At 32.9% G+C, this 144,179-nt stretch overlaps 11 protein-coding genes, 5 long non-coding RNA genes and 1 other non-coding gene across 30 annotated transcripts in view; 7 read left to right on the top strand and 10 right to left on the bottom strand.

Moving 5' to 3' along the window:
• The window catches only part of LOC146901791 (uncharacterized), a 4,100-nt gene extending 117 nt beyond the window's left edge, over positions 1–3,983 (bottom strand). Inside the window, exons 1-7 of one of the 3 annotated variants that reach the window (XR_015023845.1) lie at positions 3,847–3,983; positions 3,323–3,462; positions 2,389–2,439; positions 2,229–2,305; positions 1,404–1,449; positions 818–1,039; positions 1–239 (exon numbers count right to left, since the gene is read on the bottom strand). The exon at positions 1–239 is cut by the window's left edge and continues 117 nt beyond it. This is a non-coding gene — a long non-coding RNA (uncharacterized LOC146901791). Of the gene's footprint in view, positions 240–817; positions 1,040–1,403; positions 1,450–2,228; positions 2,306–2,388; positions 2,440–3,322; positions 3,691–3,846 lie in introns of those variants that run through there. The other 2 variants (XR_015023844.1, XR_015023843.1) reach the window with 2 other exon arrangements.
• Positions 3,984–7,873: 3,890 nt separating this feature from the next.
• LOC146901790 (two-component response regulator ARR5-like) lies at positions 7,874–9,993 on the bottom strand. Of its 2 annotated transcripts, none has more exons than XM_085738465.1 (5): positions 9,763–9,993; positions 9,566–9,642; positions 9,391–9,468; positions 9,173–9,246; positions 7,874–8,277 (listed from the first exon to the last, which is right to left on the bottom strand). In XM_085738465.1, exons 1-5 carry the CDS (start codon positions 9,914–9,916, stop codon positions 8,019–8,021), a joined length of 642 nt encoding a protein of 213 aa, XP_085594591.1. In that variant the 5' UTR covers positions 9,917–9,993; the 3' UTR covers positions 7,874–8,018. The 2 variants fall into 2 exon arrangements, with proteins under 2 accessions (XP_085594591.1, XP_085594592.1); XM_085738466.1 differs by having other exon boundaries at positions 9,173–9,243.
• Positions 9,994–16,586: 6,593 nt separating this feature from the next.
• Positions 16,587–20,754, top strand: LOC146901789 (serine/arginine-rich splicing factor). Its single transcript, XM_085739017.1, has 6 exons — positions 16,587–17,353; positions 17,528–17,579; positions 18,841–18,924; positions 19,916–19,980; positions 20,096–20,257; positions 20,334–20,754. Exons 1-6 carry the CDS (start codon positions 16,652–16,654, stop codon positions 20,382–20,384), a joined length of 1,116 nt encoding a protein of 371 aa, XP_085595143.1. The 5' UTR covers positions 16,587–16,651; the 3' UTR covers positions 20,385–20,754.
• A 7,773-nt stretch (positions 20,755–28,527) lies between these two features.
• Positions 28,528–32,078, top strand: DEL1 (DP-E2F-like 1). Of its 6 annotated transcripts, none has more exons than XM_085739012.1 (11): positions 28,528–28,701; positions 28,792–28,859; positions 28,952–29,004; positions 29,115–29,192; positions 29,299–29,358; positions 29,447–29,582; positions 30,543–30,607; positions 30,721–30,793; positions 30,890–30,951; positions 31,091–31,478; positions 31,712–32,078. In XM_085739012.1, exons 1-11 carry the CDS (start codon positions 28,619–28,621, stop codon positions 31,798–31,800), a joined length of 1,155 nt encoding a protein of 384 aa, XP_085595138.1. In that variant the 5' UTR covers positions 28,528–28,618; the 3' UTR covers positions 31,801–32,078. The 6 variants fall into 6 exon arrangements, with proteins under 6 accessions (XP_085595138.1, XP_085595140.1, XP_085595137.1 ...); XM_085739014.1 differs by having other exon boundaries at positions 31,091–31,507; XM_085739011.1 differs by having other exon boundaries at positions 30,872–30,951.
• A 4,651-nt stretch (positions 32,079–36,729) lies between these two features.
• On the bottom strand, positions 36,730–38,159 carry LOC146901787 (F-box protein CPR1-like). The gene is made up of 2 exons (XM_085738464.1): positions 38,065–38,159; positions 36,730–37,680 (listed from the first exon to the last, which is right to left on the bottom strand). The coding sequence occupies exons 1-2, from the start codon at positions 38,083–38,085 to the stop codon at positions 36,877–36,879; spliced, it is 825 nt and encodes a 274-aa protein (XP_085594590.1). The 5' UTR covers positions 38,086–38,159; the 3' UTR covers positions 36,730–36,876.
• Positions 38,160–41,111: 2,952 nt separating this feature from the next.
• On the bottom strand, positions 41,112–45,489 carry LOC146901786 (aminoaldehyde dehydrogenase 2, peroxisomal). 2 transcript variants are annotated; one of them, XM_085738462.1, is made up of 14 exons: positions 45,321–45,489; positions 45,000–45,223; positions 44,695–44,843; positions 44,203–44,295; positions 43,996–44,119; positions 43,800–43,865; positions 43,555–43,621; positions 43,329–43,405; positions 42,993–43,106; positions 42,507–42,584; positions 42,265–42,416; positions 42,104–42,164; positions 41,912–42,018; positions 41,112–41,385 (listed from the first exon to the last, which is right to left on the bottom strand). In XM_085738462.1, exons 1-14 carry the CDS (start codon positions 45,427–45,429, stop codon positions 41,295–41,297), a joined length of 1,512 nt encoding a protein of 503 aa, XP_085594588.1. In that variant the 5' UTR covers positions 45,430–45,489; the 3' UTR covers positions 41,112–41,294. The 2 variants fall into 2 exon arrangements, with proteins under 2 accessions (XP_085594588.1, XP_085594589.1); XM_085738463.1 differs by lacking the exon at positions 42,993–43,106.
• Positions 45,490–48,451: 2,962 nt separating this feature from the next.
• Positions 48,452–48,983, bottom strand: LOC146901785 (uncharacterized). The gene has a single exon (XM_085738461.1). The coding sequence runs from the start codon at positions 48,879–48,881 to the stop codon at positions 48,633–48,635; it is 249 nt and encodes an 82-aa protein (XP_085594587.1). The 5' UTR covers positions 48,882–48,983; the 3' UTR covers positions 48,452–48,632.
• Positions 48,984–57,337: 8,354 nt separating this feature from the next.
• Positions 57,338–62,266, top strand: LOC146901784 (protein JINGUBANG-like). Of its 2 annotated transcripts, none has more exons than XM_085734457.1 (2): positions 57,338–57,968; positions 61,375–62,266. In XM_085734457.1, the coding sequence occupies exons 1-2, from the start codon at positions 57,472–57,474 to the stop codon at positions 62,099–62,101; spliced, it is 1,224 nt and encodes a 407-aa protein (XP_085590583.1). In that variant the 5' UTR covers positions 57,338–57,471; the 3' UTR covers positions 62,102–62,266. The 2 variants fall into 2 exon arrangements, with proteins under 2 accessions (XP_085590583.1, XP_085590582.1); XM_085734456.1 differs by lacking the exon at positions 57,338–57,968 and adding an exon at positions 58,362–58,741 and having other exon boundaries at positions 61,245–62,266.
• Positions 62,267–68,586: 6,320 nt separating this feature from the next.
• LOC146901783 (uncharacterized) lies at positions 68,587–69,173 on the bottom strand. Its single transcript, XR_015023716.1, has 2 exons — positions 68,998–69,173; positions 68,587–68,901 (listed from the first exon to the last, which is right to left on the bottom strand). It is a non-coding gene; the product is annotated as an uncharacterized LOC146901783 (long non-coding RNA).
• A 2,258-nt stretch (positions 69,174–71,431) lies between these two features.
• On the top strand, positions 71,432–77,950 carry LOC146901782 (uncharacterized). Its single transcript, XM_085735576.1, has 6 exons — positions 71,432–75,296; positions 75,403–75,711; positions 75,790–75,889; positions 75,990–76,158; positions 77,397–77,520; positions 77,846–77,950. Exons 1-5 carry the CDS (start codon positions 73,276–73,278, stop codon positions 77,426–77,428), a joined length of 2,631 nt encoding a protein of 876 aa, XP_085591702.1. The 5' UTR covers positions 71,432–73,275; the 3' UTR covers positions 77,429–77,520; positions 77,846–77,950.
• Positions 77,951–83,435: 5,485 nt separating this feature from the next.
• On the bottom strand, positions 83,436–83,542 carry LOC146901781 (small nucleolar RNA R71). Its single transcript, XR_015024313.1, has one exon. It is a non-coding gene; the product is annotated as a small nucleolar RNA R71 (small nucleolar RNA).
• An 11,400-nt stretch (positions 83,543–94,942) lies between these two features.
• LOC146901780 (uncharacterized) lies at positions 94,943–96,925 on the bottom strand. The gene is made up of 7 exons (XM_085733484.1): positions 96,738–96,925; positions 96,485–96,595; positions 96,186–96,269; positions 96,050–96,097; positions 95,914–95,964; positions 95,572–95,670; positions 94,943–95,449 (listed from the first exon to the last, which is right to left on the bottom strand). The coding sequence occupies exons 1-7, from the start codon at positions 96,796–96,798 to the stop codon at positions 95,322–95,324; spliced, it is 582 nt and encodes a 193-aa protein (XP_085589610.1). The 5' UTR covers positions 96,799–96,925; the 3' UTR covers positions 94,943–95,321.
• Positions 96,926–113,280: 16,355 nt separating this feature from the next.
• LOC146901779 (uncharacterized) lies at positions 113,281–113,921 on the bottom strand. The gene is made up of 3 exons (XR_015021788.1): positions 113,788–113,921; positions 113,669–113,707; positions 113,281–113,541 (listed from the first exon to the last, which is right to left on the bottom strand). It is a non-coding gene; the product is annotated as an uncharacterized LOC146901779 (long non-coding RNA).
• A 1,783-nt stretch (positions 113,922–115,704) lies between these two features.
• LOC146901778 (S-adenosyl-L-methionine-dependent methyltransferases superfamily protein) lies at positions 115,705–121,345 on the bottom strand. 3 transcript variants are annotated; one of them, XM_085733483.1, is made up of 8 exons: positions 121,100–121,345; positions 120,830–121,022; positions 120,129–120,238; positions 119,971–120,049; positions 119,432–119,499; positions 117,741–117,807; positions 116,725–116,833; positions 115,705–115,845 (listed from the first exon to the last, which is right to left on the bottom strand). In XM_085733483.1, the coding sequence occupies exons 1-8, from the start codon at positions 121,283–121,285 to the stop codon at positions 115,842–115,844; spliced, it is 816 nt and encodes a 271-aa protein (XP_085589609.1). In that variant the 5' UTR covers positions 121,286–121,345; the 3' UTR covers positions 115,705–115,841. The 3 variants fall into 3 exon arrangements, with proteins under 3 accessions (XP_085589609.1, XP_085589606.1, XP_085589608.1); XM_085733480.1 differs by lacking the exon at positions 115,705–115,845 and adding an exon at positions 116,068–116,341; XM_085733482.1 differs by lacking the exon at positions 115,705–115,845 and having other exon boundaries at positions 116,489–116,833.
• Positions 121,346–127,061: 5,716 nt separating this feature from the next.
• On the top strand, positions 127,062–128,254 carry LOC146901777 (uncharacterized). Its single transcript, XR_015023008.1, has 2 exons — positions 127,062–128,092; positions 128,223–128,254. It is a non-coding gene; the product is annotated as an uncharacterized LOC146901777 (long non-coding RNA).
• A 78-nt stretch (positions 128,255–128,332) lies between these two features.
• LOC146901776 (uncharacterized) lies at positions 128,333–129,963 on the top strand. 2 transcript variants are annotated; one of them, XR_015023007.1, is made up of 3 exons: positions 128,481–128,548; positions 128,637–129,672; positions 129,775–129,963. It is a non-coding gene; the product is annotated as an uncharacterized LOC146901776 (long non-coding RNA). The 2 variants fall into 2 exon arrangements; XR_015023006.1 differs by having other exon boundaries at positions 128,333–129,672.
• A 9,658-nt stretch (positions 129,964–139,621) lies between these two features.
• On the top strand, positions 139,622–143,930 carry LOC146901775 (Calmodulin binding protein-like protein). The gene is made up of 7 exons (XM_085736051.1): positions 139,622–140,097; positions 140,726–140,804; positions 141,168–141,220; positions 141,383–141,870; positions 142,332–142,492; positions 142,710–142,913; positions 143,006–143,930. The coding sequence occupies exons 1-7, from the start codon at positions 140,024–140,026 to the stop codon at positions 143,588–143,590; spliced, it is 1,644 nt and encodes a 547-aa protein (XP_085592177.1). The 5' UTR covers positions 139,622–140,023; the 3' UTR covers positions 143,591–143,930.
• Positions 143,931–144,179: the final 249 nt, after the last annotated feature.

Genomic DNA, 144,179 nt, shown 5'->3' with positions numbered 1-144,179 from the left:
TTCAAAACTATCGTATCAGAATTTAAATTCCATAAACATATCTAGGTATTCCTCAGTGAAATTTCTCCGTGATCCTCAAGACGATAGCTAAACTCAAATGAATGTCTACCATATCTTTCTAAACACTTTGACAAATGCTTCATTCTCAAATTGACATATCCAGCATGTCCCTTTCCAAACATTTCGACAAATGCTTCATTCTCAAATTGAGTGGTTTGCATTTCAGCTTGCAATTATTCCTGCATATACATCAGTTCAACAAATACAAGTGGAATGTTTTCAATTAACTATATACGCAGTTCAGGAAATAACAGTAGTTCAACAATTGTTATGAGTTGTGTTTCATGTTTTCGTACAACAATTCAGCAAACTTGCTTGGTTCACACACATAGTTGCTGCAATACTCGAGACAAATATTTCTAAGGTACTCGATGCAGAGATTTCATCATGTGTTTTGCAAATTGGAATTGATAAATAGACCTTAAATACTTAGTGAGCGAGGTGCTTCTTCATCAATGCATTGCTATATAACATCGACAAACAAGTTCAAAAAGACTGCAATACACATGAATTTTCAATTTATTTGAAATAAACCAAAAAGACTACACCAAAAAGAGGAAGCTAGGACATAAACTATTATCGAACAAAGCATGGAAAGTTCTTTCAGGAGTACGATTTTTGTATTCCCTTCTAAAAATATAAGCATATAGCAGAGGGAAAATGACACATAACAGATTTTCACACAGAACAGCAAAACTTAGATAGATGTTGGGAAAATGAATAAGAAATAACACGCCAATAATAGATTAAAACTTACTAGGAAATGAGAGATTTTCACCAGCTGTTGTCAACGATGATGCTGAAGTTTGTAGTGCCGGAGATGGAATATTGGGAGAACAAGTAAGGGCATTAAAAATAGATGGAGGAAGAGGAGTAACATCAGCAACACGTGCAGCCAACTCAAATAATGGTGCAAAGCAGCTCGTGTATGAGGGACCGTTAGCCTTTCTCGATTAATTGCATTTTACTGCACGTTCTCCTGCATTGATAACAAATGAATTCAGAATTATTATTCAATGAACAGATTTTCACTTATGTAACCATTTATAGGTGAGCCTTATTAATCCCAGTAAAATCTTTAACAGTAAAACCAACTCAACATATAGAAACTCACTATTTTCTTTCCATTGCAAATTATAAGAAAACAAGAAAAGTTTAACAGTTCAACACACTCAACACATAGAAACTCACTAGTTGCTTTCCATTGCAAATTATAAGTATGAAATCATTTGTTATTCACCATCAAACATTGAACACATTCTCTAATCAATGACAACCAAGACCTGAACTATCCTTAAAACCATATTCAATAAAAAGAGATAAAAGTAAATAGACCTTAATACCTTAGCGAGTGAGCTGCTTCTTCATCGACAAACGAGTTAAAAAAGACTGCAATACACAAGAACTTTCAATTTATTTGAAATATATCAAAGAGACTACACCAGAGAAAGGAAGCTATAACATACACTATTGACTAAAAAGGCATAGAAAGAGCTATGCAAACAGATATTATATCATTTTTCATGAGGACTGACCTTCCTTGAAGCTAGGTTGTGTTCTTTCAGGATTACAACTTTGTTTTTCCCTTCTGAACACAAGCAGATAGCAGAGGTGCTAAACTAAATGACACAGAACAACAAAACGTAGACATATGTTGGGCACATGAATAAAAATATATTTCTTGTTGATAAGTGTTGTTCTGTGAAACAAGTAAATTCCTGAATAGATGTATTTCTTAAAAATATATGATAGAGAGCAACACTATTTGAAGTTCTTCAAAGAGAGTTCACAAATTACATCAAATTACATTTTAATGGTTAAGAACTGACTTTCACTTAAGAAATTTACAGTGACATTCACGTTATTCTCTCCCACAAAGTAAGTAGTGTAGTAATGTGAATCTTGACAAAATAAACTGATAATAAAACCCAAAATTGTTGAACTGGACAACAAAGACAATAATTAACCCAACACAAACCCTATTAATTAATTAACTAACTAACTTGAGAAAATTGAAGTTACTTATTTTTTTTTTATTTTAACTTAAAATTGAACCAAACAAATTGCAACATTCAGAAAGAAATTAAGAATACCTAAAAGCATATCTAGATTGGGAGAAAAAAGTAAAAAATTGACTTTCAAATTAACAACGAAATAAGGATAAATACCAGAAAGGTTCTTCGCATATTTGTTAAGTGAGTCCACAACATTAGCCAAAATGATGTTGTCGAATCTCTCGTTGTACCTGCAAGGATATGCAAAAAGACCAAATTAAATAAAATTCACAGGTACATTGATGATATCTTGTTGTTCTGATTTATTGAATACCTTTATTTGTTCAAATTCGGCAACGATATAGCTTCTATTAAACAACAGTGTCTACAATCAAAGAGAAAACGAAGGAAAAAACATAAACATGTGTATCAAATACAACGCAACGTAATACAGGGTTCAATAATGTAAATCTTTTTTTTTTTTTACAAGAAAAAAAAGGAGTGACATAGTTTAAGTGAATAACAAATTTTAATTCCAAAGTTTATCTTGAAGTTATCAATCATTCACACAACTTAATCAGAACCTAAAATTATATAGCTCAAACACAATAGCACAAATATATTTAGGAAAAAATGTAATATGTTAATGTAATGATCCCAAATAGAGAAAACCATGTCATCAAATGAGGGTAGCATGCTTGTTATAACTATAAGGACATGTGGACGAGTATTGGAGGAAAGGTGTACATCAAGAGTGAAGAAAGCATATATAGGGGAAAGAAAGCATTGAATATGTGATTGAAATTCTGATTCTTCTTCTCCTTCTCTGATACTTCTTATTCTCTCCTTTCCCCTTTATCCTTCTTTAACTTTTTAACTTTGAATTTCACTTCTATCATGTACTTGAGATTATGTTGCTGAGTTCTTTGTAATAGATTATTGAATCCATTACAGTTAACTATCAAATCTCTACACAGATTATCAACACTAGAAATGCAGTTAATGTGTGTTTTCTTAGCCAATCACAAACCCCAAAATTTCACATTAGGATATAAATGAATTAATCATATTTTTTGTGTCAATGAATAAATCTAATGCAGGAACCTTAAACAACATGTGTAAAGATTGAATTAAATGCCACAAAAATAGAGTGAATTGGTTAAAATAATTATATATATATATATATATATATATATATATATATATATATATATATATATATATATATATATATATATATATATATCTTAATAAAGGTAAAAAAATACCTAGACATGGATGAAGAGTACTCTTAAATCAATAGTTTGGGTTTGATGTCACGATGACAAACCCCATCCATGTTTATTGCCATTTGCCACCATGACTCTGTTGTTGCTAAGAAACTTGCGTTCCATCACCTCATGTTATCCTAGGAGAGAAGAGAAATATCACAGTTACCTACCGGAAAGTAACCAAGTACAGATCGCATGAAGATTTGGGGGAGAGACCAGTCAAGAATCGCAGAGATTTCAGATAAACAGTGAACTAATTTCATGGATTTGTGGTGAGTGAGAAGATAGGGTTTGTAGAAATTGTGTTTTTGACGAAAGGGGGGAAGAGGATCTTTCTTTTTTCACGAAATTTTCATTAGCGCTACAATAAATACAATACTTATTTATTTATTTTATATGAACCGTCAATTGCAAAAATCAAAAAATAAACACATTGCGACTGTTATGTCCTCAGTGTCGCAAGTTGTGGTGTATGAATTATGGTGCGTGCAAGGGTTGCTTACAAAAGAGCTCAAACCTACCCTCCTTATCCTTGCGATTGGGCTTTGGCTTCATGTGCATGCATAACAGCACATTGGCATCCCATGCAACAAGATGACTCTTCAACAGTTTCCTCTATAATGAAGAAAAACCAATATATGTTTTACCCTAATTTGTCCATTCCATTTTGCCTTTTCGAGCAAGATATGTATTCAACACCATTGATATAGCCAGCTGTACTGTATCAATATGCCTTCCATCTCCTCCTACAAAAGGGTTTCACAGCTCTTCTGTTTCACTACACCGATCTCTCTAATTTCCTTCCATTTCATTTCTAGTCTCTATTCTCTCCCACTCCTATTTTTTCCCTAGTGATCAAGAGTCAAACCCCTATTTTCACTTTAACTAAAACTGAAATTATGTTTGAATTTGATCAATTTATTTTATTTATTTTTCTGGTTTTTCAAGGCTATTCTAACTTTTGTGTGTTAATTTGTATAAATACTTGTTGACTGAGCATTGTAAGTCTTGCGGAAAATACTTGGCTGTTGTTGGTTTTTGGTATCATTGGTGCCTTTAGTGCAATTTAGAAGAGAGAGAATGATAAATGAATTATTAAAATAAATTATTTGGATGAGAATGAATGAAGATAGAAACAAAGACTTCAATGACACCCAAGTGAAACCAAGTCTTTCAGGTAAACTGAAATGCTTTTCTTTTCCTATACTTATTTTGTTGGCTCATTTTTTTCACTAGTATAATACTAATATATCCAGATTCGGACTAAAGTTAGTTTTTGTTCCCAATGATTTTTTTAACTTTCTATATTTAAAAACTTTTTAACCATTCAAATATAAATTTTATATTCAAGCAAATGTGATTGAAATGACACAAAATGGCCTACAGAATTAGTAGAATGTAATATAAGATAGAAAAACGCCAGTAACACTCTCTTTTTAATACTTTCTCTAACAATCACTCTCCTATTGGATGAAACTCATGTGGCTCTTACCACTTTATGTGAGATCCATTTTCAATATGTGGTGCCCACATGAATTTCACCCAATAAGAGAGTGAGTGTTAAAGAGAGTTCTAGAAAGAGAGTGTTCCTAACTTTTCTACGTAAGATAAGATGTAATATTTTTCTCTAGCTATACTATCTTTACTCGTACGGCTACAATAGTTTAAAAGTTTTATAATTAACTCATTTACGTAGTATATTTTACTTCTCCTTTTTTTTTTGACATTATATTTTACTTCTCATCACTTGGTGTTGCGAGTCATGCGCAAGCTCTTCTAAATAAAATAATATGTTATTGTAAAATAAAAGAGGAAAAAACATTTAATGTTAAAAGAGAGAGAATACATGGGATATGGATCTTCTCTTTCTATTTTCTCGTATTTTCTCTCCTAACTCTATCCTCTATCTCTCACTTAAACTTAGGCTCATTTTTTTTTTAGGAATAAACTTACGTTCACTCTTGATTAACCAACTTAAAATGGTTCAATCTCTATTGTGTAGATCAGGATCATCTCCTTCCATCATTCTCTTTCTCCTTCAAGTAAAACAAGTTTAAGAGCACAAAGAAAATCAATAAAAAAAAAACCAATAAGAAGGAGAGAGATAGAAATAAAAGAAAATTAGAACTCAGTATCTAATCAAAGGACCGACAAATTCTATGGATCAGTTCCACTCTTCACTAGTGGGGGCCCAAATTAAAATCAGAGCAAATCTCTCTATGGACAGGCCCAACACAAAAATTGTTTGCCACTTGGAGGATTCAAGCATGAGCCTTATAGATAAGCACACTCCTAGGTCTCAAGTCGTACCACCAGGCCAACCCCTTAGGCGTTGAGGTAGAGATAAATTAGTGAAAGAGATAGTTGAAAAAGGTATTAGAACGAGATGATCCAAGTTCCTGTTGTTTATATATCATGACTAAATTATGAGAGAGAAGATGCACATTAGGGTGGATTATCACATTGAATTAAGAGAAACCACACAAGTAAGTTTAGACACTACATATTCATCCAAAACTTTAATACATTAGGTATATGGATCGTAACTCAAATTCAACACATCAATATCTCCCTCTTGAGTTTTTGACTCTCCACATTCTAGATTTGTTCACATTTCTAATAAAATCCTTTTAAAATGTCTAATGAATTTGTCAAATTTGCCCCTTTGCTAAATTTAAAAGATTATCCTTTCCTGCTCATCATATTTCTGGTGCTACTTTTACTCAACTGCATTCTGACAACATTTGGGGTCCATATCGCCACCTCACCTATGATGGCAAGAAATATTTCCTCACTTTGGTGGATGATGGCTCAACAAGATACACCTGGATTTTTCTACTTAGTAACAAGTCAGAAACTACCACTGCCATTATCAAGTTTTTTGCCCTGGTCAAAATCCAGTTTTGGGTCGCCATCAAAAGGCCTTCGGTTTGTTAGTGCCAAGGAACTGACCCTTACCCAGTTCTTGCGAGATCAGGGCACATGGCATCAATTTTCATGGTAGTAAGTTGCAAGTACTGATTTCCTTGCATATATACAAGTTTTAAGGTTGTGGCTTTTTTCCAATGGAAAGTTGCAGGGTGTGGTACACAAATAGGCTACTCGGAACTTGAAAAATTGTAATGGAAGGAAAAAAAATGCAGATATCAAAATCAACAAACACAGACCAAACCTTCTACTTCCTTAGATGTACATCTTCTTACTTAAGAGGTTGCACAATGCTCTCAATCCATTCTCATCCTAACATGTGTTATTCACACACAACAAAAATAATAATAATAATAATAATAATAATAATAATAATAGGACCTTAAATATCAAGAACTAACACCATTGACTTACACAGGAAAGGTAACTTGCATTCAAATTGATTAAAGTCACTTGAATTAGCAGAAACCTTCCCCCAGTCTTCAATATTGTCACTCTGGTATGCCTTTCAAATCGTGTATTTATGTTGGAATGTATACTGGATAATGGTTCATGTTTACTCCTACAAGGAAATGGAAATCATAGGAACAATTGAATAGTATGGTGATCCTAATAGCTATAGACAAACATTCAAATAGATCAAAAGTGTGGTGGTAGACCTGGTGGTAGTGTATCTCTTATAAAGGGGGAACATAATCTTGGACCTATTGTTGATTAGTCAAAAAAACATTATCTTTATTACCATAACAACTTTGCTGACCATTTCTTAGAAACATGCATCATAGTATCGTAGAAATGTTTCTACTAAACAACAATAATTAAGTAAATAAATAAGATACCATATTTTTGGTAAAAACAAAAAAAATGTCATTGAATTTAGAGTTGCTGAGTTGCTTGGTTCAAGTATGAGAATTTTTTATATTAGCATGATGGTTAAAAAAACAAATGTTCTAACTCGCGTCTTATTCATATGCCATGAAATTTTTTAACTTGGGGTAATTACACAGTAAAGACTGTTAATATTGTAATCACACAGTAAAAAAACAAATGTTTGAACTTCACGTCTTATTCCCAAAGTTTGAAGACTTCTTCTGTTCAGTCAGTCGTTCAAAAATTGGACATCCCAATCCCTGCTTTTGACATTTTGTGAATTCGTATTTTGTTAAATTCAAATAGTTATCGAAATATAGTGAGAATCACGGAAGCAAAATCAGTGAGCAAATAAGGCTTTGTTTGCGAGTTTGGAGGGGAGGGGAAGGAAAGGCTTTGAGGGGTGGAAAATACGAGGGAAAATGAAGAAATCTTTCAAAAAATTTAAAATAATAGTTTTTTAGAGAATGATAAATTAATGCATATGATTATTATATTTTTAGTTTTAAAGATAACATAACAACATAGATTAAATTTGAAGAATTCATATAAACCCTCCAAAACCCCCCAAAACCCTCCTCCAATACAATTTTTTAGTTCCCCCAAATGAGGAGGGTTTAGTATTATGAAGAAAAGATAACCCCCCAAAGCCCTCCCCTCCCATTTTCTTCTATTTCTTCCACTTGCTCATTCCTTTTTTCCTAAGCATTCCCCTCCCTTCCCCTCCAAACTCGCAAACGGAGCCTAAGAGACCAAAAAATAGTGATTCTGTTATATTATTGCCCTTTCTCATTTTAAATCTTGAGTACAAACTGTATAGACTGGTTAACAAATTCAAAATATGGACATTAGTATTGCAAAATTGGAGAAATATAGGAGACTAATCAATATCTGATCATAATCTTGATTTCTTAGAGGATAATGTTGATGGCGAGAGTGGTGAGAACACTGACGATGGTGGATCACATGAATGACGCATTGGTGAGAATGTAGTTGATAGAGATGGACTACAATCATCTGATGATCGCATTCTTTTGAGAGAACATTTCTCACCATCCTTCACTTCACCTCTCATGATAAAATCTTTCAGGCGTCTTACATCTGACAATTTGACTGGCTTCAACAAAAAATCCTCTGCTCCTTCCTCCAAACACCTGCAAATTAGTGAAAATAAAACTATTAAGAAGCAGGACAGGATATACTGGCCACCCACAGCATAGAAAGTTAATGTGTCGAAAGTTGTTCTTGCTAGGTAGAGAATTTGTTGCAATGATTTGATAAATTTAGATTTATATCACCTAAAGCACTCCATATAATACAAATGTACATATTCTTTTGGGTTGTCAATAATATGTAGAACCGTGTGGCAATTACAATTACATCGGTAGAAGGTTGCTGCCAGGCCTAAAAGATTCTTGCCAAATATTCCTTTTATTTGTTTCTTTTTATTTTTTTGGTTTGTTGTTTTTCAATCAACTTTGTCTAACGATTAAATGTTTTCATACGATTGATAAGGTTGCCAAGGAAACAAATAACACCATAAACTTATTCGAGTTCCAATAAAATAAAAAATAAAATAAAAAAAAACTGATTCAAGTTAAAAGAGTTGGGTCTTCAGGGAAATCTGGAGAACTTAATTTGGAAATTCTGCGAAAAGTAGTTTAGTGCTTTGTCACTGTTTTTAAAACCCTATCTGAGTGATTTGAAACACAAATTTCAGAGAAGCCTGCATCTCTACAATCACTTCATCCGTTCTTAGTGTTAACAAATAAACTTAAGTAGCATGGCAAACACAGATCCTATGGAGCTTCAACAGTTAAACTTAACACTTATGCCTCCATATCTATTTGGGATCTACACAATGAATTTATTTCCTGATTAAGTGGCAGATTAGATGCATATTTATGGGAAAGATTAAAAGAACACCAGATTAGAATTCAGTAGGAACTTAACTAGATGTGATTCATCATTTAATTACCAAATACACATGTTATTCACCATCCAAATCACACTAGAATCAAAAGAGACGTAATTCATTCAATTTCTTACCTATCAATTCGAGTCAAAACATTTTCCGACGACATGATCACCACTGGAATTTCCCTAAAAACAGAAGACTCCTGCTGAAATTAACACAAACAGGTAGAGAATAATAAGAACCACCTTCCTCCAATATAAAATTTCAAAATAAATTTTACAACAATAAAATTCAACTATCAACAATTCAAATAAGGAAATTCATCAACAACCAATAATTAATTAATCACCTTGATTTTCTTGAGTAATTCATATCCTGTCATCCCCGGCATGGAATAATCCGTCATTATCAAATTAACCTTCACACCCTGCCACCATAACATAACAAAACAACAACATAAACATCAACAAATTCCAAATTAAAATCCAAGCAAAGTTAATAATCCAGAAACATAATTTGCTTACATCAAATCCAACATCACTGTTCTCTCCATCCAATCCCAAAAACTGAAGAGCTCTTCTTGCACTCTCAACAACCGTAACTGAAACAAAAAACAAATTCCAAAAACATTTTCAAAATCAATTCATAAACACATGAAAATTCAGTATGCTGTGTCAATTGTCATCATCATCATTATTATTATTATTATTATTATTATTACCTTTGCATGAAGAAATCTTCAACAAACGTTCAATCACTTTACGATCAACAAGACTATCATCAACAGCAAGCACATGCAATTCACCTGCACCTGAAGGTGATTCCTCCATCAACTCCGTCAAATTCGACCGGAAAATCTCGCCGGCGGCAGCCATAGCAAACTGAACAATGAATTTTCTTTTTTCGTAAAATTCTCTAAGAAAAGAAACTGAAAAACACAGGTTGTGTGAGTGAAAATGAGAAATGAAAGAGTGGGGGTTATATTTACATGAGCGTTAGGAAAGAGAAAATGAAGGGACGCGTGCAATGCTAATAATAGTAATAAATAGTGAAATAAAATGGGAAAAAATAAATAAAAAGAAAGTAAACTGATTTGTGGGGCTGAATTGAAATTTGAAAAGGCAGAAAAGGGTAAAGAAAATTAATAAAGGTGTGAGATTCGGAGGATCCAAATCTATGAGATCTTTGCAAAATCCATCTACTAGGTCCACTTGTCGTTTCTCCTGTCAAAATCCGAATCCAAAACCAAATCTTCTATTAATTCATTCATTCATATTAATATCAATTTATTTTGGCTCTGTTTGTTACAAAATACTACCTCCGTCCCTAATTATAGGGCCCTTTTGAAAAAATAACGGGAATTAAGATAGTGGATATTTGTATTAAATATGTTTGTTATTACTATTGTTTTTACAATTTTATCCTTTAAGAGAGAGGGTTGGTTTATGTTTTCAACATGTTATTTATTGCTGATTGAAGAAAAAGATGTATAATAAATAGGGGCATGTATGTAAAGAAATAATTAATGTAGTTGGAAATAGCAAAGGGGTCTTATAAAAAGGGACAAAAAAAATTCTCAAAAGGGTCTTATAATTAGGGACGGAGGTAGTATTGAGTTTTCTTTGTATTAATCTTCATGTTACAGTAATAATCCAGGGTTCAATCGAGAGTTGGGTAGCTTCATTTGAATTGAATTCAAGTTCTTTCGAAGGATTTATTTTTAAATTGAGCTTATTAATCATTTGAGTTTAATCTTTTTCTTCTAAATAGTAAGTTTGATTTTTGTTACATGAAAATCTATTTAGTGAATGAGACGTCAATTAACATTGAAAAATGCTAACATGTGAACTTTGTCAAATATTTATTTTTTTCGGTGAATCTTTCCTTTTTAAATATGGTCTTAGGATTCATGTTCGAATGACAAATTAATATTTTATAAGTTTTAAGATCAATTTTGATCTTGATGAGTTGTGGGATTCAACCAGTAGTAGCTTATAAATGAATGAATTTGTAACCAAAAAATAAATGAATGAATTTACAACGGATAGTGGATAATCTAGTTTTTTTTAAGTGGATAAACTAACTAATAACGGGAGATAAGTTAGTTTATTGAATGAATTTATAGAATTTGATATTATTAACGGTTGAACTAACTGATAAATATGAAACGACATAAAAAATATATTTAATTAATATTTATTTTCAATGAAAATAATATGTGTAAAATTAATAGAAAATATAAAATATAAACTATATAAGTTACTTGAAGTTGAACCAGCTCATAAAAAATGGGACTAGCGTTGCTTCTCCTGTAAAAAAAAAATGTTACTAATATAAACTTGTAAGAAAATAAATTTTAAGCTTTTGTAAAAAAATAAGTGATGTATTTAGACTATAAGCAACTTTTGCTTTTTTAGATTCATTAAATAAGTGATGTATCTAGACTATACTATGTTTCAGATACATCATTTATTTAATGAATTTGAAAAAACAAAAGTTGCTTATAAATGTGACCAGAGGGAATATGTTCGTCCTGCGAAGAAAAATAAATTATAAGTTATCATTTGTAAAATCGAAATTTGATCCTGCCAAACAAATCCAAACTTTTAGTTGTTGTATGCATCGTATACCCTCTGGATACGTTTACTTTATGGTAGTACTATAATTTAATTTAATTTACTCCCTCCGTCCCATATTACTTGACCTATTTAGAATATTTGCACTATTCATGTAACATGCTTTGACTCTATTTTTCTACTAATATATAAAAACAAAATATAGCATATAAGATGTTGTTAGATTCGTCTCGATTAATATTTTCAAAATATCAAATTTTCGTAATTTTTTCTACTAGATTATTAAATAAATTTAAGTTTAAAATTGTGCATTGGCATACGTGACAGAGTCAACTAGGTCAAGTAATATGGGACGGAGGGAGTAATTGATTGGTAGTAATGACTAATGATATTAAATTAAAACAGTAACGTTGGTCACGGTCAGAGGAGGCCAAACGTATATTTGGGGTCAGTTACCCTCTGATGTTGCCGCGGGTTGAGAATGCTGGAATTTGACTAGGCATAGGAGGACACTGGTTTTGAATTATTCTAGAGTCTTGACCACATGAAATGAAATGAAATTATAAAGGTTCAACAACAACCCTTTTTTTTTTTTTTTTACTTTCTTCAATTCTTCGTCATTGGTTTCTGAGTGGGACTCAATTTACTGTAGGAATTGGAATTATTAGGACGGCTAAACGGGAAAAAAAATAAGATTTGAAGAAACTTTGAGATTGCTTATGATTTTACATTGACAATTTGACATCTTCATTTTACTATAGTTTTTAAGTTGAATTATGGTATTTCATGGTATTGTGCTTTTTGTGAGTCACGCAGTCGCAGGAGATCTTAGTGGGACATAGAGAAAGAGATCGTAACTAGAAATATCGAAAATTAAACTTAAGGTCGGCTGCTATTTTTGGACTACTAGTCTACTATTATATTAAGGGGTAAAACTCAAACAAATTATCCCATGAATTCGATAATTCTATTTAAACCAAATAAATCAGTTATAGTTTATTTATTTATTTTGAGTTTAAACAAAATCTGACGTAGAATATGGATTTCATGTCATTAAAAATTGATCACTCGAGATCTAAATAAAATCATTATATTTTTATTAATGTTTTTTTTTATATGACAATATATTAAGGGTCTAGATTCGTTGTCCTTGACTTTACTTGTGGTTTTAGGATCAAAATCAGACGATCCAAATTTCAAATTTAAAAAGATACAAAAATATATCAAAATATGCAAATGTGGATTGTCTCATATTGATGAAAATTAGACTATTCACTCCTTTGATTTAGAAGCACCGTATTATATGCTTTCCTTGATTGTCTTGAGTTCCTTTGTGAAAGTTGTGACTTGTGATGAGATAAGTTTTTTAGCATATAGTAAATGATTTGCTCGAGCTATAATTAGTAGTGTTGTCATGCATTTGCTATAACATGCTTAATTATCCTTAAACTTTTAACTTTTTGAACGGATTTTTAGCAAACATATTTAATTATTCTTCACATAATACCCTTCATTAAATTATAAGGAACACTAGCAATACTTAAATTTCAATACTCTCTCTGGTCACATTTATAAGCAAAAAACAACTTTTTAGGTACATTGAATAACTAATGTATCTAACATATAAATGTGACTGGATACATTAATTATTCAATGAACCTAAAAATGTGTTTTTTGCTTATAAATGTGACCGGAGGGAATATTTTCTCTAGCACTCACATTTTTATTAGATGAAATTAATGTATGTCTCACTACTTTGAGTAGTTCAATCTTTAAAGTGTAGACCCACAATAATTTAAATCAATAAGAAAGTGAGTATTAAAGAAGATGTTCAAAAAAGAGTGTTGTCAGCCTTACTCTTAAACTATTATTTGATTTTTCAATACTACTTTATTTAATTATTACCGGTAGTCTTTTTTAACAAAATTTAATTACTAGTAGTTAGATAGTGAAAAATGTCACTCAAGGTATTTTTATAAATATTTGTATGCTTTCTATTAAATGTAAGAAATTAATTGACTTCAAAATTTAATTACTAGTAGTTGGATATTTGAATTTTGTTAAATTTGCTAAGGAATGGAGGAAGTATGGTCGATTTGAATTATTGTCTTGAAATCAAATTATATTGAAAAATGAGAATGACATTTCGCATTCTCATTTTTAAATAAAATCAAATTGTTTCGAACGTGGGTCTAAAAATATTCTCTCTGGGTTGTGTTGGGTTAAAATTGTAAATTCATCATCGCATCAATCAACACAGTATAAAATTTGTTGGACGCTGATATGGCAGAAATATGCCTTTAGCCTTGCATGGTCTCTTCTTCAGACAAGCCTTCATCCATGGGGACAACAACCGTTAAATATTTTGTCCAAGTAGTTTTGAATTCTGATGTAGGGAAGAATGAACCACTTCACATCTCAGTGGTTAAAGGAGATTCTCTTTGTATCAAGGTAACACATCAAAAATGTGAGAAAGGTTAAACAGAGTGTCAACGAAAACTTTGAAGGTGAGAAAAACAAAAGAAGGAGGGGTTGAATTATGTTAGATTTTTCTTCGTTTCTCCTAAACTGAAGCACACTGATCAGAAGCAAAGTGAGACAGCTTCTGAAGTGATATTCAGGATCTAAATGCAGCGGATAAAAACAGAGAGAGATAAGAAGAAAGACACAAAGCAATTATACTGGTTCCTTCCACAATCCGGAAGTAGTTCAGTCCCCCTTGCACTTCCAAGGAGAGTTCACTAAAATGTAATATTTGATTACAATTGCTCAAGCACACAGCAAGAGACTTCCTTTGCTCAAGCACACTTTGCAAGAGTCTTCCTATGCTCAAGAACACAATCAAGAGACTTCTATGCTCAAGCACAACTGCAAGAGACTTCTAATCAAACAAGATTACAAAGAAAAATGTTTGAGGATGAACACTTGATATACAATCAGAGGTGCTCACAATACAAATCAGATACAGACTCTTAAGACTTTAGAATTTCTAAGATATGAACTTGAGAAATAGAAATTCTAAGTGAACTTTTGGATGTAGAATGATTTCAACAGAGTTTTGACGCTTTCAAATTGTTGTAGAGTCTTGTTCATTCTTCAAGTATTCACTCCTATTTATAGAGGTGTGAAATGAACGTTGTAAGTGCCAGCACATCCAAAAAGAGTCGTTGTTGAAGCTTGATCTTTCACCAGTGATTCTTTGCCTGATTTAGTGATTGTTCTATGAAGGATCAATTTCAAATCCATTCCAGTTGAGAGGGAACATTTCTGCAGGCTTGGTTGTATATTCAGAGCTGTTATCTTGTCTTGTAGTGGAGACACAAAACAGAGTAGTGGAGAAGGTGGTTGTACAGTTCGTACATAGTACAATGTCAACGCTCTTGTTCCTTTTGCAAGCGAATGCCTTCAAATACTTTTGAAATGACCGTTGCAAAGTTCCATTAGTCTTCTGCCATCTTTAGACGAGTTTTAATCCATGGAACAACTCTTGAATCCTTGAATTCCGTAAATTCAGTTGATCTTCAGCTTCTAGTGAAAATAGCTTCTGATAAGGCATCTTCTGATGAGGCAGCTTCTGATGAGGCAGCTTCTGATGAGGTGACACTTCAGGACCTCTAGTCTTCAGGAGCACTAGTCTTCAGGAGCTTCTAGTCTTCAGGAGCTTCTAAGCTTCAATCTTCTTGATTCCTTTGCTCTTTATTTGCTCATTCAGAACCTTTGTATGATGTAAATTTTTAACTATGGTCCTGTACACTTGAACAAATATTAGCTAGCCCAATTGACAATTTTTTAATACCTTGTTTGGTGCTTAGGAAAGGCGACAAACCGTATACAACAATTGAGGTCTCCTTAAAGTTATCCAAAATATGGAAAGCAGTGCATCACTGGCGTCTCATTTCTATTGGTCGAGGATTTTTCAAATTACACTAGGGGGTCTTAGGACAATATGGGCACAATGCGCCATCAATATGAAACCAGAGTTGGTTCGCCTTTCAAAGCGGACAAAGGGTCTTACACACATACTCCCAAAGGCAAACTCATATCGGTATGAATTAGATTAATGGAACTATTGCAGGAGTACCTGTACGATGGAACTCTCCTTGAATTGCTGGAGCAATGGACACTTCTCTGATTATTGATTTATGGTCAATTTTGATTTGAAAAACATCCCTCCGAATTGTTTTTCTTTTTCTTTATCTTTGTCTTTTAGTTAAATTAGTTATTTTCAGTTTTTCTTTTCGGTTTTGTGATTTTGTCGTCTCACACGACTTTGTTTATTTTGATTTTTCGTCTTTGTGCGATCTATTTTTTATTTTCCGTTTTAGTGCGGTGTTTATTTTATTCAGGTTGAAAGATTAATTTTATATCATCAACATTACATATTTGAAACCATGAGTATTTCGGTGGCTTGAATATAGTTGTATTTGCATATGTACTTTGTCGTTTATGTCATTGACATGAATGTTGTGAGTTTGTTCACATACTCATCATTTTTATTTTTAGCGATTTTGAATTTGTATTGTATCGATATACTATATCAGTTTTTTTTTTTTTTGTGGTGACTGAGATTTGAACCTCAGACCTTGCATGCATTGTCTTTATCAACTGAGCTAACCTCACGAGGGACATATACTCTATCAGTTTGAATGAATGAATATCACTTATTTTGGTAAAAAGAAAATACATTTATGGGTAAAATATAAAACATATTTATTAATCCAATTTTTTAATTTTTTTGCTGATACTATTTTTTGAAAGTATTTTTTTTTTTGAGGGATTTTGAAAGATTTTTGTTAATATTCATTAATCCAAATTCAACTTGAATATCCGATAGAATCATTTTATAAACTTCTCATTAATTTGGTCAAAAAAAAAAAAAAACTTATCATTAATTAAATAAAAAAAATCCTTTTCATTAAGCAAATCAAAATTTCATAAAAACACAAATTTTCAAATATTTTTATTTTTTGAATAATTTTCAGATGGTTGTTTGATATCGGTAAAGATGGAAGAAGAATAGTGTGATAGAAGAAGATGGAAGAAGAAAAAGCAGCAGCATATTACGACGAACTCACTCGTAAAGGTGAAGGAGCTGCAAAGTTCAAACAAGGTCTCGGTTTTTCCACTTCAACATCAAACGACGCCGTTCCTAAACCCGGTTCATCTCTCGTTTCTTCCTCTTCCTTCCTCTCGCAGTTCGTCAAAGCCTCTTCCTCCTCCACCACCACTGCCTCCACCACCGCCCCACCCGCCCCATCCGATTCCGACAGAAAATCTCAGCTCCAATCAATTCAAAACAAGCTCAAAAAGAAACCTACAACCGAATCTAGGGTTTCGGATAAAACAAATCAAGATTATTCTTCGAGAGACAGTGATAGAAGAAAAAGACGAAGCAGGAGTAGGAGTAGAGAGAGGTATAGAGATAGGGATTCGAGGAGGAGTAGGAGTAGAGAGAGATATAGTAGATATAGTGATCGTGATTGTGGTAGAAGCCGAAGCCAAAGCGATGCTGATGGTGAGAGGGGTAGAGATAGGAAGAAAAGGGAAAGGGAAAGGGAAAGGGAAAGAGAGAAGGGCAGAAGGAGGAGTAGAAGTAGAAGTGTTTCGCCTCGTAAACAACGTAGGTCTGAAGTGAAATCAACTGATGTTAAGGAAAGAGGGAAAGGGAGTGAAACGAGGAAGGGGAAGAATGTTGGGGTTGATTATGCGAAATTAATTGATGGTTATGATAATATGGTATTTATAAGCTTCTTAATTTTATTATTATGTTTTTGTTTTTTGTTGAATTGGTTAATTTAGATGTTAGTTTTGAGTTTCATGTGTCTTGATTATGATTTATCAATGAGTTATGGTTATTTGATTATGACTTATGAATGAGTTATGGTTATGCATGTTTGTGATCATCAATAGGCACCTGCGGAAAGAGTGAAAGCCAAGATGAAGCTTCAGCTTTCTGAAACTGGTAAGTAAATAGAAGATCTTATTGGAAGTATGTGTTAATATTTCAAATATACCTATGTGCATAAATGGTTTTTAAAGAATAACATCATTTGCTCTATTTGATACTGAACTTAGTATAGCTGATGTTAAATTTTTCTGAAAACCTTTGCTGCTGTGTACTCGTTTAAGAATGATTTTCAAATTTCCAGAGCTTGTTGTTTGGGTCTTTTCTGAAAAATTAACTTTTTGGCTTCAATTGTTTCATTGTTTGATATTCTGGCATTTTTTATTATTTGTATAAGAATTTGGGTTAGATTGCCGCTAGTGATATATATGAGGTAGATGTTAGGTCTGGCAGAAACAGTAGAAAATTGATGCAAAAATAGAGACATATGGTGGAAGTATGAGCCGAGTATTATTTGATTTTTGGGGAAGTTTTACAGAAGGATCTAACAATCACAACTGCCACAGAGCTGTGCTCTTATGGAGTGCTAAAAGTTCTCCATTCAACAGATTACAATGTAATTCTTTTGGATACTCTCCTAGTCCTAGATTCTCTCCTTCCATTACTTATTCACTTGCCTCAGCTTAACAGAATTAGTTGTCACTAATTCTCTCACCTACTGCCAGCTCATGCTTCCTCACTTGTTCTCGGATACACTCTTACCTCTTTGAGTAAACTTGCCACACCTTTGGGCCATGAGATAAAGTCTGGCCTGCTATAAACTCCTTAGGCCCAGTGCCCCAGCCCCATAAACAGGGTCCCTGACAGTAGGGATGTAGCCCTGAAGCATAGGTACTTGTAAAATGGTGAAGTACCCATACTGGGTACGCGTACGGTACTCGTACTCCATTTTTGCTCATTATTGTATTAGGAGTGAAATTTGTGGCTTACTCTTGTATTAATATGATAATATATAATAATATAGTATTATTTGTGCATTTGAGTTTCTTTGTTGTTGTAACCAACTCTAAATTTCAACTTTTTTAACTTTTATTGTGATGTATTTGTTGTGAATTGAAGAATTTAGCTCTTCCATGTTTTATTATATAACAAAACTTATGATTTTATTGACGTACCCATACCTTACTTTTTAAAAAATTGTCGTATTCTCGTACTCGTACCTGTATCTATGCAACATAGGACGTATGGTATTATTGAAAACAATTAGAATGTTTCATACTCGAAGCGCGGTTAGAAATCATTGCTTCCTAGTTTGCCAAAAATGAGACAGTTTATTCATGTTGTGTTAATTTTTTTTATTGGATACTTTCGACTGCAGCTGCACAGGATTCAGATAGAGGCGTGGGCTGGGAGCGATTTGAGTTCAACAAGGATGCCCCTCTTGACGATGAGGAAGTTGAAGGTCTGGTCTGTTTGATAATATTGGTATTATGATTATAAATATATTTGTGTGATTCTGTCCCATTTGCACTCATAATGTATTCAGTCCAATCCTTTTTGATTATGATAGAAATCTTAAATAACCAAAGCCTGTGTGAAGTGCGCGCGGGGTGGGGGGTGGGATACAGTTCAAGAGGGAGGAGGTCCAACTGCGTAAACATTGCCCAAGTTGGCAGCTATTGCCGTTTAGGCATGTGATGCTGTTGAGAGAATGTTATGCAGGAGTGAGGGTAGACTGGGATTCGGTTGGAACCCTTTAAAGGGACTAGGCTTCTCAAATTGCCTATCCTATCTTTCATCTTTTTACTTTTCGAGTATACTTGTACTGTGATATCCAGTTCTGCTATTCCTTATTAGTTACAGACTGGTTTTCCTACATTCCCACAATGTAATAGAAGTTCCGTTCATTATTATTTATGGTATATTTCAGATTACAATTCCTTTTTTTGAGCTGTAAGACAACTTGAACTTGCTTTGTTAGATGCTTGTTCTGCATTCTTGGTACGAGTGATTGACATGACCGTGCCTGTGTTTTACATTTCTCATTTCGGTTTAGATATTATTTTGGTCTCCATTTGGCTTTATTGGTAATGTAATTATTGATTATCATAGTTTTCTTATTGGCTCGAAGCCTCTTAACGTTTTGTGCATGTTGTCGAGTGGAAATTACTTTATAGCCTTTCTTACTATTGAATGCTGCAGAGCTTGTCAATCAGTATACCTGTAAATTATTGCGTGTTTATAACTATTTTATACTTTTTTAACATTCTTCTTGTAAATTAATTGTTTGCGTGTTCATTACTAGTTTATACTTTTGCAGCATTCTTGTCAAAAACGAATCTTTTGCATCATAGAACGAACTGTCTAGCTATATTTGCTTGTGATTGACAATGAGTAATGGTGGGTTTGGGTATTAACTTAATATCAGACTGTGCATGCCCACCTATCTGCAGGTGCTGAAGATGATGCATCCTTAGTCAAACACATTGGTCAGAGTTTCCGGTTTTCCGCAGTCGAGGTATCTTCCTTATCTTTTATGAGTAAAATAGCCAAATAATCAGTTTGATTACTGGTTTATATGCACTTCTGACTATGTAGACTGATATATAAATTGAATTCATATTCTTATATAGTCCAAACGGGAAGACCAAATTCAAGCTGCTCATGATGAAGCTATGTTTGGTGCTCCGGCTCCTCCACCTCCCACCAGCAGTACAGATAGTGAACCAGAAAGGGAGAATGAGAAGGAGGTTGATAATAAAAAGGACCTGGTTTCAAGCCTCTTGAGTGAAACAGTGAGTAATTTGTATACTACAAAGAACATGGATACACATAGGGTCTTGGCATAATAATCACTGTATTTTGTTTCAGGTGCTGGCCAGGCCAAAAGGGTCTTGGCGTGATCGGGTTCGTCAGACATAGAGTTGGCACCTCGAAGGTGATGCTTCTGACAGAAAAGCCGGTCAAATGTCACATGGATATTAGAGCATGTCATTCAATTTTGCAACCGGAAAAGCCGGTCAAATGTCACATGGATATTAGAGCATGTCATTAAATTTTGCAACCGGAATTAGTGTGCAGTTTGCTTGGTTCCTATATGTCTAAGTTGGGCTTTAACCATGTATACAGCTTGTATATGGTTCCTACTTCTATGTAATTGTTATTGTTTTCAACCCTATATGCTACCGGTTAAAAAGGGAAGCAGTATATGAAACTCGTTTGGCTTTCATGTAATGCCACTTTCAGAATTATTTATATATATAAAAAAAAAAATGTCAGTTTCAGAACTAAATTTAGAGCGAAAGCCTGGAAATTAGCCATGTTGAATATACGCAGAGCCTTGAATATGCACCATTCATCAGATGCTGTGAATTTAAAGGTTGTGTCTGAAGCATTTACGCAGGGGAGGGGAGGGGAGGCTGTTTGTTGAGGTCATAGTACACGTGTAATTAAATTGGGTGAACTCAAAGGATGTGAATTTAAATATTGGACTGTGTTTGAGTTTGGGTGAAAGAGGAAGGGAGCTTTAGAGGTAGGAAATATAGCTGAAAATTATGAAATCTTTTACGTTAATTTTTTAGAGAATGGTAAGTTGATGTTTATGATTGATATATTTTTGATTTTAAGAATATTATAACAACATATATTAAAATTGAAGAATTTTTATAAACCATTCAAAAGCCCTCAAAAACCTCTTCTAATACAATTTTTAAATTTCCGAAATGAGGTGGATTTTGTATTACAAAGAAGATTAAAATCGTCCTAAGTCCTTTCCTTTTAATGTCCTCTATTTCTTCCATTTGCTTATTTATTTTTTCCTAAACCCTTCCCTCCCAAGAAGCATGGCCTTGGAGATTTTGCTTGAGTATGTTCTCATCATCCATTCAATTCAATCAATAACATGTTATATTTTTATATTAGTTTATTTTAAAACAATTTCATGTTTGAAATGAATTTGTCTGATGAGTATATTGATATTCAACCAAAGGTATCTAAAAAATTACATAATTTAGTTGGTCACGGAATGTTGTCCTTAATAACCTCGGTATAAAATTTTTTACCGAAGGATTTCATTGCAATCCATTGCAGCTAAAAACACGATTATTGTGAATCACAATAAACCAATTAGGAATTTCTAATTGTAAAATCATGTGTAAAATGTTAACAAATTTCAGGAATGTTCTATACTCGGGATTCTAAATCCGATGGTGTAAAATGAAATTTTTCATGATTTTGTATACTTTCAGATTGCAATTTTTTTTTCTCAAACAAAAAAACATCCGAAGTTTAAAATTCAAAAATTTTAGATGCAATGTTTATAATATTTAACACATCCGAAGTCTCCTTCAAAAAAAAAAAAAACACATCCGAAGTCTAAAATGAATTTAAATTAACATACTATCTCAGAATAACATACTATCTCAGAATAGCTAGGTGATTCTCAGGTTGTTAAACTTGCATTATAGAAATTTATTGGTTGCTGTTTATCACATGGTTCATTGCAGATTTGCAGTAGTCTAGTTTCAAAGGGGTGCTTAGCTCCCCTCTCTCGCCATTTGCAATCGGTTTTATTTTATGGGTTATGTTAACAGTGTTCTAATGACACTTGTTAAGGCAACCAAAATATTAGGCTGACATTAAAATCAACAATTTTTTGACTTTTAAAAAGTTAAATTTATATTTTTTTCATCATTTCTAATACTTCTTTTCTATTTTAGTTATTTTAACTAATGCTTTAGAGAGACTCTTTAGCATTTCCCTTATTTTATCCACCTTGTGCAGCTATAACCGAGAGGATTTTGGCTTTTATCCTCGTCGGCATCTTTTGAAAGACAGTTCTAGCAAGCACATAATATATGGGGTGACGAATTTTTATTTTATTTTTTTAAAACGCCAAAATGAAATATATAATACCACAAAAAGTTTATTCTACCTAGCATAAGGTGTGTTATATTAGAAGAAAACAATTACAAAAATAACAAGAGTTCAAACCCCAAGAAAAACAAAAGTGACAACAAGAGTTAGACAAAATTCTAGCACAAAAGAGGATTAAGCCACCAATTACGATAACTAAAAGCACCCGTAAACTTGTGTGCCTTCAACCACCTAAATGAAAGTAGCTTAATACTAAATAACTAAAGTAAAGTGCTTGCGCTGTTATTACAAATCATGTTGGTGATTTCCTTCCACAACACCTGAATAGTAGTAAACCAAATGAGCAACATAACAAAACGTCACGGTTTAGAAAAACCAGTCAAGCCAAGCCAAACTCGTACCATGTACCACAATGCTTCAAAATACGAACAATCCATGAATAAATGTTGGGCTGATTCCAAAACTCCGCACTCGCTGACACATACTCCCTCCGTTTCTAAATATAAGCAAAATTGACTTTTTAGGTTCATTCATTTAATGATGTATGTGGTCCATATTTATAAACGGATGGAGTAGTTGGGAATCCAAAGAAACAATGCCTCGCCGGAATAGATTATCTTTCGTGGGAAGTTGATTTCTAAGAAGCCGCCAAGCAAAGATAGACACCTTCAAAGGGATCAACTTGCTCCAAATGAGGCCTGAAACTGCTGATCATGGAGAAACATTTGTAGCAGTAAGCATAATATGTGTGCCGCGAACAATGTATCCTTTAGTAGGTGCCAGAATTCAAAGTCATCGATCGTTAATAGCAACCTATAAAGTCAGAGACAAAAGTAACATCCTACACTCCTTGACTTGCTCCTCCTTCCAAGCCAACAATATCCGCCTCCAAATAAAAATTTAATAAACACTTGGATTTGTTAGGCGGTGAGAACGAGGGCAAGAGACACTGTAGAATAATGTATTATATTTTGTGTTAATCTAGTATCTAATGAGATAATAAAATACGATAAATTGATTTTAAAACTTATCATCTCTAATTAAAATACTTATCTTATATATGAGTTGGGTTAAAAAACAACATGATAGGACAAAAAAATAAATTACTAATTTACTCTTATGAAAAATAATTTAGGCAAAAATTACTCGCCTTTGAAGTGTAAATCTTTTTTTCGATCGATCCTTTTAAGTTTTTTTTTTCCTTTTCAAATTGGTCCTTATGTTACATTTCATCTGCATCCGTGGTTTTCAAGTTATGGATGTTGCATTGTTGTCATTTATGTTATATTTGTGATCATGTGAACCACACCTTATGTTCCACAATTGACATGATCGATATTTTGGTGTTCATTTATCAGACCTCACACTAGAGACGAATGACTCACTTTTCTAAATTAATAAATTTGAACCATAGCTCATGAATGAAGACATCGCAGAAAACAATTAGGTACTATGGGGTTTTAGATTTAAAGAACAAGAAGTGAAAAGATAAAAGGAAATGAACGATTATGTCCAATTCAATTTTCTCAATAATTTTTTTTTTATGAACAAACATTTTTTTTACATAATCCTCCTCGCCCATAACCTACCAACCTTCCTATCCAATTTATTTTCCTAATATTTTCACCACCCAAGATGAAACATGTAAAAGGATATTATATAAAGGAGATAATACCGTGAGAGCCTTAAAGAAGTAAAGAAGTAGACCGAAAGAGAAGACTTGACAAATTTTTTATACGTACTAAACGACCACTCAACAACAAATTTATGTTTTCCCACCCCGATAGCCTTCCTTTTATGTGCTCAGTCAACAAATACCCAAAACATAACCGTTGTGGATCTCCCCCAATCGAGAGACCAAGATAAACAAATGGGATACCACCTATTTTATAATTTAACACTAACGATACCCCAACCATCAAATAAATAGACACATTCAACCCCAATATTAACTAAAAAATAATGATATTAGCTTTTATAGCTCTAACATTTGCCCAACCTTTCTCATCCACAACTAGAGTATCATCACCAAATTACAGATGAGAAATGTTGCACTCCTCCTTTTGACTTACTTTATAATCTGGATGCAGCCTTGCCTCAGCTGAAGCCTTCAACGTAACATATTTAACCTTTTAGTAGCAATTAGAAAAAGAAAGGATGAAAGTGGATCACCTTAACGAAAACCCTTTTCTAATTAAAATTCATCACATTCAAAAAAATTCATAATTGAAAATATTGATCTAGTCAGGGGTATTTGTGAGGATTGGTTCGACTTTGAAAAATAAATATGGAATATGATATGAACGATTTGGATGAAAGGCCATTAAATAACAACGAATAATTAACATACAACTTTATGCTACTCGACCATTATAACTTTTATTTACCGTTTATGAATTTTATCAATTAATTAATATCCATAGTTTTTTTTTTTGGAATAATTAATATCCTTAGTTTTTTTTTTTTGACAAAATTAATATCCTTAGTTATTTATTTGTTTTACAATCAATTTTTCTTTTCTGTTTTTATAAATTTTTATTAGATATTCCGGGTTTAAACAATACATATTTATCATGTGTATAAAACAAATTCCATATTTTTATATGAATAAAAAACATATTTTATCTCTTTTTTCTGTAAAAAAAATGTAGAAACTTAACCCAATTTTTAAGAATGAACAAATCCAAATAAGTCCTCGTGACTTTAGCTCAGTTGGTAGGGACAATACATAATATATTGAAGGTCCCGGGTTCAAACCCCAATCATCACAAAAAAAAAAAACCAAATAAAATAAATAATGGGTTGGATATTTCTTTTTCTATTCCTGTAAAATTTCAAGTTTTGTTTTTAGTCTATCTAAATATTTTCAACAAAGTTTTGGTCCATTAAGTATTTTGTGTCCCAAATTTTACGTGAATTATTTTGATTTTATTTTTTTGAATTTCTATCAAGATGTTTAGAACATTATTACAATCTCTCTCACAAAAAAAAAAAAGATTAAATATAATTTTAGACAATAAAAACTTAAAAATTCATATTTGACGTATGTAGACTAACAACCACGCACCTTAAGGATAAAACAACCCAGTTCACCTGTTCGATTAAGTACTACACCGTAAATAATCGTTCGAGAAATAACACCCTCTAATATGGTATTAAGACCACCCTTTAATACTGAAACCAATATGGTATTATGACCACTCTACTATGGTGCTGAGGCCATTCAAATATGGTGTTACCACCATTCTAAACTCTACTATGGTGCGAGACCATTCAAATATGGTGTTACCACCATTCTAATTTTTAACTTCTCCAAATATCATCAATATGGTACTTCAACCACTCAAATACGGTGCTACGACCATTCTAACTTCTCCATGAATAGATGAAGAATATATATATGTTCAAGATCATTCTTATTGTACCGAAAATGACTATGATTTTCAAATATTCTTTAATCTAAAGAGACATAAAGAATTGAAGGGACTATGCTCATGCTCTTAAGACCATTCTTATTTCCGAAAGGACAATAAACCGAATAGGTAGGGTGTAAGTGATTCAGACAAAACCAACGAAACCGAAAGTCCAAACCGAACCAAACTGAAAAAATATCCGACTTTATTTGGTTCAGTTTGAAACCGATCCGAACCGATCAAAACCGATCTAGTTTTGTTTGGTTCATGGTTTTTCATTTCGAGATCCGTGAAACCGATGAACCAATCTGATGATAACCACACTCCTTATTTTACTAATATCATCCTACCTCACACAAACTTATGGTTAGACTCAAAATTAAACATAAAATACTTTTTAATGATAACCACACTCCTTATTTTACTAATATCATCCTACCTCACACAAACTTATGGTTAGACTCAAAATTAAACATAAAATACTTTTTAATCCGTTCACTATCTCTCATCTTCATCTCATCTCATCTGTCAGACTCTTTCATTTCTACTAAAAAAGAAACCCTAGCCTGTCAACCACACCAAAACCATTGTTCATCTCCACCGGTCACCGCTCATTATATTTCATTGTTTTCCATGTTCATTTTCTATGCCATTGATTTATACATGTTACGTTATATGTCATTGTTTGGTGAAGATTAGAAAAAGCTATCCAAAAAAGAAAGCATTTGCGATTTGCGTAAAATTTTAATCGAGTGTGATGTCACTGATGTGTATTGATAAAAATTGAAATAAAACTATAAAATATATATACTACTCAATAAAAAGTGCATCCCTAGAAAATTTTCAAATTTGCGTGCATAACTTTTTATTTTGATCTGTTTATAAATTTTAGAGATTAACACTAGTCAATTCTAAACTTATTCACAAAGCATCTTCTTGCTCGGATCTATCAATATATATAATGTTATGTTTCAAAGTCCAAATGGTTGGAAACCAATGGAAGAATTAATACTTGCGAATAAGTTTTTTGAAGGTATATTATTATTTGCAGGGTTTTTTTAATTGCAAATTATTGGGTTCAGAAATAATTTTATAAGTTTTAGAGATTTAAAAATACTAGAGATTAACACTAGTCAATTTTAAATTGATTTTAATTTTGATCTGTTTTGCTTTGAAATATTGAGGAAAGTTAGTTATAAAAAGTTGTTTGAAAAATAGAGAACATGAAAGAACAAAATATGAAATACAATTATATAAAGTTCTATGAAATATTTTGTGAGAAAATGAAATTTTTTTAATTGTATTTTTAAATAAACCGATCAACTGAATCAATCCAAACCGATAAGTTTGGTTCGGTTTCTTTTTTGAAAAATAGTGAAAACCGAACCAATCCAAACCGATAAAGGTTTCATCGGTTCAGACATTTTTTGACTGAAAACCAATCCAAACCGAACCGTTACACCCCTACGAATAGGACTATGGTCTTAAGAACATTCTTAATTTCGAAGGGACAGAAGGAGTAGAAAAAGGAGAAGGACTTGTCAACACAAGTCGAAGGAGGGAGAAGAGAGGAAAAGCAGAGGGAAAACACAAGAAGCATCAACTGTGAATTTCGGTGTGTTAAATGCACTGTGTGAGCTCTTTATTTATAATGAAGGTTCACAACTAAGTGAGAAACTTTAGGAGCAAATAATTCACATATAGATCTAATACAAAAATATCTCAAATTGAGTATCAAAATATATCATATTGAATACAAAAATATATTATCCAGTACAAAAATATATTATTGAATATCAAAATATATTTCAGATCATGCACTAAAATATATTAGATTGCCTACCAAAATATTTCAGACTGCGTTCCAAAATATTATAGACTGCGTTCCAAAATATTTTAGCAAAACTTGGGGACTAAGAAAACATTTTCTAATAATGATTAAATTAATTATTTAATTTATTATTTCCAAATAATAAAATATATATCAATATATATTTTTCTCTAGTGCTTACTTCGTTCACATAATTATGTACCCCTACCAGAGGTACACCCCCACTATATAAACACTATTAATGTGTGATCCATCCGATGTGAGACTTCCTTTTTTTTCAATTCACATTACATTAGTTCTACCCATTGTGGGAATTTGTGTTTAGTCAATTACTCAATTTTCCACATAGTTTCCAACAGCTGAAACCTTGATTAAACTAAAAGAGATCTGTATCATCTCATTTAAACGCTCTTGGGTCTCTACACTAATCTATTTAAAAACAGAACAAAAAATTTCGACAAACAAATATTTGAAGAACCAAAATTTGTTGAATTTTTTAGATAAATTAAAAAAGAAATTTGAGATATTTATAATCATCAAAATACAGTATTATTTAACTTTTAAATATAATATGGTGTGTCTTTCAAAAACAATAATAATTGGTTTGAGCAAAAGTTACTCCTCGTAAACAGACGCAGGTAACCCTAATGGAAGTGATGGATAAGAGAATTCAAATACGAGGTTGCGGCGTAAGTAAGCCATCTATCTATCTATCCATGAAAAAACAAAACAGTAAACAAAAACAAACTCCCGCTTAACTGAAAAAGATTTTAATTAAAAACAAAATCTGAAAAAGATTCCTCCCTCCAACGCAAATCGCAAAACCAATTTTTGGATCCAAAAAAACACGCTCGCTTCCATCAATTTTCAAATTTCGGCCCGCCACACACAAACACCCTCTTCTCTTCCCCCTTTTATATCTAAACGGCTCTGTCGTTTTCTCCTTAATTCGAACAACATCATCGTCTCTCTCTCTCTCTCTCCTTAATTCATCAAACATCTCTCTCTCTTCCCTCCAAATTTCGAATTTCAGATCCATGGCTGCTTCTTCCTCCGATCCTCCTTCACGACACCACACTTACGATCGTAAACAAAAATCCCTCGGCCTCTTATGCACCAAGTAAGTGTTACTCTTACTCTTCTTCTCTTCTCTCTCTCACTTAATTCTTTTATTCACTAATTATTTATTGATTCGGTTTATGAATTGCAGTTTCTTGAGCTTGTATAACAAAGACGATGTTCGTTTAATTGGTCTCGACGATGCTGCCGCCAAATTAGGTATTCATTATTACGATTCACTTTTTAGTTTTTTAATTGAAAAAAAAAAAAAACAAATTGGATCTAATACAACAGTTGTTAATGATGTTCAGGTGTTGAGAGAAGACGGATCTATGATATTGTCAATGTTCTCGAAAGCATCGGGGTTCGTTTATTTTTTATTTTTTAACCTTAATTTTTGTTCCCTCATGTTCCCACCTTTTTTTTTTATTAATTTTTGTTCATCGGTTTTTTATTTTGTTTGGTTTTTTTTAGGTTCTTGCAAGAAAAGCCAAGAATCAGTATACCTGGAAAGGTTTTGCGGCAATTCCTGTTGCTTTACAGGAGCTTAAGGTAATTTCAAATTTTAGGATTCAGTTCCTTCTTAATTTAAATTCTGTGATTCAATAATTGTAATTTATTTTTTATGTAATTGTTTTGATTTTGAATGGGTTTTTAGGAAGAGGGTTTATGGCAGAATCTCAATTCTTCACAAGAAGGTGGCAATGAAGATGTGAAGGTGAGTTCTATTTTCACATACATAATTTATTTTTATGAGAAGTATAATTGGTTTAGTAGGGTTGTTTTTAAGTACTTTCGTGATTTAGGTATCGGATGAAGAGGATGAGGACGAATTGTTATCCCAAACCACTGGAAGTCAGGGTGAATCACTATCCCAACCCACTGGAAGTCAGAATGACAATCTAAACCCTAATTCAACTTTTCCCAGATCTTTGAAAAATGGTAACTTTTTTATTTTGGGTACAAACATGTTTAAGATTTATGAACCTGTGTTTTTGCTGGTGTTGTTGTTGTGGTATATGATGTTTGTTCTGTCTTGTAATGTTTTACTAAAAAACCATATTTACAGTTTATTCTTCTAAATGCATTATAGGTCAGTAGATTATTTTGTTTTTCTTCAAATTTTGGGTCACGGAATTAGCCTTTTAATGATTTAAAAATATCATCATAATTTTGATTTTTTAAGAAAAACTAGAGTAGAGTGGCGATAATTTGAATTTTTGAGGAACTACTTTAATAGCAGAATTTTTGAAACATGGGTTTGGAACAAACTTTTATAACTTAAGTTTTAGCCAACTTTAATTTGCAAATTGCAAAAACAATTCTCTCTGCATACTATTAATAATTATGTTTGATGACAAAAAATGTGTTTTTAAATAACCCCAAGTTAACTAAATAAGGGTTCAATCCAATTTTGCTGGGTAAGCATAGGTCGAGGGGTCTTTAACCTCAGTCTACACACACATTAATACGTTGTGGGTTATAGTTTTAAGGTGCTATTGTACTCTACCTTAATCTAAACAAACACTTAGTTGTTAGAGTTTTCTTCTACATATTGTATGCCATACCTGTATTATGTCTTTTGTGCACGATTGCGAGAGATTTATTTTTACTTTTGTATCCTCAGAACAATCCCAATTCTCATCAGATTGTTCAAGTTTTTAGGATGTTTTCTTTTCTTAGGGTTAGGAATACCATTTACATTCGAACAAAACAACTTTTAATATCGTATGATACTGTTAGTGATTATGACTGTTATTAGCACCAGAGAATGATAATTTAGTTAAAGATGTGCATGGATACCATTGTTTATTGAATTTTATAATACTGGAGTCGTATGTGGACTTAGACTTGGCACTGATTGCATTTTGAGGCTCACTTTTCTACTTTAATGTTTTGCAGACAGAAGGGAAAAATCTCTGGCGCTGCTTACTCAGAATTTTGTCAAGCTCTTTGTCTGTTCTAACGTGAGAATTGCCTAGTTTCTTGTTCATTCCAAGCTGATTTATGTCTTTAATATCCATGCCATACATCTGATATGTTAAACTTGTTGACTAACGATAACCACTCTACTCTGCAGCTGGAAATGATATCCCTTGATGATGCAGCAAGGTTGTTGCTTGGAGATGCATATAATTCATCAACAATGAGAAGTAAGTAATATAAAATGAATTACCAATTTGTTTGTTTTCGTTAACAAAAGAGTCAGCAACGAATCTTTTCACTTACAGTCCCATCTGGCCTTGCAGCAAAAGTTAGGCGCCTTTATGATATTGCAAATGTGCTAACCTCCATGAACCTTATCGAGAAGGTAATATACTCCTTACACTTTTCATTTTATATTTTTTATTTGTTCAAATTTACTAGTAAATAGTAGTGAGAATGAGTTTCACATTTCCTCTTTGCATTGATTTCTTTATTGATTATTGTCACTCTACAAAATGATGCAGACCCATACCACAGATACAAGAAAACCAGCATTCAGGTGGCTAGGCTTAAAAGGGAAGACATTGAATGAGGCATCACTTTACAATTCAAAACAAAACGATTCTAGGAAAAGGGCGTTTGGAAATGATGTCACAAACATAAGCTTTGCCAGGAATAGAACAGACTTGTTCATGGGTGGTGACTTTAAGAAGCAAAAGACAATGGAAAATGATAGTGGGCTATGTCTGGAAGATGTGAAACAAGGCATAAAACAGACTTCAGCTAACTATCAATTTGGTCCTTTTGCTCCTGCCTTTGTATCCAAAGCTGGAAGCTCTGAGAATAAAGTGAAGCAGGTGCATGACTGGGAGAGTCTCGCTACTGAACATTGCCCTCAGTATCAAAACCAAGGCAATTAAGCATTTTCATCTCTGCAAACAGTAAAAAATGACTTCTTTTTTTTACACTGACAATTCATTATTCATTCACTAAACTTTTTTGCAGCAAGTGATACTAGTAGTTTTATTTTGATACTGTTTCATAGTTGGGCAGATATGTTATGTTTAATCTTTATGCAGTGGCTTGATTACTGAAATATGTTATTGAATATTCAACTAATCTGTTATGATTTACTTTTTCTACAGCTTTGAAAGAACTGTACTCTCATTACATGGAAGCATGGAAATCTTGGTACTCTGAAGTTGCTGGGAAGAGGTCAACGCAAGTTTTGTAGTAACTTATATGCAACAAAGTCAAATAAAATAGTTTTTTTTCGAAAAGAGAGATATTCCATTGTAGTGTACTTAGACACATTCTAGATGTGCCAACATAGAATGTACGGATTTTTTTAGCTGTGACGCTTGGCCTAATATCTGATTAGGCTGTACTTGGGAAATTCTATATCACACCTCTTTGTGCAAAGGGAAATCTTGTTTGCTTGTTTGCAGCTGTTCATGTTAGAAAGTCTTAATATACCTTCAATATAAGGTTGCACGTTAGATTCTTTATTAATTTTATGGGTCAAATTGGTGTCTTGATTCTACAAACTAGATTCAGTTGGTCCTTTTCATCATCTCCTTTTTCTCACGTCATTATAATTGCATGTATGTCCTCTCAAAAATAATTGCATGTATGTTCCTTTCAAAAATAAAAGAATAATTGCATGTATGTAATGTGGATATAATATGATATACTATGAGTCAACACTTTCATTATTTTTTTTTTGGTACATTGGTGTGGAACACTTTCATTATTTAATTTATGGGTTTTGCTAACCAGTGTCCTGGTTAAGCCGTTAAGGAATATACAAATAGTAATTTTGTCTTGAAAATATAAGATGTTACTTTTGATCAAACAATGATTACATAATTTTTTCATGAAAACTTGCTTGTTTTTGATGCTTAAGAGCATTCACAATGGAGACCCTCAAATTGAAGGTCTTAAGCGGGTCCTACTTGTACACATCACTTTTTTATTATTTTATAATAACAATACCTAATAGGTACTTGGTCACTCCAATAGAGATCTTTTAACAAAAAGTCTAAATGGGTCCCACCACTAACTCTTAATCATTTATATTCCACCACTAACATATTATTTTAATAAAAAAGTGTGTGGAGACCACTTAAAGATGGGGGTCTTAAGTTAGACCCCATGTCTTAGAAGACCCCTAAATTTTTTTCCCACAATGGGAGTACCTATTAGGTACTAAATCTTAAATGGTGAAGACCTCACCATTGTAGATGCTCTAACATCATTCTCCTTAATTCATTATTTATTTAATTAGGGAAATGCTAGCAAGACCCATTTAATTAACATAACGAGCCTCCCTTTAACATATGAATCACATTAAATGCCAAACAGTCTTTGGTTCACTAGGTGTCTCAGTCCATGTCTCCTCCAATCCTCCGAATGAGAGAATTTATAACTTTTTATTTAGGTTTGATTCTTGGATGAATATGATTTTTCTGTGTTTGGCATTTCATTTTTATTTGTATTTGTATTTAAAAAAAATTGTTTTTAGCCTTTAAGAAATTATATTCAAGTGAGTTTGGTTTTGATTGGGCAAATTAGTCTTATCATATTATTTTTTTGATGATATTTTCATCGTTTTATTAGAATTTCATATTATTAATTCTTTGATAAATTAATATCAGTCAAACTAGTTTTCATGTCTACAAGGTCTAATAATTTGGCCAATGTTGTTCTGAGCTGCACGTGTAACATCTTTTTGGATATGTAGTTGCACATGTAACATCTGTTCATTGTTTGTTTTAGTCTGGATGTAGTTGCAACATCTAGAAGCTGATCACGAGCACTGCCCCTCCCTCAATATCTAGATTGGATAAGGTTCTCATAATTAGATTTTAAAAGGGTTTTAGTTTAGCTGTTTTATGCTTTGATGCACTAGGCAGTTTACTCGAGACTGAATACCATCATCATCAATGTTTTTTTTTGGGAAATGACGGTTAATTTCAACATGCCTTTTTCTTGGACAAGTTTTACTATGAATGGATTATGAGTAATTTGAGAATCCTTTGCAAATGGCCTGGACCATTGCCTCTAAATTTTGGCAGTGTTATGTGCTTAGATAAATTGGTGACCGGTTATCCTCATGTGAGTGCATGCTACCCGCTAAATATACAATTTCATTATAACTCTAAAATTTCAGCTTGATTGACAAAGCAATCAAATTGCTTGAACAGACCCAGTTAACTGACTTAGATCGTACAAATAAATAAGTAATAGTAATACACAAAGCAAACATAGTTCATACATATCACAAGCATAATGTAGTTAAGTTCAAACCATTAGTAAATTGGTTGAGAGGCTCAATAGGAAGTTTAGGGAGAATACTGAATACAATATTCGTCATGTCTAAATCTCTCTCTGAAATTAATTTTGGAGAATAATATAATATATATGTTATCTAAGCATATTTTTTAAAAATGATTTTAGAATAAAATTTCAATCCATATATTTCAAGTAAACTTACTTCCTGGATAAATTTAATAACAATAATAAAAATTTCGTAAGTCACTAGTGATGTTCCTCGAAAAACAATCACTAGCGATGTGGCAATGTATACTTTTTAATAATAAAAATTGGAATTTACCTACCGAATTTGTATACATTTAATTACACTTAAATGTTTAAAAGAACACATAACGACTCTTTTGTATGTTATGAATACCATATATAAATGAATTACACTCAACTTTTTGAACAATTTTCCCCTCAAAAAATAATTTTCAAATACATATGGTTCCATGCTTAATATTCCGATTAGTGATTATAATTTAAAAATAAAATAAAATAATAGGTAAAAGTAAGCTAGGCTCAAGTCCCCTGAAACAATACAAGTCCCTCTATGTCCTTCGGTGTTGGTATTAAAGACAAGTTGCACAAATAGATGATTGTGGCAGCAACCAATTCCTAGGACACAACAGGTGCTGAGAATGCTTTTGCAAGAGTAGTGTATCAGTACCTATGGTATAATAATGTTGTGTTTTGCATTGAATATTAATGATTTTATTCTTATACGAATTCGGAATCGGGGACCCAAGATTGGTTATTGTATGAACAAGGTATGCCAAATTATGTCCCAACTACTGCATTTGCAATCTCATTAGAATGTTGTCAAAAGAATTCTTTGATATCTCAAAGGGACCACTGATTTTGGTCTTGTTTAGCAGCCAACAAACATGCCTTAGTGTCCCAGCATTTTGTAATGCTAATTGGACCTATGATAGTGATGATAGAAGGTCCACACTCCACATCCAGAGCCTGGAGTCATGCAGTTTCTTCTCATATTACTTACTGTCACAACAATCAAAGCACAGTTGCTTCTACATGAGCTCCAAGTTCAGATATTTACTACCATTACTTAATGTGACAATCAAAGCACAGTTGCTTTGAGTCACCACACACAACTTAGTTCTCCATTCTACATAAAACAAGGAGCTGAGCATTTTTTAAACTGCTAATTTCTTTAAATCAAAACACATGGAGAAAAATCAAAGAACATTGACTGCTGGTTGATCAAAACAGTATCAAAACCTTGACGGCTGAACCAGGACAATGTTGCATGGTACAAAACCAGAAACAAGAGATTAGTGTCAAAAGCAGAACAAAAATATCACAGCTGAGTTCACTGCCCTTTTATCATGCAGCACTTTCTGCTCAAACTGGGATTTTACAAGTACTGACATTGAAATAATCAGAAGGATTCAGCTTTTGATGTTCCACGTGCTTACAACTGTGGGCGTTCAATAAAGACAAAATACTATGCTTACAATTGGAATCGAAAGAAGAACAATATACCAATAGAAAAGAGAGAAAAACATGGAAATAAAAATGGTAAAGAACGATACATATGATAAATGTTTCTTTTTCATACACTTGTGATGGTTATTATAATATAGGAAATGAACACACCTATTTGTATTGAAATGACTTAATAAGTCATAGCATTCAACTTGGTAATAAAATCATAAATTATAACAGTATATCCATAACCCTCTTGGGTGAAAGCTTTAAACTTGGAATGCAAGTACAACTAATTCTTAATTCAGCCAACAGGAATAAATTTTTTTTTTACAAATTGCCATCGCACAACAGATGTTTGGGCATTTAAATCAAAACAGTCTAGTCCGTTGTCATTTATCCAAATTCCGTAATATGAGTAACTATATGGTTGTCAAGAATAATATGTTTATGTAAAAATTGCTGCAAGTGAATACAATTATACCACTTTTTTTCCTTAAATGTATAACAGTTCAACAAAGATGCCAACACTATGGCCATAGAAAAATGTGTTATAATTATGACGGTAATTTTTTGATTCATGTAGCCGATCCCAATTAATAGGATTATGCTTGGTTGTTGTTATTGTTGTTGTATTCTTCACCAAGACTTAGAGAGGCAAAGACAATATAAATAGGAAAATGCCCCTATTGTCTTATTGAGTCGTGGACTGAATATCTTATTACAATTCTAAACAAAATTCTTCTACAAAACACTGCTTGAGCCCATCTATATTTTATTAGTTGCCTACTTCTGATCAATGAGGTAAAACAAGCCAACAACAGCATATATCTACAGCCATGCATAATGGAATGGAACTGCTATGAGGTGGAAACCAGATAACAGAATGTGAGCAGTAGAGAATTCCAATTATCGGTTTACTCTATCGCACATGTTAATTGCGATTTGGGGTATAATAGTCAAATTCATGACATACATGTATCTTATCCTTAAAATTGTGCAGTTATCAACAGATAATAAATTTAAATCTTTTGTATATTTTATTTAATAAGGATCTACATGTTCTTTTTCACCAAATATCTATTCTATCATAGAGCATAGTTTATTACTGTCAGTACATAGTATTTCAAAAGCTTGTGCAAGATACTTGAAATATAAATTTTCACCACTACAAAATTTTCTGAGCTTGATTGATTAAGAAATCAAATAGCATGTCCAACCCACCTATACTTGGAACATACTAATAAATAAAATAAATTCCATGAGGTTCAAACAAAGATATTTTATTCATTATAATGGCAACAGTTTCCAAAATGTACACTATTTCTATAGGAAAATTGAGGGCATTCAGTAAAGACAAAAGACCATGCATACAATTGGAGTCAAAAGAACAATATGCAGTAGGAAAGATAGGAGATCATTGAAATAATAATGGTAAAGGAAGGTTCATATCATAAATGTATTACAAGAAAACAGCAAGCCCATTTCTATTGAAATGGCTTCAGAACATTCAACTTGGAAATAAAATCTTAAATCCTAACAACTAACTCCTAATTCGGCGAAACGAACGAAGGTTTTTCTTATAAATTGCAAAGTGACAACAAAAATACTCCCCTTTAACACCCAGATCTTCAATTGTTTGGGTATTTAAATCAAAACAAGCTATTTCATTGTCATTTTTTATAAAGAATATATCACCTTTTTTTCCTGCTCCAACAGGACGCTCCACGCTAGGCAAGGGTCCAACAATAAAGAGTTTAGTCCATGATTCTCTAACACCAAGTTCTCCCAAAACATATATGTGAAAAGAAGCTGTCTTTACATGCTTTGAGATCATAGCAACGAACCCATTTAACACCACCAAGTCAAAGTATCTCTTCACCCACACGTCAGGATCACTTTCTCTCTTCACCCACTCATCAGGATAGCTATCTTGCATATCCAAGGGTAAATGTGTAGTTAAGAAATTATCATTGCTCAAGTTAAAAGAAACCATGTATTGATCGGCTACATCTGTATACGCCCACCAATGGCACAATCCATTCAAGTACACCTTACGACTTTTACTTATAGGCATATCCAAATCAAGTCTCTTCCAAGAGTCACTTCTTAGACTATAAATCTCCCAAAAAGGGCATGGTATGGTTGGCAGATAAGTCCAATCAACATTGTCACAAGGTTTATATTGATTAATATAAACACGACGAATGATCTTATAGTCGTCATTAACAGGGTCATAGCCGTATCCATGAAGATGAAACCAAACAGTATTAAAAGGTAAAGACTCAGGTGGGCTAGGAGGAAGATTTTCCAATTCGTTAGTAGCTGGATTCCATAATGCAATAAACTGTTGATCAAGATCAGAGAAACAAAGCAAGTCATTAATACCAGAATCCAACATATCAATATAAATCTCATCCTGTTGAAATGAAACTGGCCATTTCAAATTGACCCTATTCTTAAATTCTTCTTCAGCAGAGAGCAAATACAGATTGGAACCGTCTCGAGGATGTGGCGATATCTCCTTAATATTTAGGAAGAGATAGGTGTGATTGTACAATGAGCGATGCATAGATATGAAATTGGTGCGGAACAATTGCATGAAATAAGGGTTTTGAAATAAAAGAGACCATGATTTGGAGGCACAAGTAAATCGATTGAGAGATTTGAGGGGTAATTTGGAAAGAATAGAAAAGGAAATTTCATCAGGAATATAGCTACCGTTACTAACCTTGTCACTTTTTGTAGCCATGGAAGCGATTTCTTTGTGACTGTGCAATGCAAAATGGAAGAAGCGATTACTTGTGGCAGACCAAACGGAACGGTGGGAGCTTTTAACTTCCTTTTTGGTATTTAATACTCACCACTAAAATTTTAAGTGTTTTAATTGTCAATTAATTTTTCTTTTTTAATTATAAATTTATTTATTTTTTTCAACTTAGACTCTATTTGATAAAGATAGCAGATAACTAATAAGTTAATCGAAGTCATTGATATAAAAGGGTTAATAAGATTTTACCGTTGTCATTTGGGAAAATTTTAGTATACCCTTGATGTGGCACGTTGAAAGTGTAAAAACTTAGACTTTGTTTGATAAAAATTGCAGATAGTTGATAAACTAATCGAAGTCATTGATAATATTAACAATTTAACTTCTTTTTTGACAAAACGGTTTAACTAGCTGATAAATATAAAAGACATTGCTAATTCATAATAATTAATATTTAAAATAATTTCTTTTTATGAAATTTAAAGATACTTAAATTCAGTAATTTACAATATATTTTATATATTATTATTATTAAAAAAATATTTTTTCCCACAAAAATTTATTTTACTTTTTATACTCATTTAAGTTTTATACGTTATAAAAAATATAACCATAAAATATGTTTCTATTTGTTCATTTTAAATTATAAACTAACGTTAAAAATTATACGGCTTACGATTCTGTCAAAAAAAAAAAGAAAGAGAACAATACATGTATATATCTTTCACCCAAGAGCGCTTAGATGAGATGAAACGAGTCTCTTCTAGCTTAACTAAGGTTCCGTTGCTCACGGAGGATAGCCGGTTTATACCCAAAAAATATGTATATCTTTAAAAAAAAAAAGAACAATATATATATATATATATATATATATATATATATATATAAAATATAATCGTAACGTAACAGTATTAAACCTTTTTCAAACCCAAAAAACCGTATTAGACCTTTATAAACAAATAAAAGAAACGTAACATTAAATCTATTTGAGTTTAAATTGTAATAAATTATAAAAGGGTAAAAACGGATAAAACCGTATTAGACCTTTATAAACAAATAACATTAAATCTATTTGAGTTTAAATTGTAATAAATTATAAAAGGGTAAAAACGGATTTTAGTTAAAACTAGGATAAAAATATAATAAGAAATGATAAGATATAAGCTATAAGCCTCTAATGCTAATTGAAATAATGTCTGAGAAATAAGCTATAAACTAGTAAAATAAGCTATAAACTTTGTAATTAAAAAACTATTAGTATCAAATAGATTTTTTTTTTTTTATCACATGAGCTTATAAGTAGGGATGGGAATAGGCTAGGCCGAGCTAGGCTTTGCAAGGCCTAAGCCTGGCCTTTAAAATTTTTTTGAGGCCTAAGCCTAGCCTGCAACCTGTCATAGGCTTATTTTTTAGGCCTGAGCCTGGCCTGTTGAAAGCATATATGGCTTGCTAGCCTGTTGAAAAGCCTATTTCATATAAACATCTTTAAATAAGTAATGTGCTATAAGTTTCAATCAAATAACGAACTAATAGATCAATGAAATTAAACTCATTTTTTATATTTAACAAGAATTTTTAGAGAATTTGATTATATATTATATATTGAATTTCAACTCTAGTTTATAATAATACATTTAAATATGCAAAAATTCAAAGTATGCTAATAAACTTCAATTGCTAAAAAGGTTAACAAATTTATAATTTGATTCAAAGTGCAAAATATAATATAATAGTACTAATAATAAACAATATTATTCATATTTACTTAAGTAGGCCGGCCTAATAGACATATGAGGCTTTTTATATGGCCTTTGGCCTGACCTTTTTAGCTAAATAGGCTTTTAAAAAAGCCTTAGCCTACTCTACTTAGAAAAAAAGCCTGACTTGACCTGTCGTAGGCTAGGCCATAGGCCCCAGTAGGCCGGCCTGGCCTATTCCCATCCCTACTTATAGGTTAACTTTTGAGTCTTTCAAAACAGACCCTTAATCTTTCCAAACTTTTTTTACTTGGAGATCCTTTCTTTGGAGTTTGGATTGAAAAACTAATCAAAAGGTTCTAAGACCATCTTACGATTTTTTTTTTGTACGATTAGAACCTTTTGATTGCCATATACGAAAAAAGGTTATATTATAAGATTAATCAAAAGGTTATATTTATAGATTAACTTAAATAAACAAAGACTAAGTGTACGTTTAAGACCATCTTATGAAAAAATTTATATCTGTACGTTTAAGACCATCTTATGAAAAAATTTATATCTAAGGCCATCTTATAACATGGGTTAAACATGAGTTCAATATCAGCGATTTTTTTTTTTTAAATGATTAAACTTATTCTCGTCGGTAAAATGCAAGGAGCATTAAAACCGCAATAAAACCAAAGAAAAACACATAGCACAGTACCACATATAGACGGAAACGCCGGAAACCCACCACACCCCAACCAATCACCCAATAATGATGCGGAACTATACATGCTACAGAGCCACATGCATACCCCAGCCTCACCACCTAGGCACCGAAAAATAGCAGGAAAAGCAAAAAATAACAGCTCAAGCATAACAGAAAAACTGGCAGAACCCCACACCCCCCCCCAAAAAAAAAACACAAAATGTTGCGCACCAATCGAAGAACAAAACCACCAGACCCAGCAGCGGACCAACAGCAACCTGCCAAACCTCCTGTTCAAACACCCTAAACAGCAAGTGGTCAACCAGCAGAAAGTCAGCAGCAGCCCACACTTAGACATCAGAACCGGCACCAAACAAAAACAGCAGCAACTAGGCGCGCAGCCTAACTCTATTTAGGCAAGAAGCGGGATCCCAATATCAGCGATTGAGTGCGAAGAAACTAGTGTTGCTTAACTTAAAAGTCTTTATTTTTACACTCACAACCCCTCATAGAACTCAATGACCTACTTATCGCGGCCATTCAGAATAGACTTCAATGGAATCATAGTAGGAAAGATAATAGAGTTGAGAGAAGTCTGTCATAATGGAGTTCAAAAATTGAAGCATGACGGTTAGGCTAGCATAAAACCAAATCAAATAAACACACTACCGGCATAAACTTGAGTGCAACCAGTTCCATTGTTTCACAGAGACATTATAAATATATGCCTTCCCACCTTAGGATCATAGTCATAATTTGGTATTACCCAACCCTTATTCATGTTAGTTTTTAGATACATATCACAGTTTTGCAGGAGGTTGGTACCAGCCCCATGGTTCATCAGAGATGTACTGAGTCACTTGCTTCACGCTCAAGTAATTGTCCAATCCCCTGTTAAAAATATTAAACAAAATCAGTCTCAAGGTCAAATAAGACAGGTTTAGCAAAATTGTTTATTTCCCACGCCAGATCTGACATTAATACAGGTTTAGGTATGTAGTCTCTACAGCGATTGTGTAACAGTTAATTGTCTATCCAATCCAATTATCCCTTTATGCCAGATTCAGACCAAGGAAACATGCAAATTAGGTTGAACTTTAAACGTGCCGACACATGTTAATCCCTATCATGTATAATTCCAATTTTACCATGCAAGGGATGCACCAGTGCCATGATCCGTTCATAGCTTTATTGACTGTTAAATTGAATTTAGAAGTACAGTATCTGATGATCACTACACTGTCAGCAGGGAATGTACTACATTTAACAATCCACAGACTTAGACTTCACCTTATAATTATGGGTTTCTTTTGCATATTAAGAAGTTGCGATCACCTCTTCATCCAGAGAAAAATAAATAAAAGATAGGCATTTAAGGAGACTTTCACATTAGCTAATTTAGTAAATAGAGTCATACCATTCTCCTAGTTCACGGCCAAAACCACTACGTTTAATGCCTCCCCATGGCGCTTGAGTGAAGCATGGCTGAGAGCAATTGACCCATACTATTCCGGCCTTAAATGCCTGCATCAGAGCAAGATAAACTATTCAATTGCAACAACAATCCAATTATTTAGTTGTTTTCTTGATGACCTTTAATCAGTCTCACCTTAGTTACACGCTCACATCTTTCTAGATCATTTGATATTACAGCAGCACCTAAGCCATAGCTGTAGAGGACCAGAGTATATAACTTAGATACCATTCCAAAAATGACCGGAAAACAGTATACAGATGAAGTTAACGTTAGTTCGCAGAAAACTGACTCACATAGTGTCATTTGCTAGATCAATAGCTTCTTCCTCGGTGCTAAACGTTTTTACACACAGAACAGGTCCAAATACTTCTTCTTTCCAAATTTGCATGGAAGTAGTCACATCAGTTATGATGGTTGGTTCAACAAAGAATCCTTTCTTTAGATGCTGCCATTGCATTTGCAAAACATAATCAATTATCATGGAAACTGCAGAAATACCTAACTGAACACACTTGCACAGAAAGCATAATCATACCTCTGGTCGAGACCCACCAGTCAAAATTGTCGCACCCTCACTCTTAGCGTTCGAGACAAACTTCAATATTTTTTCGTACTGAACCATATAATGTGAATACAGAATATTAGATATCATATAATCATTGTTCCAGACAAATATGTTTAGAATCAGTAAACTATTTTTAGTTGCCTGACCATAAAGAAAACTACATTATGTGGACATATACAATGGTTTGAAGAAGATTCCTTCTTCCTTCTCATAAATTATACATACAAGTTAAAACCAACCAGTCAATAGTGCTTCTCAGGAAGCTTTATACCAGTCCATGGTACAAGCAAATTGACATATTTCATTACAATATCATATTTACCAATACATTTTCATTGAATATGAAGAAGCAATTTGAACATACAAAAGCATAACCGTCCTTTACTTTACAGAGTTCAGAATATAAGTTAAGTATAAAGCATATACATTGTACAGAAATGAGAAATGAAAATAAACCTGTCCTTCACTAACAACAGGTCCTAGCCTGCAACCTTCTTCCAAGGGATCTGAAATTTTGATGTTTTTGATCCATTTCACCATCCTATTCAAAAATTCTGTTGCTATACTTTCCTGAAATAATAAGAGTATCTTAGCTTATCAGTTTTTGAAGATGAATGCCGACAAAATCCCAACTACCAATTTGTCTGACAAAGTTCTAGCTCAATTGAAGTTAGCACGATCAGTCCGATATACGCAGACAAAAGAAAAAACGCAAATGGAAGTTACAATTACTTGTTTAATGAGCTAGCACAAAAGTTTACGGAAGGAGTGGGATCAATCTATTATACTTACGTGTACAATAAGACGGGAAGTTGCACTGCATATCTGACCATTTGTCCAGAAGCAACCGAAGATTGCCCATTCCGCAGCTTTAAATCATGGGGAAAGGGGATCAGTACATTAAGTAAATTGATAAGATTTATTCATCCTCAATCATATGTTCAGGAAGCACGACACGACAATACAAGTAAGTATGGGTTGTCCATAGCTAAATAGTTATACTGGAGAAGGCACTAACCCTTATCAAGGTCAACGTCCTCAAAAACAATTAACGGGCTTTTTCCACCAAGCTCCAGTGAAACAGGCTGCCAAGAAACCACAAATTTGATGTTACAGCAGGAACTCGTGAAAAGTAGAAAATAAAAATATGAATAGGCAAAAAAAGGTTCCACTGAGTGTGTTTCAGTGTGTGTTCTTCATTTAATTCAAACATCATGAAATATGAATTGTATGTAATTTATAGAAAATATTGCTTCAAAATACCTTGACCAGCTGAGCTGCAGCTGTCATAATTTTGCTCCCAGTTGCAGAGCTTCCAGTAAAAGCAATCTGTTAGAAACATCAAATGTTGGTCATGGGATCATAGTAGCTTTACAACATGATAGTAAATTGAATGTGAGACATAGATATGGCCCTCTATAACTCCAAATCTATTAAAAAAATCTAAAGACAATTGAACCTTGTCAACATCAGGATGGGATGCCAAAGGAGCACCAGCTTCAGGGCCTAATCCAGTGAGAATATTTAATACACCCGGAGGAAGGCCCACTTCTTTGCATATTTCGCCCAACTCCAAGCAGGTTCTAAAATTGTAAATAAAATACATCATGAGAAACAAATAAAACAAAGAAGCAAAAATATCAGAGTTGATGAGAACATAACATACAGTGATGCCAATTCAGATGGCTTCAATATCGCAGCACAACCAGCAGCAAGAGCAGGAGCAACCTTCCACGTAGCCATCAACAGAGGATAGTTCCTAAAACAACATTTGATCAAGCATTAAACAACACTCAACTCAACTGGCAATCAACAAGACAATTACAGTAAGCAAAACGACAATGCACGTGCAAGGGGGCGTAACTAATATCCCATAAAAGTACATGTTATCGATGACAAAAAGTTTGCATTGCCGTATCAAATTTAGCAATTCATTAATACACAAAATTATGAGCACAAAATCAGCGTTCGGGTCCATCCGGTCAAATCTCAGACAATTGAATTCTTGTTGCAGCTTGATCCAATGGTCTAGATTTGACTGGACGGACCATATGGAAGTCGATATAATAACTAAATTGCTATAAAAAAAGGTTAAATAAGAATTTTACAAATACATATACAATTAGCAAACGAAGAAAAAAACCAAGTAGTATCATACCATGGAGTTATTAATCCAACAACACCAATAGGCTCCCTAAGGACATGACTCCTGAATGTATCCATTGGAAGAGACACCGGAGCCTTTTGCTTCGCATCCAATTTTTCAGCAAGATCAGCATAAAACTCAAAACAACCAGCAACATCGTCCTACACACACAGGATCATTTTACGTCTCTGACCAGATTTGAACTCAGTACTAAAGTTACAAGGATATGCTCTTAAAATAAAAAGTCCATTTTAATTTTGCGCGGAATCATTAACACTTAACAGTAGAGTTAGTTGGTTACGACTAGTGACACTTACCATGTCCCAGGCAGCTTCATCGAGTGGTTTACCAGAATCAATAGCTTCAAGTTTAGCGAGTTCTGATTTTTTCTCGGTAACTTTGGCGGCGATAGCGCGTAGATAGCGAGCACGAACGGCGCCAGAAGCGGAAGCCCAATCGGCGCCTTTGTTACGGGAGAGGGCGGTTTTAGCAGCGGCAACAGCGGCGTCTACATCTTCCTTAGTAGCCGCTGGGATATCACCTGAATTGAATGAAGAAGACAGTAATAATTGAGAATTAGAGATGATTGAAGTAATCTAACGGTATGAGTAAAATGAGACGACGGAATTACTACTGACCGATGGTTTGTTGAGTGGAGGGGTTGATGACGGGAATACGTTTGTTGAGGAAGGGAGATTTCCAGTCACCGTTAATGAATAACTGTCGAGACGGGATCGCAATATCCATTTTCTACTATTCTTGGATTTGATTGAGATGGATAGATCAGATATCACAGTAATATGTTGCAGAAACTGAAAGTGTTCACTCAGCTGAACTAAATTAAGGTAGTATTACGCTTCGCCACGTTTTTCTCGTTTCCTTCTTCTTCTTCTTCTTCTTCTTTTTTCTTAATATTGTGATGAGCAATGATATTCTAACAACCAAAAATCAACAACTTTTGTGACAACCACCAATTTTTAAAGGAAAAGTAGATAGTGACACGGAAACCAAAACAATAGAGAGAGAAAGTAAACAGATAATGTGAGTATGAGAGATAAAGTTGTCACATAGGTTGTCACAAAATGGTTGTTAGAATATCATTTCTCTATTGTGATAGGGGTGTATTAGTACAAAACAAAATTTTATAAATAAGACCATTAACATTGTAAAAATTTCAAATGCAAAATATACGGACAATTCTTATGAAAAAATATAAAATAAAAGATTTCATGAATGTAAATTTTTCATAAATGAATAACAGAGCTAAGTTTTGTTACTAAAAAAAAAGAGCTGAGCTAAATTTTGACTACTGTGAAGTTAAATAAAATTAATAGAAATTTCAACGGAGACAATCCAAATCCGTAACTAATATTTGTTTCTTATGAAAGAAAGACACATTAAATTTGCTGAAAAGAGAAAGTGTGCGCATAAAACTATGAATTTTTTGATACATTAAAATGATGTTATAATAAGGAAAATAAAACTTCCAAAAATTCACTTTTTTTTTTGACGGAAAAAAAAATCACTTTTTTTTAAAGAGGCTAAAATAGAATATATTACTCAAACAAACGTTCTTCCTAACACAAAGTGTACCAGGAAAAGAACAAAAGTCACAATGTTATATACAGGAAAATGGAAACAGCTAAACAGAAACAAAAAAACAGAGAAAGAAATAGTATTAGCCTATGCCCAACATAGTTAAAAGACTAAGCCACCAGCCATGGTAGTTGAAAGAGAGATTAGAGAGTTTCGCCTTCAACCATAGGTAGGAAAGTGACTTAATCTTGTCAACAATCTGATCTGTTGGATATTCTTTACCATTGAATAACCATCTATTTCTTTCTTTCCAAATTTCCCACGTAGTAGCATACCAAATCAGATGCATAATAGATTGCTGCACCTTAGAACAAGTACTACCAACAAAACCAAACTGAATAAGGTAATATGCAGGCACTCTTAGAAGGACCGAACAAACACCTAGCCAACGGTGAATCAAGTACCAGACATCCCAAAAACATTGCAGTGTAAAAATAAATGAGAAGAAGATTCTAACGAACCACAACCACTAGCACATAACCTATCCTCATAAGCTATAACGCCACGACGAAGCAAATTATCCTTAGTTGGCAATCGATCACAGAACAGACGCCAAGCAAAGAGGACAACTTTCAAAGCAACATCCTTATGCCAAAGAATTCACTTTCTTAATTTGATGCTAATATTCTTTTTTTGAGGAAATGATGCTAATATTCTAATACAACAGTTAAAAAGAAACAAAGGAAGTAGTAAAATATACAAAAAAAGTGAAAAATTATTTTGGTCATTCATATTTTTTAAAAGTTCAATTTTTATTTTTGATAACAAAAAAAATTCCCTTCCGTGAAAAAAAAGTATTACCCGTCTTATTCCATTTATCGATTTTTTTATAAAGGATATTTAAATCAATGAAAATTGATGTATCTAGTTTAAATACATTAAATTTAGTGGATCAAAATGTCTCGTATAAATAAGGTGTAAGAGGAAGTATTAAATTTGTTAGTTTTATATAGATATAAAGTCGTAATTAACGGGGGAATGAAAATTCATAATTAATCTGTCCATAATTTAAAAATTCCAAAATTTTATGGTGAAAGTTTTTACGTTGTTTTAACCATACCTATAAAATTAGAGAATAAAATTTGACGTATATGTTTACTCGGAACAAAATTTTAATTTTGCACGTTTTAGTTGAAAAATAAAAGTAAATTGAGGCTTAGTTGGAATGTTGCGAAACTTTACCGATCATGTCTACGTTTATTTTATAGAGATGTTTGCAAAAAAACAAATTCAAAAATCGATTAATAAGTTGAGATTTTCCTTGTTTCTATTTTGAGTTTATTCTACTTTTAAAAATTCACAATTAACTCATCAATTGTTGAAAAATTCTAATTTTATGTTGAAAGTAATGTTTCAGCGTCCCAAGTATGCATGGAAAAAAATCATAAAACATTCAACCTTTAGATCCATTTTTTGGACTTTATGTTCATAGAAAAAATATAACGTCAAAAATCTGAAAAAATCTCCAATTTCTGAGACATAATTTATGTTTGTGCTGATTATTTTCAGACTTCACGTCTATTACAGAGTCAATTTAAACCATTAACGCATAATTCATTACTATAACAGAGAAATTAATTATGTCATAATACTACAATGTCAATACCTTGTTTGAGTATTACCTTTGTCAAAAAAAATTAAATCGTGAGAAAATTGCTCTAGCATTGCAATCCTTCTTTTTCTTGATAATGCCTCCCAAAGATGCCTACCTCATGCCTAAACCTTCTCCTTAAAATAAGTTTAATAAAAAATATTAGACATCGAGATCGAACTATCCATGTGCTCTCTGAGTGTGCATTCATCTTATCTTATTGAGTAAACGAAGCCTCGTGTCGGTTAATAAAAATTTGATTATACCTACCTCAAGTATCTTTAATTCGGCTTATCATACGCTCAACTCACAATTCAGTAAGCTCACCCTAAACTCAGTTGTAGACCATTTTCAGCTAACAAATTAGAATAATTTTTTTGATAAACACATATATACAAGAAATCCTTAAATTAGGAAAAGTTCCCAAAAATCTTAACAGAGCATTTTTGTATTGGTCCGTTCAATCACATTCAATCACATATATTGTTAATTTATATATGAAGATGTCAACTCAGTCCTCTATGCAGAGTTTAGCTTACGTTAATATTCTATGACTCTCAAACACGCATCGATGCTTGGTAATTAGCTTAAATCAAAACACAATATATTTTATACTCAAATATGATGTACAACAAAGGTGAACATAAACGTGAAAACTAAAATATACAAGCAAGCATCTAGATCACACGTACACACAAAGAATAAATGAATTAAAAAAAAAAAAATGTACACAAAGAAATTATATTTAAAATTTTCAAGTGGCCTAATGTTTGTGGGTTGCTTTGGAATACTTGGTCTTGATCCAGTGGAGACCAACGGAGGTACCATCCTTTAATTTCTTCATGCCGGTAGAGGCCACTCCTTTGGTCTTACCTAAACCTTCCCCAAACTTTTCCTTGTATTTTGTTGTGCTCTTGTTGTTATTGGAATCAGCCATAATAGGGTCTGGACCATTGTCCCATTGGTCTGCCCAAGAAGTTCCATATGAGTTGTACACGTTCCCATGATTCATAGCTTCTCGATCTAGTTCTTTCTTTGTTCCTCCAAAAAAATCGCTTTGTATATGAAGTTCAATTGAAGGATTACCAATTAATTATGCAGTGTGTATATAATGATGAATGATAGGCATATTTATACTAGTAGTCGTTGATATATTTTATTTTGAACAAACTAGTCGTCATTGATTACAAAATTCAATTATATCCAAATGCATGAGCTGTTTAGGCGTGTGAAATTTAGCACGTGAAGAAGAACTGTCTGTACGTATATTATTTATAATTTTTATCAGACAAACGATAACCACTATTTAACTCCTTAAAAAAAAAAATCACTATTTAACAATACTAATCATTTCTTCAAAAAAAAAAACAATACTAATCAAATTTGTCAAAAAAACAATACTAATCAAATAAAAGCACGTTCTTATGTAAAAATATTACAATCTTTTACTAAAAAATGGCCAAATATTAAAGATTTTCATTTTTTTTTACAAATGAAGATATTAATTTTTTTGGTTCATGAATATGCATTTTTTAATCAACAATTTTTATCTATCGTGTCTTTTTAAAAAGCCTAACAATAATAATGATATATCGCATGCAGAACGAATAATTATTAATGTTTCGGACGCCACCATGTTCAACAAAGACGTCCGTCTAGATGGAACCTTCTCTTGAGAAGTTTATTTGACCAATTGTATTGATAAAAAAATATATGTGGATGTTTGGACCAACATCAACCTATTTATTTTATCTTATATTCTTTGCTCAATTTTATTTTTTATTTTTTATCTTATATTCACCATGTTTATGCTCCAATTTCAATTTCTGTGTTTATTCCAAAAAAGGCCTCTCTTAGAAGCTTCAAGGACCATCTGGATATATGATTTAATTTAATTTATACAGTCAAACTGAAAATATGAAGTCAAAGAATAGCACCCAATGGACTCTCCAAAAAATGGACCGGCACATGCTGAGGTGGCCGGGATAATGAGAAATGATTAAGAAATTGTGAAATTTTTCTCTTCCATATCTCTTCCGGGCCCTTAGAATTTCCCTTTCATTCTTTCAAAAAAAAAAAAAAAAAAAAAAAGAATTTCCCTTTCATCTCCGTTCAGATTTTAGCAATTCGTCAGAAAAACACGCTTCAATTTTTGGAATTTGATCGGGACGAAACAAAGAAAGATTAAGCTAATGAGTCAAGATTAAGAAATTCATAGAAAAATATACTTACAAAAAAAATATGGAAGGTAAACGACTAAGCAGAAGTATAAATGGATAAAGGTGCAAAATAGTAGAAGTATAAATGAAAAATATTGAAAATCAAGTAAAAGAGAGTTATGTTGATTAGCTTGAACCGATAGCCACAAGACCGGCTATCCTGGATGATTCAACGAGTACTTTCGATTGTGTTAATATATATCTCGGCAACTTAAAAGTTAATTACTCCTTCCGGTCCCATTTATAAGAAACATTTGACTTTTTTGATTCATTGCATAAATGATGTATTTGGTCTATATTTTAGACAAGATTCATCAATTACTCAATGAATCTAAAAAGTCAAATTTTTCTTATAAATAGGACAGGAGGGAGTACTATCGATTAACTAACTATATGGTCAGAGGCTTTTTTGAACAAATTTATCTTTCATAACAGAATTCTATAATTAAATTTGAATATACATCGTAATTGTAAAGAACTAGTGCGTTAACCCGTGCAATGCACGGCTGATAGACTATTAATTTTCAATCTCAAATTGTTTTATTTTTTAATTTATTGAAGAAAATTATTTATCCCGAAAGTTTTTAAATATGTTTGTACTTTTTTGCTGCAACGATGACAAATATGTGTTCCATATTTTTATGTTTATTAGTGATAAATATATGTCCCGTGTTTGCTGCAACGATGACAAATATGTGTTCCATATTTTTATGTTTATTAGTGATAAATATATGTCCCGTGTTTTTATGCATAAATGAAAAATATATTTATGGGTTTCAGATCGTCATCAGTGAAGCGTCGCTGCGGTTGACCTCTCACAGTCTTGGTGTGAGCTGATTCTGTTGTGGTAACTGGTTTTGTTCAACGTCGTAGTTGTCATGTACTGCTCTGGCGTCGACGCGGTTATGAGTTATTTTTTGTGGTGGATTGTGTCAGATCGTGAGTTTATCGATCTGATTTTTGCTATGTTTTATTCATTTATGTTTATTGGCGATTATTTTCGTGGAGATGAAGATGGATGGTGGCTTTGTTCCGGCTCAGAGATTTGGTCTGAAAATCATGAATATGGTTCTCTCGATTGAAGATATGGGTTCTTTAGTTCTGGCATTGTTATGTTGGATGCATATCTCAATTCAACATGATTGGTTTTATCCTGATGTTTCTCGAAAGGGATAGGTGTGTAGATGCTCCGTGTTGACAATAGTAGTCGTTCATCGTACCTAAATGATTTTATCCGTCGTGGTTGCTTCTTGCGCCGTTGGTGGACTGTGATAGATTTTTGTCGTTTGTTCATCCCTCAATCTGGACTACAACTGAAGTTTCAAGACTATTCTGGCTCTATGGATTTGTTTCATAATTGGTTGCTTTACCTCGAAAGAGTGTTTATGACTTGCTAATACTTCGAATGGAGCTTTTGGAACTTGGGTCGTGTCTGTGCTGGCAGACGATCCATATGCTTATTTAAATGCTCATAATATTCACTCTGCGTTTTTTTGTAATTTGATTTCGCGCCCCGATGTCGGTTCACTAGATCGTTTGTGGTTGTTTAGGTTGTTCTCTTTCATTACCACTTTTGTACTGCATTGTTGGGTTTTGTATTTATGTTTTACAGGGTCAGGTCCTTGCCTCCCAGTCGTGTACTTCCTTATCTTTTAAATTTACTTTTTACTTTGATTAAACAAAATAAAAATATATTTATATAAACAACGAATTTCTTTTTTCCTTTTATTATGTATCAATGACAAATTTGTATCTTTTATTAGGGTCAAGTGTTTTTTATTTTATTTTTATCGGTGAAAAATATTTGACTCATAATTTTTATGTATCAGTAATAAATATTTGTCTTGTTTTTTTTATATTTACAATAAAAAATATATGTTGTGTTTATTACTGAGTAATATATGTCCCATTTTTTTACATATTTATCAGTGATAAAAACTTCATAAAAAAATTACGATAAATATTTGTCTCGTACTTTTTTATTTATGAGTTATAAATATTTTCCCGTGTTTTTTTAATATTTGTCTAGTGATTTCTTAATATTTATCAATTAATTCATAAAGAAAGAAACTCATGCGCATATAGGTTAGCTAACATTGGTTTAGCCCTTTATTTATTTTTTGTTCGTCCCCTTCTCTTTCTTATAGCATTTTTTTTAAGAGGCTAAAATGAAATATATTACCACATCTCTTCCTTATAGCATTAACCTAGGTTACATAAGAAATAAGTTAAGCTTGCATGACTTTAGATTTATGTCTTTTGGAAAATGTCTTGACCTAGTTTCCCTTTTTTTTCCGTCATATTTATGTTTTTTTTAATGAATTTGGGTAATGCATTTACCATCACTTTTGTTTATGAAAAATAATAATATTTACCAATAAAAAAATATTTTTCCCGTGTTTTTTTAGGATTTCATGATTAATAGTTGTGCCATATTTCTTTTTAATATTTATCATTGAGAAATATTTGTCCCGTGTTTTTTATGTATTAATGAAAAATAATAGTCTCGTGTTTTTTTTCATTCATATATATTGTTTCACGTTATTCTGTGTATTAGGGGCAAATATTACACATTTGTTTTTTTTATATATCTATGACAAATATATGTCTCATGTTTTTTTTATACATAAGAGAAAACTATTTGTTTTGTTTTTTTTAATATTTATCAGTGATGAATATTTGTCGTATATTTTTTTTAAGTAATTGTGATGAATATTTGTCTTGTATTTTTTTATATTTATCAAAGATAAATATTTATCTCTTAATTTTTTTATTTATCAACAACAAATATTTGAATGTGAATTTATTAAGTATAAGTCAATGCTATTTGAATGGCTTATTATAAGAAATAAATTAATTTGAATAGTTTCCTCAAATTTTGGTTTCAATGGTTTGTAAAAAATAGGACATGTGGCAGAAAGCTTTGATAGGAGACTATAGATTGCCATGTGGATTAGCTATTTAGACCATGTTCAAATGTATGTATAGGTGATAGGTGATTTGAAAACTAACTCCTTATTCGAACATTTTGGTTAAAGGTTTACTCTAATTTTTTTTCCTTAAAACTTACTTATATGTGTGTGTGTGTCTATATATATATATATATATATATATATATATATATATATATATATATATATATATATATATATATATATATATATATATATATATATATATATATATATATATAGGGATTTGCTAGAACACACCCACTAGTTTTTATGTGGGAGTGTTTTAGCAAGCTACACCTTATAAGGTGTATTTAACTACTTTTTAGTTATAACTTGCTAAAACACACCTTCTAAAAAATAAGTGGGTGTATCCTAGCAAATGCCTATAGGAGTTGCTAACATACACTCACTTATTTTTTAGAAGGTGTGTTTTAGCAACATTCACCTTAAGGTGTATTTAACAACTTTTTAGTTATATCTTTGCTAAAACACACCTTAATAAAAACTAGTGGGTGTATCCTAGCAAACCCCATATATATATATATATATATATAGAGAGAGAGAGAGAGAGAGAGAGAGAGAGAGAGAGAGAGAGAGAGAGAGAGAGAGAGAGAGAGAGAGAGAGAGAGAGAGAGAGAGAGAGAGAGAGAGAGAGAGAGAGGTACATATACAATAAAATACAAATACAAGGAAGTATACAAAAAACGTTGATAAACAATCACGTTAGTCTACATCTGTCTTTGTGCTAGTATGAATAAATAGTTTAATAGCAATTATTTACCGGTTAGGATTATTTTAAATTAATATTATTATTGTGTAATCTAGATTGCTCAAATCTCATCTTAACGACCAAGATTAAAAACTACACGTCATCATGAATAAAACCCTAAATGTACAACCTCTGAGACGGAAAAATGACTTCCACTTATAAATGATGGGTTGTGAAAAGTAGTTGAATTTTTTGTTAAACTTTATTTACCTTAGACCAAACTCTAATCCTGAAAAACGGTTAAACAAAGTGGATGGTTAGCAATCCAATTGGAATCAATGACATGATATTTGATAAATGGAAACTCACAGGAGGTCCAGCTTAATTAATGTGTGTCGAGTGGTTATGAAACAAACCTCATTGTCAACTGCAAAAATATGCATGGGTCATGAAAACTCGATGAAGGGCTGATATATCAATTGACACCGCTCAACAGGGTATATCTAAACGTGTATGAATTGTCGACAAGGACACTAGGGACGTAGATACTTTAAAAAAAGTACTTAATTTTTTTTTTAATGGAGGAAAGTACAAACTTAAAAACACACATTTTCCTTACATAGAAAATTAAGGAGCACATCGACAATTGAGTGAGACGCAATTGAAGACAACCTAGACAAGGGGTACAAGCCAATGGTTCTAGTTATGTTGATTAAGTCTTTTTATCAAAAATAAAAAGAAGAAAGAAAATTGATAACACAAAAAGAAGGAACAAAAAGTAAGAAATAAGTATTTTTTTTTTATCAAATTGATTTGAAGTATATGTGAAAATTTGATTAAAAAGGGTATTTTACTGAAATTCATATTAGCCAATAGAGAGACAGAGACAATCAGATTCAGAATCCCACCATTACTGGTGCAGTCATGTTACTGACTCATGTAGATACCTACGGTTTTTATTCCCCATAGTCTATCAGTTTCTATATATGCATTTAATTAATTAATCTGGTTAATGCTTGATAAAATTGTGCTATGCTAAAGCTAAACCAATGCCTACAATTAGGTTGTGGCGTGACTGGTATCTATAAAGAATCAAATGACTACTTTCACTTTCACAGTGTAATTTCTTTTTCATTCTTTGTTGGGCATGTATATATATGGTTGCTTGCTGGCTAACCTGCTTAAGCTTATCCTTAAAACATGTTGATCACTATCCATATGATATAGATAACCGACAATTATTTTTACTATTTATTTTGTAACTGCCTCTTCTATATTCCGAAGTTCGGTCGTAAGTAAAGTCTGATTAATTATTGTTTTGGTCGTTCATTTTTTATTAGAAGTAGAACACCTTAACAACTTAAACTCAATTGCTTGGATTAACCGATAATTATTTTAACAGACATTGTTACATGTTTCTTTCATATAATTCATATCAACTGGTCCATTTGATTGATAAATGATAATGGCATGATTACACGTCGGCACCAGCAACTATGATAAAACATGATGGTAATTGTCACCTCATCATGATTCACACTAGTGCACAATCTATCCATTTCGTCGCTGTTTGGCTCAGATTATTTTCTGCAGTTTGTTGCTAGCCAGGCATAAATTTTTTGAGTGGAATTGAAAATCACATATTCGGACAAATCACAGAACATGACACTTGCCAGATTTTAGCTGATGAATAATTTTACAAATACTAACAATCTCCAAGGTTCAAGGCTACATGAATATTGAGTAAACTTATAAAGATTTAAACCTCTTAGGGATAAAAGAACTAATTCAATAAAAAAGGGTATATTTAATTAGTTTCAAACAAATTGAGAAGATAATCATGGAAGTCTCATGCACAATTCTTTTTCTTCTTCAGCTGATAATGATAAAGTGATTTGATGGTAAACCAAAAATTAGATATAATTAATTTGTAATAAGTAATAACTAATTACTAATATTTGCCTTTTAATAATAGTTAAAAGGCAAATTAAATTAGGTTTTTTAGTCAGCTTAAAACTGTTTGCTTTTTATTTTCCAAATTCCTTTTATATCTTTTGCATATATGATGGCTTGGATGTAACATGTTTGTGTGATGTTTTCAAATGAGACGAGGTAGCTCGGTCCCTCCTTTGTAATTGCAACAGCTGAACTACTGTGGAGACCCAACATTATTTAATTGAGAAAGTTACGTATGCCGCCTTATTTAATCGAGCTTTTGTTGTTTTATCAAATATGATTAAAAGTCGCACATTGAATGAAAATTAGATATTAAATAATATATAAGTGATAAGAAAAAGATCACATATTTAATACTTTAGAGTTTTAGATTAAAATGTAATGTTCAATTTCTATTTGTATAATTGTTTAAAGTCCAATGCAATGATTTATGTCTCTCCCCGTGACCCAACGTTCCTTTTATAATTTTATTGAGGTTCCTACATTTCATGTTTCTCAATCAAAAACTTATCATGCATTTTTTTTTAAAAAGTTGGCCAGCATTGATCTCAAATTAATTTCAATGAAAGACATTAGCATGTTGTCTTGTCATAAATCACCGATGAAAAAAATCTACTATTCACTAGTAAGAAGGGAGAGAGGGTGGCGATTATCCACGTTTTAATGAAAATTGTATAATTATTTAGCAAGTATTTTGTATGGTGTACAAATGGAACTGAGAACTATTTGAAATTCTATCCATGTGTCTATCAAAAGTAGAAGTATATAACTTTTCCTATTGTAACGTTCGAGCCATTCTAATTTTAACTATACTTAGCATGTGTTTGGTATGACGTTGGAACTTGCAAAATCACGATGGAAAATCACGTTTGGGTAGAAGCTATGTTTTCCAGCTTCAGCCAAATCACAATGAAAGTGTATTGGGAATTGGTTTTGGGCTTCCAAACTTGTTTCCAAACACACACTTATAGGAAGAACAATGTGCTTTGAGTCGTTGAACCATCATGAATCAATGCTTAGAACATCAATATGCGTCAATTACATATTTGACGAGAGAAGTTAATCAAAGCACACAACACACCCTTTTTTTGTTTGTCTTTTACGCATTGTTCTTCCTATAAGTATAATTAACATAATAAGTGTCGACTTGATAAAAACATGAGTAGATATAAGTGTCTCAAAACTCAAGTCACATTTGTTTTCATTTGTTTTGTAAAAGCAACATTATTCATCGTCACAATGGTGAGGATGAAGATGACCATGAACTTCTACTTATGAAAGATGATATCATACATCATTAATATTTTGTGCAATTTTTATGTATCCCGTATCGATACATGATGGACCACCTATATCTTGAAAGACAATAAATTTAAATTTCTACTTTTAAATACCAATATCAATCATCATTGAGATTTCCAACTATTTTTAAATATATCAAGCATCTATCAAACTGGACCAGAGTACAACTTACATCCCTTATGACAATTAATGAAAGCATTACATTTTTGTTCACAAACTTACTCCAAGTTATCCACCGACAACTGTGTAAGTTGTAAATTGTAACCAATCTTGCTAGGTCCCACCTCGTACTCAGGTATGATATATAACAGACCTGCATCAATTAATTCGCCCATTCCATGCAATGCTATATAAATCACTTTTTCTTCTCCATTTACATAACTCAATTTCACTCACTTTTCATCAATATATACCTATTTGACTAAACTTGGCAACTTAATAGTATAATATATGAAATGAATCATGGAATATCAAAGATCCTTCAGCAACGACTCTAATAACTTCCAAAAAAAGTTAATTACCACACGTACTCTTTCTTCACAACACAGCCTCGCATCAGTTCCTTCTCTCAACTCAAACCCACAACAATTTCATAATTCTTCCTTCACATGCCTCACAACTCTGAAATTCTACACTTACATATCCTCTTTAACACTTGTAGGAAAATTCCTTTACACTGGTTCATCCAACACAGAAGTCACATCATGGAACCTTTCCCATATTCATTCTCACCCTCAACAATCAATTAACACTAACACAATAGTATCTGGAAATGGTGCTGTGAAATCCATTGTAGTTCATTCAGACAAGCTTTTCACTGCTCACCAAGATAACAAAATCCGCGTTTGGAAAATCACCAATATCAACAACGAATCTCAACAACAAAAGTTCACCCATTTAGCCACACTCCCAACATTCATAGACCGTTTCACGAAAATCCTCATCCCGAAAAACTGTTGGTGATTTCCAAAATAATGGAATCACTTTAAATCAAAAGTTGTAACTCTTCATGGGAATCATTCATATACATTGGAACTTTTCGCAAAGAGATGCTTAATGAACATTTGCATTGATTCAAATGTATATGATTATAACCTTTGGCAAAAGGGTGCTTAATGAACCTTTGCATTGATTCAAGTGTATATGATTATAACCTTTGACAAAGGGATGTTTAATGAACCATAACATTGTTTCAAATCAAAGGGGTGTTTTCTCTCATATGAAGGGTCATATAATGCACTATAAATGCTTGACATTTGGGCATTAGTTGGACACACAACAGAACAACAACACACAAAAAAAGGAACAACAACATAATTCTCCATCATTCTCTTACTCTAAATCATCCATTCTCTAATGCATGAGTGAATTGCTGGAACCATAAATCTGTAAAATACTGTTAGGAGATACGCTTGGTGTGGTTGTGCAATACACGTCAAGGAACTCATAGTATCCTGAAGGGGATTCGCCGGTCATTCCTTATTGCATCCAATATACAGTTATTGGTGGGGGCGAATCGAACCTAAAGGTTAGTATGGCAACCCCATACGCTTTGAGTTTACATGCATAAGTATTAAACTTTTCAGGTTTCAAGTGCAGCAGCCTCTTCTCAACAATCAAGATATACAACAATCTTCGGAATTTATGTGCACACTTCATCGTATTCATCTTCGTCATCTTCTTGGTCAAGTTATTGCAGCAGACCCCCAACACAAGTTCCAACAATCTTTAGGTTCGATTTATGATTTACTTGTGATTAATGGCTGCAATTTTTGGGAGAGATGAAATCTTACATATTCATCCATGACTACGGTGAACGGTAAACAAATTCCATTTATGAATATATGTTATGGAAATTTATGGATAAATATTTCATATGTGATGTGTTTATGTTAAATTTACATGTGGTTGTGGATAATATATGCATGATAAATTTTGATATGTATGAAATTTATCGTTTGAAATCTGTTTGATGTTAATTTCAACATGAGATAATGTGCATATAAGTGATTACCTATTATGATATATTTAGTGTTCTAAATGCATGTGTATAATATCTAAGTAAATTTGAATATGTTAGATTTAACATATGGTGACATATATATACATGATTTAGAAATTGTTCAAGTATATGAATTTTGATGAGTATAGTAATATGTTAAGAATGTTTAAACACTATTTTATTTATGAAAGTAATGTAGATAAATTGTCAAAATATCAAGTGGTTGCTTTAATGATATTATTTACTTTGTGTAAGAAATTATTATCATTAATATTGTGTTGATATTATATGTACATGATAATATGAAAAGTAATGGTTAATTTCTTGTTTATCATGATATTAAAATAATTTGGGTATGTTTTGAAATATTGTAAGTTGATATATGTTCATGGAAGAAAGTCATAGAAAATATTAATGATTTTGGTTCATTGTTTATTCTTCTATGTCATTATTTATTGAAATTTAGTATTGAACATATTTAAACATAAACTTGAATTTAACACAATGAATTTATGATATATGTATTAGTTATATGATAACTAAAATCAAAATGTTTGTGTTATATTTAATTTTATGTGGAGTATATAACTTGGATGTTTAATCTCATTTTATGAAGTTTGGTTATGACATTCTTTTATGATCAAGTTTTATTTTGCTATGTATGTTTAATGCATTCAATGTATGATATATCTTGGCTAGATATAAAAGAAAAGTTGAAGTTGGAATTGAAATGCATGTTAAAATATTTTTATAGCAAAGGTGTAATGACATAAAAGTTTGTGTATTATTACAATATACTCAATTGACAAAAGTGTCATGGTTTGATGATAATTGGTGAATACTATCAAGAGTATATAAGTTGATCCATAGACATAGCTATGAGAATACAAAATCTATGTGAAGAATTGAATATTCAAAGTTTATAAAAGTTAAAAGAAAATCTTGCAATTATTTGACGAAATGATTGACAAGGAATGATGTCTTTGGAAATGATGTTGAATACATTGAAGACATTATTAGGGATGTGGTACAAACCCAAATCTAATTGATCACCAATGGTGGAAACTCAACCCACACTTGAGTAGCATCAAGTCTTGGGTTCAATGGTGAAAGTACACTATTAGAGTGATTGAAGTACTTGACAATAGATAACATCCCAAGGGGTAAAAGTACTTGGACCATAAGAAGAAAAAGGGTAGGATGAGGTTTTCCTCTTAATGGACATATAGCATATATTTGCTGGAATGCATACTTATGGGGCATTTCCGATATAGTCTACCTATGTGAGAATGAAGTTTGGCCGCTTCACGGAGTTCAAGGGTTTGACTCTTAAATTCTCATGAAAAGGGATATATGACACAAGGCCTTCTTAATGTGTCATCTTACAAGTCTCTTTATCAATGGTACCGAGATTCTATGTGTAAGTTATGCACACTTGTTCTAATGAATAGTTGGTTCAAAGCTTGCCTACCATACTATTTGGGAATGAGCGAAAACTTAACTTACTAAGTAATGGTTCAAATCGCGAGATACCATTATCTGAAGGCATGGAATTTCCGGATTTATGTGATTTAGTATTTTGAAAATGGTGGGGGATTGTTGGTGATTTCCAAAATAATGGAATCACTTTAAATCAAAAGTTGTAACTCTTCATGGGAATCATTCATATACATTGGAACTTTTCGCAAAGAGATGCTTAATGAACATTTGCATTGATTCAAATGTATATGATTATAACCTTTGGCAAAAGGGTGCTTAATGAACCTTTGCATTGATTCAAGTGTATATGATTATAACCTTTGACAAAGGGATGTTTAATGAACCATAACATTGTTTCAAATCAAAGGGGTGTTTTCTCTCATATGAAGGGTCATATAATGCACTATAAATGCTTGGCATTTGGGCATTAGTTGGACACACAACAGAACAACAACACACAAAAAAAAGAACAACAACATAATTCTCCATCATTCTCTTACTCTAAATCATCCATCAATTCTCTAATGCATGAGTGAATTGCTGGAACCATAAATCTGTAAAATACTGTTAGGAGATACGCTTGGTGTGGTTGTGCAATACACGTCAAGGAACTCATAGTATCCTGAAGGGGATTCGCCGGTCATTCCTTATTGCATCCAATATACAGTTATTGGTGGGGGCGAATCGAACCTAAAGGTTAGTATGGCAACCCCATACGCTTTGAGTTTACATGCATAAGTATTAAACTTTTCAGGTTTCAAGTGCAGCAGCCTCTTCTCAACAATCAAGATATACAACAATCTTCGGAATTTATGTGCACACTTCATCGTATTCATCTTCGTCATCTTCTTGGTCAAATTATTGCAGCAGACCCCCAACACAAGTTCCAACAAAAACCATGTTAATATTAGAAGGCACAAAAAATGCACATGGGTGCACCATGTTGACACAGTCTCATCTCTTGCCTTATCTAAAGATGGAACCTTGTTATATTCTGTTTCTTGGGACAGAACAATCAAGGTGTGGAAAACCAAAGACTTCACGTGTTTGGAATCGGTGCAAAATGCACACGACGATGCAATAAACGCAATCACAGTTTCTAATGATGGATATGTTTACACCGGATCAACAGATAAAAAAATTAAGGTTTGGAAGAAAAATAAAGGAGAGAAGAAACATTTGTTAGTTGATACTTTGGAGAAACACAGGTCTGGGATTAATGCATTGGCTCTTAACAGTGATGGTTCTGTTTTGTATTCTGGTGCATGTGATAGATCAATATTGGTATCTGAAAAAGGTGAAAATGGTAATTTGATAGTCATAGGTGCTCTTCGTGGTCACACAAAGTCTATATTGTGTTTGGCTGTGGTTTCCGATTTGGTGTGCAGTGGTTCTGAGGATAAGACAATTCGGATTTGGCGAGGTAATACTAATAATGTACTTAGAGAGTATTGTTGTTTGAGTGTTTTGGAAGGGCATAAAGGTCCAATTAAGTGCCTAACTATTGTGCTTGATCACTTTGATCAACCGTCTGAAGCATCTTTTTTTATCTACAGTGGAAGTTTGGACTGTGATATTAAGGTTTGGAAGTTTTTTGTTCCTCTTCTGTAAACGGTATATTTAATTTTAAACTCATCATTCTCTTTTAGTGAAACTTAGATTTCTCAATACTGCCATCTCCTCAGGGTACTTGTTAGCAAAGTATTGAGGATTGCTATTACAGTAATTATTACATCGATACGGCAATTAATTAGTTAGTTTTTCCCATATTGTCTATACTCTTTCTCATATATTATAACAACTTAAATTGATTTTGAAAAATTTATATAAACCTTTCAAAATCTCTCAAACTATCACTCAATATGTTTTTTGACTTCCCTTAAACCAAAGAGATTTTGTATTATAAATAAAAAATCAACCTCCAAAAATCCTATTCTCTCAATATCTTCTATTTTTTCCACTTGCTTATTTTCATTTTTTAAAACTCTCTCATCGCTTTCCCTCCAAACTCCCAAACAAAACCTTAAAAATAAAAAAATAATGTTTTGGAGAGAGAACCTGTTTGTCTCGATGTTTTTTGACTTCCCTTAAACCAAAGAGATTTTGTATTATAAATAAAAAATCAACCTCCAAAAATCCTATTCTCTCAATATCTTCTATTTTTTCCACTTGCTTATTTTCATTTTTTAAAACTCTCTCATCGCTTTCCCTCCAAACTCCCAAACAAAACCTTAAAAATAAAAAAATAATGTTTTGGAGAGAGAACCTGTTTGTCTCGACAACCTCGAGTCTGCATGTACTAGTAAAATTGAAGGATACCATTTAAACATATGATTTTTTTTGTTTGTCCTACAATGTAATGAACTTGGTTGAAATAAATACAGTACTGTTGGTTTATCCACATTTATTTAATTTAATTTAAATGGTAATTACCCACTAAGTGCATTTTGTGGCAATTATTCATTATTTAGAAAATGGTCTTATATTCTCTCCCTTAATTTTAACGGATGTCTTTTTTAATGCATATTTTTTTTAACTTTAGATGAACTCATTGAGGTAAAATAAAATCACCATTCTGTGTATTTTTTTATAAAAAAAATAACATTACAACCTTAAGCTTATTTTATTATTTATAATTATACATTTTTTTAAAAGGCATCGTCATCATTAATTTTAATCTTACAAATTCTCCCTTAATATTTTTAATTTAATTAATTAATAATTAATAGGTGAAAGAGAGTTTTGGAGGGAAATCTTAAGGGGGAACTTAAGGGGGAACTTGTAAGATTATAATTATATAAATATAAATAATAAATTTATAATTATAATCTTACAAGTTCTCCCTTAATATTTTTCAATTTAACCAATTAATTGATAATTAATAGGTGAAAGAGAGATTTGGAGGAATATTTTAAAGGAGAACTTGTAGGATTATATATATAAAGGTGAATTTTAGAATGAGGGTTCAATCAAGTCCCTTACCGGTGGGGCACCAAAAACTCATCATTAGATTGAATCAATGGTCCAGATTATTTAAAAATAAGAACATTTATTCCATTCCACACACAACCCTACCCTTATTTCTTTCCCATTTGCATCATTTTCAATTCACCACAAATATGCAGATGCTTATTGAAAGTTGAATGAAACCGCGATGATAACCAGAGTCAATAAAAATTGGCCTTACCATGGTGCAATTGAATGATGATTTTGTTTTTCTGTTTTTATTTTTTACTTTGATTGGATTTTCTGTTTTTATTTTTTACTTTGATTGGGTTTACATTGGACCAATTGCTTCAACTAAGTTTCGACCATTACCACCATCACTAGAGAAGATGCAATTAATTTGAATGAATTTGGATGATTATGCAACCGGGCTTTCGATTATAATCATGTATAATTGTTCATTTGTTTGTTAATGGATACTTATTTGATTGATTTGATGAGAATGGTTCTCACCACACACTAGATCTGCAAGAGTGCAACTTCTCAATCTGGAGAGGATATGCGTGAAAAGAAAAAAGAAGTTGGAGAGGACATAGATATGGACAAAATTGTGTGCGAAAAGAAATAGATGTTCTCTCTTTTATTTTCAAATAATCTAAACCATTGATTCAATCTAATAGCGAGTTTTTGTTACTTCACCGGTGAGGGACTTAATTGAACCCTCACACTAGAATCCACCATACATAAATGTTGATGATTAATTAAATTGAAAAATGTGGTATCTACTCAACTCCTCCCACGATTCAATTTTACTCTTTATATCATTTAGTTTAATTAACAAAATTAAAAAATGTTTTATCCAAAAAAGTGTTGGCTGGAAAGTGATGGTTATAGAAACCGGAACAGGAATGCGTACCCACCGAATCATCCTATAGTTTCCCATCAAGAATAAAATAAAAATCATCCTATAATTTATCCCACTAACCCACATCATTCACATGAACCGATCCAGAAATTTTAAAAATTAAAGTATGGTCAAGCTCGTTTATCATAAAACTATAACCATTAAAATATACAAAAATATATAAAACTATAATGAAGTCATTAGTGTCAAAGAATTACAATTACTCTCTTTGCGACTTCATTAGTGTCAAAAACTATAATGAAGTCATTAGTGTCAAAAACTATATACAAAAATATATAAAACTATAACCATTAAAATAATGAAGTCATTATCATTAAGCAAAATATTGAAGATTACAAAGAGTATATGATTGTATATAAAAAAACTAAAGACACTTTAGTGTCAAAGAATTACAATTACTCTCTTTGCGACTTCATATTTTGAAAGCGTTGTAAGATTTTTTTTCATTTTCAACATTATCAAATATATCAATCTCAATGTATGTTACCAAACAATCATTCAAAAATTCATCTCCGATCGGTTGCACATTTGATTCTTCACAAAATTCATAGCAGAGAAACTCTTTTCAACAGTTGCAGTAGTCACATGTAAAAGTAATGCTAACTTTAAAAATAAGTACATCATTGGATAAGCAATATGTATTTTAGTTTCCACCAACATTCTGTTGGAACATTAATAAGCTAATATGCTTTTTGTGTATGGTTCATAAATAAGCTACTCATGAAAATGAGTTTTAGCTAAGAATCACATGAAAAACACATAAAGAAATTTACGTAAGTTTTGTCATGATTTCATACTTTTTATTCCATTCTCGGTTTTCTCCTTCATTAAATTTCATTTAGCATAGATTTTGTCAAATTTAATATATAATTCATTTATTTTTTAAATATTAAATTGATAGAGAAAATTGTAGATGATTATTTGATTAAATTATTTATTTTAATCAGTTTTATAGATTTATAACGAAATAATTTTGTTTGCTATGTTCTCATTATTTTTATTCTAAACACGCACTCTTATAATTTTAAACTTACTGAATAAGCGAAATGCTTAAATTTTTAAGCATTTTTGTTTATTTTTTAATTAAGTATCTAATTATATATATATATATATATATATATATATTTTTTTTTTTTATTTAGATTTTCTTTCACTTTGACGCTGAGCGTAGTAGAAAAGAAGTGAAGAATTTGAGGTCATGCAAGAAGTGAAGAATATGTTTCTCTGAAAATAACTTTGTGTTGCTGTTTACAAGGGCCTGTTTGATTTAGTTCTACAAAACAGTTTTTCGGTTTTTAAAAATTGAAAAATTAAAAACTTGTTTGGTGACATAATTTTACAAAACTATTTTCAAAAACTCTCCTATTTATCAGTTTTGGGAACTAAAAAACTAAAACAAAATTTAGAGGTTTTGACTTTTGGTTTTCAGTTTTGCATTTGGGATATGAAGAACAAAAACACGAAGTGACAATTATGTAACATTGTGCCATTTAGAAATCTAAAATGAAAAACATGGAGATGCAGTTCTGTAACATTACACCAAACATGTTTTTTGTAATTTTTTTTTATCCAAAACTCATTTTAAAATTGATTTATAAAAACTGATTTTAAATACCAAAAAGCAAAACTCATTCAAACAAGCCCTTGTCTAAATATTGTTTTTTTCGTTTGTATTAATTTTGACCATTTGAGTCATAATGCGATTGAAGTGAAGAATCTGTATGTTTCTCTAAAAATTTGTAGCAATGAACTCTTATTTGATTTGAGTTTGTATTCCACTTTTTGAAGTGAAAATATGAATTTTTAGTACACGAATTTTTAGTACACTAGAGTTCTTTATATCGTCTTGGTTAAATGATCTAGTAATTAGGCAAATTAAATAAATACATTTGAAATTTATCAGTGAAATTTAATAATACACCCATTCAATTATTATGATAAAATAATATATGGGGAGATGAGCTGAGATCCAGATCCACACGAACAGTTTTTTCATTAACTCTTTGGTTCGACGTACCCACAACGATGGCAAAACACCCGGTACATGCACCACCTCTGGTGGGGTGGAGGCGGTGGTGAATACTCCACACCCATATTTCGGTAGTATGTACTACACACGAGCGACGGTGTTGTCGGCGGCGAATCGCGAACTGCAATAGTAGACAAATCCGATCTGGAAAGTGAAGCACTTTGCGAGTTCTGATTGCGAAGGGAACATTTGTCGTGAAGAGAAAGAGAATTGCGACGAAAGGTTCGCCATGTGAATAGAGTTGCGACGGAAAGATTCGCTGGCTGTGACGGTGGAAAGTTTCGCCGCCGTGATAAGAGTTGCGGCGATCGTGAAAAGGGTTGCGATGGAAAGTTTCCCCGTGAAACAGCATTCCATGACATTGATCATGTTCAAACCTATGTTCAAACCTGTAGTTAGCTCCTGAAATCGTCAATACTTTGGGCAATGGTTCTTCGTTCAAATGTATAGAAAAGAAATATATATACATATTTTTATTAATCGGTTTATATTTGTAACAGTTTAAATTTAATGATAAAGATTAAATTTGTGTCTTGATATCTTATTTTCGAGAAAAGAAAATATAAACTACTTGTTAGAATATGTGGCAATTCCTTAACGCCTGTACGTGGCAATAACTCTACTGCGGTGACGATACTGTAGGGGAGGTCCTACGGGAAAATAGCTCGTCGCCAGGATGATAAAACAATACTCTCGATGAAAAGGCCGTCTTATTCAAAACCCCAATTCTCAAATCAAATCTCTCCCACTTCACACCTCGGAACACACAATTATTATATGCGCTTTCACATCTTATTAAGCTAAAATCTCTGGGGAGAGGAAAGGTTTCTTGTAGGTTCCTCCGAGTAACAGATCTAGTGGAGACAGGGTGGAGCCTGTAGCTCAGAGGATTAGAGCACGTGGCTACGAACCACGGTGTCGGGGGTTCGAATCCCTCCTTGCCGACAACCGGACAAAAGGGGAAGGACTTTTTGAATAAGAAAATCAATTATGATCGGGCTAGTGGAAGCAAAGCTATGGAACTTAGCTATCGATATTTTCTTGAAATGAAATAGTGTGACCTTAATTTCGTTCTTAAAATAAAAATGAAAATAAATATGAATACTATATTTATTTTCATTTTGTTAATTCTTCGACTTGAGGCAGAACAACAGAGCAAAGTAGCATAGCAAAAATGCGTTCCTCTTCATTAATATATTAAGATGCACTTCCTATTGCTAGTACCTCTATCCAGGTGAGTTCCAAGAGTGCATAAAGAGTGCAGGGGAAACTAACCAAACTAACTAACAACGTTAATTATTACATCCAGTTACAGCAGTTAGTCACAATTATTTAGTTTCCCATGTTCTTTTCTCATGTATACATTTCTAAGGGGTTGGCTCCTCTAAAATGAGTTTATTCCATTTCTAGAAATGGTGAGAAACTATTTCATATTATCCATCTAGTTTATATTCATTAAGTGCTTGAGTTTTCTAACTTGTTTGAAATTATGCTTGTAATCTAGCAGATTGAAATTTACGCCAACATTAACTCCCCTGAACTTAAATAAGATTTAGACCACAGGCTATAATTTTGAAAATTCCAAGTAAAATTTAACCAAGGAAAGGATAGTTTATGTGCACAGATTTACTTATCAGCAGCTGAATTGTATCAAATCCACCTACAGGCTCAAATATGAATTTTGTTAAAACCCAAATGTTCCTTGAAGTTGTAAATTATATAGTATAATCCAATCATTTTCAAATGCACTAAAATTATGTACTAACAAAAACTGAAAATCATCATATATAAAACACACTAAAATGATGTACTAACAGAAACTGAAAATCATACATTAAAACATAAACCCAAATACTCATGCTTCCCACATTCAATACACCAAATAATTACATTACAGTTTGGTAAAAAATGGTAGGGGAGAGGAAGAATGAAAGACATGGGAATGCAATTTAATCAGGATCCCTCATGGCAAATAAAATTAAGATGCTCCAAATTCACCAGATGTTCACAAATAAAATCAAGGGAAAGAAACTAAAATAGTAAATATCGAAGCATGTGAAATCATCTTAAATAATCAAATCCCTGTGTCGCATAGCAGTGTATACTGCATTGTGCATACATGCATTTTGCTGGACTTGTTGCTGCCAACTTGGAAGAATCGGAATTGACAGATAAGTTGCAAATGCAAGATAATAATAACAGGTAAAGAAACATTAAATTAAGGTCCATGTCCTGAAACATACTAGTGGGACTAGTCTACTAGGATAATTGTAATCACACAAAAGTGCCAATAAACATCTTCTACTACATTACAGATGTCCTAAATAATTATAGAGCAATTTATATTGTGCCTTCTTATAATTAGCAGGATACATATCAGGGCGTTCAAATCTGTTGTTATGGATTTGTGCAATCGACTTGTTTGGGTGATAACAAACGCAATGCTTCCGACCCCGTGACATCAGTTGATATCTTCTTACTTCTCCCACATTTTAATATCTTCAGCATCTCCTACATCAATCAAACAACAACACATAAATTAATGATATGAAACATCCTTAAATCAAACAAACAAATGAAATCTTAAATTAGAAGGAAGAATAGTACTCTTGAGGATATCTTTGTCGGAACTTTTGAGGATATGTTTGAGCTTTAATTTCAGAACCCTCAAACTCTTTTTCGCCATTGGAACCAATTGAAGAACTGTTGCTTCTCACAAAACCTAAAATCGGAATTTGAGTTTGTGAGAAATAGAGAAGAGAGATTCCTACACAAGAAGATGAACGAAGGTAGTTTGTTCTCTAGGGTTTTAAAGTGGGTTAATATATAGTAGAGTATTACTTTTCCCCACCCTGCTGTCTTCTCGCGTGCCCTGCAAAATTTCCAAAAATATCCCTGGTCCGGATTATATAATTCGGACAAGATTGTTAGTGATTTCCGGAATATAAAATCCGAACCAGATGTTGTGTGCTTTTTTGTGTCTTTCTTTGATGTCAAGGGTCTCTGTTGACCGTTATATGAACCCCACACAAACTGCAATGCAATTGCAGGGTTCATATGAACGGTCAACAATGACCATGACACCACCGACACCCCTAAAAAACTAGAAACATTTGAAGAAAATGGAAGAAAAGAGGTGAAGTGAAGAATGAATGTATTTGTTGAAGATGCACTACTAAAAAAACAGTGGTTTCGGACGGAATTTTCGGACGGATACGAATTTGTCTGAATTTTTCGGACGGATTTGGGACGGTTTTAACGGAGCGGAATTTTCGTCTCAAATCCGTCCCAAAATTGTGTGAAAATTTTAGCACATGTTCAAACAGGGTTTTTTCCCACGGATTTCGCACGGATTTATTTAAAAAAACAATTCCGTCCCAAAACCGTGTGAAATATTGAGACGAATTTCGGACGGCTAATATTTTTGAGGGTTTTAATTGGGAAAATTTCATCTCCCGCTTATCTCACAAAATTTCCCTCGTGTGCTTCTCTCATAACCCTAAAATTTCATCTCCCTCTTTCATAACCCTAAAACCAACTTCAAAATCAATTTCTCAGTGTGGTGCTCTTCAATCAACTTCTCATGTGCTGCTCTTCAATCAATTTCTTCCAAAAACTTCTCAAGCTGGTCAATCAATCTTTCAAGGTATCCAAGATTCTCTTCTCTTCTCTCCAGATCTGTGGATTGTCTGTATTTTTTTTAATTTCTCAGTGTTTTCTTCAACAAATCAAGCATGTTCCCATAAACTTGTACCTGATTCTTGGTTCAATTTTAGGGTTTATTTTGTTTTACTTATTAAGGTTTTTAGTGTGCTTAACTACCTACACTTGGATTCACGTTTGGTGTTGAAAATAACTGTGATTGAATAGTAATTTGTGGTACTTACTTTTACTAATTTGAAGATTAATTTCGTTGTCAAAATCGAAAAGGATTTGAATCTCTTTTAGTTACTGTAGTTTATAAAAATTTCATTTTTTGTTTCTTGAGTATTGTTATTTTCCCATCTTTTTCTTCTGAGTTCCAATTTAACGTAATTTACTCTCTTCTTCGATAGGACTAAACTGCATCCAGTTAGACATTAGGAGGGTTAAATTGAACATTAAAAAAACTAGATGAATGCAATTGAGTCTCGTAGACTTTTTTTTTTTTGTTTTTTGAGGGAGAGTTTCTTAGACTTAAATGCTGGATTGTGCTAGGAATTTTTTTGTTTATAATGATAAATTTCATATATATTTTTCTTTAAAGATAGATTAATGTCGTTTGCATATATTCTTAGGCATCATGTTAATTGTGGGTTTTGTGTTGAAAATAATTGTGGGTTTATTTCTTTGTTCACTTTTTGCTGTTGAAAGACTTGGATTCACTTTTAAGTTCTGAATTGTGGTTATAGAGTTACAGTTACAGTTTCAATTATGTTTTGATCATTGATAATGCGGATAAATGCAGCCACTTTTTTAAGATGCTAGTAAGAAATAAACTGTTTGTGGTTGCGATCACAAAGCAATTATTGATATCGCGGTTAAATGTCATTGCAATGCAATTTTTATTAGTTGTGTTTTAAGTATAGAGAATTGAGAGAAATCTCATATTGCATAGACTGCTGAAAAAAGACAAGTGTTTGAGCTATATATGCGGCTCACAAATCACAATAGCTAGCTAACTAACTACTAAGTTACATCTACTGCTAACAGATGGAAAACTGTCCTAATTGACTTTAGATGAAGTTAGTTGAATCTGACTAGCTTCTACATCCTTAACAGTACCAGGGTAATCCTAAACCTTTACTTCCTTAATAGTTTTAAAGCACACCTAACCTTTAAATTTTTATCGCCATTGTAATCACTTTCCCGATCTCTTTGTTCAATTTCATTAAATAGAGTAAAAGTTTTAGTGCTTTATGGCTGAGTTTTTTAATTTCTTATATGTGTAGTTTATGTGTAGTTAAACAACTTGAAACCATACATTAAATAGAGTAAAACTTGAAACTACCTGGTCTACATGTGAAGTTTCTTTGTTTAACAACATTGGATCATAAACCACCTGCTTATTGCATACCCAATTTTGTTAAAGACTCAATTTTCTCTGGTTTTCCTTCTTTGCAATAGTTGGTGTAGAGTACCAGTATCTTCTTAAATCTCTTCACAACACCATTAGAAAAAATTGCTCTAGTTTTCCTTGTTTTGTGCCACCTTGTTTCAATTCCTTCTCATAGTTAATAAAGACATTTTTGTAAAAATGCAATATTCTTTTATTTATTCATTAACTATGACATTAACAACGATTATTTTAGAAATGAAGAAGAATTTGTAAAGGAACTCATATGGTTAGATATGGAACCCTCGGGAATGCTTACTTAGATAGCTATCCGGTGGTTATTTTTGGCATTGTTGTTAGAGTGCTGCTGTTGTGGTTGTTTTAGTGCTGAGTTTTCTTTCTTTTTTTAGCTAGTTTTGGTGCCTTTAGCAGCTATGTATGGGGCGCTGCTTTGCTGCTGCTGTTTCTAGGTGCATCTAGTGTGTTTGTGCTGCTGTTTTTTTTCTAGGTGGTTGTTCTTTCTAGGTGCAATTAGTGTTTTTGTGCTGCTGTTTTTTTTTTCTGTTTTGGTCTGCCCTGTAAGCTTTTGCGATGGGGTGTTGTATTGTGTTTTCGGACCAACTTTCGTCTTGACAGTTGTGGCACAAAATAGGGAAAACTAGAGCAATTTTTTCCAATGGTGTTGTGAAGGGATTTAAGAAGTTACTGGTACTATACAATTTAGCTCTAGCCAGATGCTACAATGCTCCTTATACAAATTATGACCTTGGTGTTTTAGTGTGTGTATCTCGGTTCTGTTTTTCTGTTGGCATACTTTTGGTGTTTTATTGTGGTGAGGTACTGCTGTCACATTTGTGTTGTGTTCTTGCTTGTATATTTTGTTTTATGTTGTGTAATGTTTAAATCCTCATGTACTACTATGGAAATGAAATATGTATGTGGATGTTTTATTTTGCTTTTTATCGTATTTTTGTTACATGAAATCATTATTATTGTTGAACATGCAGAAGATTTTGAACAGAGATTATGATATTTTTTTCTATAAGAAAATGTTGGTTAACACTCTTTGGTTATCTACTCAAGACAATAGTAGTATATAGTTCTACATTACAACTAAAGGTGTGCTTTAAAAATGGTGCACCTATTTTTTTGCAATTTGATTTCTACTTAATAAGCAATATCAAAATTTGCTTGGGAATATCATTTATTTTTCTGGTTTTTACTTTTCAGTTCTTTATTCAATATCTCCTACTAGTAGAAGTAAAATTAATGTTGGTTCATTTACAGTACATGGATATGGCAAATTTAAGCCAAATATATGTTACTATTGAGTTGCATGTGTGATAAATTAACTCTAAATTCAAAATTTGATTCAAGTTGTCTTATTGTACCGGTACTCGTTTATATTAACAAGGTTGTGCATATCACAATGCTTGTTTATTTATCTATATTAAAATGTTGTATCTCTGGTCTTGAACAAAGTCTTTTTTAAAGGATTGAGATTGACCAAAAATTAGGAAGAGGATTTACCTTTTTCACTGTTAGAAGATAATCTTGAGGTTTACCTAGTTTTCTTTTGGTGTTTTATTGTGGTGAGGTAATGCTGTCACACATTTGTGTTGTATTCTTGTTTGTATATTTTGTTTTATGTTGATTTGATTTATATGAAAATTATTAGTTGTTGTTCTGAGTTAGTTGTTTTATGTTGATTTGATTTATATGAAAACTTATAGTGACATAACAAGTTAACACATTGTGAACAGTCTTGTAAGATCTAAGACACCATGGACACTTTACTATAGAAGTTATGAAATTGCTAGATTTATACATGCATTGCTAAATTTATTCACATGAAACAGAATATGGGAATCCCTGAACATCGAAAATGGATGTATAAAAGACTTCTTCCCAATCGGGCAGGAATGAGAACAGAATTTGTTAGTGGTGTTAAGAATTTTATAGAACAAGCAATTAGGCAACCCGAGTTTACAGATAATGGGGGTAAACTTAGGTGTCCTTGTAATAAACATAGAAACATAGATTTCTTAACTCCTGGTGAGGTTACGCTCGATTTGTATAAGCATGGTTTCAAGCCGAAGTATTGGTGTTGGGATTCTCATGGGGAGAGTTCTTTAAGCTCAAGTAGTAGAAATGCAAATAACGTGAGCAGAGAAAACACATGCAGCCAGTCGTCAAGTTTCGAGTCACAACGAAATACTTACGAGGCTATGATTTTTGATGCTATTAGGCCAGAAAATTTGGACCAATTTGAGCCACAACCGGAGGAACCTCCAAACAGGGAAGCCAAACTCTTTTATGATTTGTTACAATCTGCGCAACGACCATTGTGGGAGGGCTGTGATACCCACTCTGAATTATCTATAAAAAGTTTTGATAAGCTACTAAAAGCTATGAAGAAGGGTATGCCTAAGGATAACTGTCTCGTCCCTAATTTCTACTATGCAAAGAAGTTGGTATCAAAGCTTGGAATGGAAAGTAAAGTAATAGATTGTTGCATCAACGGTTGTATGTTGTACTACAAAGACTACGAAATGGCCAAAGAATGTCGGTTCTGCCATGCTCCAAGGTATAGGGTAGGTAAAGGGGGTAAAGAGTTAGCTTTAAAGAGTATGCATTATCTACCGATCACACCAAGGTTAAAGAGACTATACGCGTCAGCAAATTCTGCACGCCATATGAGATGGCATTATGAGCACCAACAAGTTGAGGGTGTCCTTGAACATCCTTCTGATGCAGAAGCATGGAAGCATTTTGATCAAAAGTATCCAGAATTTGCTTCTGAATCACGCAACATGAGACTTGGATTATGTTCCGATGGATTTACTCCTTTTGGTCAATCTGCTTCTCCATATTCATGTTGGCCTGTAATTGTGACTCCATACAACCTCCCTCCATGGATGTGTATGTCTACTCCTTATTTGTTTTTGACAATGATCATTCCCGGCCGTAGTAATCCCAAAGGTAAGATAGATGTGTATTTACAGCCGTTGGTTGATGAGTTAAAGTCATTGTGGGACGAGGGTGCTTTAACCTATGATGTCTCCAAAAAACAAAATTTCGTAATGAGAGCTACTTTAATGTGGACAATTAATGATTTTCCCGTATATGGAATGTTGTCAGGATGGATGACAGCCGGAAAAATGGCATGTCCTTGTTGTATGAATCACACAAAAGCATTTCGATTGCAGAATGGTGGTAAGTCATCATGGTTTGATTGGAGCACTAACTTGATTCGACACAATCTTGATGTCATGCATATTGAGAAAAATGTATTTGATAATGTGTTTAATACTGTTATGGACATCAAAGGAAAAACTAAAGATAATATAAAGGCAAGAATGGATTTGAAATTATATTGCAAACGCAAGGACCTAGAATTACTTCAACAGAGTAATGGGAGGACCATAAAGCCCAAGGCAAACTACACATTTACTCTGGAGCAAAAAAGAGCAGTTTGTGAATGGGTAAAATGTTTAAAGATGCCAGATGGATATGCTTCAAACTTGGCTAGATGTGTTGACATGAAGGAAGGAAAGTTACATGGAATGAAAAGTCATGATGCTCATGTGTTCATGGAACGCTTACTTCCACTTGCTTTTAGCTCATTACCAGACCAAACATGGAAAGCTATAACCGAGCTTAGTCAATTCTTTAGAGATTTATGCACAACGTCACTACGAGTAGATGATCTTATTAGCCTTGAGAAAAATATTCCAGTGGTGATATGTAAATTGGAACGCATTTTTCCTCCGGGTTTTTTTGACTCAATGGAACACTTACCCATTCACTTACCATATGAAGCAAGAGTTGGAGGTCCAGTGCAATATAGATGGATGTATCCCTTTGAGAGGTATTATTTACATGCACCATAGACATAATTTTTAGCTTATTGTCTACATTAATAGTTTTTTTTTTTTTGTAAATTGTGTTACTAAAAAATTCTTTATTTATCGCAGATTTCTCCATCACCTTAAAAAGAAGGTTAAAAATAAGGCCCATGTTGAAGGATCAATAATTGAGTCATACCTTATAGAGGAGATTGCTCAATTTTGCACGTATTATTTTGAGACAAGTGTGCAACCCAACAATACTAGCATTGGAAGAACAGAGGGTGATGAGGATTTGGCACAATCTTTATTTCCCATTTTTAATTTGCCTGGTAGATTTGCTGGTCAATGCAAAAGTCGTTTTTTGGAGGATAAGGAATTTACTGCTGCCATGAATCATGTATTAATCAACTGTGATGAGATTCAACCCTATATTGAGTAAGTACTTTCTAAAATAAAAACTTCTTCATTTCCTAATTGTGATAATTATAATTGAATTAAATTATGTAACAATAGGATCTTTGTTGAGACACTACGCATAACTCATCCTAACATGAGCGACGAACATGCTGATAAATGCATTGAAGAAAACTTTGCAGCATGGCTAAAAGATTATGTAAGTATATTTTGAAAACTTTTCTGCATGCTGATTACATACATATTATTTTGTACGCCTTCTTTTAGTAACACTCTTATTGTTGAATGATTTTGAATAGGTTGACAATCCTTCAAATAATGTGCTAGATCCAAATATACATGCTTTAGCATGGGGTCCTTCAAGAGTTGTAAAAACATGGCCTATTTACTTTGTGAATGGCTTCAAATTTCACACGAAAGCACATTCAATTGGAAAGTCTACTATGAATTGTGGAGTGTGTGTTAAAGGTACGGGATATGGTGAATATGAAAATGACTTTTATGGTCAACTTGAAGAAATAGTTCAAATTGAATATCCTGGAATACCTCTGAAAAAGGTCGTGTTGTTTAAGTGTGAGTGGTTTGATCCTACAATTGATAGAGGAACAAAGGTTAATAAACAATATGGAATCACTCAAATTCGACATAATCGACGTTATGGGAAGTACGATCCATTTATTCTTGCAGATAAGGCAATTCAAATTTATTTTGCTCCACATCCAATATGCTCTAGGAGTAATGCAGATTGGTGGTTTGTAGTCAAAACAAAGGCAAGAGGTGTGATTGAGGATCAACAAGTTGATGACTCTGCATATCAAGAGGATTTTCTGGATCAAAATATTGCTGGCATCTCAGTTGACACTGATTTTCCTGTGACTTTGTTAGATGTTGATGGAAGATTTGATGAGATTGATGACCATGAGTTGATAGTTGATCATGCCATGGACAATGATGATGAGGATGAGGAAGAGGAGGAGGAGGAAGAAGAAGAAGAAGAAGAAGAAGAAGAAGAGATAATGGATGGTGGTTGGTGAGCGAGACAGGGATGAAGGGTTTAGGGATCAAAGTGATAAAAATGAATGAATTTGTGTATTTTAATATTTCTAATGATTTTTTTTTACTATGTTCAGCCTTGATGTCTTACTATGCTCAGCCTTGATGTGTACAGTATGCCATTTGTTTAATTTTGATGTAGTTATTTAGGTAGTTAATCAAATTGTTGTTTTAGATGTCTGGAAGAGGTAATAACAGAGGTGGAAGGACTTTATCCTCACGAGGCCGACACTCAACTGGCAGAGGGAGAATTGTTGTACAAGTTACACCTACTATACCATCTCCACAGGTACCTCTAAATCAATCATTATCACATGCACAACTTACGCCATCACCACACATAAACACTATGCCATCATCATCACCGTCACCAACTCAAACCCCAACACCAACTCCAACCCCATCAGCTACTATACCTCAAAATCCAACTCCGAACGCATCAACTACCATACCTCAAAATTCTGAACAAACTTTGCCACACACTCAATCATCTGCCATTGAACCTGATGATGATGAAGGAATTGATCAAGAAGGCCTTGACGAAATAGAGCCGTATGGAAATGAGTAAGTTAAATATTATACTTTTGAGAAATTAACTTTTTTTTTTTGTAGAAAATAATTGATGCATGTATATTAACAATTTGTATTAACAGGTTCAATCCATCAACTGCTATTCGTTTCTTGACGAAATCCATTAAGAGCAAATTTGATTGGTTTATTCCTACATGGGGACATGCATCTCTTGACCAGAAGTTGTTATGGTTTACTGAATTTAAGGTAATAGTTATATAATTAGTAATTTTATAGTTAATTAGTAATATATTTCTTTAAGAAGAATACTTAGCTACAATGCTTTATATAAAGTTCAGTTGTTCTTAACATAAATTTTGCTAAACGACTTTGTTTTAATGATACAAAATGCCTTTGTTGATGTAAGTTTTTGGTAGTTAAGATGAATATTAGTGTAGAACAGTACAAACAGTGCACAAAGTACTTTATCTAAGTGTTCTTTTTTTTCATTAGTTAAATGTAATTTACTGAACAATTAAAGATTCTTGAAATTTTTGAATTGCTAACATGTTAATTGGGTGCACTTTTGTAGAAGTATTGTACATGGCATCCTAAATATGATGCTAAGATTCGCCAAATTTTTGAAATCAAGGGAGAAACTAGATTCAGAGGTATGATGTGGCAAGAGAGGAAAAACTATGCAAATAATTCCGAATACAGGCCAAAGTACATCTCTGAGCCAATATGGAATCAATTAATACATTATTGGGCATCCGATAAAAATTTTAAGAATTTATCAGTGGCAAACATTGCAAATCGTGCTTCAACTCAAGGTAGCTCCATTCATACTGCTGGTTCTATATCTATGGGTGAGAAGGGACGTAGGATGGTAAGACACGTGATATTTTCTGATTAATTTGTGAACAACATATTGGAAATTTTCTCATTGAAGTTATGGAAAAAATGTAGGAGAATGAAACAGGAGCCACGCCTGCAGTGGAGGAGGTATTTGCTCTTTACCACATTCGAAAGGATAAGAAATGGGTTGATAGTAGAGCTGAGCATGCTTATGTAAGTATCTATTTAACATTACATATTTATATATAATTTAGTTATGATAATATTGATATGGGAGGTAGCAATTTGGGTGATTTGGAAGATTAGAAATGGGTGCATTTTTAATAATTAGATTGCTAGGTGGGATGACTTGGTGGAGGAGGTAAAGGTTATGTCGTGGAGGTGGTTGTTAGGAAGTTTTAATATTCCGACTTGTATGTACTACGAGTGGTGTTGGAATCCCCGGGAATGCTTGAATAGATGACTGGCTTTTTTGTTTTCCCTGCTGGTGTGGCGCTGCTGTTTTTATTGGTGTTGTTTTCCTGCTTCTGTAGCTTGGTTAGGGAGCTGGTTTTTACTGTTTTTCTGCAGGGACTGATTTGGCCAGCTGCTGGTTTTTGGGTGGGGTGCGCTGGTGTTTGTGCAGCCTTGGTTTTTTGGTTGGTGTTAGTGGATTTCAGGCTTCAGGTTTGGCAGTGGTTAGTGTCTGTGTTGTTAGCAGGTGGTGTGTGGAAGGCTTAGCCGTTTGGTTTCTTTGGGAGTTTTTCTTTGGGATTGATTTTTTTTGTTGTATCCCTTTGTTTTCCTTGATAAGGGTTTTTTTTTATTGAGTGGCTGCCATCACAGGTAACTGCGTTTGGACAGCTGTCTGCGCACGGCAACTAGCCTAACCAAAACAGCCACGACCATAATTCATCTATGATTTTACTAAAATTACAGATTTTAATTGGTTGTAAGTCAAATGACTAACATAATTCAAAATTGCAGGGAGCTTTTAAGAAGAGAAAAGCAGAGCTTTTGGAAATATCTGTCTCAAAATCAAGAGGAAGAAGGATTGTCTTCTGAAAGCCATCATAATATGCCAGATGACTTGACTATTTGGAAGGAAGTAGCTCCCAAAGGTAAAAAAGGAAAACTATATGGTTTAGGTTCTATAGGAACAAATGCTTCGAAGTATACTATTGGTTCATGCTCAAATATCTTTAAGGAAAAAAACATGGAACAAGAGCTCCTAAAATGGAAAGAAAAGGCAAAAGAGCAAGAACGTATAAACCAAGAGGAAAAACAAAAATTGGAGCAGCAACAAAAAAGAATTGAGTCAAATGAAAGCATGCTTGCAGCTTTATTTGAAAAGTTGAATATGCCATTGCCTCCAAACTTTGCTTGTGCGACACCTATTCAAGATGAACCAAATGATGTTGCTGAAGCCTCTAATGCAAACAATGATGATAATTTTAGATTTGATTGATAAGTTTGGCCCAACTAGTTTTATGTTGTTCTACTGTTTTGTGGTTGTTGCTGCCAATTTCTCTTTTTTTTGATGAATTATGTGTTTGACTGCTGCTGTCTTGTATTTGGCTTTGTCATGGGAGTTCCTTTTGGTTGGAGTTATGTTTCCAAACCTCTTTACCTTGTTTTTTTGGCTATTTACTTTTTGAGGGCAGTTGTTGTCTCCCCTATCCCTGCTAGTGCACTTGATTGTGTTACTTTTATTGTTGAGTACCAACTAATGAACAATTTAGTCATGTTAGTTTGTGATATATTGTGTTAGAACATTGAGCACTTATATGAATCTAGTTTATATAATTTTGTTTCAGACAATGAACATTTGTTTACTTTTGAATTATTATTTATTTTTATTTGATTTAGTATATATTATTGAATATAAATTTTACATATTGGAATTTATCCCAAATTCATTAAAAATATGAATTGTGGCAATTCTCTAAAATAAAAAAAATTATAACCACGACTGAAAAGCGTGGAAAATATTTTAAAGCAGTTTAAATCCGTCCGAAAATTGTTGGAAAATTTATCTTAAATCCGTCTGAAAACCGTAGGAAATTTTAACTCAATTCCGTCTGAAATCCGTAGGAAATTTTAAAACAATTCCGTCCGAAATTCGTAGGAAATTCAATTAAATTCCGTCTGAAAACCGTAGGAAAATAAATTCAATTTCGTCCGAAATCCGTTTGAAGTTTAGTCCAATATCCCACAACTGTGTTTGTGCGAAAACTGTACGAAATCCGTCTGAAATATATTTCGGACGGAATTTGGGACGAAAATACAATTTGCGACGCGGCTTTTTCGGACAACGGCCTATCTGTCCGAATTTCGTCCGAAAACACATTTCCGTCCGAATTCCGTGGGAATTTTCCGTAAATTCCGTCCCAAAACCGTCCGAAATTTTGTCCGAAAATGACCTTTTTTTAGTAGTGATGGAAGCCTATTTATAGCCTAAAACAAGTCATAGGTCATTAATACAGTCAATGAAAACGTGTTAGTGGTTGTAACCGTCCAAACCCACATTAATGGCTCTCTTTCAAAAGAATTCAAGCTCTCTTTCAAAAGAATCCAATGCTGAAGCTTTCCGGATTTTACATTCCGAAATGTCCTTAGCCCTACAAGAAGTGTCAACTTTTCCCTCATTCACCATTATCGCATTAATCCGGAAAATATATTCCGGAAAATAGACGTGCATTCCGGATTTTATACTCCGGAATGCATCAGTCATGGCCGGTGGTCTGCACCACAGGTTTTTGTTGGTGGTCAGGTCAAAAAAACGCGTTTTACCACGTTTTTTGACTGCATTTATGACCTCCCAACCGTTTTTGACCCACCCCTCCCTATAAATAGTCTTCCAATCCCCACTATTTCTCACACCACCCTCTCCTCCTCTTCTTCCTTCTACAACCATGGTTTTTCATCGTTGACCTTTCATAGATAAGGGCCTCATTGAAAACTTTTAGGGTTTGTATGAACGATCAATGAGGATGGAACCGCGCTACAACTAAGTGCGGTTCACCTGAGGGTCATGTGGGTCAGTGTGGTTCTTAGCTTCGCCTGCCTGGGCGTAAGTTTGAGCACCCCCTACCTCCCTCAGGGGCATTGTTTTCTTCTTCCCGCTCTCCTCTTCCCTCCTCCTCCGGTTTTCCTCCAATAGGCAAACTACTGCTATGTCCTATCACATAACAGTGGTTAGGCTCTTAAGAGATTAGAATTAGGCTCTTAAAAGATTAGAAATAGATTTAGGATCTTATGTAATAAGCTTAAAAAGCTTGAAAATTATTGTAATGTATTGTTCATATATTAATAAAATGAGTTGTTTTTATGTTTGTCTTTTTATTTCTGTTTTTTTATTTTATTTGCATTTTATTTTACGAATTGTAAAGCTTAAAATTGCAAAAGTTCTGGTAAAACACTATTCCGGATTTTAAAATCCGGATACACCTGCAAAATTCTAACAATTCAATCCGGAAAACGAAATCCGGACCAGGGGTAAAATTGAAAAAAAAAATAGGGCGCGCGGGGAAAGTGATGAGTCAATAATTAGTCTAATTTATCGCATTATTTAGTTTAGTTTTATTAAAGATTTGATTTTATTTTATTGCAATTTATTTCCTTTTTGAATATTTTACTTCAAATTGCTTTTTATTATATTTTAGGAACGAATATATGCTGGAAGGTGTCTTGGAGCAAAAGAAAGAGGACTGGAGCAAATACAGTGCGAAAATACGAAGATACGGAACAAAAATATGTTCCCACCAAGTCAGAAGCTTGGCACGGCCAGTGCTAACATGTGGCACGGCCGTGCCACCTCCAGAGGCCACTTTTGCTGCTTTTTCTTCAAGCCCAAGTTACCCTGTTGCAGCTTTACTGTTTTGCCCTTTTAGTTGCTTAGTTTCTAAGTCGATTGTAAAGCTATAAATAGAGTAGCTCTCCACCATAAACATTCACCTTTACTTTGAATATTTTAAGTATTATTTCAATAAAGTCTTTATTTCCTTTTACTTTCTTTTCTCGCAATTTACTTTATCGCATTCTCTCTTCTTCCCCCATGTCTACGATGAACATGAGTGAGTAGACTTCTTTGTCTTGGGATTGTTGGATAAGTCTAATGTCGTAATCCAGATCAAGCCAAGCCTTAAACCCTAATTATATGTTACCTTAATTCCTAATCTAAATTCACCGTTTTAACATGAATTAATTATTATCAAACTGTGGAAGCGAACGCGGAGGGTTTGATAATGGTTAATTCATCATCACAGATATCAATTCATAAAGCGAACGCGGAGCTTTGATATCCGAACAAGTGAATTTAGACAAGGTTTGCGAAACATGAGAATAGTCTAGCAAACCTTGGGACACATAAAGTTTCGATCTTCAAGGGTCCCAAAGGCAATCACCCATGAGAATAGGTGTGGTTGTTGGAGGGATACACTCACTGACTTCGAGAGAAGCTGTGATATGCTAAAGAGAAACTTGTCCTTAGAAATTAAGATTAACATAGAATTATAAAGTGTAAGGCTTGCTTGTGAAAAGATTCGTTATTATGATGAACCAATGATCCCAAGGCTCTTTATTATTATTGTTATTTACTTTCAAACAACTGCACTCTCAAACTTCTTATTTCTTTCTCCTCTAATCATTTTCTAAAAGTTAATTAGATTGAACAACTCCCTAGCGGAACGATACTCTACTTACTACTATTACTTCGATAGGCCGTGCACTTGCGATTTGGCCCTATCAAGTTTTTGGCGCCGTTGCCGGGGAGTTAACTAATTTAATTAACTTTTCTTTAGTGATTAGATTTCTCTCTTCTTCTTCCTTTCTTTTCATTTTTAACCTTTTATTTTTCTGTTACCGTTAACTTCTTGAGTTCTCAATTTTTTATGCGAAAAACCAGGAATCGAGTTGTAATAATCAACAAGATCGAAAGGTATTTGCATAAACGAAAGAGAGACGCACGAAATAACACCGCCATGGCTAATCGCACTCTCAAAGAGTATGCAACGCCGTCTACGGCTGAGCCACAAGCTGTTATTGTGTACCCAACGGTTGAGGATGACAACTTTGAAATTAAGCCTGCCCTACTTAACTTGGTGCAGCAAAACCAATTCTCGGGATCCCCCATTGAGGATCTCAATCTTCACATATCTGTTTTTCTACGAATTAGTGGAACCATGAAGAAGAACCAAGAGGCCGTAAGACTTCATCTCTTTCCCTTTTCCTTAAGGGATAGAGTTAGCGCTTGGTTCCATTCCCTCGAAGTCGGTTCCATTACTTCATGGGATCAGATGAGGCAAGCATTCCTTGCCCGGTTTTTCCCCCCATCCAAAACTGCTAAACTTAGGGACCAAATTACACGGTTCAATCAAAAAGATGGGGAATCTCTCTATGAGGCGTGGGAGCGTTTCAAAGAAATGCTAAGACTTTGTCCCCACCATGGCCTAGAGAAGTGGCTTATAGTCCACACTTTTTATAATGGCTTGTCTTATACCACTAAGATGTCTGTTGATGCAGCTGCAGGTGGAGCTCTTATGAACAAGAACTATACGGAGGCATATGCCTTGATTGAAGATATGGCTCAAAATCATTACAAATGGACTGACGAGAGAGCCATCACTAGTTCTTCATCCTTCAAAAAGGAGGTAGGTATGTACGAAGTCTCTAACTATGATCACCTTGCTTCTAAAATTGATACACTAACTGAAAAACTTGAAAAACTCAATGTTAGTGCTATCAATTCTGCTTCTACTCCTTCTTGTGAAATTTGTGGTATAACTGGTCATGCTGGTGTTGATTGCCAACTAGGTAGTGCTATTAAAGGTGTTGAGCAAATGAACTATGCTCAATACAACCAAGGGATGAGACAAAATCAAAATTTTTATAAAAACCAAAATCCCTATGGACAAGTAGCACCACCCGGTTATGCAAACAACCAGAGATTCACTCAGAAATCTAATTTGGAAATTTTGTTGGAAAATTCTATTGCCAACCAAAACAAACAACTTCAAGAACTCAAAAACCAAACTGGATTTCTAAATGATTCTTTTTCCAAGCTCAATACCAAAGTTGATTCTATCTCTACTCATTCTAAAATGCTTGAAACACAAATCTCCCAAATAGCTCAACAAGTGTCCACTCTTTCTCAAGCACCGGGAGTCTTTCCTGGTCAAACCGAAGCCAACCCTAAAGCTCATGTTAATGTCATATCTTTTGAGGGTAGTAAGTTAGGAGATACTATTGCTAAGGTTCACAACCTCGAGAAAGAAAATGTCAAGCCTTTAGGTGAGAAAACTGTGATAGAGAGTGAGAAACCGCTTGATAAGACTCTAGCTCCCTCCCCGTTAAATATTGCTAAGCTTAAATTAGAGGGTCAATTCAATAAGTTTGTCAACATTATTAAAAGAATTTGCATTAAAATCCCCCTTGCGGAAGCTTTGTCTAGGATGCCTCTATATGCCAAGTTTTTAAAGGAAATTTTTTCAAAGAAAAGGGCTATAGAGCATAGTGAGACGATAGCTTTGGCTAAGGACACTAGTGCAATCATCCAAAAGATACCCCCTAAGCTTAGAGATCCAGGTAGTTTCGCCATACCTTGTATGATTGGGAGTGAGACCGTTGACAATGCCCTGTGTGACTTAGGAGCTAGCGTTAGTTTGTTACCTTTGTCCCTCTTTAAACAGATGGGAATAGGAGAGTTGAAACCTACCGAGATAGAATTAAAGTTAACTGATCGTTTTACCATGAAACCAATAGGATTTGTTGAGGACATACCTGTTAAGATAGAAGGGATATACATCCCGACTGATTTTATAGTCATTGACATCAAAGAGGACGAAGACGTCCCGATAATCCTAGGCAGACCTTTCTTAGCCACTGCAGGAGCTCTTATAGATGTTAAACTTGGTAGGATTGTCTTTCAAGTGAGTGATACAATGGTAGGATTTGAGTTGGAAAACGTTATGAAAGGTCCCGCTCTTTACTCTTGTTGCATGCTTAGAGATCATGTTGTGAAAGAACGTTTTATAGCGTCATCTGCACAATATGATATCTTTGATCCATTCTAAGGACCTGTCAAGCTAATGACATTAAAAGAGCGCTTCGTGGGAGGCAACCCACGCATTTATTTGCTTTATTTTCTATGTTTTCCTTTGTTTTAAGTGTTTTGTAGGTAATTGTCCGAGTGTGATTCAAGAAAAGTTGAAAAATCTGAAGCCCCCAGGACCAGAAGGTTGGCACGGCCCGTGCTAAGGTTGGCACGGCCGTGCCAGGTTTTTAAAGCAAAAAAAAGGAGGTTGAAGTCAGAAAGATGGCGCGGCCCGTGCCAATAGGTGGCACGGCCGTGCCCGACATCTATAGCCTATATACCCAAATTTTTCTCTTCTTCTCCATTCATTCTCAAACACAACCCTCTTTCATCTTTCAAACTTCTCTCTAAACCTCCATAACCACCCAATTTCAAACCTTTATATCTCACTCAAAACTCCACTAATTCACACAATTCTTTCACCAAATCAATTCCAAACTTCATTCCAAACACAAACCACCAATCAAAAACAACTTTCATCCATTCAAATCCATAATTAACCAAACCTTTATCTTCATAAACCTTTACCCAAAAACCACAAAATCTTGACCAATCTCTACATCTAAACCCATAAACCTTCCTAAAACATAAACCCCAACCCTAAACCAATCATTTCCACCAAAAGTCTTCACAAACCCTAAACCTTCATACCAACCATAACCAAGGTCAAATGGCTTCAAGCAGAAGAAGTGGAAAGGAGCCAGCAAGTTCTTCCGGTCCTCCCCCAAAGAAGCAAGCACAATTTACGAATCACGGAATCCAGTTCAAGGACAACAAGCAAAGGGACAGGTATAAAATTCTAATCTCTAAACCTTTGCATCCTTCTCGATATCCTGATACCCATACTTTAGACGTGCTAGAGCTTTTAGATGATGTTGTTAGAATGATAGGCAAGCTAGGTTGGACTAATTTGTTGAAGCCTATGCGGGGTTATGAAAATTTCACTTATGAATTTTTAAGCTCAATTGTTTTCACTAAAGATAAGTTGAATTTTGATGACCCTAACCATAGAGTTGTTTTCCGATTAATGAATGTCGATTATAATATGTCTCGTCAGCACTTTTGTGAAGCCTTAGGTTTTGCAAATGAGGGGTATATTCATGATCATTGGGATCCTAGCCTAAAACCAGATAACTATGAACCAGCTGACTTTTGGAAACAAATCACCGGTCTTAAGAAATACGTCCCTAGGGCAAACAAAGCTAGCAACATTCACAACCCCGTACTTAGGTACCTTCAAAGGGTGATGGCCTGCACTATTTGGGGAAGAACCGAGCTAGGAAACACTAGAACCGATGAGTTGTTCATGTTATGGGCAATGCTCTACAACCACCCCGTCAATACTTGCTTCTATTTGATTGATTACCTAGACTTTGTCGGTACTAGACCGGTCGGTAGAGGAGACATAGTGGTGGGTGACATCATTACATACATAGCTAGGTGTTTTGGAGTGGGTGAAGATGAGGGGATCAAACCAATTGAGGGAAACAATAGGCTTAACACAGAAACCCTTATTGCTTTGAATTTCATCAAACATCGTCCACCCCTCCATTACCAACTCAAGCTAAACGTACCAATCTTGTTTTTACTTCCTATCCCATCTCGGACTACCACCGAGGTGGAAGAAAATTGGTTGTATGTTGATGATGTGCAGGTTCTTGAAGAGCGAGATCATGATGCGGGAGAGGGTGCTCACATGCACCATGAAGAAGGAGAAGGTGCTAATTTGCACCAAGAGGAACACCATGACCATGAAACCGGTGAGCTCAATGAAGATCAAAGATGGGCATAGATTCACAATGAAGTTGAAAGAGTGAGCACCGAGCAACAAAGGCAAGGTGTTGAAATCGCCGGACTAAGGAACGATGTTCAAAGGGGCAACCGCTTAACTCAAGAAAATAATGAGATGCTCCGCCGGATGATGCAACACCTACAACTCCAAGGTCCTCCTTATGGACCTCAATAGACATTGTGAGCTTTCCTCTTCCTCCCTTCCCTTCTCTCTTCTCTCTTTCTCCTACTCTCTCTATCTATCTCTTCTACTCCTTCTTCTTCTACTTCTTCTTCTACTCATTCTTCTTCTACTTCTTCTTCTTCTTCTTCTTCTTCTTCTTCTTCTTCTTCTTCTTCTTCTTCTTCTTCTTCTTCTTCTTCTTCTTCTTCTTCTTCTTCTTCTTCTTCTTCTTCTTCTTCTTCTTCTTCTTCTTCTTCTTCTTCTTCTTCTTCTTCTTCTTCTTCTTCTTCTTCTTCTTCTTCTTCTTCTTCTTCTTCTTCTTCTTCTTCTTCTTCTTCTTCTTCTTCTTCTTCTTCTTCTTCTTCTTCTTCTTCTTCTACTCATTCTTCTTCTACTCATTCTTCTACTCATTCTTCTTCTACTCATTCTTCTTCTTCTTCTTCTTCTTCTTCTTCTTCTTCTTCTTCTTCTTCTTCTTCTTCTTCTTCTTCTTCTTCTTCTTCTTCTTCTTCTTCTTCTTCTTCTTCTTCTTCTTCTTCTTCTTCTTCTTCTTCTTCTTCTACTCATTCTTCTACTCATTCTTCTTCTACTCATTCTTCTTCTACTCATTCTTCTTCTACTCATTCTTCTTCTTCTCATTCTTCTTCTTCTCATTCTTCTTCTTCTCATTCTTCTTCTTCTGTTTCTTCTTCTTCTTCTTCTTCTTCTTCTTCTTCTTCTTCTTCTTCTTCTTCTTCTTCTTCTTCTTCTTCTTCTTCTTCTACTCATTCTTCTACTCATTCTTCTTCTACTCATTCTTCTTCTTCTTCTTCTTCTTCTTCTTCTTCTTCTTCTTCTTTCTTCTTCTTCTTCTTCTTCTTCTTCTTCTTCTTCTTCTTCTTCTTCTTCTTCTTCTTCTTCTTCTTCTTCTTCTTCTTCTTCTTCTTCTTCTTCTTCTTCTTCTCTTTTAATTCTCTTTTGTTTGAATCATTGAGGACAATGTTTCCCCTAAGTATGGGGGGCCTAATAAAGTGTCTAGAGTCGTAGTGTCCAAACTCCCTTGAACTTTATTCTTTTGTTTTGTTTTTATAGTGAAAGGCATGACTAGTAGCCTGTTTTCAATGTAAAATTTGGCATAAATTTTTTGTTTTGTCTCTTCTTTAAGGGTGGTTTCTTGTGTTTTTTTATGTTCTTGCTATACCCATATCCTGTTTTATTGTGAAAAAAACTCTCCAATGAGAAAAGCACCCGGTTGCAATCTTTGAGCAAGTGTATGAATAGGTATTTTAAGGAGCACGTTCTATCTTTAGTGTTAACTTAGACCCTTTAAAGTCTTTAGAGTAAAAGTAGTATAAGTTTGTGTGGGAAATTAATCAATTGTGCTTCAATGTTATATTCTTAATTGTTAAAAGTTAAATGGGGCGGGAGAATGGCACCAACATGTGGGGGAAAGGACAATCCCTAACTTCCTAATTGTGGTGGTGACTCCCTAATTTGAACTTAAAGAAAACAAATTTATCAATGCTAGGGGGAAAGGACAATTACATCCAAAAAGACTTCCTACGCGGAGATGAAATAAAAGAAAAATTTTGCAGCACTACTTAGGGTGATTTTGAATCTAGGGGGAAAGGACAATTACATCCAAAAAGACTTCTTATGAGGATAGATAACCCCTAAGCATATGCAGCCCCTTTGTGCTTAATTGTTAATTTAATTCAATGTTAACTTAAATTCCCATCACTCTTATATGAAATGAAGAAAGGACTTTTCTCGGTTACTTTAGCATTAAGGATAGAACATGTTCCTCATAATATCTGTCTTATACAGGAGCAAGAAAAAGGTTGGACTGCACACACACACTCACTTGAGACTTGATGTTGGGTTGAATAGGTTCACGAGGAATATTTGAAATTATGATTAGTGTACTTGGAACAAAACCTTCAAAGAGACTTGTGTTTTCAATTGCATTGCCATAATTAATCCTTCTAGTTGTTGCTATGTCTATTGTCTTTTGCTTGAGGACAAGCAAAGATTCAAGTGTGGGGGAGTTTGATGAGTCAATAATTAGTCTAATTTATCGCATTATTTAGTTTAGTTTTATTAAAGATTTGATTTTATTGCAATTTATTTCCTTTTTGAATATTTTACTTCAAATTGCTTTTTATTATATTTTAGGAACGAATATATGGTGGAAGGTGTCTTGGAGCAAAAGAAAGAGGACTGGAACAAATACAGTGCGAAAATACGAAGATACGGAACAAAAATATGTTCCCACCAAGTCAGAAGCTTGGCACGGCCAGTGCCAACATGTGGCACGGCCATGCCACCTCCAGAGGCCACTTTTGCTGCTTTTTCTTCAAGCCCAAGTTACCCTGTTGCAGCTTTACTGTTTTTCCCTTTTAGTTGCTTAGTTTCTAAGTCGATTGTAAAGCTATAAATCGAGTAGCTCTCCACCATAAACATTCACCTTTACTTTGAATATTTTAAGTATTATTTCAATAAAGTCTTTATTTCCTTTTACTTTCTTTTCTCGCAATTTACTTTATCGCATTCTCTCTTCTTCCCCCATGTCTACGATGAACATGAGTGAGTAGACTTCTTTGTCTTGGGATTGTTGGATAAGTCTAATGACGTAATCCGGATCAAGCCAAGCCTTAAACCCTAATTATATGTTACCTTAATTCCTAATCTAAATTCACCGTTTTAACATGAATTAATTATTATCAAACTGTGGAAGCGAACGCGGAGGGTTTGATAATGGTTAATTCATCATCACAGATATCAATTCATAAAGCGAACGCGGAGCTTTGATATCCAAACAAGTGAATTTAGACAAGGTTTGCGAAACATGAGAATAGTCTAGCAAACCTTGGGACACATAAAGTTTCGATCTTCAAAGGTCCCAAAGGCAATCACCCATGAGAATAGGTGTGGTTGTTGGAGGGATACACTCACTGACTTCGAGAGAAGCTGTGATATGCTAAAGAGAAACTTGTCCTTAGAAATTAAGATTAACATAGAATTATAAAGTTTAAGGCTTGCTTGTGAAAAGATTCGTTATTATCATGAACCAATGATCCCAAGGCTCTTTATTATTATTGTTATTTACTTTCAAACAACTGCACTCTCAAACTTCTTATTTCTTTCTCCTCTAATCATTTTCTAAAAGTTAATTAGATTGAACAACTCCCTAGCGGAACGATACTCTACTTACTACTATTACTTCGATAGGCCGTGCACTTGCGGTTTGGCCCTATCAGAAAGGCATAGGGTGGGAAAAGTAATACTCCTAAAAAAAGTTGCTTAGTTTTTGTATCAAGTTTGATGTTTGAGAATTGCTCTTCTCCCATTTGTTTTTGCTCATTCTTGTGCTACATGAGTTAACTCACACTGAAAAATGTTAAACTCATGTTGAAAATACACCCACTTGAGTTAACTCACGTTCGGTTTTTTTATGTGAATGGGAAATTCTAAATGAGACCTAGGCCACCAAATTGATGTTTATATATATTTATTAGTTAGGTTAGGAACCAAATTGTAGGTTCGTCCTAGGCCACCAAAATATGAGAAACGGCCCTGCGAGTGTGAGGCGAAGGATGATTATCATTTTTGTTTAAGTGTGTTGTTAGTATAGAAGCTTGGTATGCAGCTGGTCTACATAATTTAATTGATAGCAAGCACACTTTGGATTTGACTCCTTTAAATATGCTTATGTGCATTTTCTCCACTGAAGATGCTTCTACTGTAAGTATGGTTGTTATGGTGATTTGGTGTTTGTGATTTAATAGAAATGCTTGGATTTGGAATGATAAAAATTGAATGCAATGCAAATTACCGCCCTGGTGCGTTTGTTGTTGGCAGACTGGACAGCGGCTTAAAGGGCTGTCCATGAAAGTCTGAGTGCCTCTATAGCAGAATCCGGTAACATTTCTGTGGTGGATGAGCAGCAGCGGGGTCGTCCTCCTCCGCGATAGCTCAAGTATAATGTTGGCGCAAGTTTCCACCAAATTCAACAGCTTACTAGTGCAGAGGCTGTGTTTTGCGGAATGAGAACGGATAGTTTATTCTACATCACACCAACTGGTCCTATGCCATGGTGCCGGTTCAAGAAGGTGAGGCTGCAACTCTTTTGGTAGCTATACAATGGGTTGAAAACATGAGCATCGTTTGAGTGATTCTAAAATTCTTGTGGATGCTATCCTAATACAGAATAAGGAGAATGAGTCTGAGTTTGGGTCCCTTTATTTCTATTATTGGTAGTTTTTTATTGAGTAATTCCAACTTTGTGCTTAATTTTGTTCGGCAACAAGCAAATTTGATTGCTCATTCCCTTGCAAGCGCGCCATTTATTGGGCTAGTCACCATATTTTTGATATTTTTCCAACTTGAATTGAACAATATTTGATTCATTAATTAATGACGAGTTAAGTTTTTTTTTTTCCTTTCTGAGGGATGAGTTAAGTTTGTTTCTGTAAAAAAGGAAAGTAGAATAATTTTCTTATATAATTCGTGCTGGCTAAAATAATCTCATGTTCACAATACTAACAATTTCCCAAGGTTACGGTACAAAAACAATCTCCCAAGGTTCAAGCCTAAAATGTGTATTGATTATTGACTTAAAGAAAAAAGAAACAAACACAATAAGAAGTCAACATGGATATGCAGATCACACACACACACAACTGTTTGAGAAAAATGATTGGGGAGAGTGGAAGAGAATGACATAGAGTTGAACTTGAGAAATCTTTTAATGCTGAAATATTCTGCTTGTTGCAGCAACTTGGCAGAATTTGTTTGATTTGTCCTCAGCTGCATCAATAATCCTTAATCAGACAACAAATTATAATCACTCACACAATTGAATTGAACAAATCATAATGATGAAACATTATTATTAATAATAAATCAAACAAATGAAATCAACCAGAAAGAACAAGTTACACAGTTGGAGTTGCCACTCTACCACCACTCTTACTAATAAATCACGGGAAAGAACAAGATACGCATAATAAGCGAGAGAAGGAAGAACAAAAAGCATTCATTGGGCAGAATAATCCAAATTTGTTACGAATCCAAGATACTAATAACAGGCAAACAAAGTGAATTAAGGTCATACTCCTAAAACATACTACTGATACTAGCCTACTATATGATAATTGGCATCACATAAGTGGAAAACGAACATCTACTATTATACATCAAGTGACATTTTTCCCCTGTCATTGTCGCAAGAGATTTTGGTGTTGCCTTCAGAATCATCAAACACTCAAACTAAGGCATAATCACCACAAACAGAGTCATCATCTTCAGAATCATCAGAGCTCAGCTCCTCCAAGGTTGAAATGTCATCAGATTCTTCGCCTTTTTCTCCTGCATGAGTCAATAATCACACGACACCTTCAAATTCTAAACAGGCACACGATTGAATTGAACTAATCATGATGAAACATTGTTAAATCTGAAACAAATAAAATCAGAAAGAACAATAATACCATTGATGATATACTCGTACGCATCAGGGCTCAGGTATTTTCTCAAATTTGAAATGTCCTTGTACTCAGAATCTTCTACTTTTACTGCATCATCAACCAATCAATCAATAATTACCAACGACATATTCAAAAATCATCATGAAACATTGTTAAATTAGAAACAAATGAAATCAGAAAGAACAATAATACCCTTGGGAATATATTATATTGGTACTTATGAGAGCTATGGTATTTTCTCATGTTTGAAATGAACTCAGAATCTTCTACTTTTACTGCATCATCGATGGATCAATCAATCAATAATTACCAACAACAACACATTCAAAAATCATAATGAAACATTCTAAATTCAAACAAATGAAATCAGAAAGAACAATAATACCCCTGGGGAAACGGTCCATCATCTTTTCCACGATATATTGGATGATGAAATGTCCATGTGATAATTTTCTCTTTATCGACTTTGGTTCTTCCTCAACTGCATCTGCATCAATAATTATTAATCAGACACCAAAATATAAACAAGCTACAAGCATGCACACATTGAATTGAACAAATCATAATGAAGAAACATTATTATTATTATTAGTAAATTAAGTAAAGGAAATCAATCAGAAAGAACAATAATACCTACCGAAAAACTGTTTGAGTTTCCGTTTCAGCTCCCTCAGACTCGGATTCGCCATTGGAACTACGAATATGTTGTTACTTCTCACAAATATTTTGAGTTCGAGGAACGAAGGTGATTCGTTAGTAGTTGTTCTCTAGGGTTTTTGTTTTTAGGTTTCCATTTATAGTATCAAATTAGATAATGGGCTTTGTAGTTCAATTGGGCTAATTATATATTTGAATAACAAAAATTAAAAATAAATCACCTCTCATTCTTCTTCGTGACTTGTTATGAGATCCCTTGAATTCCTTACACTTGAGAATTCTAATTTGGTGTTTCTTTGATTCTCTCATTTAAATATGCATACATGCATGAGTGTTAATATTAATTCTATCGAAACTTATGCTACAAGTAATGTTGCGATTAACACTAAAAATGAATGAAGTGATTGTAGAGAATCGAGTGATACAGGCTTCTCTAAAAATTTAATTTCCAAAATAAGTCCTTCCCTCAATAAATACACGGTATAAGTCTTTTACCTCGGTGTTATTTGTTTCAATAGCAATTTTATGCAGTCATATGGAATCATTAAAATCAATATTTTACAAGAAACTTTTAGACGTGCAGCAACCTTTATTCGTTGTAATTGTCACACAGTTCTACATATTATTAACAACCCGGAAAATGCGAACATTAAGTCAATATTTCTATATTTTGTTTCTTAACACTTGTCTTTAGGGACTTACTAGCATTTGCAAAATCTAAACTAATCGACTATTTAGTATTGCAACATATTATCTACCTAGCAAGAATAACTATCACGGCATTAAGTTTTTATGCTTTTATGTGGCCAATATTTCTAGTCATGCTTCTTAATAGTTTTACTCTCACTGATTTGCAGGTGCCTGGAGGAAGGAGCAAAGTTTTTTCTATTGAAGCCAGTCAAGTTGTCAGATGTCAAGTGCTTGAAAGATTTCATCATGAGAGGTGAAGTGAAAGTTGGTGAGAAAAGTTCTCTCAAAAGAAGGAGATCATGAGATGATTGTAGTTCAGCTCTATCAACTACATTCTCACCAATGTGTCATTATCCACCATCATCCGTGTTCTCACCACTTGGTAATATTAGTCATTTTGCCTAATTTTACTCAGTCAATACCTGTGTGGCAGCTCACTTGACTGAGTGGCATCACATGTGTAATTCTATTATTAGTAGTTTTTTATTGAATAATTCCATCTTTGTGGTTAATTTTGTTCGACGACAAGTTTACATGATCGCTCATCTCATTGCAGGGTCCCATTTATTGGGCGAGTCACCATAGTTTTGATATCATGCCATCTTGTATTCAACAATGTTTGATTCATTAATGATATGATTAGGTTTGTTTTAGTTGAAAAAGAAAGTAATGCTATAATTTTCTTATATAATTCTTGTTGGCTTAAATAATCACATGGTCGGGACAAATCACATAACAGGACATCATCAAGACTTTAATAAGCTGCAGAACGTTACAATCTCCCAAGGTTACGGTAGAAAAACAATCTCCCAAGGTTCAAGCTTAAAATGTATATTTACTATTGAGTAAAAGAAAAAAGAAATATACAATGTCATCTGACACAATAAGAAGTCAACATGGATATGCAGATCTCACACACACACACACACACACAACTGTTTGAAAATATGGTTGGGGAGAGGGGAAGAGAATGACATAGAGTTGAATTCAATTTCTTCAAGATGCCCAAAGGATCCCACATGACAAAAGTTAAATTAAGATGCTTCAAATTCACCATGGAGTTCTTCTACAATGCCACTCAACCACCACTCTTACTAATAAATCACACGAAAGAACAAGATAACCATAATAAGCATTATTTGGGCATAATAATCCAAACATGTTACAAATCCAAGATACTAGTAATAACAGGTAAACAAACAGAGTGAACTAAGGTCCGACTCTTAAAACATAGTACCACTACTAGCCTACTATAGGATGATTGCCATCACACGAGTGGGAAACGAACATCTACTATTACTATCATACATCAAGTGACATTTTTCGCTTGTCATTGTCGCAAGAGATTTTGGTGTTGCCTTCAGAATCATCAAACTAAGGCATAATCACCACCACAAACAGAATCATCATTTGCATCTGCTGATTTCCACTTCTGCACATCAGAAGAGCTCAGCTCCTCCAAGGTTGAAATGTCCTCAGATTCTTTGCCTTTTCCTCCTGCATGAATCAATAATCAAGCGACACATTAAAATTCTAAACAAGCACACAATTGAATTGAACTAATCATAATGAAACAATCTTAAATCTGAAACAAATGAAATCAGAAAGAAGAATAATACCCCTGGGGATACGTCGTTTGATCATGGTCTCCTCGATTGCTTGGAGGATGAAATCTCCATCTGATAGTTTTGTATTTATCGGCTTTGGTTGGTCCTCATCTGCATCAATAATTATTAATCAGACAAGCACGCACACAATTGAATTGAAAAAATTATAATGAAGAAACATTATTATTAGTAAATTAAGCAAATGAAATCAATCAGAAAGAACAACAATAACGACCAAAAATCTCTCTTTGAGTTTCCGTTTCAAATAAAATTCAAATTAAAGACATGCACACGGTTGAATTGAACTAATCATGATGAAACATTGTCAAATAAAATCAGAAAGAACAATAATACCATCGATTTTCCAGTTTGAAATGTCCATGTCGTCAATTTCTTCTTCATCAACTGTAAATGCATCAATCAATAATAATTACCAGACACATTCTAAACAAATGAAGAAAAATCCTTAAATCCGAAAAAACAATAATACCAAATTCTTCCTCCCGCTCATCATAGCTGTCCTCTTCTTTTGTTTTAGCTACATCCATCAATAATAATAATAATAATTACCCAACACATTATAAACATTAACAAATGAAATAAGTCAGAAAGAAGAGTAGTAATACTTCCGTAGAAATAGTGGAAATCATCAGGGGTCATGTATTTTATGGAGTTTGATTCGTCTTTGAACACATAATATTCTCCTTTTACTGTATCATCAATCAATCAAACAATAATTACCAACAACAACACATTCAAAAATCATAATGAAACATTCTAAATTCAAACAAATGAAATCAGAAAGAACATCCTCGAATTCATCTTCTAATAATAATAATAATAATAATAATAATTACCCAACGCATTCTAAACTAGTGACGAAACATTAACAAATGAAATAATCCTGCAAGAAGAGTAGTAATACTTTCATAATCAAAGCCATAATCTGCTGATTTCGGTTCCTCCGCCAGTTTATCAGAGCTCATGAAATCGTCTTTTCTCTTTTTCGACTTTGAAATTTCCTCAGATTCTTCTTCTGCGTCAATAATCATTAATCAGCCAAAGGAATTATAAACACGCACACATTTGAATTGAACTAATCATCATGATAGAAAAAAAATTATTATTAATAAATTAAGCACGCAAATGAAATCAATCAGAGAGAACAATGATGATACCACTGCGACTGAGAATCTGTTTGAGTTTCTGTTTCGGCTCCCTCGGACTCGAATTCGCCATTGGAATTTGAACTACGAATATGTTGTTGCTTCTCACAAATATTTTGAGTTCGTGGAACGAAGGTAATTTGTTTAGTTGTTGTTCTCTAGGGTTTTTGTTTTTAGGTTTCTATATATAGTATCAAATTAGATAACGGGCTTTGTAGTTAAATTGGGCTAATTATATATATATATATATATATATATATATATATATATATATATATATATATATGAATAACAAGAATTAAAAATAAATTACCTCATTCTTCTTGGTGACTTGTTGTGAGATCCGTTGGATTCCTTGCACTTATGAATTAATTTAGTGTTTCTTTGATTCTCTCATTTAAATATGCATACAGGCATGAGTGTTAATATTAATTCTATGAAGCTTATGCTACAAGTCGTGTTGCGATTAACACTAATACTAAATGAAGTGATTGTAGATAGGGGTGTTCAAAACCGAACAAATCCAATAGAAAAACCGCAAACCGAACCAATCCAAACCGAAACCGCAAAAAACCGCATTTGGTTCGGATGTATTCGGATCAATTTTCTACTCAACCGCATGGGTTGGTTCAGTTTGCGGTTTTGATTTTACCAACCGAACCGAACCAAACCAAACCAAACCGCAATACAAGAAAAACACAAATTAAATATATATCATTTGGACCAATACTCATAGAAATTCAACGAAAACTTCAATGTAATGACATATTTTTTCTCTTGTTAAGTTTCTTCTTTGCTTTTTCTTTCAAAAATGTATTTATGTACTACTTCAACTCCTAGAGAATGATAAAATTTTTAGTCTTTTGTATTTCTTACAAAATAGAATTACTTTTTATCCGCGTATAAATTTGGTCTACGTAGTTGGAAACATTGTTGGATGAAAATAAAATTGTAATGTTGGATGAAATTTAAAACATTGTTGAAAATATGTTGTGTTTTAGGTTTTTAATTTGATTCTAATGTTTGAAAAAAAAAATATTGTCTTAAAAAACCGCACCAACCGATCCAATCCAAACCGCATTGGTTTGGTTTGGTTTGGTTCGGATTTTATTTTAAAAGTCAACCGAACCAAACCAAACCGCATATTTATTTATCTTGCGGTTTGGATGACTTTTAGCATCAAAACCGAACCAAACCGCACCGCGAACAACCCTAATTGTAGAGAATCGAGTGATGCAGGCTTCTCTGAAAATTTAAGAAAATTCTTCATCCTAATTCTGTTTTACTAAACATTCTTATAAATAGCATAGCATTGCTATTATTTATTCAACTTAATTCTTACTACCTTCAACAATGACACTCACCTCCTTTCAAAAGAAAACAACCACACAACATGTTAACTCCACATATAAGAGTAGTCATTACCTCCATTGATAACATCCTAGAAATATTGAGTGGAACTTGAAGATTCTTGTAATCCGTTTATAGACTCGGCCATAATTCAAAAATCCATATGAGACAAACAATTTGAAAATGATCTTAAAATGTATAAAATCAATTATCATCTTAATTTTAGTCACAGATATTTATATGTTATTTAAATCACAACAAATTCCAATTGAATTGTTTTGTTCATTTATCCAATGTCACGTGCAGTATAATTTCTTTTGCGACTCCTACTTTTTGTAAATTACAATTATTAAAACGAACATTTTCATGGTGAGGTCAAGCTTATACAAAGAATTCTAAAATATAATCCTTTTCCCGATGCATGATTTAACGATGCATGATTTATGGGTTAAAAAAAAATCCTTTTCCCAATGTTTCAATGATTGAAAAAAATACGTTACATTGCCAGTCCCATATACTTTTTTATATGCTTCCATTATATCTTTGAAAAATAAGTGTGTAAAATTATGTTAGTATGTGTTAACAAATTGAAAGCTAAAATAACCAATTTGTTGTTCTAATCTAAATTTATCTCATTAATTAATGATGATACGAAAATATTCACGCCACAATTAGGGGTGGGAACATGCCAGACAATTTGACAGGGGCCTACAACCTAACATATTAGCCTAGCATATTTAAAGCCTAATTTACCCCAGTTCGTTTAATAAGAATGTTAGACTCAAACATTTTATAAAGCATATTTAATTAAATAGGTTAGACTAAAACTTACATAAAAGTCTATTAAGCTCATCATACCGGCCTATTAAGTGTTTTATATATAATATCTCTTCCATTGTTAATATCGTTGAAAATTTTCTATAAACTCTAGCCTTCATATGATTTGGTTATTTAGTAGCATGTATACTGGTGTGGTTTTTACATGTAAAAAGTAAGAGTGATAGATAACATAATAATAAAAGTTGTTACAAGGATTATATAACCTAATAATAATAAAAGGTTTTTGGAGGGACTAATAATAATAATAATAATAATAATAATAATAATAATAATAATAATAATAATAATAATAATAATAATAATAATAATAATAATAATAATAATAATAATAATAATAATAAAAGTTCTTTTTTGAGAGGAATATAATAATAAAAGTTGTTACAAAGATAATATATTTTTTTGAATAAAGTTGTTACAAGGATAATATAACCTAATAATAATAAAAGTTGTTACAAGGTTAATATTGAGATTTTAAATTAATCTAGGGATAATTTTGGTAATGCAATAAATTATATTTCATTTAGCATAGATTTTGTCAAATTTAATATATAATTCACATATTCATATTATTTATATTTCTTTTAGAGTCCGTTGGTTACGGATTAAAATAAAAGTGATTTTGACATAAAATAATTTAGAGGTTTTATGAAAAATCAGAATCTATTTTGCGTTTGTTTACCGTAATAAACATCACTTTTTTAAACAAATAATTTAGTTTGTTTGGATACAACTATATAAAAAAGATTTAAACAAATAGTTCAATCTTTTAAACAATATTTTCTCTCTCCTCTAAAAAAAATCTATTTTTTGAGAAGCTGCTCTTAACAGCTTCTCATTTGAAGCTGTTTTTAGATTTGTTTTAGATTCTGATTTTTTTAAAAAGCTGTAACAAACGGATGCAAAACTCTTAAAAGTAATTTTTTTTAAAGTGATTTTTTTTCTTAAAAAAGTTATAAAAAAGGGCTCTTAATCTGAGATTTTCATATGGTTTTTAAATAAAATAATCATGAAAATGGTTTTTTAGTTAAGAATCACACGAAAAACACATAAAAGAAATCACATAACTTTTGTCATTATTTCATACTATATGTTCCTTTCTCGGTTTTCTCCTTCATTAAATTTCATTTTAAATTATATTTCATTTAGCATAGATTTTGTCAAATTTAATATATAATCCATTTATTTTTTAAATATTAAATTGATAGAGAAAATTTTAGATGATTATTTGATTAAATTATTTACTTATTTTAATCAATTTTATAGATTTATAATGAAATAAATTTGTTTGCCTACATGTGCTCATTATTTTTATTTTAAACACACACTCTTGATAATTTTAAGGGCCCGTTTGTTACGGATTAAAATAAAAGTGATTTTGATATAAAATAATTTAGAGCCCGTTTGTTATAGCTTTTTTAAGAAAAAAATCACTTTTTTTAAACAAATAATCACTTTTAAGAGTTTTGCATCCGTTTGTTACAGATTTTTAAAAAAATCAGAATCTAAAAATAATCTAAAAACAGCTTCAAATGAGAAGCTGTTAGGAGCAGCTTAAAATAAAATAGATTTTTTTTAGAGGAGAGAGAAAATATAATTTAAAAGATTGAACTAATTTTGTAACAAAAAAAATCCCTTTTATATAGTTGTATCCAAACAAACTAGATTATTTGTTTAAAAAAAGTGATTTTTATTACAGTAAACAAACGCAAAATAGATTCTGATTTTTCATATAATCTCTAAAATATATTTTATATCAAAATCACTTTTATTTTAATCCGTAACAAACGGGCCCTTAGAGATTATATTTTAGAGATTATATGAAAAATCAGAATCTATTTTGCGTTTGTTTACTGTAATAAAAATCACTTTTTTTAAACAAATAATCTAGTTTGTTTGGATACAACTATATAAAAGGGATTTTTTTTGTTACAAAATTAGTTCAATCTTTTAAATTATATTTTCTCTCTCCTCTAAAAAAAATCTATTTTATTTTAAGCTGCTCCTAACAGCTTCTCATTTGAAGCTGTTTTTAGATTATTTTTAGATTCTGATTTTTTTAAAAATCTGTAACAAACGGATGCAAAACTCTTAAAAGTGATTATTTGTTTAAAAAAAGTGATTTTTTTCTTAAAAAAGCTATAACAAACGGGCTCTAAACTTAATTGAATAAGTGAAATGCTTAAATATTTTAAGCATTTTTGTTTTTTTAATTAAGTATCTAATTATATATATATATATATATATATATATATATATATATATATATATAGGGTTATGATAGAAGACACCTTTTGTGAAGGTGTCTTTTATCAAGTTACTCTATGAGCATTTGTTAAAAGACACCAACTACTTTTTATGAAGGTGTCTTTTATCAAAGTTATAACTAAAAAAGTGAAAATCACACCTTGAGGTGTGACTTGATAAAAGACACCACACTACTTTTTATGAAGGTGTCTTGTAACATAACCCATATATATATATATATATATATATATATATATATATATATATATATATATATATATATATTTTTTTTTTTTTTTTGAATTTTCTAGATTTTCTTTCACTTTGACGGAGAACATAGTAGGAAAGAAGTGAAAATTTGTTTCTCTGAAAATAATTGTGTTGCAAATAATAAGCGTCTGAACTCTTTTTAGTTTGTATTACTTTTGACCTTCTGAGTCATAATGCGGCTGAAGTGAATAATCTTTATGTTTCTCTAAAAAAACAATTGTAACAATGAACTCTTATTTGATTTTAGTTTGTAGTTCAATTTTCGAAGCGAAACTATGAATTCGTAGTATACTACATTTCATCTTGGTTAAATGATTTAGAAAGTAGGCAAATTAAACAAATGTATTTGAAATTTATTGAGGAATGAAACGTGAAATTTAATATTACACCCAATCAATTATTATGGTAAAGATAGCTAATATCAATATACCCACATCGATGACAATACACGAGTACATACACCACCTCCCTCCGATGGGTGGAATATTACACATCCATATTTCAGGAGCATCTGTTGCAGACAGGCGCCGGAGTTGTCGGTGGTGAATCATGAACTGCGAAAAAACTGATCCGAAAAATGAAGCACTTTTGAGTTCTGATTGCGAAGGGAACATTTGTCGTGAAGAAAGAGATTGTGACCGAAAGGTTTTCCACCGTGAATAGAGTTGCAACGAAAAAGTTAATTGTTAAGAGAATTGGGACGAAAAGGTTCGCCTTGAAAAGAGTTGCGATGGAAAGGTTCATGAAAAGAGTTGCGACGGAAAGGTTCACCATAGAAGATCGTTCCGAAGACTGGTCGTGTTCGAACCACCTGAATTAATTGAATATGAGGACCTCGGTGGCATATCAATATTTCTGGCGTTGAATTTTGAAGTGATGTTTTTGAGACGACGAAAATGGTGGAGAAATCAGTGATTGTTGATGAATTTTCGGTGAATATTTCTTAGGTTTTGGAGACGGCAGAAGCGGTTGTAACACCCCAATTTTAATAATAATTTATTGACATTATTATTATATAATACTAATGTATTTACCGTGTTGCCCGCGTTAGACATATAATCAAGAATCACCAAAATTATGTATGGTGCCTGCAAATAAAATTCATCACAGACCCATACAGAACAAATATCTTAATGGATACACACGAATAGAATAAAACAAACCATATTTTCAATATCCATAAATTAATAGATGTACAAGTGGATGAAATTAAGTGGATTTTGTAAAATTATTAACATGTATAGAATAAAATAAGCATATTTTAAGAACTCTAACTCACAGAAATCGATACATGTTATTAAATTAGTAAAATTATATATTTTTTAAAATATAATTGGATTTTCTAATCACCGATTTTTGTTGATTAGTAATTTGTTGTCAAAGTAAAAGTGTGTGGTATAATTTTTTTTTTCTTATCAAAATAAAAACAATAAGTTTAAGAGGTGTTAGCTTAGTGGTAAGAACTTGACTTTGGAAGTTCAAGAAACACCATATAAATCTCACATGGAACAGTTGCAAAATGATCATTGGTGCCACAATTATTAATAATAAAATTTAAGGAATAAATTCTACCTAATATAAATTATTTTATAATATTGCATTTTTTGTGTGTAAAAAATCATTTTACTCGTTGATATTTGAAAATATTTGCAAGTAATATCCACTCATATTCGTCTAACAGAGATTCACTCCACTAATATTCGTCTAACAGAGATTCACGTGAATGTGAGAACGACATAAATATCATTTTTATCAAATAGAGAGAGTAAACTACTATGTATACCCGTGAACATCAATTATCATCCCTGATAATAGTATAGTAACAACAACATCAACAACAATAAAATCATGATTATTATAATAATAATAAATGATAATAATAAAGTAACACTTTCATTAAAAGAAATAATCTCAAAGTATAAAAAGATGAAGTAAAAAAAAGTATTGATAGAGTCCAAAGAATAATACAAAGCTTACGATAATTGATTTAAAATTGATAAATATTTATTTGACATTTATAAGGAAAAAACATCTAAGAAGAACATATATACGAAAGAAACATCCAAAAATTTTACAAAACCCACAACTCTCTCAAGCACTGCGTCAAACTGTTCCCATTTCAACAATTCTCCAATAAGAACAGATATTCATGGGCCAAGCCATGAATCTTCAAGGCTCCTAGTAAGGTACACCAATTGTAGAAGGAAAAATAGGTAAAGTGAGTCTCACAGTGGGAAGACCATAGCATATCACGTTACGAGCCAAAGGCATGAGAGACCCGATAGTAGGTCTGTGCTCACATAACCCAGATGTTTTGCAAACTTGGCATGTAGATGATTTTGCCTCCAACATTGCTTTATAGAGTTGTGTTATGAACTCATACCCCCATCGTACTGTGATATTCCACAGATTGGAAATTACAAAAGGAGAGCCAGCAACAAGGTATGCATTCGGAGTACATTGTGGAACATAATCCCCCTGCATCCTACAGGCACCACTCTGACAGCCCATTAAAATTGCGGCAGGACACTTTTCAAGTTGCGCGACTGCACTGCGAGGAATGTACTTAGATCATGTCAAGATGAATGATAAAGGCTTTTAGTCAACAACATAAAAATAGGGTTCTAACTAAGAAATCAGAAGAAAAATAAACTTGTAACTTTCTCTGTCATTTTATGCATCTTGTTTTAGTTGTGCACAATTTTAAAGAAAATAATTAGGTATGTTTTCAATGATAAAATTAATTTCATTTACTAAAATAGTCATCTTATTAAAAAAAATTGTGGAGTAATTAGATGGATTGAATTCGATAAATAAATAAAATATTTTTTATTAAAAGATATTTTTTCTTTATTCATTTGATATATGAGTTGATAATGTAACAGGAAGAGAGATAGAAATAAAATGATGTTTGAATGTTGGAGAATATGGAGTGTACAAATATTATTAATGTTAAATCTAATGGATTCTTTATCAAAAACACCCTTAAAAAATAGAACCATCAAAGAAGTAACAAGTATATTGTAAGTATTAGCTTACCACAGTTATGATCAAGATATAGAAAAAGATTATGTTTTTCCATGGAAGAACTCAAAGATTATGTTTTTCCATGGAAGAACTCAATTTGTTGGGATTGGACATATCACCCATAGTTCCCTGTAAATTAACAACATGATGGTATAAACATTTTGTAAATAAATTCACCAAAAAATATATTTAGTAAATAAAACAATTTCTAATATTTCTTCATTTGTGTGTAAGTTTATAAATTCAAATGCATAAAATACCTCAAGATTACAAGATTCGAAACATTCCATTGTCTTATTCCACCAACTACTTGTTCCTTCACCTACTAGAAAATAAGCATCAGAAGGGTCTATCACAGAAAAGTTTCTTTCTCTATATTAGCAAAAATGCTATTAACAGAAGGCATCCGGTAAATTTCCTGCGACTTTAGTATGGGAAAACCTTCCCATGGAATCATCTGTCATGACATAAGAGTTTGTTATTGAAGATGCAAATAATATACTAAAACACACATTAGACTACCTTTTAAAGCAAAAATACACGAATAAAATATGATTATATAGCACATGTATAGCTACATAACAAGCAAGTAAAAAGCAATTCACTTACTGCAACCTCGCAATTCAACACAAAATGACAGGCTTTCTTTCCATTCCATGGCTCATTTTAGCAGACTCTTTAAAACAGCAACTACACCCTCAAAATACATATTAAAAATAGATAACACATAAACTACAAGTTAAACCTTTGAAAACCATACAATTCAAAACTAACAAACACAAGGAACTCCCATAACAATCAACCCAAAAACATGGCGACAAATATTATTTTCACAAAATCAAACATTTACATATAGTACCACCATAAAATACTTGCAATAGAATGATAGTTAAAAATGTTGAACCTTTATGAAAAAAGTGGAAACTTTAGGGAAAAACAATCATATACTTCAAAACATATATTCACCCAACCACCTCTAAAAAGACTTATTCAAAAGTCACTTGCGCTTAAAATAAATAAACTATATTGTTGCTGAAAAAGTGACATTAAACAACAATGTACGAATGACATGCTAGAAAAACACAGAAATTATAAGTTAAACCTTTGTAAACCATACAAAGAAAAACTGATAAACATCAACAAAGAACCTCCTTAACAAACATCCTAGAAACACGTCAACAAACATTATTTTTACAATACCAAACAATTCCATATAGTACCACCACAAAATCCGATAGTTAAAAAGGTTTGACATTTAGAAAAAAAGTTGAAACTTTAGGGAAAAACAATCATGCACTTGAAAACTTATATTCACCTAAACACCTCTAAAAATACTTATTAAAAAGCCACTTTTGCTTAAAATTTAAAAAAAAAAATTATATTGTCTCTAGAAAAGTAAGGTTAAACAACAATGCATGAATGACATGTTAGAAAAACACATAAACTACAAGTTAAACCTTTGCAAATCATACAAAGTAAAATTGACAAACACCAACAAAGAATTCTCTTAACAAACAAAATGTTAGTTAGTAATCTAATATAGGTGGAACCTAAATCACTCGATATAATATAAATGTTGGCATTTTTGAATGAGGAAGTTAAAAAGGTAGAACCTTTAGGGAAATTGTGGTGACTTTGATTTGTATAAATGAAATAAAATGAAAGGAAAAAAACATGAGAGAAATGAAATTATTTAAGATTGATACGTGAGAATAAACTTGTGATGTGAATAAACAACTTTTTATGAAATGAAAGTTGAAACCTTTTTGGTTTAGAAGCACAAAGAAAAATCACTACCTCCGTCCCTAAATATTAAGCCCTTTAACAAAATCACATGAATTAAGAAAGTTGATATTTCTATTAAATTGTTTGTAATTACTATGGTTTTTACAATTTTATCATTTAAGATAGAAAGTTAGTTTATGTTTTCAACATATTATTTATTATTGATTGAAGAAAAAAATATATAATAAATAAAGGTATGTAAGTAAAGAAATAATTAATGTAGTTGGAAACAGCAAATGGGTCTTATAAAAACGGACAAAAAAATCTCAAAAGGTCTTATAATTAGGGACGAAGTTTTTCATGTTTTAGATTTATCATAGCTAAGGTACGATTTACTTTTTGAATAATATTGTTTTCTATCGTTTTTACGTCTGAGTGATTTTGATTTTTACGATATTTTTTCAGGGCTTTATTCAACTTTCTAAGTTCGCATACCAAGTAGTAAAATTCTATTTAAGGAATGGTTGTCATTACTCTGACAATGAGGAGTATCCCACTACGGGCATTATCAACATAGCCCACTCTAATTATGTAACAATACTTCTCTAAGCATACTTCTCCGAGCATAGTTCACCAAAAAAAGTCTTAAAAAATTCTCATTTATTTTCAAATTGCAATCATTTGTTACATAATCCACAACTTTCTCAAATATTGATTACTGTAACCGAAAGCTTCACGTGCGGATTCCAGCAATCCCCCTGAGCTGCACGAGTCACTGATCATCGTATAATATACACCATCGGGTATGCTTTGCACTATTCGCCAGAGAGTAAAATCTACAAAGTTAAAAAAGATTAATGCATCAACAACGAACAACAACAATGCTTTAATTAGTAGTCTTATCACACAACAACATAATCTTAACATAATCTCATAACATAACTTTCAAGAATTACCTTCAATCACTGTTTGATAGCCGTTATACATTCCACATATTTGGTATTCTACATGACCTGTGAGGTCCTCGTACTGAACAGCTTGTCTATCTCCATACCAATAAACAAGTAAACAAATCTATCACCTCGTTTGAGCTTCGACACACACTTACACAACTTTCGAACCACATAAGCCTTTGGAGGCGTCGGTTCGGTTTCATTGGTGATCATCTTGATGTTTTCTGGTAGAAACCCGTAATCTTGAATCAAGAATTTTCTGAATTTTTGTCCGGTAGGAATGGACCCTTGAAGTATATTTGCTCTTGATCGTGAAGAGTTACACATCATATATGCAAAAGTAACAATAAGCGCCGAACTTGTCATTAGGGTTGATAGTGAGAGTAAGAGATGGATGAGATTAGGGTTCACGATGGAATGGGTTTTTGGGGTTGATAGCGAGGTCACGATGGAATGGGTTTTGGGGTTGATGCGAGGTGAGAGATGGTTGATGGTGTGATGTCGTCAAGCACAGTTAAACCATTCCATGCGCAACTCCACTTATGCTCATGTTTGATTTATACCTACTCAAATGATCAATATTATATGTAACAAGTGTGGAAAAATTATAAGTTACATTGTTATAAATTAGAGGGTTGGGACTTCTATCTTACGTATGTGTGCGCGTACCTATAGTAGAATGGAGCTATATACCTCTTGGGATGAAATCCAATGGAAATAACATAACAACAAGTTGAGTCTCAAAACACAGTTTGGACACTAACATCCACGCTTTAGCATTTGTATGAGAAGGTGAATAAGTTAAAGGAAATCGCCCCAAAATAGCAGTGTAAGATGGTCCTAATAAATATTGTTCTTATAAATATTTCAAGGTTTTGTTTTAACTTTCCTAAAAATCTAACAAACACCAACAAAGAACTCCCTTAACAAACAACTTATAAACACACCAACAAACATTATTTTAACAAAACCGAACAATTTCATATAGTACCACCTCAAAATGCTTACAATAGAATAGTAGTTAAAATGGTTGAACATTTAGGGAAAAGGTGGAAACTTTAGGAAAAATAATCATACACGTGAAAACTTATATTCACCCAAACACCTCTAAAAAAAACTTATTCAAAAGCCATTTTTGCTTTTAAAAAAACTATATTGTTGCTGCTAAAGTGAGATTAAACAACAATGTTGGATTGACATGCTTGGAAAAAAAAACATAAATTCAAGCTAAACCTTTGAAAACCATACAATGCAAAACTGACAAACATCAACGAAGAACTCCCTTAATAAACCCACCAAATCCTTACAATAGATGATAGTTAAAAAGGTTGAACATTTTTAACCTTTAGGGAAAAGGCGAAAACTTTAGGGAAAAACAATCATGGACTTAAAAACATATATTCACCTAAACACTTCTGAAAAAGCTTATTCAAAAGTCATTTTTGCGTAATAAAAAAATATTGTTGCTGATAAGGTGAGATTAAACAACAATGTAGGAGTGACATGTTTAAAAAACACATAAACTACAAGTTAAACCTTAGAAAACCATACAATGCAAAACTAACAAACAACAATAAAGAACCTACTTAACAAACAACATAGAAACACGCCAACATATATTATTTTCACAAAACCAAACAGTTTCATATAGTACCACCACAAAACCCTTACAATAAATTGATAGTTAAAAAGGTTGAACCTTTAGGGAAAAAAAGTTGAAAATTTAGGGAAAAACAATCATGCTCTTGAATACCTATATTCATCCAAACACCTCTAAAAAAGCTTATACAAAAGCTACTTTTGCTTAAAATAAAATAAAAACTATAGTGTTGTTGGAAAAGTGAGATTAAACAACAGTGTAGGAATGACATGCTTGAAAAACATATAAACTATAAGTTAAACCTTTGCAAATCATACAAAGCAACACCAACAAATACAAACAAATAATTCCCTTTAGCAAAAAAACTTGTTAGTTAGTAGTCTTATACAGGTGGAACCCTAATCACTCGTTATAATGTTGGCATTTTAAAAAGAGGGGAGTTAAAAAGGTAGAACCATTGGGGAAAAATGTGGTGACTTTGATTTGTATTAGTGAAGTAAAATGAAAAAGAAACATGAGAGAAATGAAGTTAGACCTTTGAAAAACCATACTTGAAAAACACATGCTTGAAAAACACATAAACTACAAGTTGGGCCTTTGAAAACCATACAAAGCAAAACTGACAAACACCAACAAAGAACTCTCTTAGCAAACACTATTTTCACAAAACCAAACTATTTCATATATTATCACTACAAAATCCTTACAATAGAATGATATTTAGTACTCTAATATTTGTGGAACCTAAATCAGTCAATACAAATGCTGACATTTTAGAAAGAAGAAAGTTAAAAAGGTTGAACCTTTAGGAAAAATGTGGAAACTTTAGGGAAAAACAATCACGCCCTTCAATACATGCTTAAGACAGCAATCTCAACTTCAAAGCAATGAATATGAAAGCTCATGCGAACTAACGACTCTCTCTGGTGTGCACAATTTTCGTGAGCTCTATTTGTGTAGGGAGCAAGCATAGTTTCTAATATATAAGCTGATTCAAAACAAATATAAAAATGACCATCTCTCTTCTTTCCCTTTTTTGGATTAAAATTTAAATATTTTTTTATCCTTATATATATATGTCAACTTTACATTTCAAGGCTCTTACAAAATTCTTCGATTTTTAGTCATTCAAAAAAAAAAATTCATTAGCACTTTTGGTCTCTTCTTGTAAGTCAAATAATATGTATCATTCCAAATTTAAAATTTTTTTAGCAACATGTTTATTAGATTATAGAATTTTCTCTAGCAACAATTTAAATTTTTTAAAAAACAAGGATCAAAAGTGTGGAAGGAAATATTTTGAGAGACTAAAAGTTAGAAGAATTTTTTTAGAGGGACTAAACGAAAAAGTTCGAATATTCACATGGACAAAAAATATACATATCCGTTCTTTTTTTAATTAGTTGGTAATATATACACCGTAAAATAAAAAGATATAAGAATGTGATAATCTAATATATTGATAGGGTAATAGGAATCCACCTTTTGATTCAATACAAATATAAAAATGATCATCTCTCTTCTCTCCCTTCTTTTTTAGTTTTTTAATTAGTTGGTAATATATACACCGTAAAATAAAAAGATATAAGAATGTGATAATCTAATATATTGATAGGGTAATAGGAATCCACCTTTTGATTCAATACAAATATAAAAATGATCATCTCTCTTCTCTCCCTTCTTTTTTAGAAATGTTTCTTTCGAACACTAGTGACGAAACTAACTCAAAGAGGGAGTCGAACTGCGGTCCCTCTGTCCACACACATAGTACTAGTTTACCAATAGAGCCAGCGCACACTTTATTTATTTATTTATTAAATGATCAAATTATATAAGTATTAACATTCCAAGCAATTTATTTCAAAAAAAAAACTTTCCAAGCAATTTCATACACAACTAGTCAAGATACCCGTGCTATAGCACGGGTAGCGCGGCTGGGCCGCGCGGCGAGACATATGTCGTTGTGTGGCGAGGCATGCGCGATGACTTATATAGTATTCAGCAATTTTATAAAATTATTATATTATAATCATTTTTATCATTTGTGACTAACTTTAATTGATCATGTAGTGAAAAAAATTAGTATACTACAATAGGTAAGTAATTTTAATTTCCTTTAAAAACCTGCTAAATTATTGCACTGAACTCCGTTCAAAAATAAATATTAATTATAAAATATAATGATAGAACTAATATTATATTCAAAAAAGAACTAATTTATATTTCTACAAAATAATTTTTTATATAAAAAAATCATTAAAATATTTTCAAATACTCATTTTAATTTATTGGTAAGTGATAAACATGGGTCCCATGTAAAAAACTATACTTATATTTATTTAATTAATGTATATCATACACTCACATATATTTCATTAATATATATGAAATTTTTGAAGGTGTTGGTTTGTTACATGAAGTATTATCAAAAAATCGATAAGTAATAAAAAAATTCTCAAATCTGTTTTATATGCAGAAATCCGTTAAAATATTTTCAAATACTAATTTTAATTTATCGATAAGTGATAAACCTGGGTCCCGAGTAAAAAACTATACTTATATTTATTTAATTAATATATACTATACACTCAAATATATTTTTGGTAGTAATTTGTTTATATATATATATATATATAGTAGAAGTAGATAGATAGATAGATAAATAAATAGATATCTCAATCAGTTTTTTTGTCTTTTTTTAATGGTGCGTGCAACGTTAACCACACAAATATTTTTTTCCATGACAAATATTAAATGAACAATTTAACTCTCCTGAGAGACATTAAGAACAAAGATGCTCCCAAATATAAAATAGGAGAGTTAAATTGTTCATTTATAATATTTGTCATGGAAAAAAATATTTGTGTGGTTAACGTTGCACGCACCATTAAAAAAGACAAAAAAACTGATTGAGATATCTATTTATTTATCTATCTATCTATCTACTTCTACTATATATATATATAAAAACAAATTACTACCAAAAATATATTTGAGTGTATAGTATATATTAATTAAATAAATATAAGTATAGTTTTTTACACGGGACCCAGGTTTATCACTTATCGATAAATTAAAATTAGTATTTGAAAATATTTTAACGGATTTCTGCATATAAAACAGATTTGAGAATTTTTTTATTACTTATCGATTTTTTGATAATACTTCATGTAACAAACTAACACCTTCATGTAACAAACTAACACCTTCAAAGATTTTCTTGGATCAAAATCTTTCTTGTTGTTGCTACTCATGTCCTCATTTTATCTATCAATAATATTATTAACTTTGCAATATAGCTATTTATATGTGTTTAATGAACGGTTTAACTTCAAATGCTTCATAATGTTTATTCATTTTGTTTTTTTTTAATATTATTCTTATAAAACAAATTAAAATTAAAATAGGAGATTTGATAATTTTAATTATATATTTAAAAAAAAAACTACTCAAAAATTACAAGTTTTGTTCTATTTATATTCATTTGCACTACATCTCGAACATCCATTTATTCCAATAATTTAAAACCATATATATCAAATCTCCTCCTATTTTAATTTTAATTTGTTTAACAAGAATCCACCTCCTTTGGGTTATGTCAAGATTAACTGTGATAGTTCAGCTATAGGCGGTCGCTGCAATGGATCCATTGGCTTTGTCATCTGAGATAATCAATCTATTTTTTTGGGAGATTTTACTCAAAATGTGGGATATGCATCATCTTTGGAAGCTGAATTATTTGCTTGTATGAGTGCTTTAGAGAAAGCTAAGGAGTTAAGCCTTCACGATATCTAAGGAGAAAAGCTAAGGAGATTTTTCTCTGTTTTTTTGGCTTGGTGGTGCATGTTTGGCACCTTGTTAATGTAAATACTGTTGGGTGGTTTGCCTTTTGCACGCCTTATGCGAGGTAAATCATTGTTGTTAATATCATATCTCATTTTAGTTTGTTCAAAAAAAAAAGCCTTCACGATATCTTATTGGAACCTTTTTTTTTTGGTGTTCAATATTTTAACATTTATATGTCATTTAATATTGTCTTGGAAAAATAAATATTATTTTTAAAATATTTAATATAGAAGATTTTTTTTAATGCATAAAATAAAATAAAAATAACACTAATGTTGGATGCTATTTTAATATTTGTAATTCTCTTAATCTTGATTTTTTGCACGGTATACATAATACAAGTAAGCCAGAAATCTTAACTATCTATCATATGCAAAGAGCGTCTATAATCATTTAAAGCACAACAAATTAAAAACATCACATTTCATCGAGGTATGTTGGCATTGCATACCTTCTTTTCTCCTGAGAGACATTAAGAACAAAGATGCTCCCAAATTGTCGGACAGAAGAAGTCATGAGTCCAAGACCTTTGGAAGTTAAGAGTACAAGACTTTCCTTTGGAGACCGAACAGGAATACCCTCCCAACCAAACTAATCCAATGTAATAATGACAGGTAAACAAAAATTGAAGTAAGGACCAAGTCCTAAAACAAACTACTACTGTACTATCCAACTAAGATAATTGCCATCACACAAGTGGCAACGAACATCTACTATTATATTATATCAAGTGATATTTTTCCTTGTCATTGTGGCATGAGATTTTGGTGTTGCCTTCAGCTTCATGTTTATGATAACCAAAAAGTCTTTTATAATCCTTTGAAATCTCAATTCAATACACACCCATTATCATTATCGGAATCATCATCATTTACATATGCTGATTTACACGCTTGCTCATCAGAGCTCAGCTCCTCCAAGCTTGAATTGTCCTCAGATTCTTCCACTTCTTGTCCTCCTCCTACATGAATCAATAATCAAATCACCCGACACATTCTAATTCTAATTCTAAACAGGCACATAATCGAATTGAACTAATGATGATGAAACTTTGTTAAATCAAATAAAATCAGAAAGAACAACAATACCATTGATGGTATATGCGAACTCATCGGATTCTTCATCTTCTGCATCAATCAATAATAATTACCGGACACATTCTAAACACATGAAGAAACATTCTTAAATCAGAAAGAACAATAAATACCATAGGAGACAAATTCGATTTCACGCTCATCATAGCTGCTGTCCTCAAATTGTTCTTCTTTTATTTTCCCTGCATAGATGAATAATTATAATAATTACCATACACATTATAAACATTAACAAGAAAGAAGAGTAGTAATACTTTCATGGACATAGTTGAAATCAGCAGAGGTCAGGTATTTGCTCAATTTTGAAATGTCCATGAAATCATCATCGGTTAAGTATTTTCTCCAGTATGAAATGTCCATGTACTCATAATCTTCTCCTTTTCCTGCATCATAAATCAATCAATGAATAAATACCAACAACAACGCATTCAAAAATCATAATGAAACCATCTAAACTCAAACAAATGAAATCAGAAACAACAATAATACCCCTAGGGATATATTCCATCATGCATTCTTCTACTTTTCCTTTTCTTTTTTCTGCATCGATCATAATAACAATAATAATAATAATAATAATAATAATAATAATAATAATAATAATAATTACTCGAGGCATTATAATAAATGAAATCAACCAGAAAGAACTTCAACAATAATAATACCACTGCCACTGAGAATATGTTTGAGTTTCCGTTTCAACTTCCTCAAACTCGGATTCGCCATTGGAATTGAACCAATATGTTGCTTCTCACAAAACGTGCAATAATCAGAATGAAGGTTGTTCGCTAGGGTTTTTAAGGGTTTCCGAGTGGGTTAATATTATCAGATAATGAGCTTTCTATTAAATTAAATCAGGCTATTTTTATATAAATAAATAACAAAAAAGTTAATTTTTTTTTCCCTGTACGAGGTTGCTTTGCTTGGGTGCCCTGGTGATGCATGCTGACATAGACCATATAATTCTGAACATGCGGAAATACTGCAGCACATGAATTCTAGGACTTGGTAGTGAAATCCCAAACCCTGCCATGAATTGTACTTGTTTTGACTTATATGGCTCTAATGAAAATCTTGTTTGTTTATTTAATGATTGTTGTTTTACAACATGTTTACGATAGCATGGAGCATGTTACAACATGTTTACGATAGCATGGTGCATGTTTCTAAGAAATAACCGGCAGATTGCAATGCTTTTAGGTGCAAGAGTATATATGTTTTTTCTGATAATAAAATGTCAGCTTTTTGTTTTCTTTTTACTAAACAATAGGATCAAGATTATGTTCCCTTTTTGAAGAGGTACCACCTTACTCTTGTATTTAGGTGTTTGTCTAGAGTTATATTAGTAATTTAGTATCACCATACTATTTATTGTTTCTATGATTTTCATTTCATTGTAGGATGAGTAAACAGAAAACATATACTAGCATGGTTATCAACGTAAATACAATCTTAGAAGGCGATACCAGATTGACAATATTGAAGAAGGTTCAGGCCAATTCAAGTGACTATGATCATCAATCTAAATACAATTCCCTTCCCTGTGTAAGTCAATTGTGTCAGTGCTTGATTTTTGAGTTCATATTATTGTTGTTAGGTTGAGTGGATGTAAGAATATTTGAATTATGCATTCATACATTGCCTTCTTTAAAGCCGAATATAACAGTACAGATACAATCAAAGTTAAAAAATAAAATAAAATAAAGCAACACATAAATAATGAAACTGCTACTCTGCAATAAAAATGATAAACCACACTCCACTTAGTGAGCTACTTCAATGAAACAAACCAGCCACCAAACCAACATGACACCTTCTGCTGTTGCAATCAAACCAGCGAGGCACAAACCAGAAAAGCAGCAAGGAGGATCTCTTATGTTTCTCTTTTTCTAATTTTTTTGCATGAGTTCCACTTTTTGTGCTTGTTGGACTCCAGCTCCACATTCTTGGTAGGAACACTGAAACATGTTGTACGTGCTCCCGACACATGGGATGAGAGCTCCAACTGAACTTTCATGTCCACAGCTGCTCTCAGATAACTAGTTATCTCCTAATTTCTTGGGTGGAATTTTCATCTTTGCCCTATCCTTCACTCAGGCTTAGGCTCTTGCATTTTGAGCACTGATATGATCTTGGCTTTCAACATGGCACTTATAAATGTATCTATCTATCTGTATATCGATATATAAATCTATCTCAAACCCACATATTGACAATCACGAATGGAGAACCAACTGAAAGATATGATATGAGAGTAAACGTTGGAGCATAGTTCCCTAATTATACGAGTAGTATGATTTTCTTAATTTCTCCATGAGTTTCAAAGTCAGTCTACTACCCTTAATAATAATAAATCACAGGAAAGAACAAGATATGCATAATCAGCCAGGGAGTTGAGAACAAATCAAATTTATTGAGCAGAGTAATCTGAACTTATTGCAAATCCAAGATAATAATAACAAGTAAACAAAGATAGAAGGTCCAGCTTTTAAAACATACTTCTAGGATAATTGCCATCACACATATGGCAACGTACATCTACAATTATATATCTAGTTATTTCCCTTGTCATTGTCACATGAGATTTTTGCATTGCCTTCAGGTTCATCAATGTCTCCAAAGGCTCAAAGTAAATCATAATCGTAATCACCAAAAGTCCTTTTGGTCCTATATATAAGAAAAAGTTTGATCAGCAAAAGTTGATGTATCTCGTCTAAGTTTTGAAGTAGGTACATCAACTTTTGTTGACCCAACTTTTTTTTTTTATATATAGGACAAGGCATATTGCAATGCTTTATATGTGTGCAAGTAGAGTAGCATCAAAAGATATACTATAACAAAGTCATCATAACTCATAACACCCCTACTATTCAAAAAACAACACTACAGTTATAATAAATTATATCAAAAATTTGTCCTATATGAGCAGAAAATCAGGTCGCTCGTGCACATCATACGGGTCCTTCTCTCAGACAATGGTTCAAAAAAAGTGATAGGATTGGGTCAGAAGAACGGCAGAATACAGCCAATAGAGTGAGCATCCATCTTACAATGGTTCTTTAGTTGGTGTCCCAGGAAAACGGGGATATTTCATTGGGGTGGGACGATCCTTCAGACATATGACAGCAGTACGCTGACCATATGGGCTTTGCGATTCCACTGAACATGCAACATCAAGGTAAAGTTATTTCAATAAGCTAGCTCATCCACCGATGATGAAACAATAAACAGAAATGAAACACAAACTCTTGGAATAGAAATAATCAACATAAGGGTATAGCCAGAATTAACTATTCCTAAAAATGCCAGGGAAGACAAATATAATCAAAAGTCAAACAGGTAGGGTAATCTTCTAATGTGCAGCATGCGATAGTGAAATTTAGTCACTTAGGAGCGTAAGAAATGTGTATTTACGGTTGCTAGAACTTCCTTTAATTAGGAATTAATTGTTAGTGATTTAAAAAAAAAAAATCCAACTAGAATTTCGTTATACAAGACAATGGATATAGGATTATGAGTTTCTTTACTTAAAGAAATTAAGGTATTTTGAACTTTGCCTATGAAATAAAACAGCAAATTTTAATCACTACATTCTTCCTCACAAAAAGTTATCTTCTATCATTCAGCCTCGGTCCATTTCAACTAAAACTATCAGTAATCACGTATGTAGTATGTACCTTGATCAAAAGGTACAGCTAGCCTGACTTTTACAGTTTACCCTCGCATTTTTTGAGTAAAAAAGAGTCATCACTCTCTAAGCTCCAGATCATTCGAACTAAGAGAATGAGGGGAGGGGAATCAAAACCTTGAAAACTGATGTTACGGCTTAAGCTTGTCATATTAATATTCAAAAATCTATATGTTGGTTAGAAGAACTATCTGACTGGGAAGTTATAAATCTCTCCACGTCACTGAAAATATATATTAAAATCCTATATTTGCAGGAACACAAATGCAAGTTTCATCTCAGAAAATCATAGCATTTTGATTCCTTTTAGGAATAAAACAAACTTGGCACAAAACTATATATAGCAAGAGTTAAGTTCCGGGGTCTAGAGCTGTGTACCTGAGCATACTTGCAATAATGATGCACCCATTTTCTTGATGGCGTTTTCAGCTTTCTTAACTTCATCCTATCCGAGTTTATTACACACAAAATTAATAGATGGTTCACAATTTCAAATCTGTGGGATATTTATAGAAATGCAACAAAATGATTCAGCAAGACTAGAGATGTCATGTACTTTTAATGAAGTGCCACCAAATCATTAAATGATAGTGTGAAGACTTTGCAGTTTGCGATGATAGTGGTGTCAATGACATGAAGTTTTATATTGGCACGGAAGTTATTTGTGGGTCTGCTTTCCTATACTTAGGTTGGGTGTGTATTTTATTTGAGGAAATAGTAAAGAAAACTTAACTCAAAAGTGAAAACCTTTTATCCATGTTTTTAAAAATTGGACATGAAATTATCCGGATGAAGCCAGTAGGTTATAATTGTGTGTGTTAGAGGTATATATTAAACAATAAACTAAATTGTATAAGAAAACAAAATAAGTAAAATTTAAATCCACTTAAAAGAACCATAATATGTATTGAAGAATAAATAAACAATAATAAGAGGTATAGATATGAATTAAATATTATTAGAAAAATGCAAATAATGATAACAAATAATACTAGTAACACAATATTTTTGTTGGTCATATTTATGTGGGTCTGATTCCATATGTGGGATTCATTCCAAAAGTCGACACATGAATTCAGTCCAGTAATATATTGTTGAAAAGGGCATGTTAGATAGTATTATCACTAACATTTTTCTTAACATGAATGCACTTCAAGATTATATATTATAAAGAATTTGAAAAGAAAATAACAAGTTAACAACTTTAAGTGGAACAATGGTAAAAAGCATAGTCTAAACGTTTCCATTGATAAGAGTCAAATCATCTGTCCTTTTTTCTCTCGTTTCCTTGCTTGTTCCTTCAATTGAAAATTGCACCTTAGCTAGAAAACAAACAACTAAGAGAGAGCATGCAGCCCCTTAAAACTTGAAAGAGAGAATATTTTTGTTCAGTGTCACTTTTCAATTGAAAAAACAAGAGAGGAGACACGTGAATAAGAAAGCTGATCTGAATCCTCCTTAATAACCATGGTTCAATACTCAACAGAGAAATTGTATTTTGGTTTAATAAAGCTTTAACTAGTCATTAAACAGGTCCACTCCACTAAAATCAAGACAGTTTGCAACCAGTACGGTGGTTCAATAACTGATTTTTAAATTACTGGTTAGAGACGTTAGACACTTAGACGGCACCACCCAATGAAATGGTTCACAGTTTGACCAGTCAGACTAATCCAGTCTGATCTAATTTTCATATTCTTAAATATAGTTTTTTATTCAGGAGAATAACTATCAGCCTATTCCGTTTTCTCTTTTCTAAATATTACATTCCTTGCATACTCTCTACAAGAATTATTAGCAAATGCAATTTGTCTGTGTTTCCCGGTCTATTTACCGAACAGGAGAAGCTAGTGATTTTCTCAGTGTAAGGATTAAAACAAAGAAATTCAAATAAGATTTAAGACTGGGTATCACACACACAAATTACCCACAATTCTTGTGGTTAAAAAAAAAAAAGTTCTCAGACATTTCTTGTAAGAAAGCAGCCACCGAAGCATTACTAAATAGTAAATACCAGCATAAGATAAGAATCAACACTTGGAAATAAATATCTAGCATCTGTTACATACCTCAGGATCGTGACCTTTGGCAGCAATAAACATTCCCCCAACACGAACCAACGGTAGACAATACTCAGCTGGAAAAGAAATAACAAGAAGCAAACACCATAGTAAGAAAATAACCACAAGTGTTATTATGGAAGTAAAGGAGTAAATACTCAAATTAGTCCTTTGAATTGTAGGACTGTGTCAATCTAGTCCCTCAAATTATCGATATTCCAGACCAACATGGTACCTCGAATTTCAAGGTTTTAATCAAATGCATCCTATTGTTGGAATTTGAAGGGACTAGAATGAAATTAAATTGGTCATAATGTGGAAACAAAATTGAAAGTAAGTGAATAATGCCAGCGATGCATTTTAATACCACAATCAAACAGAGGGACAAATTTGATTAACATTTTGCAATTTTAAGTATCATTGTGGAATCTTGAATATTTGATAATACGGAGGACTATATTGATACAACCTTACAATTCCAAGGATCAAGTTAAGTATTTACTCAGAAATAAAGTACTATTAAATTATCAGGATGTCCCCAATAGTACCTAATATTCTCGTCTCTGCAACTGCCCTGGCTACTGCTATGTCAAATTTCTCTCTGTAGCAAAGATTCTGCCCCAAACTCTGTCCTGCGCCCATTACCATTTCAAGAAACACATTGAATAATCAAATTAAAAATTCTTATTAAAAGAAATGAATTTACCTCTGCTCTTCCTCTTACAATTTGAACGTTGGAGGAACCGATAACATCCACAACGTGCTCCAAGAAAACGCACCGCTTGTTCATAGACTCCATCAGTGTTACATCCCAATCTATTGCATTAAGGACCAGTTTTGATTAGTTTATCGATCTTATCAACAAACATAAGCACTTATGAGGTTTTTTAAAAGAGTTTATAAAATAGCTTGTAACATGTACGTAAGTTGTTTTCAGCTTATTTTCATAAGCTCTCAAATAGCTTATGAAAACATCTTATAGCTTATATGAAAACAGATTGACTTTATTCTATTTGGACTGGCTTATTTGAATTTATCTACTAACATAACTTTTGTGCGACTGCTTGCGAAAACTTATGAAGATAACTTATGACATTGTTCACAAGCTATTTTCAGCTTATTTTCATAAGTTCTCTAGGGATAGTTTATGAAAACAGTTTATAGGCTATACGAAAGCAATTTAACTTTATTTTAATCTTTTGCTATAGAAACAGCTTATTCATAAGCAAGTATCATGATAAGTGCTTGTCCTAAAAGCTGCAAATAAATTGTTTATCAAAATGTTTATATGATAAGCACTTATGTATACAAACAGGGCCTAAATCACACATCAAAATTTACTCCATCTGACAATAACACTTTGGTTACAAAAGGCGGTTACATTATTATAAATGAAATTCACTTGACCTGGTCTAGCAATGGCTAAAACTACTCCAGGAAGACCTGCACCAGTTCCTACATCAACGAGTTTAATCTTATCGATGGAATTGCTGCAATGACTGATATAATTATCGCTCAATGGAGGCAAAATTGCGAGGGAGTCCTCAATGTGTCTTTCCATAACTTCATTCACTTCTTTAACTGCAGTTAGATTCATGCGCTGCAAATACAATTGCAAAGAATGAGTGTTATAGATTCAGTTGTGTGTGAGAAGAGAAAAGTGAATAAATAAAATACCTTGTTCCATTGAAGAAGTGTGTCAACGTAGAGATGAATTTGGTCTTTCTGGCGAGAGGTTAGGGTTACGAAATGGGGGAGATTGGATGTGGAATTGCGCTGACAGAGTGTTGTATATTTCCGGTGCGTAAGGTGTTTGTAGAAAGTCCACCGAGAAAACTGCAAGTTATTGAAAAGTAGTACCATTTCACTTCAACCCACCGCGCGCTTTCACGTTATCCCGCTGCACTCAACTACTGTTGTGTTGCTAGCCGTTTGTAGTGGATTTTGCTTCTTTTTTTCACTCCAAGAAAGAATGGTTCCCTCGTACCAAAATACCCCTAGCAACAGTTAATTGTCACTTGCTATCGAACGGCTTTCAACAATAGCCGCTGTTAGGGGTATTTTGGTATGTATCTTGATATTTTTGGAGTGTGCGGGAACATTTCTTGATGTGAGATGAACAATTTTCGTTTGTAGTTGCACTCAATAGAATCAGAAGATTGTTGTTCCCGCATCAAGGGTGCTAGGAAACATCAGGAAAATACCAATATAACATCTTCGGCAGTTAACTGTCGATGGATTTTAACCGATGCCCGCAGTTAAATCCTGATGAAATTCGGAATTAAAATTGTCATTTACTGATGTTTCTCAGCATTGTTTGGAGTGTAGACAGCAATTTTCATAGAATCATCAATCAAATGTCCAAAAACTGTATACAAACTACTTTTGTCCTGCATGGGCTTGAGACCAAAGGTGAGAATTGCTCTCTATGCACCTTCAATTTCTCACATACACCTCAAGATGTGAAAAATATCTCAATTGAGTCTTAATTCTCGCTCGCTAGTGATTGTGAGATAACTCTCAATGACTACGTTTTTCATCAGTTCTCCGTTTAACTAATTTAACAAAGTATCTTATTTGTGGTCACACATGTGGGACCTCAAAGTATAACTATTTAGAGCGATTAAACATAATTTGTAATCGCTCTTTATGTGTAATCGCTCTAAAGAGCCTTCGTTGATTTGTTTCATATTATTATTATTATTTATTGAAATAAAATCAATTGATGTGTTTCCAGGATAATAATATGAGTGTGAGATAACTCCCAATGACTACGTTTTTTTTTCTTTTTCGGTTCTTTGGTTAACAAATCAACAAACTCTTTTTAGATCAATTATACGTTTAACATTCTAAAAAGTTATTTCTTCAAAAAAAAAAAAATCTAAAAAGTTGGGATGATAAATATTAAAAGTGAGCAATGGGCTTGTTATTCTATCACCAATCCAGACCTAAACTTTGACCATACAATTCTATAAACTCTAATTTATTTTTAGATGGGAACAAAGGATGCTCTCAAAAGCAAGATCATATTTATTTAATCAAGTGATTGAGCTCAAGTGGTTAATGAGATTTATCAAATGATGTATCATTCGGAGGAAAACCTAAGTTCAATTTCTGGGTAGAATAATTCTCAACCAGACTTTACTTATCTCGCGACCGAACTCCGAATTATTAAGACCCAATTTTTCAAGGAATGCAAGGGTTAACACAAAGGAAAAACAAATTTATTCAAGACGGGAGCACGTCGAATCGGAATATAATTTAAATAAAATTATAATATGATCATTAATCATGACTAAAAGTGAAATATTTAACATTTTAGTAGTCTTCAGTGTATTTAAACTTAAATATGACGTCCCCACAAGCATATCTTAATTGCTAAAGACATTGTATTATTTATGTAGGGATTGAGATTCAAACCTCAAATTCCTTACTTATTCATCTTAGGGTTAATTATGTTTCTAGTCCCTATAAAATAGCGACCTTGTAAGTTTAGTCCCTACTTAATTTTAATAGCATTTTTAGTCTCTAATTTTGTTTTTCTGCACTGAGTATTAGTCCCTACTCAATTCAAATTTGTTTAATTTATGCTTAAACTCTTAAATTTTTGAACAATTTTTTGCAGATATGTTTAGAACATTACTAAAAGTTCGTCCGCAAAAAATTATTGCAAAATTTGATTTCTACATCCAAATTTTATTACTTTTTATCTTTAACTTTTGTCGTTTTAAAAAATTCATATTTAATTCATTTCATGTCAGAAAATTCTAAATTTTAGTAAACGAACCTTTCATAGTGTTCTAATCTTGTCTCAAAAAAATCGTTCAAAAATTTAAGAGTTTAAGGATAATTAATCAAACTTTGTTTTAGCAGGGACTAAAATTATAAGTAATTTTTTTTTATAGGGACTAAAAATGCTATTAAAATTAAGTATGGACTAAACTTACAAGGTCGCTATTTTATAGGGACTAGAAACATAATTAACCCTTCATCTTATATGTGAAATTTTAGCCACTAAATCACCTAATGTAAAAAAACTTAAATATGACTTTTACAATATTGTTTTGCTACAAGAGTACTAGCTAAGCACACTTTTTTTCGAGGGACTAGCTAAACAAACATGAATATCAAGTTGAATATCTTGTTTATTTATAATAGTCTTGTTGCAAATGAAATATAGGGACGAGCTGAGACGGTTATATATTTCACCCTAACTCATTCATAAAGTTTGATCAGCTCAATTTATCTATCTTTTCATCGGGAAAAAAAATTATTAACACCAATCGAAGCACAACGTGACTCTGAAATGGGAAAAGAGTTACAAAATGAAAGATTAAAACCATCATGAAATCCACAAAAGACAAAAAAATAATGATATTTGTAGAATTATTTTTGTGACAATTTTTGTTTTATCTTTTTTTATTGGTAAAAAGCAATAGAGAGATGGAAAAAAAAAAAAGAGTAAAAACACAATAAGAACGTAAAGAGAGAAAATTGTCTAAAAATTGTTCCGAAATAACCTAATTTCTTGGTATTTGTCATGAAAATATCTCAAAGTGAGATGCTTGTAAGTGTAATACAGGTTAATATTCTCTCCATTTTTTCTATTCGAAATGAGATACATAAAAGGAGGTTTAAAAAAGTTATAAAATTATTAATGATAGTATAATCCATTAAGTGGCATGACCTACGATATACTTATTGGGTACACATTTCTCTAAATTGAATTTGTCGTTTATATCGCAAAATAAAGTGGTAATACACATCGCGAATAACTATACATGATACTGGAAAATTTGGATTTTATTTAGGTAACTTTGGAGTTTGGTGACTTTGATGTCTTTGTTATTATCTATCTCTTGACTAGTCATTCCTTCTAGTCTAAATAATTTATTTTAATCATTCGGTCATTCCTTGAATACACTATAGTCACCCAAGTGAAATTCAAAAAATTCATGTCTAGTTATTATAATTTTAATAGTGTCACCTTGGCAAAATTGTTTATGGTTTAGAGCATGTTTTGATTCGCAACGTTGTAGGAACCACTTATTAATAGCTTAAGAAACTCAAAATAAGTTCTATAAAAATGACCATTAAAGATGTTTTTGTAGGCTAAAGTTTGTAGTGGTAAATTTATCTATATTGACAATAACCCTATAAGTTTTGCAACTCTCTTTTTTATATTGAGAGTTTGGCTACTCTTATGACAAAGAAATTTGGTCCTATAAGTTTTGCAACTCTCTTTTTTATATTGAGAGTTTGGCTACTCTTATGACAAAGAAATTTGGTCCTATAAGTTTTGCAACTCTCTTTTTTTATATTGAGAGTTTGGCTACTCTTATGACAAAGAAATTTGGTTCTCGTAATATCCTAATCCAAATATTGGTAAAAGTATACAATCGTCAAGATAAATGGTGGGGTTTGTCCAAGTAGTTAGTAATTAGAAAAGTTTTTGTGTGGCACAAGACTTTGGACACAAATTAAATTTGGACACTCATAAAAATAAAAACAAAATTAGAAAGAGAAAATAATAAAATAGTGGTATTTTTTTTTTCTTTCAAATAATTAAATAATATATAGTAGGTATTTTTATATGTGTGTCCCAGTATTATGCTCAAAATCATGTGTTGATTCATTTATTTTCCAATTAAGTAACCTCACCATAAAAAATTGACAAAGGGGAACAAGATTTACTGTTCCCTTTATATATATGTTTGGATTTAGACTTTGTTTTGTGTCAAAAAGATTTGAATCCCATAAAAAGATTTGAAATTTTAACTTTTATTCCAGAGTCCTACTTTTCCCTTAAACTCAGGTGGGATTTAGTATGGGAAAGGAGAGTTGTTTCCCACCATGGGAAAGTTTTTTTCAGCCATTAGATTAAAGAGGAGTATTAATTTTACCATGGACTGCCTACACCATATTTTTTTCTTTCTCATTTACATTCTTTTTTTGTTCATCTGGAATTTTTTTCAGGATTATGTAGAGGTAATTCCGGCCAATTGTTTCACTGAAAAAATTAATTCCGGTGATGAATTAATTTTATCTATGTCTTGACAATATGTAGAGGTAAATCCGGCCGTTTGTTTTCGAATCCTTGAGCTGGAATTTTTTTCTTTCCCTATTGTAAACGAAAAGGTTTCCCTTTTATCTCTCCATACACTAATTTTATTTTTCTCATTAGTGGCTTCTTTCTTCTTTCTGTTCTCAGCAAATTCATGTTTAACAACTTTCTCTTTTAAAACATTAACATTCATTTCTCAGAATTTCTTCTATCCTCGTGTTCAATTCAATCACTCAAATCAAAATCAAACCAATTTGAATATTCTCATCTTCTATTTGTGAAATGAAAAAGTTAGGTTAAGTACAATCCAACAGACCATAACGTCGGTGGTGAAAGTGGAGGTGGGTTTACGGGTGACGTCCAGATCCACTCCAATCCATCGCCGGCGAGTGAATCTTTGGTATTATTGTCGAAAACAATTGGCCGGATTTCGGTGTTGGAGCGAAGAAGGAAGGATTGCCGAAGCGGAGGAGTAACCGAAGCATGAATTGGAGGTTTTACTGATAAACTGATAGGATATGGAGTTCCCCTGTGAGGATTGAATTTCTGGGGATGATGATGTTGTTCGAATATTGACCTTTCCCAATTTTTTTGATTGATCAATTAAAATAAATTCCAGACGAAGGAAAGAAAAACAAAATCCAGATCTGAAAAAAAGAATGTAAATCAGAAAGAAAAAAATATGATGCAGGCAGTCCATGATAAAATTAATACTCCTCTTTAATCTAATGGCTGAAAAAAACTTTCCCATGGTGGGAAACAACTCTCCTTTCCCATACTAAATCCCACCTTAAACTCATTATGTTTGCCACATTTTCCTCCATTCATAAGAAGAGAAAGTGGAAGAAAAGGCTGGCTTGTGCGTGAGTTACTGACTTTATCAGGGTCAAACATAAAGTCATAAGCAAAGGTTTGATGAGTTGTTTTCCAAAACCACTTTTGTCCTTATATGTACTCAAATAACATCAATACATAAGAGGAAGGCCAAAGAAAGTTACGATTAATCTACAGTTAAATGAGATTATATACAATCGATCGAACCAATGCAATGCAGATAAATTAAACTAACATTTCTTGGCCAGATTTCTGACCACACAAAAAATGACTTATAGGATGGTTTTGAGGCAATACATAGATGAATTTATGAGATAACATAAAGTGAGCCAAAAAAAGCAGTGGCGTGCGGAAAAAATGTTAAAAAGCAAGCAGTAAAAGGCAATATAAAAACAAAAAGAATTAAGTAAAAAAATGTTTTTCAGTATATATGAATAGAATTATAGAATGATGAGTAGTGCAAGCATCAAGAATTAAGATGAGACCAGGTATACGGTACTGAACAAAGATTCAAAATATGCTTATCTTGGAATCTTATTTCTCTATCTTTGTAAACAATGAATTATTGCTTTCAAGCTTCGGAATGTCGGGAATATTATTTGAGCTTATTTGAACAGTAACTAACATTTTTGTCCCCATAAGCTTGCTTTTTGCAGAAGGACAGCCATTACATTCAGAAGACCACATGTATATTCTATTTCTATTGTGATCACTTTGTCATTCTTTATTCCCATGGGTAGGGGTGTTCAAAATATTCAGTTAACTGAACCAAACTACTAACTGAACTGTATCTGAGCCATATTTTATCTGAACCACTTAATAAAGTTTTGAACTGAACCGTTTTTTAAATACCAATTTAAGTTCAGTTTAAAACCAGTTTTGAACCGGTTTAAGTTTATGAACCGGTTTTGTTCTGCCTCATGCACGCTCTTCTTCTTCCTTTCTTCTTGACGGCTTCTCTCTCCTCCGCCTCCTCCCAACCTAACTTTGCCCTCGCCGTCCTCCGTCGCCGAACCCTCCATCTCCGATCAGATCTGTCAAGCCGCCGCCGTCAACTTCAAAAACCAATTTTTAAGAAACCCAATTCTCAGAGTTCCGATTATGCTTCAATCAATGGTACTCTCAGTATCGATCTGAAGAGAGATTTATGGATGACATACCACCACAAACATAACCAGCAATCTGCAAGAATTGAGTTTGATAATTAATGATAGAAATGGAAAATGAACCGGTTAAATAAATCTATAACACAACTAGTGAAGAAGAAATCCTAATTCAATTCCCAATCATGTCACAGTATCGTGTTTTCTTCCAAACCAGGCCAAGCCGTCGTTCATCATCAGAAACAGGTACGATAAGCTGCTTTTCTCAAGTATCTCTATCATTATTTAAATTAAGTACTTAATTAATTATGTTGAAGCATTATTGTAAAATCAAAATCATGCGATTTTCATCGTTCTTTTTAAATTTAATCTGGTTAAAAACCAGTTAAAAATAAGTAAACCGGTTTAAAACTATAAATCGGTTCAAAACCGGTTCAAAATAAATAAACCGGTTCAAAACTGTAAACCGGTTCTGAACCGGTTCTAAACCGAACTGGAACTGGTTTGAAAAATTAACCAGTTTTTTTTAAAGTGGTTTTAAAAACTGAATTGTATCCATTAATGTGGTTCAGTTCCAATGCAGTTTAGAACAATGAACACCCCTAGCTTGAACGTATAGAAACGAGAAAGAAATATGGAGAGAAGGAGAATTGCTTCCCCATTTTTTTTGTAGTACTCTGCTTTTTCTATAATGCTTTCTTCTAGATTGATTTTTTTTCCCTGTTTCGGTTAAATTTTTTAATTTGCTTTTACTGTTTGCAATTTCATGGTAATGAAGATATCAATTTTTATTTGCCAGTGAAATAAAGGCATTTGGATCGCATGGATCAATGAATAATTTCTTTGGCGCCTTGATGAAGGTAATCATCATTTGGTGAATTGCAATGTTAGTACATCTTATTGATATACTCCCTCCGGTCACATATATAAGCAAAAAAGTACTTTTTAGATTCATTCAATACTTAATGTATTTGGACTATATATAGACCAAATACATTATGTATTCAATGAACCTAAAAAGTACTTTTTTGCTTATATATATAACCGGAGGGAGTACATACTTAACAGCTTTGTGTGCATCAAAAATTGAATCAATGGAAAGATAATTATTCCAAAAAAAACATGGTGAGTGGGGATATCTCTTTTGTCAAATACTCAAATTCTACGTATTTGCTTTGTGACTATACTGTCTCTTCCGGTGTGTTTGCAACAGAACTTTTGTCAAATACTCAATATACTAATTTTTACTCGATCCATAACACACATGAAGGAAGTGGGCAATAGCACAACACATCCTATTCTTCAACGTGAACTATGATGACATCATATTTACACGTAACACATGGGAAACATTCCAAGGTTTTATGTATTTTTGCTTGGTTTTATTGTTTTTATATTCTTGGTAGTAAAATGGGCAAGAGCAATATTGGTCCATTGATGAAGTCAAAGATGCATCTAAATTTGGTGGTCACGCATAACAAAATTGCAACAAGGGTACATGTTACACCACAGAGATCATATATACGATGTCTCAATGTTGTGTCCAATACATGTGTTTGTGCTCATGGCTTGAATATCCTATCACCATCTCATATATATGGATCATTTTTAGGTTGAATTTCTCTCAAATCATTATCGTCTACTATTTTGTCTCTTTAATAATGGCTAATTTTTTTCGTGTTTCCATATGAAGCAGTCTACAAGATCATGGAAGGGGATGAAGGGGATGAGTAGAGGTGTTGCCATCATCCAAAACAGACGTAGTTGTTTTCTTATTGTTTTCAATGTATACTAAAATAACTGAATTGTACCAAGGGTTTTTTGTTCATTTTTTCATTATGTTTTTCTATTTAATTTTCTTATTTTATTCTAACTAATATTCCAAAAACATTAATTGAGAGTGGTATATAAACATGAGAGGTATTAAGGCCTCTTGAGGAATGGTCCGAAACGGTGAGATAACAAAAATAGGAAGAAATCAGGATTCAGGAATATCAATGGAGCATCACAACAAAGTTTTTACAGGAAAATTGAGATTCAGGTATGTGGTGAAGGCAGCAGCACTGTGAAAGCCGCATAGAGTCGGTGTGGAACGTTGGTCTTTCACCTTCAAGATAGAGAAATGAAAAAAGGGGAGGGTGGTGTTATTCTTGGCTGCCAGCAAAAAGGAGCAATGGAAGACCAAGGAGGCATCATCAATTGTGAGTACAACGGGTTATCACAGCGGCGAAGGTGCAACCGTTACAATTGTAGGGATTTTCTACCATTTGTTTCTTCAATTTTCTTTCCTGAGTCCTAATTGTATTCCCTTTTTTTATATGCTCATTCATCCTTTTGATTTTCTATTACAGGTTTATAATCCTTCATCAAAAAGAAATCATCTCATACTAATATCCTAGGCACCACTCCATGGAGGAGTCTAAATGGAGTTTCATATTCTTCAATTATGTTGTTCAATAATTTTAATTTTAACAATACACTCTTCAATTTGTATACTTCTATTTTTTTTGTTTCTATTTCGTGCTTTTATTTTCTTATCATTTTTCCTTTAATTTTGTGTTTCATCTATGAGCTGACTCAAAATTAAAGACCCAACATATAGATTCAAAGACCCAACATATAGATTGGAACCGAAGACTAAATGCATTTTACTAAGAAAGGATACACAATGTAAGAAATTAGGTGACCGACACGGTGACAGTGAGAGGGCAGCCAGACCCGCGGTGGCTTTGCCGAGGGTGCAACCCCCCTATTCTCACTCTTTTTTGGTCTTTCTCACACATTATTTGGTTTTCTTCTATTTGAAAGATTCCAATTTTTTATTTCCTTCTTGATAGAGGGATTGTTAAAAATTTCAAAACTTTGTCTTCATTCCAATTTTTGCATGAAACACTAAATGAGCAATATTTTTGTATGGGTTTGGATTAGACAGTCTGAGGTCCATTCTACTTTACTATGAACAAATAGTTTTTTTTTGGATTAAAAGAGATTATGAGTTGACAACACACCCTCTCTCTTCTTTTGTAACAAAAAAAAAACCTCTCTTTTTTCACAATGGCTATTGATGATTATCATGTAACTCAATGCACAACCCTTTTTATTTGTTTTACTAAATTTGTATCATATTAATATATCGTTTTTTTTTGTTGTTGAAATTTGGTTACTTCATTACAAATTTGCATCTGATTAGATATACCGGAGTGAATTAGAAATTACAGTTTTTGCACCATGAAAAAGCTCTATGACAAAAAGGTATTGAAGGAAAAATACGGAGGAAGACTCAACTATCCCTCTATCCCTTTTTTCTAAAAATAAATTCAAGTTTAGATCTCTATTCGTCATGTTTTAATTCATTATGTCATAAGCTTTATACATTAATTTTGTAGATGGTGTTAAATTAATTATATATTAATTTATATAGATAAACATAGTCAAGTGTATATATACGTTAGTGCAGTAGAAAAAAGCGGACAAACGTTTGGACCCTAGAGGGGAATATAAGATAATTAAGTGTCGAAAACAACGTCTTTCTATGAAACAAATATTTATCGTCTAAATCACTTTCTTATCATCATTTCAATAACACTTAATATTTTTTTAATAACAGATTCATCGTCTGAAGGTGCACTCTTTTGGGCGGGTTCAACAGTAATAACAGATAAAACACATGTGGAATATTGTGAAAAGAGAAATATTAATTCAAAGAAAAATTAGGTATTTACTGCATTAATTTAGAAAAATATTATCTACAAAATATATTATGTATCACTTTTTCAACTTTGAGACAAATCAATAATTACCCTCATATATAAAATAAAATTTGTTAACTAATTTATTTATTTTAGCAATTTGCACAATATTTGTGAATCAGGTTTTTAGTTCTTATATTTGTGAATTTTCCCTCAAAAAAAAGTTCTTATATTTGTGAATGACAAACTATATATATATATATATATATATATATATATATATATATATATATATATATATATATATATATATATATTAATTTATTTATACAAAAAATACAGTGAAATATATATACGTTAGCGCAATAGAAAAAGCGGACAGACGGGCACGGGAGTGCCCGTCTGGACGCTAGTTAATAATAATATTAATTTTCTTCAAAAACAATTATTATTCAAGTCTGGAAAAATATTCTCCAGCGCTCCTTCTTCTTCCATTCCAGTATGCGCTCGCCTTCTTCTTCCACATCCAAATTGGTTGTTTTTTTGTCTTCTTCTTTATATATGAAGCTTTTGCTCATTTGCATTTTCTTGCTTCAACTAGTGTTCTAGAATGCTTTTACACATTCTTGTTCAAATATTGGTATTTGATCAGAATAAGAATAGAGTGGCAATCGCCTTTGTGAGTTACCATCATTGATATTTGTGGCCACAATACAGTGACAATTGACAAAGACATCAAAAACCTTAATATCGTTGTCTCGAACCTTCAAACCTAATAAGTTATGATTGAGTTTAAAGATATTTGAGTCTTTATTTTTAGATTTTGGATCATCTGCAACGGCTGTGTGTTGTTATGTGCAGCTAGTAAATTGAAGAATCTCTCTAAAGAATCATTGGCTTATCATGATTCATGTAAAGAAGGAGAAGAAGTTGGGTGGTAATTTTTAATTAATAAAATGATATTAAAACAAATTAAAAACTTTTGTTTATTTAATTTTTAATGAATTCTGTAAAATACCACATGGCCCAATAATTACATGCCACGTGTCATGCTGTCATCCTTCCTTTTTTTTTTAACAGTTCACTAACGGTAGGGACTAATTGCAACTTTTTTTACAAAGTGTGAGGACTAAAGCCAAACAAAAAAAAAGTGTAAGGACCAATACCAAAATCTTGTCAAAGTGCAAGGACCGATTACACATTTAAGCCTTAATTTAAGATGAAGACCTCGGTGGCATATCAATCTTTCTGGCGTTTGAAGTTTGAAGTGCTGGTTTTTAAGACGGCGAAAATGGTGGAGAAATCAGTGATTGTTGATGAATTTTCGGTAAATCTTTTTTAGGTTTTGGAGATGGCGGAAACGGTGGAGAAACCTGTGGATGTTGATATATTTTTGATGAATCTTTCTTTGACTTTTGAATTATTTGGAGTCGGAGGAAGTGGTGGAGAAACAGGGGCCGATGGATGTTGAATTTTCAGGGATAATGGTACGGTTGACTGTGAAGGTGATGATGACTTGGAAGAAGCTTCAATGATTTCAAAAAATATGGTGGTGAAGAGGAAAATCGTAACGACTGTGAAAAGGAAAGAGTTTTTTTTTTGTTGGGAAAAGAAGCTAACAAAAAGAAAAGAAAAAAAAAACAGCTAAAAACTAATCTCTGTGATACATCTCTCGATGGGCATCAGCCTGTAGTTGAGGAAGCAAGCCCTCTGGTGGCTCCAGAAACTCACGCCAAATCTCACTACTTGCAGCTCCTAGTTTAGCCATGAAATCAGCAGAAGAATTCGCCTCCCTCACAAAATGCTTTAACTAGAAGTGCCAGCTCCTTTGTAATAAATCCTAGGGCGAATTCCGGTTTACTCCACTGTAAAAAAAAGTTTAGATTTCAACCCTGTAAAATAAGATTCTTTGATTTTAGCCCCTGATCCATGTGACTGTGCAGAATTGTTGACGTGGCATGCTGACTGTATAATTAATTTGTTTTCCTTTTTTTTAAAGGTACACATGGCATTTGTGCCTATTTTTCTTAAAAAACAAATAAAAAAATTGTAAAAAAAATCAGTTTTTTTTTATTATGTAAAATATTTTCCAATATTTTTTGAAATTTTGAAATCTATATTTTCCGAAAATTCCAAAATTTATAATTTACGAAAAATATATATTTCAACATTTTTTAATTTTCCATAATGTTTTAAAATTATTTTAGAAAAATTTAAATATATATTTCAAAATTTTTATTTCAAAAATAATCAAATTATTTTCGAAAATTTGGAAATATATATTTTTTGAAATTTAAAACAGATTTTTTTTTTCGAAAAAAAAGTTTTTTAAATTTTCTCAACAAAAAAAAATCTGGAAAATATTTTTATTTTTTAAAAATCTGGATACAAATTTATTTAAAAAATTAGGAAAATTCAGTTTTTTTTTTTCGAGAATTTATTTCATAATTTTTTTACGATGGGTTACAGATTTGAGAATATTTTTTAATATTTAAAAATTGAGGATAAAAAAAATCTGGAAATTTTTTTAATATTTAAATTTATTCTTATCTATTTGTTACATGTGATATTTGTTTTTTTTGGTAGTGTTACAATGTAACGGGAAAAAAAAAGAGGGAGAGAAGAAATTAAGTTCCAAGTTTATCTCTCATGATAAGAGATTCCATGCCAGGCGGAGGGCAGTTCCAGTGAGCAGAGCACCTTGTATGTGACCCTTCCTTAGCCATAAAATCTGCACACATATTTTGTTCCCTAAGAACATGCACCAGTGTTGTATTTCCATTTCCTTGTAGAGCATCTTTAATATGAAGGATGTCAGTAGCATAAGTGTGCAAGGAATGATCACGACCATCAATAATCAGGTCAACTGCTTCCAAACAATCACTTTCGAAAATAACGTTGACATAGTCTTTTTTACTACAAAAATCAAGACCTATCTGGATAGCACGTAACTCAGCTAATAACGCATCACCTCCAGTTTCATAGTGAAAAAACCAGTTATCCAATCTCCGTTGTGGTTGCGAACAACACCACCAGCACCTAAACAACCAAAATCTTCTAGAAAGCTACCATCAATATTGAGTTTGAGTGTACCTTCCGGAGGAGGGATCCAATGAGCTAAGAGGCACGATGAGTATGGGTCCAAACCAAGATTGGGATAGTAAGAAATGCATTCATCATGTAACAAAAAGGTCTTTCGCACCACATCTTGGATACGCCAATGTTGATCCCCAAAAATAGTATTGTTTCTCCAACACCAAGCATCTAGAGGTCAAAACTGATCATTTTATCCCATCTAGAGGTCTACGCCAAGGCGATCCTTTATCCCCTTACTTATTTGTTCTTTGTATGGAGAAACTATCTCTTAGTATTCAACAGAAAGTCCTTAGTGAAATATGGAAACCTATACAGGTATCTAAGGGTGGCCCACAATTATCCCATATTCTTTTTGCTGATGATGTTATGTTGTTTTGTGAAGCTAGTACTGAACAAGTCAAAGTGGTTATGGATATCTTGGAGGAGTTTTGTTCAGCTTCAGGATTAAGGATTAATACCTTAAAGTCTAAAGTTATGTGTTCTAGGATGGTTCAAGGGGAAAGAAAGCGTGAGATACAAAATATTTCAACTATTAAATTTGTGGCGGATTTGGGACATTACCTTGGTTTTCCTCTTGTCAAGGGTCGAGTTTCTCGAAGTGTTTATAATGATGTTGTTGACAAAGTTTCAAAAAGGCCAGCTACTTGGAAAGGAAATATGTTAAATAAAGCAGGACGAGCCTGCCTAGTGAAGTCTGTCACAACAACAATTCCCGTCTATACCATGCAACTTCATTATCTTCCTACTTATGTTTGCAACAGATTAGATAAGATGGCAAGGAGTTTCCTTTGGAGGGGGGGGGGGGGGGGCGATGGGCTCTCTCGAACTTGGAATCATGTTAATTGGAATATGGTTACAACCCCTAAACGCTTTGGTGGCCTAGGTATTCGTGAAGCTAGACTTACTAATTTAGCTTTGTTGGGCAAGTTAGTGTGGAACATGCTTCATAATAAAGATAAATTGTGGGTGAAAGTTCTTTCCCATAAATACATGGGCAACACATCTTTATGGGTGAATAAGAAACATAATAAACCCTCAATCATTTGGCGTGGTATTCAACATGCCATTACAAATTTTGCGGCAGGATATAATTTTCGTGTAGGCTCCGGAGACTCATCGATTTGGAATATTGACTGGACACAACTCGGTCCCCTCTGTCAATTGGTCCCATTTGTTAACATCAATGGTTCAGCTATGTGTTTGAAGGATGTGTGGGAGGATGGTAGGTGGAACTTGCAAGGTCTTGATACCAACCGATATTGTTCATTATATTCATCAGCTTCCAGCTCCTAATAACTTGGATGTACGACTTCAAGATGTGTGGACTTGGAGGCATGCTAAGAAAGGTAAATATACTTGCTCGAGTGGATATCATTGGCTTCTTCAACAAAACAGAGATTGGAATGTGAATTGTAACATGAATTGGCTTTGGCGCCGTAAAGTACCAGCAAAACTTCAACACTTTTTATGGCTTTGTTTTCATAATGCAATGCCCGTCGGCATCATTGCAACGTGGTAGCTTCTCCAAGCTGCACCCGTTGCTCTTCACCCATAGAGGACATTCTTCATTGTTTACGTGATTGTCCGCACTCTAGAAAGTTTTGGCTCCGCTTGAATATGGGGCGTTATAATAATTTTTTCTCTGCATTTGATGTCAAGGTTTGGCTTCATAAGATGACAAATGGTACTTCCTCTACCTTGTTTGTTACATGTGATATTTGTATTGAAAATTGAGGGGATTTTTGAAAAGAAACAGTCAGTCCAAAAGAACTGAAAGGGGTTTGTTTTCTTTATATATTTCCCAAAAAATTATATAAAAAATACAAAAATTCCTAAACTTACTATATTTTGAAACTTTTGAAATTTTTTAAAAAAAATCCAAATTAAATTAAAATTTTAAAAATATTCGAAAAAATAACATAAGCTAATTTTTGAATGTTTTGGTAAAAAAAAATATTATTTTTTTCTGAATTTTTTTATTTTTAAAAAATTGATTTTTTTCTTCTTATTTTAAAATTTTTGAAAATTAATTTTCAATTTTTTTTATTTTTTATCTTTTTAAAAATAATTTTTTAAACCATTACACACATGTCTGGTTTTAAAAAAAATTAAAAATAAAATAATTACACAGTGGCGTGCCACGTCAGTGTCCATTACACACGTGTCAGGTTTAAAAAAAATAAAAAATAAAATAATTACACAGAGGCGTGCCACATCAGCGTCTGGATGGGGTCAGGGGCGTTTGGTGGACAATCTTCATATTACAGGGGTGTTTTGTGGAGAATCTTCATATTATAGGGTTGGAATCTAAACTTTTTTTTTTTACAGGGGGGTAAACCGGAACTCGCCCAAATTACCGGGGGTAAAGACATATTAACCCTAAATCCTGCACATTACTGATAATTGCCGCATAAAGATGCCAAGGATTCACCATGGTTGAAACTAACTGAACAACCAAAGTTGAGTCAGAGTAGCAAATCACATCCCTATATCCTCTTTCCCAAACTGCTTTCAAGCCATGATACAAAGCTAACAACTCTACATGTAAGATTGTCGAAATACCAACATTTCCAGCAAACCCATATAGCCAACTGCCATCATTCCTACGAAGAACGCAACCAAAACTAGATATTCCAGGATTTCCAAAACTAGTGCCATCAACATTCAGGACAACGGCCATACTCTCATCTGGATGCCAAGTCACATAACGACCTCATATATCCGTGGATAAAGCCGGAGAGAAAACAGAATGAAGAAGGGTTGCCAAATTGTAGATTTTTACCTTCAAGGAGACAATAGAAATTATCTCATTCTCTATATAAAGAGAGTTTCGAGCGCACCAAATCCACCAAAGAGCAGCAGAGAATAAATGATTATTTGTGCTAAACGCGCCTTGCCTCTGTTGTGTAGCAACGACCTCGTAGAAACAACATCATGGCAAACCGTCCAATATAGAAATTTAATCTTTTCAGGAGCAGCTAAACGCCAAATCCACTTCCACGATGCAACCTCGTTCTCTCTAGCATTCCACTTCAAGAGCCATTTATACCCAGCTTTCACCGAATAAATACCATCCAGATTACCCTTCCATGTAAAGCCATCCAGAATCTGATCATTCAAACACACCGGGGTGCCACAAATAGCCTCGGCTACAGGAGAAGGAAGTTGGGTATATAAACGACCCAACACCCAAGTGTCATTTTGAATCACATTTGCTATTGTCAAGTGGACATCATGAATATCAACATATAAAACATGTTTACACAACTTCCCAAATTTAGTCCATGGTGCATACCAAACGGAAGAAGACCCATCTCCCAGTCTATATTCAAACCCATTTCGAAGCGCTGCCTTTGATTTAATAATAGATTGCCACAAAGTGGAACCTTGGGTAATGGGCATATCAAGAAAGAACTTTTCACCAACATACTTGTGTCGAAGCAGAGAGACCCACAACTTATTTGAGTTACAATGAATGTCCCAAACCAGCTTTCCCAGCATAGCTGTATTTGATTCGCGAGCTCTTCGAATACCCAAACCACCAAATTTTTGCGGCCTAGTGATCTTATCCCATCCCACAAGATGGACACCCTTATCCTTGTTCCCCTTCCACAAGTATCGTTGTTGTAAAAGAAAATAGAATTGTATATTTAAAAGTGAAGTGGAAATGAAGATTAAATTCATTGTGAATAATTTATACAAATTAGTGCCTGAGAATTAATTTGTTAGAGTAAGCGTGTGAAGTTGGTTATGATGGTTATTAGGTTTAAACGTTTTGAAATATTATCTTTTTTATTTCTATCTTTAGGAACTTTATTTAATTGAATTCATCTTTGGTGAGAGTTGGGTTGGGTTTTTTAATGGTGGTTGTTTAATCTGCATACTCCCTCAGTCCATAATCATCATACCATTTTAAAACCCTCAATCCATAATTATCAACGATTTAGACTATCGATCCACATCAATTACGTGTTTGACGAGAGAAGTTGATCAAAGCACACAACTGACCCTTTTTTGTTAGTCTTTTACACACCGTTCTTCCTATAAATATAGTTAACATAAGCATCGCCAACTTAATAAAAACATGAAAAGTAGGTATAAGTGTCTCAAAACTCAAGTCATGTTTGTTTTCATTTGTTTTGTCAAAACGACACTATTCTAGTCATCGTCTTAACAATGAGGATGAAGTAGACCATAAAGTTCTACTTGTTAAAGATGATATCATACACCGTTGGTATTTTTTGCAATTTTTATGTATCTAGTATCGATCCATGATAGACCACATGTATCCAGAAAACCATAAATTTAAATTTCCACTTTTAAATACCAACATCAATCATCATTTAGATTTCCAACTATGTTTAGGTATATCAAGCATATACTAGAGTACACTTTACCCATACCCCGAACCCATACTCAAACCCGAACCCATACCCAAACCCTGGTACGGGACGGGTAATGGGGTTATAGGTGCCCACCCCAAACTCATACCCAAACTCGTCTCAATGTTGAAAATTACTTTATCATCCATTGATATTTACCATGTTATAAAATTTGCAATTGATATTTAAAGAAGCAGCCAAATCATTCAGTCAAGGAAACATTTAAATGAGCATATTGCTGGATAATGTATTACAACATTGCCCTCGATGCTGAAAAAACACTGCTTTTTTTATTTAAAAAAATGATTCACTGTGGGGACTGGGATGAGGCAGGTATACCCAAACCCGTTAGGGATGAGATTCAATTTCTCATCTCCGTTGGATATGGATAGGGTAATTGGTAAGTATATGAGAGTCAGGGAAGGTAAAACTCGTCCCCACCCTACCCCAATGCCATGGCTAGATGCAAACACAACATATATGCTTCCTTTTCTTCTTCCCTTAACAAGGCAAGTCTCGAAATATGCATTCGAGATTATGTTAGAGACTTTGTTCTTGCCAAAATTGCTTGATTTTCTCCTCTTTGATGTTGATGTTGGGGAAGCAATTGGATTACACACGACTCTGGAATGAGTAGCAAACGTTCAATTTGATAATGTCGATTTTGCTTTAAATTCTAAGAAGGTTGTTAACTCTCTTAAATCAACTATAGATAATAATAGTGAATTTGATTGTAAAATAATTTTCTTCAAATAATTCTTTTGTAATAGTTTTCAAAACTCTCATGCCAAATTTAAAAAGAATCATTGAACTTAATTAATCGCACTTCACACATTCAACTCTTGATGAGTAAAACGGTGAAACCATGTGGCAAACACAATTAGCCACGAGAAGCGTGTTGAATTAAAACAGTGAAAAGTAGGACCCAGTTTTACCAAGTCAGACAGACACAATAACACAAACGCGCCTTATCATGGGTCCCACACCAACTTCCTCCCTTCCTTTGTTTGAGGTTGTTCTCTTCTCTTCTCGCTTTCATTTTCATTTCCTTTCACTCTCTTCTTTCGCGTAAGAAGTAAGAAACACTCTTTCTCTTCATCAACCACAATCATGGTGATTCTTTTCACTACACAACGAGAATTCTTCGTAGCCCAGAAACATCCTACACCAAACAAACTTCATAACACAACACACATGTACTTTTTCTTCTTATTCAAACGAGATAGAAAGTAGTTTCGTTTTTATTTGATGGTCTTGTCGTTTATCAGTTACTTCCTCTTTTTGGCGTCACAATATAGTTTTATTATTATATATTGGTGTGTCATGTTTTGTTTCTTTCCTATCTTTTATTCTTACTGTCTACACCCCCATGTTGTTTGGTTTCAATTTTGAATACCTTCTCCTCTTTCTTCATTCTTACTGTCTCTTCGACTATGTCGCTCAAGAGGGGTCCCGATGATAACAAGACACCAGATGATAAACGTAGAAAGCCTCCTCCTTTTAGCAGGTCAGTGACTGTGTGTATGATCTTTTTGTACTTTATTTAATTTATTTTTGATCTTGCTGTTTGATTGTGTTTTGAGGAAATGGTAATGGTGAAAACGATGAATTTTGATCTGAAATCAAATGGGGTGTTTTTGGTTTTGCAAATGTGAAATTGTGAATTGCATTTTTATTTAATTGGGGTGCAAAAATTGAGTTTGATATGTGTGATTGTGAAGCGAATTAATGTTGGGCAAGTTCATATGTACTTATACTGTCGTTGTGGAATGTCTGCCAGGGATGAAATGAAATGGGAAATTAAGTGTCAAATTGATCCCTTTTTCGAATTTAAGTAGGTGCAATTTCATGTTCTAAGGAAAAAGGGCAATGCCATTGTTTGTGTATTATTCTTGGTACTAATCAACTGTTATAGTTCTAAATTGTGGTTGCAACTGAAATTGTTGGCACAAAATAAATACTTTAGATGTCTCTAGTGACATCGTAACCACAATTGTGCATGCATTTGTCTGCATTTTGCTGCAACATTAAGATTTGCAGCATGATCACCACTGCAATTTAGAACCATTTTGTATGCACAGTTTATTTGATTATTAACGGGACTAATTTGTTATGTTTTTGACATTTTGTTTTAGTGTGGTGCGCGAAGTGATGAAGTTACAATCAGTTAGGAATTTGATGGAGCCAATTCTAGAGCCCTTGGTTCGCCGAGTGGTATGAACTCTATTATATTACGGTTCATTGCATTTATATATATCATGTTCATTTCTATTTATTTGTGTATGACTTTATTCTGTTTTATAAGATGTAATATTATATGCTTTTAGGATTTTTATAATGGTTAAGTGCATTTTAGAATAAGTGAATTCATTTACTTAAGAGTATTTAAGTGTTGTTTGTGAGTTACCACCATGCTTTGTGGGCTGTAAATAACTTGTGTAGTTGTATTGTATCCACTTTATGGCGGCTATTCTTTTGGCCTGATACCATATATTGATTATGTTTTTGGAGGAGCTGGTTTGGGTTTTGGTTCCACTTTTACTGGTATATAATTGATGCTATGTGACTTCTTTGCAGGTTAGAGAGGAAGTTGAATTGGCGCTAAAGAAGCATTTGAGCAGCATGAAACAGTAAGAAATAATCTTCTAATGATAATTTAAATTCACATGCCTCATTTATCGAGTTGCGTATGAAGCAAAGGGAATGGATTATGGAAAGAAAAAGCTTTTGCTTAATGGTTGAAGCTGTTTACTTGAACCGTTTCTCATGCATCTTTTTTGCTTTGTTTTCAGGACTTGTGGAAAGGAGATGAATACTTCAGAATCAAGAACTTTGCAGCTGCAGTTCGAAAACAGCATATCTCTCCCTGTCTTTACAGGAGCTCGAATTGAAGGAGAAGATGGCTCAAACTTAAGAATACGTTTAGTTGACACCTTAACAGGGAAGGTTGTTTGTACAGGACCTGAATCTTCAGCTAAGGTGGAAATTGTAGTCCTTGAGGGTGATTTCGAAGAAGAAAGTGACATTTGGATGCCTGAAGATTTCAAGAACAATATTGTGAGAGAGAGGGATGGAAAAAAGCCCCTCCTTACAGGAGATGTAATTTTATATCTAAAAGACGGGCTTTGTATGGTAGGTGAAATTTCATATACCGATAATTCAAGTTGGACAAGGAGTCGTAGGTTCAGGCTTGGGGCAAGAGTTGTGGACAACTTTAACGGTATTAGAATAAGAGAAGCAAAGACAGATTCATTTATTGTTAGGGATCACAGAGGAGAATGTGAGTATTTGTGTAAAAACATGTGCTAATATTTTTTCTGCTTAGATGCAATAAGATCTAATAACTTCAGATGCTATCACAACTGACTTTTTAGACTAATTTTGACTGTCGATGTTAGACAATGATTTCACTTTTAAGAGAGTAAGGTTCTGTTAGAATAGGTCAATCCACACAAACCATAATAAACGAAGAACAGTAGAACACACATGTGATTCACATGAAAACAGTTGGGTTTGCTTGACTTACATCTTTTAATGTGAAAAATGTGATTCTATGATCCTTTATCATATTGATTTTCTTCTTGGCGTAAATGAATTATTTATCTCATTTTGTATTTTCGTTCTTGTTATTGGTAAAAGTAGAAAGCTAAAAATCTGGTTTCCTTAGTTACAACAAATATCTTATAACAGAACATATTTGAGCTTTTAAAACTTGGTTTAACATTTGATTTTTCGCTGCAGTGTACAAGAAACACCACCCTCCAAGTCTGTCGGATGAAGTTTGGAGACTGGAAAAGATAGGCAAAGATGGAGCTTTCCACAGGCGTTTGAGTCGTGAAAAGATACGTACTGTTAAAGATTTTCTCACACTACTAAATCTCGATCCAGCGAAGCTGCGAACTGTAAGAACTAATTCATTATTATTTAATTATCTGTTTAGGTATATATTTGTTGCCACAAGTTGGTAAGCATGTCAATTTTTTAGTGTCTTGACTTGTTTTTGATTTTGTCTTTTAAAAGTTTATTTTTTAAATACTTTCATGGGACAGTTTAGATAAGTACTACTAGTTGGTTTCTCTCTTTGGTAAATGACAAAGTTCTTTGCTTGGGAATGTGTAGATACTGGGCACTGGGATGTCTGCAAAGATGTGGGAAGTAACCGTAGAGCATGCTCGGACTTGTGTTCTTGATACAACGCGACACGTGTCGTTCGCTTCTCATTCTCAACAACCTCACGTAGTCTTCAATGCCGTGGGAGAAGTGACAGGACTGCTCGCTGAAAGCGAGTATGTCGCTGTAGATAAGCTGTCTGAAACCGAAAAGGCATTTATCTCTGATCACCCGCTAATTTCCTTACTTTTCACATTTTCATTCACAGTTCTTAATACTTACAAAATTTAATTTTCCACGATCAGGCTGATGCTCAAATCTCGGTCATTTCTGCACTCAACCTAGGCGATTTTGGCTCTTTTGAAGATGAGGCCTCCCTAATGGATGGTTATTCACACTTAACTAATGTTCATTACTCCCCAAGCTCTCCGAGAACCGAGGGATCGAGCGCCAACAAGCTTTTGTCTCTTCAAAAGACCGGAGGATTCAATTATACACAAGAAAGCGCGTCTTCTACCGATATCATGCCATCCATTTACTCAGTTGGTGGAACTAGTAGCTTGGACGACTATGGCTTGCCTAATTTCGAAAGCCTCGGACTTAGATACGATCAACATCTTGGTTTTCCAGTCCAAGTCACCAACTCTTTAATCTGTGACATGGATTCAATAGTCCATGCTTTTGGCGATGAAGATCATCTGCAATTTTTCGATGCGGATCTTCAATCTCAGTGCCATATTGAAGCAGATTTACATAGTGCTGTTGATAGCTTCATGCCGGCACCTTCTACATCTATGACCAAGGGAAAAGCTCAGAGGAGATGGAGAAAGGTAGTCAACGTTCTGAAATGGTTCATGGTGAGGAAACAACGAAACCAATTATATAGGTAAGGTTTTGTACATTGCGTTTGTGAATGCAGCCGACAAAATAATATTGTGCTGTTTGAGAGAAGAAAAATTATGGGTTTCTCTTATATATGTAAATACACCCTCCATGCATTGGTTTTTGTAGCTTGCCAGAGGTTAAAGAGCTGTTTTGCTCTTCTCTTTTGATGTTTAAAATTGAGTTTGTAAATACTTTATCTTTTTTTCAGTCAGGAGAGGATTTCTGATTGTTAGCAGATGCTTAGTAAGGTAGTATAGTAAGTAGTAATAATTTCAAGATAGACTTTTATTCTGGATCGTATTTTTGTAACAATATTTTGTGAAATAAAATCAGTTTTCCATGTTAGTCCTCTACAATATTCCATCATTATTAAGCCTATTGAATACATCATAGTGGTCTTGCCAAGCTTTAGAGAGCACTGTCTATCATATGTGCTATTGGAATCAAGAGGCCAAAGCCAGAGAAAGTAGTAGTCTTTGAGCCTATAATAATAATTAAATAATAATATATTTTTGCTGCTCTTATCTCAAGCAGAAATTTGCAACCGACTAAGTTGAATTTTCTTTGGTTTGTTTAATTTTTTCCATGAGGTCA

This window comes from Medicago sativa, chromosome 8 (assembly GCF_051527215.1).
Source record: "Medicago sativa cultivar Bolivia chromosome 8, Bolivia_mono, whole genome shotgun sequence".
In the NCBI taxonomy this organism is placed as follows: Eukaryota; Viridiplantae; Streptophyta; class Magnoliopsida; order Fabales; family Fabaceae; genus Medicago; species Medicago sativa.
This window is presented reverse-complemented; position numbering and strand designations above follow the sequence as displayed.

Coding starts and splice junctions, on each gene's coding strand:
- LOC146901790 (XM_085738465.1), bottom strand. CDS start 9,916: ATGGCTGCCGCCGGCGAGATTTTCCGGTCGAATTTGACGGAGTTGATG. Junction 9,469..9,565: donor ACAGTGATGTTGGATTTGAT/GTAAGCAAATTA, acceptor TTATGGTGGCAG/GGTGTGAAGGTTAATTTGAT. Junction 8,278..9,172: donor GTTTTGACTCGAATTGATAG/GTAAGAAATTGA, acceptor ACTAATTTGCAG/GTGTTTGGAGGAAGGAGCAG.
- LOC146901789 (XM_085739017.1), top strand. CDS start 16,652: ATGGAAGAAGAAAAAGCAGCAGCATATTACGACGAACTCACTCGTAAA. Junction 17,354..17,527: donor TTGATGGTTATGATAATATG/GTATTTATAAGC, acceptor GATCATCAATAG/GCACCTGCGGAAAGAGTGAA. Junction 20,258..20,333: donor CAAGCCTCTTGAGTGAAACA/GTGAGTAATTTG, acceptor ATTTTGTTTCAG/GTGCTGGCCAGGCCAAAAGG.
- DEL1 (XM_085739011.1), top strand. CDS start 28,619: ATGGCTGCTTCTTCCTCCGATCCTCCTTCACGACACCACACTTACGAT. Junction 29,583..30,542: donor TCCCAGATCTTTGAAAAATG/GTAACTTTTTTA, acceptor AATGTTTTGCAG/ACAGAAGGGAAAAATCTCTG. Junction 31,479..31,711: donor CCCTCAGTATCAAAACCAAG/GCAATTAAGCAT, acceptor CTTTTTCTACAG/CTTTGAAAGAACTGTACTCT.
- LOC146901787 (XM_085738464.1), bottom strand. CDS start 38,085: ATGGCTACAAAAAGTGACAAG. Junction 37,681..38,064: donor TGGCTACAAAAAGTGACAAG/GTTAGTAACGGT, acceptor CTTGATCAACAG/TTTATTGCATTATGGAATCC.
- LOC146901786 (XM_085738462.1), bottom strand. CDS start 45,429: ATGGATATTGCGATCCCGTCTCGACAGTTATTCATTAACGGTGACTGG. Junction 44,844..44,999: donor ATGAAGCTGCCTGGGACATG/GTAAGTGTCACT, acceptor CTGTGTGTGTAG/GACGATGTTGCTGGTTGTTT. Junction 43,107..43,328: donor CTTCCCGTCTTATTGTACAC/GTAAGTATAATA, acceptor TTATTATTTCAG/GAAAGTATAGCAACAGAATT.
- LOC146901785 (XM_085738461.1), bottom strand. CDS start 48,881: ATGAATCATGGGAACGTGTACAACTCATATGGAACTTCTTGGGCAGAC.
- LOC146901784 (XM_085734457.1), top strand. CDS start 57,472: ATGGAATATCAAAGATCCTTCAGCAACGACTCTAATAACTTCCAAAAA. Junction 57,969..61,374: donor CTCATCCCGAAAAACTGTTG/GTGATTTCCAAA, acceptor CCCCAACACAAG/TTCCAACAAAAACCATGTTA.
- LOC146901782 (XM_085735576.1), top strand. CDS start 73,276: ATGAAACAGAATATGGGAATCCCTGAACATCGAAAATGGATGTATAAA. Junction 75,890..75,989: donor CAGCATGGCTAAAAGATTAT/GTAAGTATATTT, acceptor GATTTTGAATAG/GTTGACAATCCTTCAAATAA. Junction 76,159..77,396: donor TTGTGGAGTGTGTGTTAAAG/GTACGGGATATG, acceptor TTGTATTAACAG/GTTCAATCCATCAACTGCTA.
- LOC146901780 (XM_085733484.1), bottom strand. CDS start 96,798: ATGGCGAATTCGAGTCCGAGGGAGCCGAAACAGAAACTCAAACAGATT. Junction 95,965..96,049: donor TGAGCGGGAGGAAGAATTTG/GTATTATTGTTT, acceptor ATGCATTTACAG/TTGATGAAGAAGAAATTGAC. Junction 95,671..95,913: donor TTCAAACTGGAAAATCGATG/GTATTATTGTTC, acceptor TTATTGATGCAG/ATGAGGACCAACCAAAGCCG.
- LOC146901778 (XM_085733480.1), bottom strand. CDS start 121,285: ATGGTACTACTTTTCAATAACTTGCAGTTTTCTCGGTGGACTTTCTAC. Junction 119,500..119,970: donor TGCAGAGACGAGAATATTAG/GTACTATTGGGG, acceptor TTTCTTTTCCAG/CTGAGTATTGTCTACCGTTG. Junction 116,342..116,724: donor ACACCAACTAAAGAACCATT/GTAAGATGGATG, acceptor TCTTATATATAG/GACCAAAAGGACTTTTGGTG.
- LOC146901775 (XM_085736051.1), top strand. CDS start 140,024: ATGTCGCTCAAGAGGGGTCCCGATGATAACAAGACACCAGATGATAAA. Junction 140,098..140,725: donor AAGCCTCCTCCTTTTAGCAG/GTCAGTGACTGT, acceptor ATTTTGTTTTAG/TGTGGTGCGCGAAGTGATGA. Junction 141,871..142,331: donor TAGGGATCACAGAGGAGAAT/GTGAGTATTTGT, acceptor TTTTCGCTGCAG/TGTACAAGAAACACCACCCT.